The 111,311-nt window shown below is 40.5% G+C and overlaps 6 protein-coding genes and 1 long non-coding RNA gene across 8 annotated transcripts; 4 read left to right on the plus strand and 3 right to left on the minus strand.

The window, feature by feature from the left end:
• Positions 1-200: 200 nt before the first annotated feature.
• Positions 201-8,488, plus strand: LOC138211598 (soluble guanylate cyclase 88E-like). 2 transcript variants are annotated; one of them, XM_069171567.1, is made up of 19 exons: positions 201-277; positions 381-586; positions 748-888; positions 1,504-1,643; positions 1,801-1,935; positions 2,241-2,364; positions 2,453-2,572; positions 2,733-2,817; positions 3,176-3,262; positions 3,678-3,807; positions 4,480-4,609; positions 4,775-4,921; positions 5,723-5,869; positions 5,956-6,112; positions 6,195-6,304; positions 6,522-6,611; positions 7,348-7,512; positions 7,614-7,751; positions 7,885-8,488. In XM_069171567.1, the coding sequence occupies exons 2-19, from the start codon at positions 467-469 to the stop codon at positions 8,023-8,025; spliced, it is 2,307 nt and encodes a 768-aa protein (XP_069027668.1). In that variant the 5' UTR covers positions 201-277; positions 381-466; the 3' UTR covers positions 8,026-8,488. The 2 variants fall into 2 exon arrangements, with proteins under 2 accessions (XP_069027668.1, XP_069027669.1); XM_069171568.1 differs by having other exon boundaries at positions 3,690-3,807.
• A 3,319-nt stretch (positions 8,489-11,807) lies between these two features.
• Positions 11,808-15,457, minus strand: arl3l1 (ADP ribosylation factor like GTPase 3, like 1). Its single transcript, XM_069171571.1, has 6 exons — positions 15,374-15,457; positions 14,272-14,415; positions 12,858-12,974; positions 12,426-12,476; positions 12,122-12,307; positions 11,808-11,905 (listed from the first exon to the last, which is right to left on the minus strand). The coding sequence occupies exons 1-6, from the start codon at positions 15,389-15,391 to the stop codon at positions 11,858-11,860; spliced, it is 564 nt and encodes a 187-aa protein (XP_069027672.1). The 5' UTR covers positions 15,392-15,457; the 3' UTR covers positions 11,808-11,857.
• Positions 15,458-16,363: 906 nt separating this feature from the next.
• Positions 16,364-19,026, minus strand: LOC138211599 (uncharacterized). The gene is made up of 8 exons (XM_069171570.1): positions 18,980-19,026; positions 18,755-18,812; positions 18,584-18,643; positions 18,374-18,415; positions 18,047-18,079; positions 17,668-17,922; positions 17,337-17,435; positions 16,364-16,489 (listed from the first exon to the last, which is right to left on the minus strand). The coding sequence occupies exons 2-8, from the start codon at positions 18,804-18,806 to the stop codon at positions 16,407-16,409; spliced, it is 624 nt and encodes a 207-aa protein (XP_069027671.1). The 5' UTR covers positions 18,807-18,812; positions 18,980-19,026; the 3' UTR covers positions 16,364-16,406.
• A 2,220-nt stretch (positions 19,027-21,246) lies between these two features.
• rgs14b (regulator of G protein signaling 14b) lies at positions 21,247-30,859 on the plus strand. Its single transcript, XM_069171843.1, has 15 exons — positions 21,247-21,381; positions 23,732-23,753; positions 23,913-24,064; positions 24,204-24,296; positions 25,182-25,325; positions 25,427-25,600; positions 25,693-25,774; positions 25,909-26,009; positions 26,223-26,441; positions 26,685-26,761; positions 27,074-27,200; positions 27,858-27,939; positions 28,680-28,732; positions 29,198-29,294; positions 29,833-30,859. The coding sequence occupies exons 1-15, from the start codon at positions 21,337-21,339 to the stop codon at positions 30,102-30,104; spliced, it is 1,740 nt and encodes a 579-aa protein (XP_069027944.1). The 5' UTR covers positions 21,247-21,336; the 3' UTR covers positions 30,105-30,859.
• A 274-nt stretch (positions 30,860-31,133) lies between these two features.
• Positions 31,134-36,711, plus strand: LOC138211251 (uncharacterized). The gene is made up of 5 exons (XR_011179316.1): positions 31,134-31,750; positions 35,676-35,794; positions 35,873-35,950; positions 36,041-36,094; positions 36,303-36,711. It is a non-coding gene; the product is annotated as an uncharacterized lncRNA (long non-coding RNA).
• Positions 36,712-41,092: 4,381 nt separating this feature from the next.
• On the plus strand, positions 41,093-54,610 carry LOC138211617 (sodium-dependent phosphate transport protein 2A-like). Its single transcript, XM_069171586.1, is given in 12 exon segments — positions 41,093-41,153; positions 41,253-41,435; positions 41,857-42,003; positions 42,283-42,426; positions 44,735-44,846; positions 45,323-45,518; positions 47,118-47,213; positions 47,216-47,309; positions 47,599-47,766; positions 48,452-48,568; positions 51,581-51,705; positions 53,959-54,610. Coding segments are annotated over 12 exon segments (2,043 nt in total). The 3' UTR covers positions 54,559-54,610.
• A 47,367-nt stretch (positions 54,611-101,977) lies between these two features.
• Positions 101,978-103,956, minus strand: LOC138211184 (alpha-2Db adrenergic receptor-like). Its single transcript, XM_069170888.1, has one exon. The coding sequence runs from the start codon at positions 103,550-103,552 to the stop codon at positions 102,281-102,283; it is 1,272 nt and encodes a 423-aa protein (XP_069026989.1). The 5' UTR covers positions 103,553-103,956; the 3' UTR covers positions 101,978-102,280.
• Positions 103,957-111,311: the final 7,355 nt, after the last annotated feature.

Raw genomic sequence — 111,311 nt, forward strand, 5'->3', positions numbered from 1 at the left:
CTCTTGAAAAGGACAACAAGGGGATAGCAAGATAAAACAGGACAATTTTTCTTGACTGGTGTCATCTGTGTTTGAGAGGTTTCTTCCGCAGTGTGTTCATGTCACACAGAGAAAGGCCACCAGGCACTGGCAGCTGACTCAAGAACAATAGAGGCCCATTCAGACTCGAGGGCTTGTGTAATTAGGGCACCTTTAAAATCCTTTGCCCTGTTGGCTTTCAGATGAAACCTTATTGGCAGCGTTGAGAGCAGGAGAAAGCAAAAGCAGCATTATTTAAGTACATGTCTTTTTATAGCTTGACGCTGAAAGCTAAATGCATTAAAATTCAGCTTGCAGCACTGAGAAAAGCCATCAATCTGAACTTTTCTTATCGCTCGCAGGTGCCTTTGGGACGACAGTTGGAAGTCAATCAGCTGGGAAGCCATCTTGACAGTGCTCAGTCTGAGCTTCAATCCAGAGAGAAATAATGTACGGACTGCTGTGCGAGAGTCTTCACGACTTCATCAAGGAGTCATACGGAGATGACGTGTGGAAGTTGGTCAGAGAGAGAGCAGATGTCAGGTTACACTCTTTTGTCACCCACGAGGTACAGAGACGTACTGTATGCATGGAATAATAATACTTGTGAAGTCTGTAGTGTCTATATGCACCCAAGTCACCTTGTTTGCAGTTTCATCTGTCACTCTGTTGTTTTTGTCTGAGACTTCATAGTCCTGTTTTCCTAAGTGATAATGTCTGTATCTGCAGGTGTATAGTGAGAGTGTGATTCCCCGCATTGCAAAGGCAGCCAGCGGAGTGACAGGCACGCCCTATAATGAGCTGATGAACTCCTGGGGTGTCTATTTCCTGGGCTTCGTAGGGAAATACGGCTATGACAGGATCCTCAAGGTGAGAGAAGATTGTAGATTCAAAACTGTCAGAACTTTGTCAGTTTTTCTGGTACATATTTGAGAAAATTATGAAATATACCATGTATGAATCATTGGGGATGTTATGTGTTATAGTGAGTTTTGTCAGTCGATGATCAGGGCACGTCACATAAAATGTAATGCCATTTTATTCCTGAACATCTTGCGAAATCAGGGGGTTATCAGTGAGCTACATGTTTGGCTGGTGCTTTAATACCTTTTATCTTTTAGTACCAATTTAAAAGATTTCTTCATTCTCTTGTTTTCAGTAATTACAAATTAGGAATTTGAGTAAGATTATGAACTCAGTCCTGTTAGGTCTCGACATTTTTTTTTTTTGCCAAATAGAAAGATTTCTAACTGGACTTTCATGAAGTTGGAGAACTCAAAAGATGGACTCTAAAAAAAAGAAGATTTTATCCAAGCCCAAGCTTAGATAACCCTGGTTTTCACAGGTTACATGGGTTACTACAACCCTTGATATGTAAACAGAGGGTTTTTTTTCAATCTGCAGTGCCCCTTTAAGATCTCTATCTGTAACAAAAACAAGCCAATAGAGTAGACATGACTTGTGTGTTCGTGTCTCGGCCTTCAGGTGCTGGGCCGGCATGTACGTGACTTTGTCAATGGCCTTGACAACCTCCATGAATACCTGCGCTTCAGCTACCCCAAGGTGCAGCCCCCGACCTTCTTCTGCCAGGAGGAGTCTGCCACTGGAGTGACCCTCCACTACAGGTCTGACATGGGGGTGTTGGGAACTGACTACAGAGTTAGAAAAGCTCAGAGAGGGAAAAGTGATTATCTGACTATTATCAGACTTGAGTGTTGGCAAGGAAACCAGACAGAAACTGTGTGTTTAACATCTTTTCTTTTCTTCCTCTGCCACCTGCAGGAGTAAGCGTAAGGGCTACTTGCACTATGCCATGGGTCAGCTGAGGCAGATGGGGAAACAGTTCTATGACACTGACATCCATGTGGAGGTACTGTCCGAGCAGATGGTCGGGGACTACTCCCATGTCACCATGAGGTACACATACAGATTGTTTATAGGTAGTGGTGGAAAATACCTACAATTACTCAGCAACGACACTTAAATACAACTTATAAGTACTTTACTTGTGAATATTCATCTCATGCTGCTTCTCATTTCTTTTCCGAATAAGATAGGACATTAAAAAAACCATAAAACCAGAAGTTATCAACCTTTTTAGTTTTTGATCCCTAAAAAAAAGGAGTGTATTTGACTTATGTAACAATCTGTATCCTTCTTCCAGCACAGTTTATGATTAACTTTAAACTTGTGAAAAAGTTTTCATCTGTGTGTACATACAGGCTGAACTTTGACAACTCAGCCTACCGCTACATCATGAAGGAGGATGAGGAGGAGCAGGAGATTTTGCCCATTACCTCTGACTTCTTCTTCGAGGTCTTCCCCTTCAATGTCGTCTTCAGACAGGTATTTATTTTCGGTTATCTCTTTAGATCACGCAGGGCAGTTTAGGAATGAAATGAATTTACACTCACTGATCCTTTAAATTCTTCAGGACATGGTGGTGCACAATGTCGGCTCAGGTCTGTCCACCGTCTTCCCTGATCTGGATGGAAAGAAGATCACGGATGCCTTCTTGCTGGCTCGCCCCCTAGTGGAGTTCACCTGGAACATGGTGAGACATTTCAGACTGGAGCAGTTTTGATATTACCAGTCCCTTCAGTTCAGACTCGGTCTCATTACTCTGCTATAAACATCGATGTATCTTGAAGATATTATCTTTAAACATGCAGCTGATGAGTGTTGAGAATACTGATTTAGTAATCTGTACACAGATCATCTCCCACCCCAACAACCTGTTTGAGATCATGTCCAAGGAGCCTGTGAAGAGAGAGAGGAACCTTCACAACCGAGTCCAGAGTAAGAGTGGAAGCCATGTAAACACTCGCAGGGGTGTGTGTCTGATAGGACAGGACTTGCTAGTCAAATTCACCGCAGTCAGACACTAAATACACAGTCAATTTCAATTTAATCCAAACAGAGGGTGTGTAGTAAAATGCATGTCTGTTCTTGTACTTTAGAATCAACATTTCACCTGGAGCAGCGTTAAAGTTGCAGTTTAGGAGGTCCTGCATTTACAGAAAATTAATAGCTTAATGTTGTTGATTCACTTTTGGTTGACTGAATTTTGTGTGACTGATCCCAGCCCTGTTTGTCATGGCGGAGGATGTAACTGTGAAAGTTTATGACTCTGATTGTTCACCATGTTTATTCTCAGATTCCGACTATGAAAATGCCAATCGCTCTGCTGACGTCGATGTGGAGCTCATGGCTTTCCAGTCCATTATTGGAGATGATTACAAAGGTCATAACCTCTCTGTTATATACAAAGACCCATGACAAGACCTGAACAAACAGACTCTAATCTACCAGAGAATAGAAAAAAAAATTAAAGGCAATCAAAACATTTTTAATTTTTGTTGTCCAGGATCAAGCCCAAAAACAAAATCTGTATTAAGCTGTTTGTCACTATTTCCACTTCCTCTGACATCAGCTACTGACTCCTGCTTCATTCCCAACATACATACTGTATATATGAAAGTGGTATTTATTTTTTCATCCAACTGCCGTAAAAACAAAAGACTTCCCAAAATGTCAAATTATTTTAAAATTGCTAAATCCATTAGGATGATACTGTTAACGTAGTGCAGTAATTATCTGATGATGAAATCCAGCCTGAAAACATCTCTCTAAATGTTTGTCGTCTTGGCATTAATAAGCTCCTCTTTTAGATGGTAACAGCGCTAATGCAATGGAGAGCTGGGGTGATGGGAGCCGCTGCCTCAGACTAAAAGGACAAATGAGATACATGCCTGAGTGGGAGTCCATCATCTTCCTGGGGACCCCTGTGTAAGCTCCACACACACACACACACACACACACACACACACACACACACACACACACACACACACACACACACGCAAGCACACACACGCACGCACGCACGCACGCACGCACGCACGCACACACACACACACACACACACACACAGATACAGATCTTTATTAAAAGGCTGCAGTTGAAAAGTAAAACATTCTAAAAAGCAGCCAGCGCTAAAGTGAATTACGAGGCTGGAAATAAAAGGCTGGGCAGTGAATCAAATCAGGGGCCCATTCTAACAGCACTTACCATGCATGAAATGAGCTGCTAATTAGCTTGTAATCAGACAGTGCAGCTCTTGTGAACCTAATGGGAACCCATTTGCAACTGAGAGTGTTTTCCAGAGAGTACATTACCAAAACATCTCCCTCCTCTTCTAAAACATTTTGTTTTGCAAGCAAAATGTCCTTATGCCTGTATTGACAAAGCTACTGAAATATTAAATGCCACACCACACTGCTTGCATTATTAATATTGCAGGAAACTAAAAATAACATATCCCATGATTTCTGTCTTTTAATTCTACAATTTTAAAGGCAATGCTATCATCACTTAATTGATTCTCAGGCTGATTTGGTACATTTTTAATAATATTATCATTGTTTCATGCTCGTCCTCTCTCTTTAACGGTGTGTGTAGGATGGAGAGTCTGAGCGCCATGTTTAAGACCGGCCTGTACATCAATGACCTGAGCATGCACGACTCGAGCAGAGACCTGGTGCTGGCGGGAACGCAGCAGTCAGAGGAGCTGAAGAGAGCTCTCATACAGGTTTCCTGTGCCAAAGTGCAGCTGCATTTTATATGTGTGATCAGGTCACTTGTGACTCTACATTTATGCACCGTTGCTCTGAGGCCCGTCGCTCACCCACTGTCTGCGGAGCTGAGCCACAAACTAAACAATATTTTTTTGTTTTACTTCCCATTGGGAGTGCAGGAGCAAAAGAAGTCCAGTAAGCTGGAGGAGAGCATGAAGATGTTGGACTATGAGATGAAGAAGACTGACGACCTCCTGTACAGGATGATTCCCAAGCCGGTGGCGAAAAGGCTGCGCAAAGGAGAGCCGGCTGTAAACACTTGTGAGGTCAGGATTGCAGATAGTGTATTGTGTACAGTAGGCCACTGAGCAGTACTATCCATCAACAACATGCAAGAATCAGAGGAGACTTGAAGTTTAACTTGAAGATGAATTTGTTTCAGTTTCAGAAGATAGATTCTCCTTCTATGACATAAAAATGCAAGTGATTATATTGTATCTGCACACGTCTCATATTATCTCCTCATGTTTCCTTCACTTGGCTCACATTTCCTTACCAATAATATTAATAAAACAGAGTTTTCCCTTCTATAGTTCACTTTAATTTGCCCTAATTATCTCCAGTAGAAAGACGGATCAAAGACAAGGTGAATCTACAGTGGAGAAGGGAGCATAGAGGGTAGCTGTCATAACAGCATGTATATCCACACTAACGAGTAAAGAAAGCCATGTGACTTTCAATGCTCTCTAATTGGTAGTTACTTCCACTCGTACATGTGTGTGAGTGAAAGTAACTACCAATTAGAGAAGCACAAATAGCACAATTGTCTGATTAAAGATTTAAATTTTGCATCTGTCAGAATACAAACTGTTTTTTTTTTTTTTATTGCCCATGTAAAAAGGGACCATGCACACATGTGCACACTGTGCAAAAATCTTCATAAATCCTCTGAATTTGTGCTATTGGAGGCTTTTTGCTTTAATAAAATTCAGGTTGATAAAGAGTGGCTTCCAGATGGTGCATAGCAGTATATACACAAAAGAGTCCCATTAATGGCTGCCTCCCTCACCTCTGTATGTGTGCGTCAACCTGCCTGCTCATCAACAATCTTATCGCTGTTCTCCCAGGTGTTCCCTGATGTGACTATTCTCTTCAGCGATGTCGTGGGATTTACTCGCATTTGCAGCCACATCACTCCCATGCAGGTGGTCTCCATGCTCAACACCATGTACACGCTGTTTGACACGCTCAGCGAGAAGCACCGTGTCTTCAAGGTGTGTGTGTGTGTGTGTGTGTGTACATGGTTTTCCTTTACACTTTACACACAAGTGCACCTGGCTGAGAGCTGCTGTCCCTGCAGGTTGAGACCATAGGAGACGCATACATGGTGGTTGCCGGGGCTCCGGAGAAGACTAAGTATCACGCCCACAACATCTGTGACATGGCCTTAGACATGGTGCGCTCCATAGATCACCTCAAAGACCCCTCTAACGGCAACAACATCCAGATCCGTGTCGGTGGGTAGAGGTGTACGGACCTGTCTGTGTGTTTTACTGTCAGGGGTTGACAGAGTGAACTCACCTGTCGTTTTGCATGCAGGGATACACTCTGGGATGGTCGTGGCAGGTGTGGTAGGACATAGGATGCCACGTTATGGTCTGCATGGTGACACAGTTCACACTGCGTCTGCCATGGAGAGCAACGGCAAGGTAGGGGAACATAATGAGTGACAGAAAAACAATAACTTCAAAAAAAGCCTAAAAAGGCTAAAACAAAAACAAATGAGAAGCTAATGTCTAAATATATATATATATCTATACAGTATACATAAAGCAGATATGTCAGATTGTTATATATATATTAACTGAAGGGATGTAGCAGTTTTCTGTGATTTTGTTGTGACTCTTTGCTCGCTGTCTCTATCAGGAGATGCACATCCAGCTCAGCAGCGCCACCTATGAGCACCTAAAAGGAAGCCACTTCATCTTTGAAAGGAGGGGCACTATTACCATCAAGGTCAGGGGTCAAAACAGTCACCATAGCAACTACACCCACCTTATTCATTGCATATAATCAAACATAATAACAACATGTAAGTCATTATCATATGCTTTGTGGAACACATGAGTAACACATAGTTCAATTCAATTTAATTGAAAGAACTTATAAATTAATGAACTTTCAGACACATGAACACATATATTAAAAGAATCCCCACATAGGATCAAATAACAATAACAAATGGTTTGGATGCTCATAAAAGTATAAAGTGCATTCCTCCACTCAAAGGTAAATACCGGCACACTATGCACAGCATACATGAGACCAAACACTTTAATTTGTGTTAATGGACGATTAGACCAGACAGCATAAACATTTCTGAACCTTAAAAATAAATGAAATAATAATAATTTGCTGTTTTGGCTCTGGGGAGTCAACACACTTAGTATTCACAGCTGGTAATTGCAGCTTGCTTGTTGATTTACCGTATTATCAGTGGGCCTGACTTTGAAGCTGTACATGTAATGATAACACCAGCAAAGTGGCTCCTGAAGGTTTGTGAGACAGCTGATTACTGGTGCCAATCTCAAGGAAGCAAGAGTTCCTCATTTTTTTTTTTTTATCAGGGAATTGAAAATACAGCCATTTTACTAACGTACAAAAATGGAGCCTCTGAGTGCATGTCTTTGAGTGTGTGTGAAAGAAGCCATCTTTATGTACAAACCTTTTTCTTCCTTTCATCCATGTTTAGGGGAATGTTGAAATTGAGACTTACTGGCTGAAAGGAAAAAGGGACAAGGATGGGAATGCTCAGGCGGCGTGTCCTCAGTTTGAGACCCAGACCATCAGTAAAGCCATCAGCAAGGCCACCATCTTAAGCCCTGAGGCCACAGGGGACGAGGAGGGACGAGTAAAGGTTCAGCTGAGACATGCTCGAATGTTGTACACTCTCATTTGCCTCATTGCCACCATTATTATCTTTTGATTTCTTAATTCTCCTTCTGTGCCTGCCTCCAGGTTTTCCCACTGGTAGCAGGGGAGGGCGAGGACGATGTCAAGTCTATTCGCTCTCATCGTATCAAGATGGAGATTTCCGGCCATTCTCTGGAGGAGTCGATGGAGGAGTGCCGGGTGGAGGAGATGTCAGCACATAAGGTGAGAGAGAATATCTGGGATGTCTAGAATTGAACTACTTCTTTTTATTTTCATCCATACATGTCATAATGATTCCCTTCCCGAGTGAGCTGTATAGGTGTAATAAAATGACCTGTTTCCTCCGCACTTTAAGGACGCTTTGCAAGACGGTCTCCAGGACTCTCACCTTGAGCTGGACTCCCCCGAGTCTGATGGTAGAGACTCCATCATGGAGTCCCGTGACAGCTCCTGTGACTCCCCCTGCTCCAAAAGTGCCATGTGCACTGTGTCATGAATCGTGAGATGGTAATGTCACCCTAGCTGATGCCAGCTGAAGCTGTAGCCAGTAATTCATATGTATTACTGTTTCTAAAGTGCTTTTCGTACATCTAAGTCAAAGCACTCAATGTTAGGCCAGACGGGTGATAGGGATGCAGTTGTTGCTGTCGTTTTGGCATTTTGAAGGAGTTGTTGTGTTGATGTGAATGTAAAAATCACATGTTTGTACGTGGAACTAGACTGTAATGCTTGAAACTTCTAGTGACCTTGTGTGGTGTTGAATTGCATATCAAAATCATCAGTTTATTATCTGATCAGTGTAACAGCCCCTTTGAATCTCTATTAGCTTTACTAGTGAAAAGAAACTTCTCGCATCCCCAACGTAACTGACACTAAAACCGTCCAGTCTACCTATTGTGTATATGTTTAAGTATTAAAAAGTGTTCACTGCCTCGTGGTTCAGCTGGACACAAGCTCAATTATTGCCTGCAGTTTGTTCTGTTGCATCTTGTAGATTTGACATGTTGCCTCATCCTGTGAAGAAATCACTCTGTCCCTCTCCCCTCTCTGTCTTCCATCTTGCAAGTATCGGCTCATCAGCTTTAGATCAGTCAAAAACAGCCACGGCACGGTGAAATCCCTTGTCAGCTCAGTGAAATTAAAGCAAGATGGCTACTGAACAGTATGGATGCATTTGTTATTGTTTTCCTTGTCACTCAAAGATATTGTCATTCAAACTCACATTTCCATTTCCATATATTTTACACATTTTTATTGAACACAGTTCTCTGGGTATATATGGATATGCTACATTTGCATGCATGTTTTCCAGCATGTTACCTAAACTCCAGTGAACTTAGTAGGAAACCTACCACACATTCCTTTTATAACATTGTATATGGGAGTTAAATCATTATCAGATATTAATTATCCTGCTCCAATGTCACAGTCAGACAACATTCCCTACTGAGTGTTGATCAGATGAGCTGCACTTAAAGGTGGCGTCCTCACGATCTAGGCTGCATCCGTTGGCTGTGCGTGAGTCTTTAAGAGATGAACTGATGGAACAGTGGAAGCAAAAGGCATAGAAAAAGGCCAGCAGGAGCAGTAAGCAGACCCCGCAAAAAATTACGACAATCAGGATGGTGTGCACTTCCAAGTGCAACTTCTGCTGTGGGAGAAGCGTAGTGGTGTTCAGGAGGCTGACTGCTGTCGGGCTGGTGGTGAAACTGGGCGACTGTGGCTTTGGGGAGGCGAGGTGGCCGACTTCTGGCATGATGGAAGGATTTGTTCTCTCAGTGTGCTAAGAAGATTTTGTTGCAGCCCTGAGGATAAAAAGCATCTTTTATTATTTTGTTTACCACGTGTGCGGATGAACATTAAAGACACAAACTCAAGTGGCATTTTATAGATAATCCTGTCTAATGCTAAATTAACCTGTTGAAAAGAATAACAATTAACATAAACAATGATTTTGCATCACTCTAAACATAATCAATCTCAAGCTCATCAAACATAAACTTCCATTATTAAACTTAGCCCCATCACTCCATCCTGTTTACTTAAAAGCAGCAGGTTCATCATCTTTCTCTAGGCAACCAAACACCGTGTTGTCTTTTGTTCCTACCTGCGATGTGTAGTGGCGGTTTTGTTGTCCAGTGTCTCTGCAGGACTCAGGATTTCTTTTGGCAGGTAGAGCTTTGGAAAATAAAAGAAATGTAGGACAAGAGAGAGGGCTGGACTAAAGAAGAGAGGTGGCTGGTGGACCATGGATAACAGGGAGGGTTGCCATAGAAACACTTGCAAAGGGACCACCAGTACGGTAGTGACATCATATCACCTTAAGATTAAATGTTTTATATTCAACACATGGAGATGAATTGAAAATTTCAACCAATGAGAAAAAAAAACAATTACGGAACAAAAGCTGCACAATCTCAGTCACCTGATTGAAATGATTTTTGACTAGAATTTGCTGGTATTCACTGGCAGGAATTAAAGTATCTGCCCGACCTTGGCTTTAGACCGGTAAGAAAAATTTGACAAATTAGAGGGTGTCAAATCACTTATTTGCAAATGGGAAACTGTCCTTGTCAGGCATGGATTGATCTGACCCTCTAATACTGCCACCTGTTGGTTAAAAAAGCCCCACCGAACAGCCCATTGCACAATTCACACTCATCTCACCACCCTGCCAGCTCCTGCGATGTCTGGTTTCTTTCAAACTGCCATAATGATCCTTTAGTACAAGTTATAATTGGTCCCACCTCCCCTGCTGTGCTCCCTCAAAAGATGCTGAAGCCTAAAAATGTTTTGGGACTTGCTCCAAATCTTAGTTACCATGGAGATGACTAAATTGTTCAACCAATATTCAGTAATTTTACGAATACAAATTAAACAACAAAAAAAAGCTTATTTTCCAAGCATCATAAAAAAAAAAATTAAAAAAAATTAATTCACATAATTTCATGTCGAGGAGGACAGAAAACAAAGCCTGCTGGCTGATGTGATTTTTAAAGTGCTTTCAGATGGCTAATTACAGCTCAAGACAATAGAAACAAAGGATCCATTAAAACCAACTCCAAGTGGAGGCAAAATGAATGGAGGTCTGAGCTTACACCAAGGTCAGTTTAATGGACAAATATGTGAAGAATGACCTCAGGGGTGTGTAGGTATTCAAGCCCAGAGGGTCTCTGACTGCTTTTCTCCGAGGAAAGATAAACTGACTGAGGGGGGCACATAGAATTAATGATCTGAACAATCATTTTTCCAAGTCTTGAAATAGAAGGTGAAAAGGGTTTTTTCTTCAAAGTTGCTCTCACTGTGTAAACTATTTGCATTTCTGCTGGAGGAGCACGCAGCGTTCACAGCTGGATGTGAGAGGTGTCATATGGCCAACTACCTCTGTGAGAAGCAATCCTGACAAACAGCCGTACTGGTGGAAGAGAGGCTGTATACTTTGTAATAGTCCCCGAATTAACATATAAAACATTTGAGAAAAAGTGTCCCCGCTGAAAATTAGTCAGCCTCTCTGCGTGTAATTTCCTGCACTGTTTGTTCCGCTCTGCCTTGAAAATTTAATATCTTGTTCTGCCATTCAATGTAATTGCAAACTCTCTTCTCTCTAACTCTTGCTTTTCAATTAGTCTCTCTCACGCTATACAATGCAAGTGCTTGTCACCGTGGTGTGAAAATGAAGCGGGATGACAGCTGAGCAGGAACAGATCAGCTTGTTATTGTTCCTCTTGTCACTCAACAAAGTATTTACATTCACATTCATGTATTTCTGTCACTGAGAATTTTCTAAATGATTTGACCATTAATGTGCCTTTCCTTACTGTCTGAGCACGTATATACTGTATATTTGGAGAATCAGATGACTGATGGCACCATTTGATTTGAAAACAAGAAAACAAAATAGCAGAAATGACCAGTTATTTTATTGTCAAAAACCTCAAAACACATACTTTACACTCACACTGAACTGGTGCCTATATAACATGTGACAAACGACAACAGTCCTACATGGCTACACACTCAGCTGGGTTTTCTCAGTGTTTAAGAAAGCACACAGATTCACCAGACGAGGATCTTTAAATACAGGGAACAAAAACATATTTTTATTATATTATAACAAGAACCTAATTCACTTATTGTAGCTAAAATATTTTGTTATATTAGCTACATTTGCAAAACATTCATAAAAATGTCACAAAGTGTAAAAACAAAATGATTATTGAAATCAGTGAGGGGACATAAAATATTAAATGAAGTGAAATATTTGTTTAATCCCTTATGTGACGCTGGTTCTCCCGTTGACTCTGGTCAGTGCTGTTTGGGATGCTGGTTCACTTCTTCTTGTTCACAATGTTGTTGCAAATCCAGTTCATGCCATCCTGTTGGAGAAATGGAAACAAAATCTGCTCACAGATTGGTTCAGACAGTCTGAAGATGGAAAATCGTCCAAACCATCTCACTTAGCAAATCAAAAAAAGAAATAAAATCAGATTTTCAGTACAATGTAACACAGAAGGAAGACAGGGAGAACTTTTATGTGGCGAATTAGGCTACATCTGCAGAGGAGAAATCGATAAATCCCTGTTGGGTCTGACCTGAACTCCCTCCCCAGACACAGCCGAGCAAGCCTGAATCTGCCACTCGCGGTCCCGGTATGTGTGCAGGTTGAGTCCCTCAGCGATCTCGCTGGCTGGTGATGCTGTGGCCAGATCCTGCTTGTTGGCAAAGACGAGCACCGGAACGCCCTTTAAATTCTCCTCGTCAATCAGCTCGGACAGCTCCTGCGCACAAGTACACACACGACTACTGTTAAATTGTGGACGGTTTTTAACACAATATGTTCAGTCTGGTAAGCAAAATGTTGCATTGGTTGTTGTCAGTACGTATTTGCAGGCTTACCAGTCCCGTCTCCTCGAACCGCTTCTTGTCTGCGCTGTCAATAACATAAATCTAAAAGAAAAAACACATGACAATGATATCATATTGTAATTTACAAAAAAAATAAAAAACAATGAATGAAAGTTATCTTTATATAAACTCCTGAAAGTGTCAGTCACTCTTTTCATATACAGCAGCCAAAAAAGTCAGTGTTGATTAAGGCTACAACGCACAGTATCCAGTCCTTTCAAAAAAATGTCCCATAACATTAGAGTTTTATGATTAAGTTCCTTCATGAAAACACAATTATGCTGCTTAACCTGACCTTATGTGTGCTACACTGCTGCATTATAGAACATCATCTGTGTATGGTAAATGCTATCACAAATTATCTATTTTATTTTGCTTCCATGTCAGGAGAAATGTAAATTTGAAGTGAATATAATTGCTCACCAAGAGGTCTGTGTTTTCCAGGTACTTCTTCCAGAAGGGCCTGATCTTCCTCTGTCCTCCAATGTCCCAGACGTTAAGTTTCATGCCATGAGAGGCAACACTCTTTATGTTGAAGCCCTGAGGTAAAACACAAAGGTGGAGTCACTGTACTGCACATCAATGCCTTCCATTTAAAACGGATCGGCTACACTCGGGAAGTCTTGTAAATTATTATGAAGCAATTCATTAGGTAGCAATGTAGTAGAACACAGGTGTGTGTGTATTGAATTAATCACTGTGGTTACTCTCTAATGAAAACATGTTACGTATCAGCTGGAGTGCAGCCTGTGCTTTAGGTGTTTCTAAGGAAGTGGTCACCATGTTAATCCACAGACGTTTTTCAGAACACTGCTCCTCTCTGTTTCAGTCGAGGAAGTTGTGTAACAACTTTATCCTGAGGGCCAGCTGTAGAGCAAATCTGAAGATAAGACCACAAGGATCAAGTGAAGTGTATGTGTTCATGTGTCAGGTCTGATTTAGCTACGTGGTTTGGCGACTATTGCCATGTCATCCTGGACTACATCCCCTCTGCATGGAGTCTGATGAGCTGTCGCAGTTGTCCAGGACCTGGCAGCGCATCTGCTCTTGTTTTCTCTGGACTTGGCAGAGTAATGTAAGGGTGTTAGATAATGATATCAGAGGTTTGATAATTACATCAGAGGGACATGATGAAGAAAAAAAATAAATACAAAAAAATAATTGGGACCTCGCCAGGATCTGTGCTGAGAGCATGCAAAACAGCAAGGTCATGTCAGGCCACATTTTATCCCTTGATGAAAGGTTATCTAACGGTATAATGACATGATCTGACATCCTCTCGTCATTATTTCACTGATTAGTGGTGAAACCATGTGTAGCATGGGGCCAATCATTTCATTTCACAGTGTCAGAAAACCAAAGGTCATCTGAATCCCATTACTTTGAGAGTGAGTGTCCACTGGTCCAGCTGGTCTCACAAGATTAAATACAATCTGCCTGCCTTTTATAATACTGGGTTGTCCCATCATGAAAACACAAATTATCTTCTGAAAACGCTCCATTCAACCCACAAAAAAATCCATCATAACCTTTGCAAAAGCATTCAGCAGACAAATTGTACTTGTGTTTCAAGCATTTTAACTTGTTAGTTAACAAAATATTGATGGAATAATTCGGGCAGATACACCGTTTATATAAACCACACTTAATAAGGGACATCAGGTAATTAATGTTATACGGTGCCTCATCTGTTCACGGTAAGATGGGATTCAATCAGACGAAGGACACAACACATCATCCGCAGGTGTGCGACAGAGTTGTGGTGTTTGTGTCTTATTATTATCATGACCTTCCTTGAGGTCGTGGTGTTGGTACGTCCGGTTTTTGACCCTCTCACCTGTGTTGGTGTGATGGTGTTCACATCTTCAGAGGCCAGGCCTTTCAGCAGGGTGGTCTTGCCGGCGTTGTCCAACCCCAGAAGCACTATCCTGACCTCCTGCTCTGTGGTTCCCTTCAGCTTCTCTATGACAGAGAGTAAGCCCTGCGCAGAGGCACGACGGTCAAATGGAATAAGGCAGACTGTGACATGCAGACCATTAAAGTGACAGCAGCCAGCATCTTCCAGGATTTGTACTTATCTTGTGTCGAGATCAAGAAGCATCAACGTATCAAGTCATTTATGATTCATAATGTTTCAGTTTAGAATAGAAACATTGAGAGCAATTCACAGGAATAATAAAAAGGTGACCAGAATCAAATCAGACCTGTCTATTTTTGACATCATGTTCTTGGAAAACCAGATCATGGATTTTTTTTTTTTTTTTTACTTCCCTTGGAGGTGACATGTTGCTCTGACATATCAACAATCTGACAATATCAAGAGGTAAAAGAAAAGACAAATATAGTTTCCACCTGAAGCCTAAGAAAAATCCCACTGGCCTCCTTCTTATTCCAGGTCAAAGATCCTCTTACGTGTACACATTTGTGAACTAATTTTTCTCCACCCAACACTGCCCAGTCTGTGGAGCCATTGAGTAGCTTCTGCCCCCCCCCCCCCCCCCCCCCCGTTCTGTAAGAATGCTTCATTTAGAAAACCACTGGCATTGATTAGAGCTCCATTCATAAAAGAGTGCACCGTTAATGTGATTAGTCTGCAAGGTTGCACAACCGCAGACGGTTCACCAAGACAGCCACACAAACTCACAAGAGGCACCGTAGCTTTAAACATTTGATTCAATGCTCCAGTTGCGTGTGACTAACAAATGAGATCCCATTTAAGAACGCAATTATAGCTAGTACACTGTATCAACACAAGCCAAGGAATTGAGATGATGCATCAAGGCTGCTTCTTCACAGAAATACACTTACAAAAAAAAAAAAAGCTTGAGGTTCATTATGTGTGTCACAAGCCACCTGTGAGAATAGCTTTTGTATCACACAGATACTGAAGGTTCACGTTTGGCTTTGTACGTCCTGTTGCCCCAGATCAAGTTACCTACCTTTTGAGCTTCTCCCATGTTGGTGTGTTTCCTGTGGTTTGGCTGGAGGGGCTGCAGCTACATTCTCCAGTGAAGCTCACGCAGGTGTGTGTTGGCGATGCAGGTCACCCGGGTTAGCTGTCCAGACCAAGGTACCAGCGGCAGCCTCCGCCTTTTCCCTCTTCCTCCTCGGTAAAGTTGGGTGGGTTACGTGCTATGTGTGTATGTGATAGTAACGTCTACCTGGCCGTCAATTGCTCCCGAGTGTAGGGTTAGCAAGCAGGAAGAGGGGGGGGGGAGGGTGGATGGTACCGGGATTAGGAGGCCAGAATTAGCCCTGGTCATCCATGCAAAGGCCACTCCATCCACCCTCCCCCCATCCCCCCCCCCTTCTGCTGTCCATCCCGCCATCTCCACTTTGCAGTGGCTTTACCTGGATTATCCCTTAGCCACCTGCTGTAGGAGGAAATTGAATAAACAGCCCCTTCCTGACCCAACACACGGGGATAAAAAAAAAAAAGAAAAAAAGTTTCAAGCCATATGGCTACGGAGACAAAAATTGCTGTTAATGCAGAAAAACAAAGACACTCAGTGCAGCATGAGAACTGGCGGTGTGAATGCACGTAACACATACACTTCAAAATTATTATATCATGTAGTAGTTTTTCTGTGTTCATAAATCAACTATCAAATCCCACATACACCCTCCCCCCTCCTCCTCTTGGAGAGGAGTGGATAGCATTATGTCCCATATATCCATTACATGCCAGCCACTGTAAAGCTGCTCTGTGTAGTGTGCGCTCGTGTGAGTAGTGCATTTAGCAGGATTAGTGTGAGCATGCCTCTCCTGCGTCTGGATTAAAACATTTCTAGGCTCTTTTTCTCAATTGAGCAGACTAACATGAATGACGCGTTACGTTTGGGAAATGGCCCAAAGATACGCTGGTAACTTCATCTGATCACACACAGTCTCCAAGACGAAGATGGAAGAGTTTTTATTTTCATGAAACAAGGTCTGTGTTTGTTATATTTGAATATGACATCGGTTTCTGATTTAGGACCCCCTTGGTGTGAATGGAGCCGGACCACCACTCTGCCCAATCTGCGCCCTCTGCCTCATCCTCTCTTTGTGTTTAGCTGCAGAAAGAAAGAGGGTTGGTGTCATACTTGATGATGCGCATTGAGTCAAGTCAGCTCTGTAACTCTAAGATCAGCAGTGTGTAAAAACTAAACATCGTCAATATCAGTCTTTGGTTTGTGTGGTAGATATATGGCTGGAGTCAGCAGCCAGCTAGTTTGGCACAAAGACTGGTATTAGGGGGAAACAGCTCACCTGGCTCTGTCCATTTGTAACAATAATCCAGCATCTCTGAAGTTCATAAATTATCGCATCGTATCATATAGTTGGTTTAATCCAAAGTGTAACACAGAATCACAGTAACAGATGAGCTGTTTTTTGGCTCCAGTTTCATGTTGAATGTCACGACACAAGAGTGGCACATAATATCTCATCTAACTTTTCTTTTGATAGAAAAAGCGGATAATGAAAGTAGAAATGCAAAAATATTATTTTAATCTTTGCATTTTGCATACTATTTGCCTTTGATTTAACTGCACACAAACAGACTAAACAACCAATGTTTCATGTTTTTATTAGTGAGCTTTAGAGGTAATCGTTGGTGGATTTTATTACCTTTTTAGAGCCAAACTAGCTATTTACCCATTTTCTAGTCTTTGTGCTATAAGCTACTGTGTGCTAAGTGGCTGCACACAACACCTTTATATTGGACATATCATTTCATCGAATAAGGCTGCAGTCATATCAACCTTCTCATCTGCCTCTTTTCGCTTACACATGTTTGAAACATTGTAACATAGACCTACAGTATATTTCTTAAGGAAAACAGATAGGACCAATAGGTACTTTAATTCTTTTCTTTTCTTTGTTGTCTAATAGCACAAAAAACTTAAAGTGAGCTCTTACTATTGTCTCTTTTCAGTTTGAACTTCATCACCAGAGCCATAATCAGGACCAGGACCAAAGCTGAGACACCACAGATCACCAAGATGATCACACTGTTATCTGGACAGAGACACACAGACAGTTAGAATGACAAAATACAGACAGACAGTGAAGACACGAGCTATCAAGGGTCATGTAAGTGTTTAAGAATTCTATAGCTCATATCTTAAAATCTATTAAGTTTTACTGCTCTGTCATTTTCATTCTATAATTTGTAAAATTCATTTATTTTCAGGCCTTTGGTTAATGAGTACAAGCCCACAATCTAAATGACAAGGGGATGTCTACTTACTGGCTACGGTGACCTCGTGTGGCAGAGACGTGTAAGACCCACATCCGCTAAGAACAGAGCAGCTGTATTGTCCTGCTTCAGGTGAAAGCACTCCTTCGAGAACGAGCTCGCTTGTATTTTGCCCTACAATTACACTACCATCCTTTGTCCAACTGAACGCCAGATCCAGATTGGGAAGGTCATGGACACATGTAAGAGTGATGTCATCACCTTCCTGTGCGCTGGATCCAGTGCTGTTGACAAACACCGCAAAGGCTGATGGTCAGCGTAAACAAACACAAGGGCAGAGAAGCAACAGTCATAGTGTTAGTTAATTAGACAGGTATGGCTTTATGATTTTTAATGCAAATCCACAGACAAGGATGTTGTTATTAGTTACCTTTTTTGCAGTTCGGTGGAATGTCTGTTTTTCCTTTAAAGAGAGAATAGTAAACATGAAGAAGAATGTGACAGTCAGCATTTCATTTACAACAAAGCATACATGACACATCCACTCATGAAAGTCCAATTCCAGCAAAACACGAAATTAGAATAATCCAATTCATGAACACTTACTTTATATTTGAAGTCTCCCGTGTTTGCCACATTTAAGACGACCTCATTCTACTACCACACCCCACTAGCAATTACTGCATCCACTGTACTGTATGTAAAATTCATAGGACTCATCTGGAAGTGAACAAATAAAAAGAAAGAGAGGACTAACCACTCATGCAGTGACTGTCGTTATGGCAGACATCACAGGACTCTATAGGGAAAACAGATAGAGGGGGATGGAAAATAAATCACATTAAGAACATTTCTCCGATGCATCTCGCCTTTTAGTTTATTGGCAGACAATGTCCAGGTGCATTAGCTGCTAAATAACATTTCCTGTAGTCTAAAAAAAGAGTGAATGATTTCCTTTTTTCTTTACCTGCCAGAGAAATGTTACAACTCAGACACTCGACAGGAACACAGGTAGAGCCAACATCATCTACAATAACACAATACAGAGTATATTTTATAAAGCTGAACTGGCATATACATCAACAGACAATAAGGTACAAATATATATGTAACTGTAAAATCCAAAGTGGCTCCTTACCCATGAGGAAAAGACCAAGCAGGACATATAGAGATATCTTTGTAGTAACCATTTTCTGCTGGAAAATATTAGTTTTACAATCTGATAATTGAATGACATGAAAATAATGATGTAAAATTAAAACTAACAGTAAAGTTCATTGGAATGACACACTTAAAACCCTCTACATGAATCGTCAAGTACCTTTAGAAAATTCCATATACATTATACAATGTGTTTTATTACCTGGGTTGTCTCTTTACTTCCAGACTTGAATGATGACCACCTATGTTTTGCTTAACCTAATAGTCTTTGCTTCGGGAAAGGTGCGGCAAAGCTGATTATAAACACTGATAGCAATGCAAATAAATGAATTCCTGGAACTACACAGCACAAACAATACTACTATTTGTATGTTTCGAAGGTGGAAGTGACAGCAACCATTACAGTAAGGTTGCTGTCTTTTTTTAAATTTTTAAATTTTTATTTTTTAATTGAAAAGGCTTTGAGGTTAAAATGATGGAATTTTTTACACTTGTTACAGACACACACAAACATGATGTAGAGGCAGACACAAAGAGACAGAGGTATGATGATGTATAGCCTGTATTGCCTGGTTTACTTACGCAAACTACCCACTGCCTCGCCTCACAGTTTATATTGTGACAAATGCTAAGGATGACTTTGGTCATTATTGTTTGAATTTTAAGAGTTTAAGTTTAGACGTACATATCATCTATTATCAAAGTCATGCATGGGCTTCGTAGACAGCAATACAGTCACACAGTGGCCAGTAGAGAGTGCTGCTGATCAGCCTTTTTTTGTTTCTTAATGCTTTCCATTCAAGGTGGATGGGAGGCTGGAGCTTTTCCCAGCATCAATGAGAGCAATTCAAGATTTGTTTTTATTTATAGGCTAAACTGCTTTGCTTTGACTGTAAAGAATGTTTTGACATGTAAACTGTCTGAAAACTTTAAAATTCCAAAAACTATTCGGCTTTTATTCTGAATCTCCATCAAATTCCCAAAGGGACAGATTTGCAAAACAGCTTTTACATCCAGGCAAAAGTTGACAGGAAAGTTTCTGGACAGAAGTGTCAGCTAAATGACAAAATAAAAGTCCAAATTGTACAGGGGGACAAAAAAAAAAAAAAAAAAAAAATGTGCACAGGTAATTAATTCGTCCAGCTACACCTGGCCAAACAGCTTGTGCGCATGTCAGAACTCACCAAATAGGTCAACCGGAAGGTGTTAATGAACTCTGACCTGTGCGTTTCCAGCACCGTGCTGGATGTTGTCGTCTCTCTCGCCTCGGTGTGTTTATCTCCCCGAGAATGGTCACTTTCAGCGGACTTTACAGGCTCTCCCGCCTCGTAAAAGTCGCAGCTCAAAAGCGCCACAGGAAATATGATAAACGCTGCAGCACGGCCGGCGGCGTCATGGCGGACGACAAGGTAGGACAATCGCAACCAGGCCGACCGGCGCGTCCGTGAGTTACTTCGCAGGTTACTTGAGAATCTATCTTTGGTTCATTTAATTTGTGTAGCGTAGTTCTCATTAGGGCCCGAGCACCGAATGAACTGCATTTTTTTGGAGGCTTTATCATATTCAAAAACTCATTTGAAATTGGTACGCGCGTGTCTCCCGCCCCCGGAAGCTACGTTGACTTAAAATGGAGTCGGTTCACTCTTTAACCACGTTTGGGATGAAAAGTTGTCCAAAATTAATTCGTTTTCGTCGATGGGTGTGCCCGTGGTGGCCATTTTGAGCGTCTTGCCATGAAACTCCAAGTTGCTTTAAATCTCATGTACGTGGACTGTGACCTTCTCCAAATGTTACAGGTATGAGAACTGTCCCGGACTGAAGACACCTGTATGGTAAAAATTTGCTCATAGTCATAGCGCCCCCTGGTGGACACTTGGACATGACACTTTTCATACTCGATGTGCTTTTTTGTCTTCTGTGCGCAACGCTTCGAACAAATGTGCTCCATAACTTTTGTTTTTAAATGATCCAGACCGGTGTAAGAATGTATGCTTTAACAGAGAGCCTATAATCATCATAAAGTTAAAATTACTGCCACATGTTGTAGATTTGTATCCATGTTTGAAAGCATGAATTTGACCTTTTTTTGTTTTCCAATTTTAACCCCATTAAAGGAAATCTTCACCGGCTTTATTTTTTTATTTATTTATTTATTTAGTTTAGAGAAAACTATGACACATGCTTGAAAAACCTCATGTCCATCACTGTAGGTGCAAAACTCCTATCCACGGTGCATAATGGTTGAACGCTGCGATAAGTAACTTTTACAGTGACTGTAGTCTACATCAAAAGCAGAGTGAGCGTGAATGTCTGTGTTCCCACATCATAGTGTTTCTCAAGACGTGAGAACAGTTTGATCATAGTAACCATACTTCCTCTTTTGTGGTTTGTTGCTATGGCAAGACTTCCCTTCCAGGCAGGAAGTGACAGGAAGACCCAAGTGATGAGTTTTTTTTTGAGTTTGTGCTTCACGTTTGGGTGGAGCACTCTGCTGTGTCTCTTGACAGTGTGCACATCGAGCGAGACTGAAGGGCTTTGGTGTCTGGTGTCTGGGCCATCATGGCGAAGAACTGCAATGCTTTCGGGATTCCTGTTGGCCAGATGGTGAGTTGGCACTACTGTTGTTGGGTTTGATTTGGCTCTGCAGCTTTCCTGTGCATCCAATGGTTTGCTGTTGTGATGTATCGTACAAGAAGCTTTATCCCCTTTTACATAGTGAGCATAGGTCTATTTAAATAGAATATTTTGGAGTTGGGTGTGTTGAGTACGTTCCAATTTGTAACCTCGGAATAAATTCTTTCAGTCAGCTTTTTAACTGTGCTATAAAGATGACATCCAGTCCTAAGTATCAAGAGTGCGGTGGAGCAGTTATCTCGTGTTGGCTTGTGTCGTCTGTCTCTAGTCCTCGGCAATGCCAGAACCAATCAGGCTGAGTGGCTTCAGTTGGTTGCTACTGAAAACAGGCCGGGCCTTTTCCGGAGCCAGAAGCAGATACCAAGCCATGCCTGTTGGCCAGTCTGTCATGTGTAGGCTGAGTTGGCTTCAATTTACTCTGCGCAAGACCATAATATTTCTTGAAATGGTTCAGCACTGCAAAAGGTGTGAAAGTGTATCTATACATGTTGTTTTTATTGAAGCGGAAAGATTGTGGGTGTTGCTTTAGTTTTAAACAGTCTATCTTTGCTTTGCATTTTGTGTGAATTGAAGCACACCCATTATTTGCTGCATTAACTCTCACAGCCTGTTTGCACATTTATTTCTTATTGGCTTAAAATGGTTTTGGAGAATCCCCAAATGCAGTTTAAGAGACTGAAAGGTGTGTAAGTAAGATGGTGTTGAATCATTTGTTTTCATTACAATTTTTTACAAGCTATGGATGAAGTGTGTCTCGCCTCTTCTGTTGACTTCCTGCTGTCCTGGCTTAAGCCTGGGAAATCTATTTCTTGACACTTGTTTGTGTTTTTTAAGCCAGAATTTACACAGCAGAACAAGAAATCGAAGACTTTAGTCGTGTAATTTTTAATAGGCACCAACACACAAACGAGACTCCGTGCAAACGGCAGTATGATTGGCTAGTTGGGTCATTTTAAATTCTGCAGTGTCAAAACAAATGTGACCACCATCCCTCTAGTTTCCTGCTCTTATTTTGTAGCATCAAAAACGAGGAAGTTGCAGGTTATCACGCATACTGCAGGAATGTAACTGAAAACAAACCTCCAGCTCAAATTGCTGTGTAAATTAGGTTAAAGAGAAAAATATAAACACTTTTCATTAACTGTTACTTCTGCTTTTTTTTTTTGTAAATATTTAAAAGAAAAAAACTTAAAATAACTGTAGGCGACTAGATGTTGCTCATTTCCTACTGCTCTTGCAACGAAATATATGATCAAAGTTTGGTTGCTGGTTTCTGATAGACATCAAACAACTCGAACTCCTTTTTCTTACATTTACCTAAAAGTCAATGAAAGTGTGAGTGACCATTACTGGTGACAATATTGATGACCTTTACTACAGGTTTACTACAGACTCTCTGAGCTGGTCGTCGCACACAGAATTACCCTACATTGATAGACAGACTTGCTCACACTCGCATCTCTGTGAAATTTTAGATTTGGTACCGGCATGTCTGTGGACTGTGGGAGGAAACCCAGACAGAAGAGCATGTGAACTCTAAGCAGGAGTGGTTATAGATTAAAACCCAGAGCCGCTGTGCTGCCATCCAACCTCTCCCCGTTTAAACAGTATTTCCACATAACTGGATTCTTGACCAGGAACTTTTCTGTTTGTACATTCTTGGATCAACGTGTTGTTATCTTGATACCTGGGTTACATGCAAACACAGTTGGCAGCTCAGGTCTGTGTGCAAATAGTCTACAGGATGCAGTCAATGATAGTGTCTAAATGGAAACAGAAGGAGCTTTTTATAAGGTGAAGATTTTGTGAGCTCTGAAAGCTGAATGAGAGATATTGTCATCGGTGTTGAAACCACTTCCTGTGAAAACAGCCTCGGCTGATTGCACTACACGGAGTAAAAAAACCAAAAAACATGCAGCCGTTGTTCGCTTTTCACTTCCTACATGTACGCCTGCATGCATGTGTGTTGTGACTATTTACGGTACACTGTTGGTGTAAAATTGAAATGGACTGAAAATCTCCACTATTTTGTCCAAATGTTGTCAGTTAACTTTTAATCAGTGGTTTTCTTTTGACTCTGCAATCTGGGACAACAGATATGAATTTGAATACACTCATCCATTCATTATTTTTGGTCGTTTGAGTCAGTCAAGTGATTAATTTCTCAGCTGCTACAGAAATGCATCGACATTGTAAACAACGAGTCCCTTACAGCCTCGGTGAAGAGTTTTCTGTATTATCAACTTCTGGATTTTAGTTTGTTTTTTAGTGAGTTTGTTGTTGTTGTAAAGTTCTCCGACTTGTATCTCTCTGTTCACAGAGCCAGGCCGTGTCAGATGGAGGTGAGCATGAAACGTCAACACGCACACCGCCAATCCTGTACTTCTCACAGTTCTACAATCTGAGCATGTCTGTGCATGAATATATTTGATTCTGTTTCCTTCTCAGTCATGCTTTTCTGTGCTGATGAAGGGGCGTGTTTGTGTCTGAATACGTTGTAGAGTTGAACATGTCGGCACGGGGCTGTGGAGGCAGCAGCTCAAGTCTTCCTGGGTCTCCAGGCGGTGAGACCGGCCCCGCCAACAGTGTGCTGAGCTGGGCCGTCTCATTTGAGAAGCTGTTGGAAGACCTCTGCGGTGTCCGCTACTTTACGGTGAGACACTCAACACGCACACAGTGGTGTGTTGCTGTCGTTTTTTTTTACTAGATTTAGGAATAATTCAAGAGCTGATGTTTTCTAATGATCTCAGTAAGTGTGCCTTATGTGTTACAGTGTGTTTGTTTGTTTACAGGCCTTCTTGAGGTCTGAGGTGAGTGCGGAGAACATTTTATTCTGGCAGGCTTGTGAGAAGTTCAGGAAGATTCCAGCCACTTCCTTGGATGAGGTATGATGGGACTTTTCTACCTTTTTACATGTATGATTTATATTATGCTGTTGTGTATGTGACCTTAAACTCTTTTTATAGTTTGTTTAAATGAATATGTCATTGGAATTGCCCTGAAACTTATTTTCAGCTGGACCACAACAGAAGGGCCAGCCCTATAAACGCAAATGCCCATTACTGAGTGATAAAGTCACACCAAGGTTTGGCTGAATGCCATGACTTCCAGCATCCTTTTCAAATTAAAAGTCCTCCTAGAATTTTATAAATGGTCTTGCCATATATTAAGTTTTGGCCCAGTCTTATTTGTAGTTTTAGATGTTTACAGTAAGTAGTGGTCTGCAGCTACTACACAGCAATATGTCCATAAGCCAGTAATGTTTTAGTCAGTTACCAAGCTTTATGTAGCATGAACATAAATTGCTAATTTTCCTGTCGATTTCAGTGATGGAAGAAGTGCTTTTCAGCCATTTTATTGAAGCAATTCTGATGCTAATTGAACAAGGAAGGAAAGAAACTAACAACTGATATGTGTCTACTCATCAGCCTTGTTTCTGTGGGTGCTCATCTCTCTGGAAAATGCATTGCCCTGAACAACTTGTATGACTTGCTGTGTAGATGCTTAGAAAGGGTTGATTTAATTCTTCCTCCCAGAAGTGTACTTGACAAGGAAAAGACATCAAGTCAGTTAATAGCTTTAAACACACTGACTGCTTTCTCAAATGGCTACTGAAAGCAAAATACTCAGATGAACTCCTTAGGGAAATTAATTCAGTGTCTATTCTTGCTGATGTCTCAACAGCTTGTAAACAATAATTAGGAAACAAAGTTTAGGTCATAGTTAATCTTCAGGGTGATTCAGTCTGATGGAGCTGCTGTTGTTCCCAGCTGAAAGCTGCAGCTGCCTCCATCTACAACACCTACCTGTCTGACAGTGCTCCCTACTCGGTCAACATCGATGACTCGGCCAAAACGGAGGAGAGGGACCTGAAAGGGCCCACGCCTGACATGTTTAACAAAGCTCAAGCACAGGTCTGTGATGAGTCCACGCTCCCATGTCAGCGCAGTAATACAGGATTTCACTGTTGGTGCTTTAGATGACTCTATGCTCCACCTTCCCTGCTTTGTGTCAGATATTTAAGCTGATGAAGATGGACAGCTACAGGCGCTTTGTACGCTCTCCTCTCTACCAGAGCTGCACCGTGGCAAGTGTGGAAGGCAAACTTCTCCCCAAGCTCTCCACGGAGCCTGTGCGCATGGGATCCTGGGAGGACGTGGTCACCAGAAGTCCCTCGAGTGACAAGAAGGTAGATGGACTGAGAAGAAGCGAAGGGAAAAACATGGGGATCTTGTTTGACTTTTGCTCTAATGGCATTCATTGCGTCACTGCCTCCAACAGAGCCAGAGGTCAGACTCTAACAGCTTGCCAGGTGGTGAAAGTGCCTCAGTGGTGCAGCAACAGAAGAGAGGATCCTGGGGAGGTCGGTGCCTGTTGAAGGGCAGATCTGTGCTTCTCTTAAACCTTGATGAAAATTCCGTGATTTTATGTTCTAGTTTCTCTACGTCTCTCTCGTTATATCTGTTTCTCTGTTTCTCGTCCCGTCAATAACAATAGATGCATCCAACATCCGTGCTTCAGACCCCAAGAAAGAGAACTATATGTCGGTCAAATCGACCAGCAGTGTGGAGCTTGGCTCCCTCCACAGGCAGATAGAGGTCAGTACATTTGTGGCAAAACAGCTGACTGGGCTTAAGGGAAATCAATGTGAATTTGAAGTTTTTGTGATTGGAGACAAACAAGAATGAATGTAGTCATCAAGGTGACAAATCTCGCCTTTATAACAACCTCTATCATAAAGTGACTAACTATAGTTTTGAAGTATATTATTCACTCTTGGGACCTCTTTTCGCTTTTCTATGTGGATGTAGAATGGCCGGTCGAGTCCCCGCTCTCTCGAGCAGGGTGGTGGAGGTGGGAGTCGTATAGGTGTGGAGGGGGGCTACTGCTGTGTCTACCTACCCGATGGCAGTGCCTCCTTGGCCCCCACACGTAATGGCCTTCTGATCAAAGACATGCTGGCTAGCCTGTGTGAGAAGAGAGGCTTTCCACTGAAAGATGTCATCATTTACCTACAGGGCAACGACAAGGTAAGCACTGTACAGCACCAGCTGCAGCTTTAAACCAAGCTGTTGAAAAACACCTGGTCCGCCACACTGTTTCGCAACAGGAAGTACGAGAGATGACTTCCCTCTTCCTGTTCAAACATTCTCTCACTGCCTCAGCGTCTTTATTTCTGAAACTTCTTTTAAATGATCTCCTGTCGATGCTGACACTTAAAACAAAGTCGCTCTTCTTTCTTTCAGTCTGATACACTATTGCTCTCTCTACAGCAACCTTTATCGCTGGAACAGGACTGCTCCGTACTGAGAGATCAGCAAGTCTCTCTTGAGCTCAGGGTGACATTTGCGTGAGTCATTTCCTTTTTTTTTTTTCCTCTGTCAATGTCACCCTAGCAGACTTTCACACCCCCAATACAAAGTGGCACGTCTCACCATATTAGAGAGAAGTCCTTGTGCTACATGAGACATACAGTCTGGCTCTCTGGTCAGAAATCATTTTAGTCATCAAATGACATCAAATTTGGATTTCCTGCTAATATTTAATTTGGTTGGTTGGTATTTTTGACGACAGACTTTGCGTGACAGTGATGCTTCTCTGCTGCATAATCGGTTTGATTCACTGTGTGAGGGGGGCTATTAAAATGCATGTTTTCGTTCAGGCTGGAGATTGCCTTCACTGGTAAGACGGTGGGGATCATGGCGAAGTCTTGTAAGACTCTGCAGGACGCCCTCTCTGTAGTGATGCAGAAGCACCACCTCAAGCCGCAAGAGGCCTTGGTCACCATGGTGAGTGTGTGTGTGTGTGTGTGTGTGTGTGAGTGTGTGACACACATGAACGGTGCTCTAATATGTAGCCTGTGTAAGTAAATGATCATTTATTCATATCTCTCAATTGTAAAGAAATGATTGATTAGTTCAATTATACCACCAATGAATTTTGCATTAATTTCTGAAACCTGAAAATGCCTGGAAAAAAAAAAACGGTGAAGAAAGCAGGTGTGAAATTGTTAACGTCACATTTTAGTAATGGGGAAGATTACTCATCACCTCTGTTTTTCAAAGTGCATACTTGAAATTGCTGACATTTAAAAAAAAAAAAAAAAAAATACTACATTAAATATTCTGATCATGTCCTGTCAGCACTCGTCTGCCTCGCCTACTTACAGCAACTATTGCTGGGCAACAGTTAGCGAGTCAGTGATCACGTTAATATTTATTTAGATTCTGTAGTTTTAATGTGATTACTCAAAATTGAATGTGTCACACTACTTTGTTACTGTAATAAGTGATGAAATCACACCATCTCTGATGCAGTAATGTGTGTTTTCTCTGGGTTATGCAAGATCCGTCTTCCGCGGGGTATTGATGCTTCGTCCCCACAAAACTGCGACTGATTGTGTGTCTGCCCGTGTCCTTCGTCTTTTATTTTCTTGTCCATTGTAGGTTGGAAGTGACGAGCCTGTGAACATGAGCGGCAATGTGTTCAGACTGGCCAATAAGAAGCTACGACTCGACAAAATCAAAGGTTAATATGCTTGACCTCCTTTAAAACCCCCAGTGATTGCGTTAAATGTGAACCAGGCCGAGTTATGATTGCAACATTTAAATTACATCAAGACACGGCTCCCTGAAAAGCACATTCAGCCACAGGATGACAAGAAACTGAAATCAAAGTTCAGTCAAATCGGCTAGAGGCACATTTTAGCTCTCAATCAGCTGTTGGTCGATCTAATCGGTGATCCTTCGACTGCTTCGTGTGTTCTCCTCTGCTGCCTCCTTCATTTAATTGTTTCTTAATGCGTCTCAGAAAGCGTTCTTCATTTCACTGTCCACTTTACTGCCCTGGTTTTTCCTGCGTCGCTGTATGCATCCTCCTCTTTCCCTACTTGTGTGTGTTTCTCTCCGTCTCTTCATTCTTTTCTGTGGGGCTGAAACGTCCGAGTCCATTTGGTTTGTTGAGTGCTGTGCCACTTTCACTTCTCTCACCTCGTTTTCCAACTGCTAAGAGACCAGACCCAACTTCACTTTGGATCAGTGAACTCTGCCTCAGCTCCATTCACTGCATTTAGGAAGAGTGTGGTAGACTTGATCGGAGTGGTTGTATCCCAGGAGGACCAGTTTAATTCTTGTCGAGAATATTTTTGTGTGGCTGATGTCGGTGTTAAACACAATAGGGAAGTTAAAGTTCTGAAGCATCGTCAGCTGCTCACTGACTACTTGTCTATTTGAGGTTAGAAACTGATATCCGTCTGTGTGTTGATGCAGGTAAAGACCAAACCAACACTTCCAGAGGTGGTGCTTCTTCTGTAGCCACACAGGTCAGTATCAATGTCAGTAGAAACTGACAACAAAACATGTTGCCATGAAGAAACTCGATTGTATCTGTATGACACTGACAACCGTACAAAGTTTTTTGTGTGTGTGGGAATGATAAATATAAATTACAGAGTTTTGCCAGTTACTGAGCTTGCGAGATATTTTTATGTAAATATAATTAGTTTTGATTTGAAAACCCAGGCTATGAATGAACATCTTTGGTCTTTAATTTTCATGATATTTTTATTTAGTTAGAACGTATTAAGAGCATGTCAGCATGATGTCTTTTTCTGCTTTAGCTGTTGTATAGATTATATAATATAATTTTATGTATTTATGTATGCATTGTATATCTACAGTCATACATATATATGCATTGTATATCTATAGTCATATACAATGTTAGTGGGAATTCTGTGAAACCTGGATTCAGATATTGATAATGTTGGAATCTATTTTGGTCTTAGGCAGGAGCAGGAAGTGCAGGTCTGGAGGCTCGATCATCGCAGCAGACCGACAGAGCTAGGACTCATCCCAAGCCCAATAAGAACCGTGACATGGACGGTAGGACGACTCTGCAGTATCTACTATCATTGGGCGACATGTCAACTCGTAGTTGTATGATTTAACAGCCATCAGAGAGTGTTACGTGTCATTTAGTGTATAACAGAAAGTCTATGGTGAAATGTTGGATTTTTGTCTGTAAACGGAATCAAATTATCAAGTCAAGGTTCAACTCAAGAGTAGTGAGTAAAAAAAAAAAAAAGTGTTCAAATATATTTCCAGAAAATATTCTGCATCACAGTGTACATCGCTTTTGAATCATAAAGTTGTACGATAGAATATTTTATCTATATCGTCCAAACCATAATATCTAGCCTGGACAGAGATTCCGGGATAACTCTTTATTCAGGACATATTTTCGGACATGTTTTACAATATTATCTATTATTAAAACTATTTATCCGGGAGACTAAGTGTTGCCGACATACTGTCAGCTGCAAAATGTGGGTAACTTAGTCAGATTAAAATAGTTCTTTTTATTTATTATTTTTTTTCTGAAAGAAATGCCAGAATGAATGAGCGTTTTTGTCTGCTTTAGGGTTACTGGACATGCTGACGAGGGCTCAATGCAGCAGGGTGGATGACCAGCGAGGCCTTCTGACCAAAGAGCAGCTGGAGGTTCCTACGTTCCTGCAACTTCCCTCAGACCAGGGACAGGACATAGACCAGCCCGGTACAACCAGCTCCTCCTCCACCGCTGACTCCAAAGCAGAGTTGGACACGACGTCATTAACTTCAGCTGGAGCAGCGGAGAAAAACCCTGATTCTACTGAATCGCAGTCCAAAGACGTGAGGGAAACGGCAGTTTGAAAGACATTTGTTTTTGTGGGACAGATGAAGACATGATCAATGTGTTGTGAATCATGTCAACAGACAGAAACTCATTATTGGTCCAAAAGCACTTTTTAAAGTTGTTCACATATAAGCTCCGAGACAGCAGTGAGGTATCATCTCTGCTGCTGATAATTGGCCATTTAAGGCAATATCTAAAGAAGACAAAAGATCATGGCAAGGATTTATAGTGTCGCTTCAAAACACTACACATCCTCATGGAAGAATGTTTGCTATGAATTTCTTCTTGATGTTTAATGCTGTAGAGTTTGATTAATGTTCACTTTGCTTCTCTTTATCACACCTCACTTTTCAGTTGTGTTTTTCTTTGAACTCTAACCTAAAACATGTTTCACGGGAACTGGTGACTGTCCAGACGGGGTTCTTAAAGTGTTTTGCACTATTGTGATTTCTTTATTTCAACTTACTTTATTAAATATTTTGTGTATATTAGTTTTGAATATTTTAAATAACTATTTTTTTTTTTTTACATTTGCGTGCTTGCTTGCTTTTTTCAAAAGTGTGTTTCTGGCACTTAAAAGTGCATTTAGTTTGCTGTGATGACACTTTGAGAAGCCCCTGGTTAAGTCCCGTGTTCCTGTCCCGTCAGACCACATCTCGGGGTCCAGAGCATTACTTACTAATGTGATATTACAGAGAGTGAGACAGTTGCTGTGATCAAGAAAAATATTCCACAGGGTGAATCTGTTGAATTAAAGTGTTTTCTGATTAAATGTAATCCTTTCGGTCTGCATTTGATGTGGGGAAAAGACATTTCGGCTTTGAACTCGCCAAATTTTTTTTTTGGGGGGGGGTGGGGCATCACACAGGGTAGTTTGTAGTTTGTGGCCTGACATGTGCTACGTGATTTGGTTTCATACGAGTGCAGCCAGACCTCACAACCCTGGCGGTCTGTCTTTGCGGCTCATGCAGTTTAAAGCAAGTGTGGTCTGTATCTGTGTCAACTGTAACTACCTTTCGGAGGAAAACTCCCTCTACAATGCTGTCATGTAATGATGTCACTTTTGCACAGTGACAGGAATCACTGCGGTGCTATGATTGGCTCTTGGGATGGGTTTGTAGCCAATGACCCGTTTTATCTGCCTCCAGACTTGTTGCTGTAAGTTGATTACCAGTTAAGGGGCCGTGCAAGGATGACAATGTATTTGGCTATTGTATGGGTTACAAAACGAATTGGATGAGTCATAGATGGCAGATGTGAATATTTCAGAGCGCGTGGCGGCACGTGGTGCGGGAAAGCATCTCATTCAGCCAGTGTTGTTGTCTTTGTAGATGTGATTTTCACTGAAGTAATTGTCCTGAGATAATGAGTGGAGCTACAATAATTTGCAGTCTGTGATACGTGTTTGTCGCACACACAGATTCCCACTGCCAGGCCGGAGACATTAGCATACAAAGCAATGAGTGGCACACCTGGTGTTGTGTTGTGTGTGTTTGTGTGTGTGTCGTGTCTCGCGTCTCCATCCATGCGCGAGTGGTGCGTCGGCGGATCTATGAATGGGCAGAGAGGAGTGTTCTCTCGCAGACACCGTAGCAGCAGTGAGATGAGGAGTGCCATTTACTCCACCGCACGTCTGCTCTACTGAGGGAAGGAAAAAAAGGAGGTGAGTGTCCGAGTTTACTCGAAGCATTTCGTTAAATTCTTTTCTGGGAGGGGGAGCGCTGTGGTTGTTCAGTCAATAGATGTTGGTTTTTTTTTTTTTTTTTTTGCTTGCCCTTTCTCCCCCTGTCACTCTCGTCATTCATCCTCCCCTCCCTTCTGTCACTGCGCCTCGCTGTGCTTGATGAAATATCTTGTGCCGCCTCGTGATAAACCTCTTCATCTCCCCATTCATGGAAAAGCTCACATTTTCATTCGGACTGAGAGGATGCCTTTTGCTACCTCCGTTTTGTTATCGACTGCTTTCAGTTTGAGCTCCTCTTTCGTGAATTGGTCCATTCTGCGTTGGGATGAATAAGAAAGAGGTTTTGAGTGCCTGAAAGTGCTTATTTTCAGTCCTGTTACGCGAAGCTCTGAACGATCCTCGCTGTGCCTTTGAGAGTCCTACTGAGGAATACATAAGTGCTGTACAAGAAAACCCGTCCATCAGATCAATGCATGCACATTACTATGTACCGATTGTGCTCTGCCGGTGAAGGACGGAGTCTGTCCTCAGTGTGTTGGAACATAATAGTGGTTCTTTAACACTCACTCAGATCTCAGGTGAGATACACCTTGCTCAGCTGTGAGTCAGATGGGGAGAAGCTGTGACTGCTGACTAAATTCACCCAGCTCGGGTGAGATGGGGGTGCGTGTATGTCACACCTGAACGAGGCAGAACAGACGGCCCATCATCATCAATTACAGGACATAATGTCCTTGACACTATGAGCTGTCTTTATGTGCCTTTTACTCGGCTCCCGGGAGAATTACTGCCCTCGTGCTGACTTCGATGCTCTCTGTGCATGTATGTGGCAGACCTGCCCGTGTAATTACACATATCCTGAGCATGTGAGGTTCTGTGGTCAGCGTGTTCTCCAGCACTGGTGTGTCAGAATAAGGCACTAATTTCTCCCTCTGGACTGGTTTGGTTCACCCAAATGAGTCGAATCTGGTTGAATATGGCTCTGTGTCATCACTGTTCGATGAATCAATGAATGAACAGTGATCACCGGTTGTGTCTCCAGCAGGCAGTCATTTGGCGAATGTGCAGGAGTGATGTTAGAGGCTACTTTACTGTAGTCTTCTTTTCAATCTCTTTTGTGGTCTTGTAAAACTCGCACACAAGTTAGGCTTGAGGAGTTCTTGTCACCTGTTTCTCAGTTGGGGAGTTAATTAATGTTGACCCAACATTAAAAAAAACAAAAAACAGCCAATCTCGCTCTGCCAGTATTTCGGTTCTTATGTAATGCAGATTGTAACATCAGCATTTTAGTGGGGATTGTAAAAGCTAAGCACTCTGTCATTTAAACATTTCTACTTTCCTTTACCTTCCCTCTCTTGCAGTGTCTCAGTCAAAGTGATGTTGTCAGTACGGATGTGTATTTGCATCCATATCACAAAGACGTGTAATATGTAATACGTGAATGTGTCGCCTTGGCTGTTGTTGGCTTGCTCATGTGGATTAATGGATGGAGAAGTGTTTCTCAAAGCCACGGGGCTTTTCCACTCCAGCCACAAAGGGAATGAACTCTTGCTTCAGCCGATACGTTCCTCTGTCCCCGTCCCGCATCTACGGTGGAGGGATTCCTTGTCTGCACAGAGACGAACAGACAGTGACAGAGGAAAGTGGGGGACGGCCAGAGTGAGGCAAAAGCAAGCAAATCATTCTCATTTAGTTCATTTCCCTCGGTGAGCTGGTCAGAGAGAGCACTCAGGACTCACTGAATGCCTGCCCTGCCGTCAAGGCTGAGATTATCCTCCTCTGTCCCTCAGGGGGCTGTAGTGCACATTTTAGAGTAAGTGCAGGGAGTTCAGCGGCCCTTGTATACCCCTGGGTGAGCGAAGTCAACCAACATGTATGTGGTAATAGACCTGGTATGAAAGACTCTGGGAACACTCCACTGCCTTGATTGTTCCGGTGCAGATTATTCAGTTGTATGAGTGAATTTTGCCCTTGATGAATATTGCATATTCCACTCCAAGCGGGACTTTGTAATGGAGTTCCCCGCAGCATCAAATGCGGTGCTACCATGACCACTGTTGTCAGGCGTCACAGTGGGTGAGTGAGTTCCTGTCGATCAGCTCCCATTCATTCTTTATGAGCCCTGGGCTGAATGCTTTCTGTAGAGCAGCGGGTTGAACTGGAGCTCAGAGTGGCAGAGGTTCAGACTTTTTTTTAAATCTGATCTAATGTTAAGAGACTCGTCGACATTGCAAAAGCAGATCTTTACGAAGAAATCATTTCAGATGAAATTTTTTTTTCCATCTGCTTTTCTCACTGGTTTGAAGTCGGTCAGTTTGACAGAGGTGACGTCTCACTTCTTTGCAAAAAACTATTGGTTATTTGACATTTGTCAATCAAATCATATTGACACATTCCTGATAAATAAATTTTGGCTATTGTTTTAAACTTTTACTAAAGAATACCTGAAGATTACAGATTGTGTCTTATTAGCCCTGGTCATTTGATGCGATAGAGGAATATAAAACATGAAGTCTAGGCCAGAGCCTTTCAGCTCCTTTCAGGTTTCTTTGTCATATTTAATACTCAAAAACAAACCTTTTAAAAAGAATGCCAAACACATCTTAGCAAAAGTCATATTTATTCATTGACAATTTTCAGGAGTACAAAATTATTAGTTTATCGCATTAAATGAATCATAATTGTGAGAAGACTTTAACAAATTAATTCAACAGCACAGGACCTGCTTTCATGGTGTTTCAGTAACATCTTGTGGACTTCCTCAACAGATGGAAGAAGTTCTGGACAACAAGAGCTCATTACGTGTTTCCACTTGTGACAAAACAAAGATGTAGCCAAAAGCTTGGGAAAGAGAAAGTAACCGGGCCTTTCGTTTTATTTTGTTTTTGTTAAACTGCTTTCCAAGTTCAGGAGTGAACCCTCACACCCAAAGCACTCAAAAACACATGATTCCTTGAAGATAAACGACATCATTTGACATCTTCAAATCCGTCCCTGCCATTAAAATTTTGTCTGCGTGTCTGACAGACTGAAACAGACATCGACAGGAGCACGGAGATGTTGGACTGTAAGAATCGGTCTGTTGGGCGTTGACCCAGACACGGGTGTTTTGTCCCCGGCCACCGAGGCCCCTGGTGCCAGCTGTGGCTGTAACTGTTGCCTGCTATTCACTGTGACCTCTCAGTTCTCCAGGAGTCATTGTTTGTCCTGCATCGCTCTAACTGTGTGTGTTTCGAGCTTTATCATCATCATCATGATGAATATTCTTCCTCCTCTTCTTTGAACAAATAATATTGAATTTTTTTTTTTTAATGATATAAGCTGTTTGGACTCTTTTTTTTTTTTTTTTTTTTTTTTTAACAGTCAGTTACAAATATCTTCATCTTTGATGAATTGTTGTGCAAAGAAACACAATCAGAAGCAAAGTCATCAAGCAGTGACCACTTAAAATAGTGCTCGTTTCTGCCAATGGGATGAAAGCTAAAACTTTTAAAATCCAATTAACTTGCAGTCAGGAGAATCACGTATATTTTTCTTTTTGTCTCCACAAATTAAAATAAAACCAGTAGTTGGATCAACAGTATGGGCATCCCAATGAGACATTTAGCACCAAAATCAGGGTAAATCCCAGGAGGACAGTCACTCGATGTTAGCAACAGTTGATCCCCGAGTCAGAGATGCCATCTAGTGGAAAGAGCCTATAACTGCACACTCCCCAGCAAGCCTGTGAACATCAGACCCAGGATAAATTAGGGAGTTTAACTTTTTGTTTATACTTAGATAAAAATAAAATTAATTTGGTCAGTGGCTTTTCACCAGTACTTACATTCTGAGAAGATGATACTTAATCTTACTCTTTGTTGTGGTTACAACGTTTCTCTTTTTCTTTCTCCTAACTTTATAGTTGTACAGCCAGAGTTGGCAGAAGAACACGGTGATCCATCCTAAACCTGCATCGGCGCTGAATTTCTCCTGGGGAAAACAAAAATCTCCACGTCAGCCATGGAGCAGAAGACAAATGAAGTGCGTGAAAGCCTGATACTTATAATGTTTGAATCATTCAGATCCCGTCTAATGCGACCCTCCATCCCCTCTCTCTAGGGTCCCACCACCACCTCCCATCAGAAGCACATGAAGAACCGGTCTAAATCCACAGAGGAGATGCAGCAGTCGAAGAAGGCGAGCAGCGGCCTGACATTGATCCTTGCCCAGTATTTCATCCCTCACCTCTTTTATCACTAATCAGATCTCTCCTCTCTCATCTAACAGGCCTTTTCCTCACAAAAATCCCTTCCAGGCAGGCCAGAGCTGGACGGAGTGAAGGTGAGCTTTATGTGTTTGTTGTATTTCTACACTGAAGATAAAAAAAAAAAAAAAAAATGAAATTATTCCTTTTCAAGCTACCTCTATATGCCCAGGTCCTCTGAAGCAGCACTGCATATATTGTATTGTAGTGAAACCACAAAATGTTTTATTAAATGCAAAAATATGAGCTGAATATGAGCTTTATCTTTACTCCTCTGTGTTTAAGGAATGTCCCGATGGCTCCGATATGCCGTCGTCCTCCACTGAAGAACTAAAGTGATGAATGAAACCAAGTAGGAAAATAAAGTTGCTGTCAAGCTATGAAGTCATAAACATATAATACATACGATGTATATATGTACACAGGGAAACACACAATATTGAAGATAATAATTAACAAGAATATGCAAGCCAGGAATTTATGAGTTGAAGAAAATGTATAAAAAGAGAGAAGTAAGCACACACACACACACACACACACACACACACACACACACACACACACACACACACACACACAGACAATTGCACGTAAACAGAAGGACACCTGTGATGATGCCGTTTCACTGTACTGTGAGTGGTGTAAACATACCAACTGAATGTGTAGTGACAATAAAGTGATGCTGTTGAATGAAGCCATCTTTACTCGCATAAATCAACCACCTGAGGCTTTCACCTACACCAGCCATACATGGGGCTTTGACAGGTGGTGGTCGGGCGGTGGAGCAGAAAGGCACAGATGGCAGTTAGAGCAGAGACGGGAGATGGGCAACGCTGTTTGAATACCTTTTCAAATACGATGCTAATTGATTCACAGGAAAGCCTGCAAATGACTTGCAATGAAATCACTAGATTCATTCAGACATTGATTGCAGTCATTGGCAGCCTCGGTGTAATGATGAAAGAACACAACTGTATTGTCCACCATAGTGAAAAAAAATCAAATGCAAATACACAAAAAAGAACACCCGACATATAGAGGACAAACGGTGAACATTTTGTTGTATAATATATGACATTATACATGAGTACATGAGCTGCTTCAAATGATCCGAGATACAAATGAGTAAGGAGAGCTGCTTCGTCACATACGTTCTGTACATATATAATTAACGTAAAAAATGAAAACGCAGTGGAGTAAGTTCTTTAAAATGCATTTCGGATAGAACATTTTTTTTTTTTTTTACCGAAGGCACACCTTGGGTGAAATGTCTGTTTGTTTCCCAGTCATATTGTACCACATAAATCAAGCTTACTCCTAAACCCGCTGCTGAGTTCATCAAACTGTAATGCCCAGTCTTATTTTAAACCATAACCCATATTTCAGTATTTGACTCTTTAAAGCTATTCTGTGCATTTTTTTTTTTTTTTTTTTTTTTTTTTTTTTTTTTTTTTAAATCTGGTTAATTTTTTCAAAGAAGTGAACTGTCTTACTCAACATGTTACAAAATTCAGTTTTGCAAAAGTAATACTTTTGTTAATGTTAACATTAATTTACAAGTTAAGGCTGTAATCAACAGTTACTTTTAGTGTAAATTATCAGATCATTTGATTATTTTCTTAATAAAAGTATTGTTTGTCTTTATAAAATGTCCAAAAATAGAAAACCAGAATTATTTATGGTTGTACGCCTCCGCCAACCAGTCAAGTTGCAGTTTACATCCAAATCTCTGCAGACTCCATATATACTGAAGACTTTGAAGAAATACTTGTATTCACATGCTTGATCAATAATGGCAATAATAAAGCTACACATTTGGAAGGCGGATGCGTCACGGGCGTCCTCATCCTGACCTCACAAAAGATCTATACAGTCACTGCAGTTTTGAGCTGGACGCCCAAGATTAGTGTCACCAAGTTAGTATCTGACTAAATGTGAAATATGGTCAAAATATCCTGTTCCCTTCCTGAAACATGGTGTTGAATAATGGCCAGGTGTTTTTGAAGTACATTATAATGTCAGAGTGAAGTTGACCTTTGACCTTTTGAATATAAAATGTCATCACTTCATTCTTTTATCCTATTCCACGTGTAAAATGCATAAGTCATAATTATAAAAAGTCATCACGGCAGCACATTAATTCCCGAGTTATGGCCACAAACATGTTTTGTGGGGTCGCAGCGACGTTGGATCGCCAAAATCTATTCAGTTCATCCTTTGGACTAAATAAACGTTTGTGATACATCCCATTCTCAAGAACGGACGATCTGAAAACATAATGCCTCCAGCTATGCCCATCACCATTGTAGTGGCATACAATTGAACTAAAAATGTTGCTTTTTTTTTTATCAAACTTTTTCTTTCCTTTTTGTCTTGATGACAGCCGTGTGGCAGTAGAGACGTACACTATTAGAGTTGCCGTCTTCATTTGGAGTGTTTATTGTTGTTTCAGTCACAGTATACCAGTTAACCAGTCAAAGGCATGTACAGTATCACATGTCTACAGATAATTAACTGCCATATTGTTATGATCCCCTTCATCTAAAAAACAGATAATGGCTTACTGAAAAGCATCCCACGGCATTGTGTAAGATTAACACAGGATAACGCAGCCCACTGAGGGGCAGAACAGGACTATCTGGGTTATCTACCTGCAGCTCGTAGATTGGCATTGGCAGGTGTTTTAAGTGGCAGGATGGGGACCCGGTGGCCTCTCTTTGGTTTATCCCCAGGCTCAGCAGTGGCAGCAACCTCCCCATGACTTACACATCTGGATAGGGGATTAACTGCAGCATGGAGGGCTTTTTTTATTTATTTTTTTTCTACCAAAAAGCTCTGATTTAGCCACCGCCATGTGTGCGTATAAGTGATTGCATGCGTGTGTCCATACGTGCTTGTGCGTCTCCGTATATCTTGTCTCTCCGCTCAGTGCTGCACCAGATTTCGAGTTAACATTGACAGGCAGAAGCCTCAGCTCCAGTGCAGCTGCCTGCGCAACTAACAGAGTTGTTATCTCTCTCTGTCTCCCAGCTCTCATAGCAGTTTGGAAAGTAACATCTTTGTCCAGGGAGTTATTAAGTTCTGCTCTTCTGAGTCCATGGATACAAATCTGAGGTCAGCAGGTATGGCAGATTTGGTTGAGAGCACTGCTGATATGACAGAACCGAAGCTGGGCTAATTATTAACAGGGGCATCACTCCGCTCTCCCATGGAGAGGGGGATATTGCCTGTGGCTAGTGGGGTGTGCAAGTAAATGTGTGTACGTGCTGTGTTAAGAGGATCTCAGAAGATCTCGCTGATAGCCCATTTTCAATCACAACATGTTTGATCTCGAGTGCTGGCAAAGCACCTAAGTCCCTGAATGTTCTGCACAAGTCAAGCAGATTACACCCTATACGTGTTCGAAATACACTTCCACTGACTTATCTGGTGGAAGAAATAATCATGTAATACCCTGGCTTTAATCTTGCCAGGCTACAAAAACGTGATGAAAACAGCAGACTTGAGGAAAAGAAATAGTCTGCAGCATTCACATAACATTTACCACTAGGTGTCAGATTTCGCCTGCTCTTCCGCGAGAAACGAGGAGAACCTCAAACAACAAGAATGATTAATAACCTCAAACAGGGCTGATCTCTAAATCAGGAGAAAAATAGTCGGTTGAGCAAACATCATACATGGACAACGTGCTTTCCCAACTCATGCATCATTAACTTCGCGCTCTGTGTTATTGATTAACAATGCTGTCTCTGATGATGAAGCAAGTTAATCACCAGGGGATTAGGTGTTCCTCTTGACACCTGCAGATCTGCTTAGTTTATTTAAAGATGAGTTACACTTCAGTTTGATACTTCGCTTTGCGGGGCTTACGCACCCACCACATACAACAACAAGAAGACTGTTTGAGACGAGGTAAGAGGTTTTTACTTCGTACGTCAATATTAAATACTTAGTGATAAATAACATCCTTCCTGTTATTATTCAAAATTAATTATTTATTTCAAAATTGATTTCTTTTATCTAACGCCAGGGAACCCACGGCTCATAAATCCTTTGGAGAATGCCGGCAAGTCAGGCGTCATTCACTGACAACAGCCACTAAATGTTTCACTAATCCTTTCATTTTTCCTTCAAGTAAAACTCAATTAGCAACATTTAGGTGCAGCATGGAGATACACATGCGAGTCACAGTGACCGACTTAAACAGAGACAGGAGCAGACCGACAAGCAGTTGACAGTGGGGCAGTTAGATTTGAGGATAACGCACAGTACACACACACACACACACACACACACACACACACTCACGCAACACTCGCACACAATATGCACAAGTACATTCAGAGTTTATTCAGATGAAATCTATGGAAGTTGTCTCGCATACTCCCACATATCGAGAGACGTACATATGCTAAGAGGGCCTCTGTGCACATCAGAACCCGCAGGAGGATGCGACAGAATGAGACTGATGCACTGACTGTAATTACTGTAATTTTGGCTGCTGTAATTACTTCCATCCTCTTTGCTTTTTAAGAGAGACATTAGTACTCCCTCCGCTACTGGAGTCCCCAAAAATATGTCAAAGTGGCTCACATGAAAAGGGGGTAAACGGTCTCTTTAAACAGCAAGCATGAACATCTTTAAAGGGAGTTGCTGCTCTATAGACAGAGAAGAGTCCCTTTAGGAGTTCATTTGCAGCTGTAGGAAATGGAGGTTACATGGATACTGATGTTTTCTTAGTGTTTCTGACAAGGCGTTCTTTTGTTGGGAGGCGAGATGATGCTTCGTGGTGTGTGTGGGTTTTTTTTTTTTTTTTTTTTTTTAGTGTTTAATCTGACCTCAAATCAAGCATAGCTGCCAATTACAAACAATGTGGGTTGAATTTGTTCTCTTCTAATTGCTTGTCTGTGGACCTCAGTGCCTGTTGAGAAATGATATCATACACAGAAACGTCAGTCTCCTTTGTTTTCTTTTACTGCTGCAGGTGGCGGATAAACATATTCACTCTCAGACTGGTCCCTCTTCACCCTGCCACTTTAATTACTCGCATATCTCCCCACAGCATTCAAAGCACCATGTCCTCTCGATCTATAACTATAGTGTCCTCTGGACGGAGCACAGTCCCAGACAACAGTGGTAACGTCTTCGTTGCAATTCCCGTCATTTCTGTGTTTATGTCTGATTTTATGTCTGTAATGCATCACTGCTGATATTTACCTCCTGAATGTGTATTAGGGGTGAGGATGCACGTTACTCAGCTCTGCTCACAGCCCAAACTCTCACTGGAGGAGGACAGGGAGTCCGGCATCGGCTCCACCCTTGACCTCACCAGCAGCTTTGAGGGCTACAGCCAACATACCAATCACCACTCCACCAAACCTTCAATAATAGAGGCAGACAGACTCCCCAAAGAGAAAGGTACGAGAGAGGCATGAAGAGGAGAATCACACTTTTATCTCCTGGCTCTGGCAGCAGGTCGGATCTGTTTGAAAAGGCAAATTACAACAGCAGAAGCCGAACCACATGCTCATTAGATAAAGACATGTTCAAAAAAGACTCACAATGCCAGTGGGTCTGGTCCTGCTGTCGCTCAGCGGTGTTTGGCTCCATGCGGGTAATGCAGTATGTCAAATGGCTTTGCTCTCTACATGTGAGAGCTTACTGAGGCTATCTCTCTCTTCCAGAACACAGAAATCACAGAATGCAAAGGAGAGTGATGTAGTGGACAGAGACAATCCAGATTTTTATATTATTAGATATTTTAAATAGGTCAACTTTGTACTCTACATGTAAGCCCCGTTGTGAGTCTAACCCTCTCCCTGGCTATTGTTTTGAACAGGCAGCACCTCTCAGACCTCAGTAGTGAGTCCAAACAAGATCAAGCAGCTCTTCATCAATCTATCCAAGATCCCTCTCCTCTTCATCCTCCTCTTTCTCTTTGTTTGCTCCTTGGACACTCTGAGTTCTGCTTTCCAGTTAGCAGGGGGTAAGTACTATGACCCTCTCTGCCCGCTCAGTGGGTTTACAGTGACTCAGCCAGTTGATGTTTGACAAATAAGTGAGTCACTGAAGAACAGTTCACACGGTCCTAATGGGCCCTGCTGTATAACTTACTGCAAAGCTTCATCTGGTGACCTTTGTAGATTTGGGGCAACAAGCAGTCTGAGCCTTGTTTAACATTGCTCTTGGCAACCCTGTCATTTCTGAGAACAGTCTTTCTTTGTGCCTGTGTGTTTCTGTGTATGTGGGCGGCATATTTAACCAGGTAAAGTGGCAGGGGACATTTTTCAGGACAATGCAGTGCTGTCTAACCCCGTGGCAGGGCTGGTGGTGGGGATCTTGGTTACTGTGCTGGTTCAAAGCTCATCAACCTCCACCTCCATTGTAGTCAGTCTGGTGGCCTCTGGATGTGAGTATATGGGCGCATAAAAGTGTGTCTAAATGTTTGTGCCTGTATACGAGTTGTTTTCAGTTTTAAATAAGACTCTGAAATGGAACGATAACCTGGCTGACCTCATTTAGCCTTATATATGTGCTGTGTGTGTGTGTGTGTGTGTTTACTGTACCTTACACACTTTATGCCTGCATCTCTGCAGGCTATTATTTTGCATGCGTAGATATTACAATAAACAGAAAAAACATTAACATACCAATAAAAACAGAAAAAAAATAATTCCCATGGTGTATCTCTGGCAATACCACCAAATTAATTTGCAGTTTATAGTTATGATCTCAGTTTTCTGGCTCCAAGCCCAATAACATGCTGCATGCCCTCTGGAGGATAGAAATCATTCTGTGGCTTGATTGGCTACTTAGCATAAAATTAGCAAAAAGAGTTTATAGTAAATGCATAAATGCTACGAATGTGTATATATACACATACCTATGTTCCAGCAAGTGCAAACTAGCAGATGAAGAACCAGACCTATGTTTTTCTATTTTTTTAATATAAATTAAAGGTTAAGACTGACATTATTTTATGTTTTTCTTAATGCCAGAAAACCCTCCAGAAAGGACTAAAAGCAACATTGTGAGTTTATCTCTCGATATTGCGACTTCCCCATTGAGTCTAACTAAAGAAAAGAGTCACAAATACATATTTTCATTCTATAAACGGGGCTAAATAATCTCCTGAAACAGCCATGCATTGTAGGTTTTAGCAAACATGAATCAAACAGGAGGACTTATACACTTTGTTGCTCTTTGCAGTAGCAGAACAGTGCATGTGGGACGACAGTGGAGGTCTGAAGCACATTTTTGTGAGCAGTGGTCTATCTGCATTTGTGATTTCCCCGTGGACCTGAAACTTGAGCTGAGAGCGCACATCAAATTTAGTGTCAGAATTTTTCGTGAACAAAAGGAAGTCGCAGGGAGTCGAATCTGGCGAGCACAGTGGGTGTGAGCAGGCGCGTTGCCATGTTGGAGAACCAAAGTGCCATCGCACCACAGATCAGGTTGTTTGCACCAAAACCTTCGCGGTAGAACTCGGTGTTGACAGTCTGACCCTGGGCAATGAATTCACAGTGCACAACCCCACGAGTGTCAAAGAAAACCCACCGGGTTGTGCTCCAGACCAAATGCGCCTTCTTCGGTCTTGGGCAGCGACTTTGTGCGACTTTTGAAACGTGAATTACACTCAGAACACCTCCCACAGCTCACTGCTTCATTCCTGATGCTTTCTGAAACATTTTAATGGTCTCTGTTGTCGATTTCCTGACACACACAAAACAAACACAAAATCTGACGTCTCCGCTCAAGGTCATGGTGAAATCACAAAGACACACGTACCAGCCGTCACAGAAATGTGTGTAACCCAGATACTAATCAAGTGTTGTAACTTGAAATAATTCTGCATGAAGGTTATTGCTTCGCCTGTGCCGTACACATTACTGTGCTGGTCTCTGTTTGAGAGCAACAAGAGTAGTCTCTTTATCTTATCTTTATGTGATGTAAGATAAATATAAGATCTCTTTATTGAAAGATTAATGCCTAATTTAATCTGTTTATTGTGTGATTGTCACACACTGACTGATTGGCTCGAAATAGACATTTTGACATTGTTGTTCTGTGGTGGCAATTTGTTAAAAACACCTTCGAATTATTGAAGTTCCGCAGGGTGGACTGGGATCAGAGGAGCAATCAAATCAAACTGTTTCACACCCTTTAATCTCCCACCATCTCAGTCAGTCCAGTTTATCATGCTTCAGAAGACCATTACACAATAAGGCTGCAAGTGTTCAGGGTCCTATGTGAAGGTTAGCCCCCGTTACTCTCCGTTAAAGTGAATGACATCAGTATGCAGGAGATGCCTCTGCTTCTAAGGCCTTTTAATATCAGAGTCAAGAGGAAAAATACAGGTAATCACCAAAAATAGAAAGAGATGCAAAGGCACGGGTGTTTGTCTCCTTGATGTGTGTCCTCTAGGTCATCGTCACTAAAGGCTTACTCAGTGATATGCCCCTCCCCTGCAAAGATGCCTCCACTCACATGGAAATTATAATCACCTCTCATCTCCATTAAAAACTCATGTTGCATTCAAAATGTGGAAGGTCATGCATAGTAATTATATATGCGATGCATTAGTATTCACGATGAAGGCAGACATTTACCCATTCGCAGTGTTTGTTTGTTGTTGTTGTTGATAAACTATTCATGCAAGAGTTGTCAAAAATGACTTTCAAGTCAAATGTAACTTTCTGTGTGCTCTCACCTCACAGTGTTGGAAGTGAGGTCGGCTGTTCCAGTCATCATGGGCTCCAATATTGGGACTTCCGTCACAAACACCATTGTGGCCATGATGCAAGCGGCAGAGAGAACCGAGTTTCAACGGTGAGTGGGGAACCATGAGACAGAGGAGGAGAGGAGCAGAGGAGGGCAGAAGAAACTGAAAAAGTGGAAGAAGTGAAGAGGATAAGTAGGGAGATGAAAGAGGGATAAAAGTGTTGAAAGAGAAAGCAGAGGAGGGTGAGGAGAAAGCATTAGCAGCTGTTTGCTGCCTCTTGGCTTCAGTCTCCATTTGAGTGTAATTTCGAAAACAGTGACAATAATGGCACCAATCCACATGGATCCCGTACCAGTAACCCTCTGGCATGAAAGGATACCGCACAGAACCGATGGCATGTTATTTAATCAGTGTCTGGTCAAATAAAATGAATAATTTACAACATATACACACACTGAGTCCAAACTCGATGATCATTACATCACACCCGCCCAAAAAAGTTGAGCCGTGGAAAGAAGAATAACAAGCAATCACTCTGAGTAGTAGATCATGCTGATGGCTGACCTTGGTTGACCCTCGGCAGTGCCTTTGCTGGAGCAACAATCCACGACTGCTTCAACTGGCTCTCGGTTCTGGTTCTGTTGCCTCTGGAGGTGGTTAGCGGGTTCATGGCACGACTATCCCACCTGCTGGTCACCAGCTTGAAGCTGCAGCCGGGGGAGGAAGCACCTGAGCTGCTCAAGGTCATCACTGAGCCGGTCACCAAGCTCATCATACAGGTAAACCTACCAGCTCGTGATTTACTGTTCGCTAAACTCCTCCCCCGGACAGCGACTGTCCAATCCTAGTTTAGTAACTGTGACTACTCACAGCAGGTTTGTGAGAGCGTTACTTTGCATCAGGAGAGTTAGGAGTGTGGTATCCTTTAAACCTTTCCAAAACCAAAAGACCAACAAGAAATTAATTTAACACAACTGATTAGCTCTATCATTAGCATATTTGGCTTATTACCAATTGATCAAATGCTTCACAAGCCAATGAGCATAATAATCAAGATTACATTTGGTTTTGGGTGACTGCACTATGTCGTAGTTCCCCCATGCACAGATGATGCAGCAGAATTTTTTACATTACCTTGCTATTTATTGAATTTGTGTAAGATACACCCCAGAAACCGCACAAATATCAGCTCTGATTAATTGTGGCGCATTTGCCAAACACAGTGGTTATCCATCTTCAAGCCAGTTTAGTTATCACATTAACAGTGATCGAGCTAAGCATTTAAACGGGGTTTGTTTAAACAAAATAGTCTCACCTTACATTTTTATGCCTCAGTGTCAGCGACAGCTGTGGCTGGAGACATTCTGTCTGTCCCATTACTGTGAACATATTATCTCAGAAATGCCAGCAGCAAATTGAATTACATTCGGCACAAACGTCCACTTGGATGAGCTGATTCGATTTTGTTGGTCAAAGGTCATTGTGACCTACAAACTTGTTGGTGGCCATAACTCAAGAACTCATGCACTAAATATGACAAAATATCACACAAATGTGCAACAGGATGAATTGATGATGTTCTATATCCAAAAGGTCAAAGGTCAAATGGTAAATGGTCTGCACTTGTATGGCGCTTTATCAACTTAGCGGTCTCAAAGCGCTTTTACACTTTTGAGGCTGAGCTGCCATGCAAGTCGTGGACCCTTCTCTACACTACAAAACAAACAAAAAAAAGTTATTTCTTTATTTTCGTGTCCTCCCCATAGATCATTAAGATATAACAAAGTTGGTCAAAGTTCAAGACACATTTTTATGATGAAGTAGTTTATCCCAATTTTACACATACTACATGCAACAGTAGATACTTTTTAAGGGAAGCTGTGGTCCGTACTAAAAGTAAAAAGAAATAGTATGCGATTTGGAACGCAGTCAGTTTTCAACCACCACCTGTTACTTGATCAGCCAACGAGCTACAGCTGCTAAAGTCTGCCAGGAACAGTTGTGATTTCAGCAAGCAGATGTGTTGGACGTTGGTCAGAAACTGAAGCCTGCTTTTGTCTACCTGTGCCTGAAAATCAAAGACAAATTGTTTTCAAAACAAGATCGAATTTTGAGTGATAAATCTGCTGTTGTTAGAATTGTAAGCAACCATGCAAAGCTGGAACGTTTGACATGCAGAACAACAGTAGCCAAAGGGGGCGGGGCTAAGTGACCAGTCACTGCGCTTCCCCGGTGTATTGCACTGAGACACTTCAGCAGGGCATATTTGATGAACGCAGGCCCTCTGATTAAAGGAGTAAGGAACTGAAAGCATTTTTAAAATTCTTTGACCTTCTTCTCCTTTAACTTGCTGAAAATATTTCCCCTTTCACCTTCAGCTAGACAAGTGTGTGATCACGGGGATTGCCATGGGAAATGAGGACATGAGGAATAGGAGCCTGGTGAAAGAATGGTGCCAGACTGACCCTGTTATGGTAATAGCTTATCCACATCCATCGCTGTCTCCTGCACACGCAGACACATTGTGTCACATACTGGCACCGAATGGAGCCTGTCACTGCCGCCCGTCTGTTTCTATGTGTTTATTTCAGTATGCTGCGTCTCTTTCTCCCACGTTTCTTTTTCCTTTTTCCATCTATCTATCTATCTATCTATCTATCTATCTATCTATCTATCTATCTATCTATCTATCTATCTATCTATCTATCTATCTATCTATCTATCTAAAGTCTACAGACAATATGAGCACTGAAAGCTGTGGATCCAGTCATGACCTAAAGTGTGAGTTAAATCTTATACTTGGTCATGTTCAAAATGGAAATAAAAATGTCCTGATGATTGTTGGTCCCATCTCTGCAGGTACACATTTGTTTGCGTCCGCTGAGCTGTCAGACCTCACTGTCGGCCTCATTCTCCTGGCAGCCTCTCTGGCTGTCCTCTGCACATGTCTGCTGCTTCTGGTCAAACTGCTAAACTCTCTTCTTAATGGCCAAGTGGCAAACGTCATCCATAAAGTCATTAACACAGGTTGGTATACTTGTGAGCTGCTGGAGCTTTTATCAGTTTATCTGCATGCAGCAAAAGATTATACACAATTTGATTTGCAAGTGAGTCAACAAACCAAGAAGGAATGTTTTGACTTGGTGGGAAATACACCGGTTAGAGAGTTAGATGGAGATACTATATCTGTCTTTTAGATATGAAGCTAGTTAGCTTACCACAAAGACTGGAAACCCTGAAACACAGCTGGTTCAGCGAAAGGTAACAAAACCATTAACACACGTGTGATTCCAGGAAGTTACTGCCCCTACCCAAGAAATATTACCAAAATATACCACTGTTTTTTTTGTAGAGAATCAAACAACAACAAATACAGTAATGTGCTGATTATTGAGCTTTAGAAGTGTGCATAGATGATTTGGGTTGCCTTTGGACAGACCCAACTAACTGTTTCCACTCCAAGTTTAGCAACTTGTTTACCAGTTTACCAATTGACTTTTAGTTTCATAATCAATGGACAGATAAGTATTTAACTCTTAGCCAGGACACTCTGGGAAAAGAGATGTTTAATCTCAACAAGGTTGATTAAAATGATAATAAAAATAAATTAAGTTGTTGTAGAACTATTCCCTTTGGCTAAAAATTTCAGAAAAGATGTTTTGTAAAATATATGAGTACTCAATTGCTTATTGTTTCCTTTGCATTCCAACAGACCTGCCATATCCATTTGGCTGGCTGGCAGGATACATTGCCATGTTTGTGGGTGCAGGGGTGACATTTGTGGTCCAGAGTAGCTCTGTCTTTACATCTGCCCTGACCCCGCTGGTAGGTGAGTAATACATGGCTTTCTTCCTTATTCCTCCCTAAAAGACATTTCCAAAATAAAATGGCATACAAATACGTAAGGTAAGAAGACACAGAAAAGAGTTATAGTAAAAGGGAACCAAACTTAAACTAGCGATCTTGAAAATCTGGATTATAGCAATAGTTTGTGAATAAAATACATATGACCTACATTAGAAGTGAGAGGAGAATGTGAGTACCACCTGTAAAATGTCTGTATATGTAGGAATAAATTAATAAACCCCCTAAGAGCCATGCTGAAAGTAAAACATTTGTAGAACTTTTCCTGTCTGTTTTATCTGTTCTAATTTTTATTTGTTAAACTATATAAGCATTATGTAAAATATGATGACATCAACAGACACATTTATCTGTTATCAAAATGTTACGCAAGAACCAACATCTGCAAGGAAAATGACAGATGCTAATAAGAAAAGATATATTTAGCATTATGAATACTTAATATCAGTTCAAGCAGGCGTAATTATCAACACTTTTTTTTCTCGAATTGGGAGCCATGAAAAACATTGTTGAAGATTTAGTGGAAACATGCAGATTGAATTTACATTGTCAAGAAATATGGAGCAAAGCCACATATAGTCGCCGTGGGATATGGGGAAACACTTAATTCATGTATGACTGAATGGCAAATTTATCACATTTATAGCGGCTGGAAACAAATCATCAGTCATCCTTAACGTCGAGTATTTGTTTGGAAAAATAAAGATAAAGTGTGGAGAAAAAAAACATACTTACTGGAGAGAAATGCTTACTTACTCATGACCCAAAGCATATCAATTAATCTGTCATACATGATAGTGGTTCTGGAATGACTTGAGCATGTCTGACTAAATGGAACAAGTGCGCTGGCATTTATTGATGATTTCACTGTTGACTGAAGCCACAGGATAAATGCAGAGGTTTCCTGCAGCTTTCTGTGCATTCAGACACAGCCAAACACACCACAATTCATTTGACTACATTTCCTCATTCAGCAAGGAAACAATTATAAACATTCACCCTGAGCTACCGAAAAGCGTTACAGGGGGGAGGAGGTGTAATATTCTCCACTGGTTGAGTCAGTCACCTGCTCTCAGTCCAGTTGAGCTGCTCTTGATGAAGACCAGACAAAAATGAAGGGAGATCCTACAATAAGCAAGAAATTTCAGGCACTGCGTGTTAAAAGGGTTATGTCTCCCATGTAATTATCTCTATACTGACAAAAACAGGCTCAAATTAAAGCAGAATTTGTAATTGTTTTATTTCAAACTTAATGTGCTGAATCACAGGGAAGAAAAACACGCGTATCTGTCCAAACTCTTATGGACTGCAGTAATAATACTGTAGCAGTGTATACCCATGGCCAGACAACGGTCTGACCAGTTGGAAAATACCTGCAATATGAGTGTGACCAATACTCCCTTTGAAATGCAAGCATGTTTTAGATCACATTCACACAAACAATTTTTCTCTCAGCTCATCAACAAAATAAACTTTGACTCAGATGAATTCCTTCTTCACTTTTGCAAACTCCACCCGCACCTCTTACTGTCCATCTTGGCTCTGCTCCTCAATTTGGTTTGTTTTGTGCCGGGTGATTTGGGAGACAGCGCCGTGTATAGTATTGTGGGGATTTCAGCATCTGTCCAGTTTGAACTTTGGACTCCAACAGTTCAGCCTGCAGTTCTAGTTTTGTTTCATCAGGTACAGGCTGTAGGGGGGATCGTCTCCTGCAATGTCTCATTAAACTGAACTCAAACTGTGCTGTGAGTCAGTTCTTATCCTTGAGTGGTCCGACCCTTTGCGCAGCTGGTGTTGCTTCTGTCCTGTTACTCGCCTGAACTCTGCTTCTGGGGTTTGCGCTTTATAGCCACCGTGTATCAACGCTTGGATGACTTCATTAAATTTGTATGTGGTTACTTTCTTTTTAGGTTGTTACAATGAGGCGGAGAGAGAGGCAGTGACTGGACAGGGAAACAAGCTAAAAGCAACAGCATAGTTTCTAATGTCAATCAAACCAGGAAGAATTACCTCTGGCAGCTCTTAAACTAGGACAATGTTTCCAAGGCCTCTGGTTTCTGTACCAACTTATAAATTCTTACCCCATAGCACCTAAATACACACTGCTACTGTAATTATTTTTTAACAGTACCTGGACCAAAGGTTCACTGTATTACTTTTGTATTTTCAACGAGCAAATTAATATCCTTGTGCTCTCATATCATCAAGAAAACACCTCAGATTTAATTGTTGACTGGTGGCCCATTTGCCAGTTAGATCGGGCCAAATAAGGACAAGAGCTTGATTATTTTCACTGACATCATCTTGTGAAGTTGGTAAGAGCATGTTGCATAACCGGCACTGTATGCCGCTGGCTAAAGGAAAGAATGTAAAATCAGTGACAAATGAGTCATCAGCCTGCTGCACAGTGATAAATATACAATCGGAGTAATTAACCATAAATCTAAAAGGTGAGAGACAACACAAATGGAAGATGACTCCTAATTAACAGAGATTTCTGTTTGTATATTACTATCTCTACCTCACCTTCCAACCTCACGGTCGCATCATGCATTTACAGAAGAAACAGCAAATAACAACAACAGTTTTCACACAAATTCAGGACTTTGTAATTACATCAAATACTGTAGCAGTATTTTCTTACCTCGGTTTTCAGTTGCTGTACAGCAGCCTCTAATTTTGACAATCGCAAGTCTTCCTATCTGGCAAAGTAATATTTTAGCCTCGACGATTCCGCTGGTACATTTTCAAATATTGGCTTTTGTTAATTTTAAGCACCAAGTATGAGTGAATTCAAATTTCTTCCCATTTTATCTGTGATTTAATTTGATCAAATCATTTGAATAGTTAAAAAAAAAAATTCTAACCCTCTTGGAGAATAGTTGTCCTGACTGACTGACTGCAACTGTTTCATTAGGAAGATGACAGAAGCTTTTATATGTCCTGCTTAATTTTCTGTTTTTGTCATCTCTGTCAGGTATTGGTGTCATCAGTCTAGAGCGGGCGTATCCTCTCACTCTTGGGTCCAACATTGGCACCACTGCCACAGCCCTGCTGGCAGCTCTTGCCAGTCCTGGGAACAAACTAGCAGCTGCCATACAGGTAGGTTGATCTTTTATCATGCCTCCGCACGGGTAGCAGCAGACAGAGGCATTATGTTATCAGATCGTCCATTCGTCTCATTAACACGAAATCTCAGAAAAGCCTCAAGGGCCTGTTTTCAAATGTGGCACAATGCTTCACTTCAATGTAATATCAAAAATGTTCTGCAAAATCCCTTTTCAACACCAAAACTCAGGAACAGAAGGTCAGACAATATTTCACATTTCGTTGAATACTGAATTGGTGACACTAATCTTGGGTGTCAAACTTGAGACTATACTGATTATACAGATTTTCTGTGCTGTCAGGATGAAGATGTGTGTGAAGCATCCACGTTTTCAAATTTGTTGCTTCTTTGCAGCAACTTCCATATTTGAAGCATCATCTACTGTCATGCCTTCAATTTCTTGTTTTATAATAATAATAATATACTTTATTTGTATAGCACATTTCATACAAGAAATGCAGCTCAAAGTGCTTTACAGCAAGATAATTAAATGCAGTTTCACATAAAAACAGATATAAAGGAACATTTAAAAATATAGAAAAGAAACGAGATAAAAGATCAAATGCGTAAGAAACAGATAAAATGCATAAATTAAATGCAAGTAGACTTGATTTGGTTCATTCTCTAGGATTCAATTTATGATATAAAGTAGTGGAAAAAGCAATTGTAGCATTTATAAGTCTTGTGAACTTTTCTAAAACTTTACTTCACACTGTCTATAATATTACCCAGTAACACACTAGAGATTAAATCTCCTTTTCTGCTGAAGTTTTAGTAAATTCTTTAAGGTAGACTCTTCAGTGTACCTCCAGGTTTCTGCTAAACCTAGGTTAAAAACTCACACGGGTCCAACCCGTTCATACACTAATAAAATTCCCTTTTCACTTACATATCAGTCTTTTTAAGTTTTATCAAAATATATCGTTCAAATATAAAATGAGCAAAATGCATTTCAAAGGCGCGGTAGTTCAAGTGCATGGCAGGTGCAAGAGAGCTTCAAGAGTTGCTAGTTAAAGGCTAAAGTAAAGAGATATGTTTTGAGCTTTCTTTTAAAAGTATTAACTGAGCTAGCTTCCCTGATATCGACAGCTAGTTTGTTCCACAGTTTTGGAGCGTAGCTGACAAAAGCTGAATCCCCAATTTTCTTTCGGCTGTTGCTGGGAACCTCCAATAAACCAGCAGCAGATGATCTCAGTGTTCTTGAAGGCACATAGTTCACCAGACAGTTAGCGATGTATGTCAGTCCGAGCCCATTAAGAGCTTTGAATGTGAGGAGGAGGAGGACCTTAAAGTAAATCCTGTGTCTTATAGGCAGCCAGTGCAGAGCAGCCAGAACTGGACTGCTGTGTTCTCTTCTCTTGGTTCTGGTTAATACTCGAGCTGCAGAGTTTTGGATGAGCTGAAGTCTCTCTGTTGTTTTCTTTGTTAGGCCAATAAAAAGTGCATTACAGTAGTCCAGTCGGCTAGAAATGAAGGCGTGAATCAACTTTTTGGCATCTGTCTGATTTTTAAATGGCTGCACCTTGGCTATGTTTCTAAGATGGAAAAGAGAAGTTTTTGTCACCAGATTGAAACTTAGATCTGAGTCTAAGATTACACCAAGACTTGTTACCTTGTTATCAGTATCAGCTTTATTGGCCTTTAAAGCCCTTAAAATTCTTCATACATATATTTGAGGTCTGGACAGATATGGATGTAAACTAGAACTAGACTGCTGTGTTGAGACACGCAGCCACAAGGTGAAAATTCTTGTTAGGTACAAAAGACATTTTGGAACTGCAAGAAAAATAGAAAAAGCAAAGTGGAGCTACTCGGCACCACCATCCGCCTCTTTGGTAGGTTTCACTGACCTCTTAGAGACACAGTCACGAGTCCACAAATATCTTTTTTCTCCTACAGGAACAAAAACATGGTTATTTAATGATAATTATTTACACATGGTAGATAATAAAGCATGAAATATTTTATGGATTTGGATTAATTTATGATGAGGAGCTTTGGAAGCAAATGAGTGGATGCTCCAGGGATTACTGTCGTCTTTTAGACCTCTTTTGTGAAGGAAACAGTTTGTCATCAGATTATATTTGTGGTATTGTTGTTACATGATGAGAAAACAGGCCCTGTAGACTCTTTTTATGATGTAACTTTGAATTAATGACATCACACAGTGACTGTGATGACTTATGTTCAGCACTGAGCACTTTAGCACTTACATAGTGTATCTCTTCACCTTGTCTTTGATGCAGATTGCTCTGTGTCACCTCTTCTTCAATGTCCTTGGCATTCTGCTGTGGTATCCTCTTCCATTCATGCGTCTACCGATAAGGATGGCTCGTGTCCTGGGTGAGCGCACTGCCAAGTACCGCTGGTTCGCAGTCTTGTACCTCCTCCTCTGCTTCTTGCTGCTTCCATCGCTGGTGCTGGGCCTCTCGCTGGCCGGATGGCGGGTGATGGCAAGTGTCGGGGCTCCTTTCTTGGGTGTTACCGTCTTCATTGCCATGGTAAATGTGATGCAGGCCCGCAGCCCCCGTCACCTGCCCGCCAAGCTCCAGAACTGGGACTTCCTGCCCAAGTGGATGCACTCCCTCAAACCGCTTGACCGCCTGATTACCAAGACAATTGTCTGCTGCAACTGCACAATCGAGGAAGGTCAGGGAGAAGAAGAAGAAGAAGAGGAGCACATCTCGACTAAGACAACTTCTGTCAACATGCAGGTAGAGTCTGCTCAGAGAGAGAGACAGCTGGCTTATGACAACCCCGTCCTGGACTGCCTGGATGAGAGCAGACCAGGAGTACGGGTTCTTAAATTAAAAGGGTTAGAGAGATGCAACAGCACTCCACTGTAGTCAGACAAGGGCCATTTTATACTCCACTTTGTCAATATCATCAGAAAATGTACAAAAGTCATTTTTAATTCTTTGAATATAAACTCATTTCTAATTATTGGATCACTTGAAGTAGTTTCTCCACACCAGGCTAAATATCATGAGCTCAGTAAAACATTTTAGTTGATTGCATCAGTTAAGCTCTGCATTTGGAAGGCAGAACAAACATCTGCCTGTGGGCTGTGATTCACATTGATGTGACTTGTCGCCTCTCAAGACTACTCACAAGGAAGGCCTATTAAGTGGTTGTTCTGGAGCGTACGAGATACGACACAATAGTCACTAGCCAATGAAGTTTGTCAAGTTGTCATGGAAACATGGATGTTAACATTTCTATTTTTACTGAGCACTTTAAGGACATCTCATCCACATCAAAGGGGAGAAACAGGGCAAACTATATTTCCCAATGAATATCCGGTTGCTTAATCAAAAAATTCCTTCTATCAAGACTACTAAACAAGGTGGCTGTTTTTAAGGTCAGGTTTTATCTTCAAACTCAATTGATGATGAACTAATTTAACAGAACAAATATGGACGGGCAGATACTAGTCTAGCACTAGGACCCAGGCAGGAAGGGAGGAGAGAGGCTATAAAGCGAGGCAGGAAGCTCACCTGGGCCTCTTTCCTGCACACCTGAGCTCAAGCTGAGGCCCGCCTTCGTTTGGTGGTGATTTTGTCTCCTGCATGTTTCCAACTGAGGGGAATGGCTGTTTCAGGCCTGGAAGTTCTTTTACCAGATACTTCTGAGAAGCCAGCCACTGTTCTTTTTTTCCACCATTTGTTAGGTTTTAGTTTGTTTTAATGCAAAATTGTTTGGGCTGTTTTTTCTGTTTCATGTCTTTCCAGTGTGGCTGTGGTTGGGCTGCCAGGGAGAACAAAATGGTGGCAGTCTTTATGCATGTCTTGTCTGAGTTTCTTTAAGTTTCAGCATTTTGTAGTGCTGTTAAATCGTTTGGTTTAGCTCCAATTAATTTGTTTGCAGTGGTGTTTATTTGTTGTACATCTCATTTGCCACCCGCCTCCCTGACAGCACAGTTTGGACCCACTTTCTTTATTTCTTTGGTTGTTAATTTATGGTTTATTTGATTTTTGTATTAAACATAGTTATTTCAACCCTTCATTATTCCCTGTGTCAAATTGGATTATCCAGTCAACTGGAGACACGTTTTAGTTTTTATAATGTAATAAAGCTCACATCTTTGTCTACATCAGTTTCAAGTTCCAGTTTATTCTGGCCCCTGTGTATTATCACCTGGTCACACAAAGAATGAAACATTCTGAAACTACATTAAAACAACACTGTGGTGTTCTTGAACAGTATCACGATGGAGAAACCTGGTACCCTTTTGGTTTGGTGCTCATGTACGAGGTGCGATCAAAAAGTTCATGCATGTGCATGAATCGGGGGGAAGCTCTAACCTTTGTGAGGAAATATTCCAAATTATGTCGCTGGTTCAGCAGCTCATGGCAACAGAGACCCTTAAAATACTTTGGAAAATCTAAAGTAATGAAGCAATGAGCCAGGTGAGGTGTTTTGAGTGGCATTTGCCTTTAATATGGGCAGAACATCACCGTCCAAGACTGAACAAGCACAATGGCACTTTGGTTCTCCAACATGGCAATGCGTCCGCTCGCAAGTTTCTGCCCACAACAACACAATCGTTGCTCCCCGCCACCTATACTCACCAGATTTGGTTCTATGCGACTTCTTTCTGTTCCTTAAAATAAAGTTCAATCTGAAGGGTTGCGCTTACAGAATGGGAAGTCCAGGGAGAGTTCCAAGCATGGCAGTGCTGGGAAGGTGATGGCGGCCAGACTTAAATCAATTATGATTGTTGGTTGTTGTCGTCGCAGTCTCTGAAAATCTATTCGCACCTTGTAGATGTAGGCATGCGGCGTGATTCACCGTTGGTTTTACCCGACCTCAGTGATGGTCAGTTGGTGGTGGTAATGCCTCAAAAAATGTAGCAATGCACCAGCAAAGGTAGTGAAGAAGAACATAGCTGGTCAGTAAATATTAATGCAAACAATGCAAGATACAATTTTCAAAGAAATCTGCTTTGCAAATTATTTATTAGGGAAGGAAAAGCAGTCAAAAAAAAAACAATGTTTTAGTTTAGGAATCATTAGTAAAGGCCAGTGCTCAGTCATCCCCCAAATGAACAGTCAGGTGTTTGAAGGGTTTTTGTTACAGAGTATAAAACAATAATATAATGCTTCTTAATTCCCACAGGATACGTCATTCCTTGGGGAAATCCTCTATCTTTGTATAAAAACAAAGAAAAGGAAACAAATACTGTTTAGTGCAAAGCCTAATAAGACTAGTGACAAATAAATATTTGATAATGATGTTAAAATTTCATGTACTCACTGGTTATATAAGTGGTAGTGGGCGACTGAATACACACAGACACTACAGGGAATTCAGAGTATCTTCACATTAGCTACTTGATGTTATCTGCAAAGAAGTGTATGAATGTGTTGCATTGTTTGTGTGTGTGTGTGTGTGTGTGTGTGTGTGTGTGTGTGTGTGTGTGTGTGTGTGTGTTGCAGCATTTACGTGTGTATGCTTGTCTGAGTGGGTGAGTACGTGCACTTGAGAGGTGTTGTTGAATGTGTGAATTTCTGTTGTTTTTCTCTGTGTTTTGCACTGTGACAATTGATCATGTGTTTAAGAAATGTCGAATCTCTGAGGTCTGTGGATGTAATGAGAGAATAAAGTCAGACTATCACTTGGTGACAGACAAAGGAGGGACGCAAAGAGGAGCAATTTGCAGCAGGATGAAAGTAAACATTGAAAGAAACAACTGTACTGTTTGCTCTGCTGGTTAAAAACATGCACCTTGCTGCTTAGAAAAGAGACTTCATTCATTTTTGTGTGTCTTACATGAAAGCACTTTTCAGCAGAAAGACATGTCCTCTTTGTAAGACTTTTTTTTTTTTTTTTGCCTGTTCAAAGACCCGACTAATCTGCAAACTTACACTCCAGACACTTTGTTTCAACTAAAGCAGCTTTATCCCATTATAATCCTCCGATCTGGTCATGCTCTTTAAGGTTTTGGTGTTTTAAAGAAGATGCAAAAATCTCCACCACCACACACAGGAGTCTGGACAGAGTTTGCATCATCTTTTTGAGTCTAATTTGAACCTTGAAGGCATTCGAGAGCAGTAGGAGGGGAGAGGAGAGAGAAACTGCCATGGCTCTATAATACAACTCACAAAAAGGCGACTAATATACAGTGCTATTCTCCTCTCTGATTGAGAAGTGATGTGAGTGCTGATAACCACTTGTGTCGGTGCAGATTGGATCAGTTCTTGAGTCCAGCAGGGTCGTGTCACAGACTTGCCAAGCCTTGTTGTCCCCAGAGATTCATAGCGAGGACCTGGAGCTGCCAGGTTTCTCTGCTTTCACCAATAGTAATCAGTCTCCACAAGCAGCACATCTTATTCACAATCATCCACACCTACACACCTCTAAATGCCCTTTTTTTTCTTCACTTATCTAGAATGTGCAAAGTGTTTCATTCCTGTGTGGCCATATCCAGTCTTCTCAGTGTGATTATTGTGCCCCTATTATGTGGAATCTGTGACTTCTCACCTCACACTCATTCACACGTATTTACATCCACATCATTTTCCAGGTGGTCTGAAGTTTAATAGACAAGTTTACAACACGAAGAGGAAACTCCTGGTGTCCCTGTAGTCCTGCCAAGATTAAAAAGTAACTTCTTTGTGCCACAATTTGTTTTGTGTTGCGTTGAAGTCACACCACACTCTTTAATAGCTAATTTCATGAACCCTTTCAACCCTCAGATTTAGCTTCCAAAGCATTTTGCCTCATGACCCAACAGCTGATTCAGCAATAATCTATCAACAGCTATTCCTTGCTGTGTCAGATATTCAGTATATCTCAAAGGGATTGCAATGTCAAAATGATCATCGAGAGATATCATTCGTAATTCAGGAGATAAGGTCTGTCTTAAAATGTCCTGAACAATCTCTGAACTGGAAATCGCAATACATACTAAAAATGTGTGGAGTGTTTCACTTTGGGAAATAATGACAAACAGCTTTAATTTGAAGGTTTTGAGCAATAACTAGATCACTGTATATCTAATAGCACCTAATGATTACAAATAATGCCATTACAAAGCAAACAAAGCCAGATTGCCATCTGATCCAGCCATCACAGCACAAATAAACAAAATCAAGATTGAATGAATGACTAATTAGATTGTGCATCCATATGTCCCCTTTTTTGAAAAGAAAGTAGTCTAATGCAGTACAAATTTACTTCAAGAAAAGGCTTTTACTTGGTAGCCATGACCCTAGTAGAGCACATTAATACATTTGCTGAGAAATAAAACAACAGAAGGACTCATAGATAGTTTTCCTAAAGCTTTTCGTATCTATTGCTTAAAATAGTAAGCCCAGCAACAGAACAGAAAATGATCCATTATTTTTTTGTCTCATGAAAACAAACTACTCATGGCCAGTGGTTCTTGGTAGTTCAGCACATTGTGGGCCTGTTGGACCAACATATTTATTCAAACAGAAGCTTATGCATTCCTGCAGTTTACATGTGTTATCCATGGGGGCAAATGTTCTATCACTTTACTTCTTTGACGTGACACCAGCGTGCTGCTAACACAGTACAATATTCATGTACCTTGTGTTTAGCAAGTTTGTTCCAATAACTAAGGTATGGCTGTGCTTAATGGAATTGTGTGGATGCATTTGAGAGCCATTGTTTTCAATGTGTTGACCTCATGCTATGATAGGTCAGCACACCTGCGCATACTAACACAGAATTAAACTTCAATGTGCATGGAAATGAGTCAAAACCTATTAAAATGTGGTAAAGTGTAAGATTTAAAACCCCTCAGTGTTTTAAGAGGGAGCATTTGTAAAGATAGAAGAGGAGTAAAAAGTGAAGCATCACTGTGCAGTCCGGGCCATCTCTCACTTCTCCTCCAACTGGGAATAATGTTAAATGTGAGAAGGTGTCCAGAAACTAAATTTAACTAACACCCAGGGATCCAATTGTCACTGAAGCATTAAATAATTGCATAATTACAATAACTGCTCGCGTCTTTAGCTGGACAGTTTGCACACTGGCAGAAAAGTGGGAAATGTTGACTTTGGACAATATGGAGGCGACAGTATTCAACTCTAAAAGTATCAAAACGTATTCATAGAGTTTGAAAAGTCATCATCAGTTAAATCATTTCAAAAAGTATTTAGATGTTTTGGAGATTTCTCATCATAAATAGAAATGACTGAATGCTTTTCAGAAAATCAATCTAAATCAACCAGAAAAGAGTGTTTTAATCAGTTTGCCTCTTTATCTGTGCTGCACTCATATTATTACCTGAAAGGCAACACAACCACATTCAATGCAAGTGAAATTGAGCAGAGAGACACAGAGAAAAAAGTTTGAATTGAATTTAACAATCAATCTGAACATTAATTAAACTATATCAATGCGTGCTGCCTGGAGGCCTCAGTACATTCAAAATCCATACATAAAGAACAACACAGCACAGCACTGTTAACACTTTTACCACTTGTTGAATCAATGCCTGAAATCACATTTAAAGCACAATCATTTATCTAGAAAGCTCTGCCCACATACAGCTGAGGTCTTCCAGTCGGCCAACTCCCTGATAATGAACCTTAATGAACTCCACTGTGAGATGAGCTGGCATCAGATCTCTGGTCATTTGTTCAAAGCCCAAACAACCCACTACGCGTGTATGTTCTTTTTAGAGCTGCAGATGGCAAGTCGATACCTTTTTAGTACTTACAGTACAGGTCTAATGTAGATAAATTAAAAGAAAAACACTCCTAACCCTGAAACCACCTCAATATCTCAAACAAAGCAGATTTTTACACCTCATTAACAAAAAGGCTGATATTTTCTACTGTAAGAAAAAAGGACACCAGTCTCTGTAACCAGGATGCAGGCTCACCACTTTTCTTTTCATAGCTCCATATAATATTTTCTCGATCATCTCTCCAAAATTTCTGACTGATGATGTGGTCATCTTTAGAGCCTGACTCTCTCAGGCTGGACAGCAGACTGACAGGAGTGACCAAGACCCCAATAAGGTGTTGAAGAACAGAAGCTTTTTGTACTTGTGTGGCTTCAAAAACCTGCCAATCCTGCAGGATGGAGCTGTAGAAACTTCAGAACAACATAGGGATCCATTTGCTCAGCCTGTAGCAGGAAAAAGTGTTTGAATCCCCCTCAGCATAAATCTCATTGGTTTTTTTTAGCCTCTGTAGAGTGTATTTTGCCACAGGCAGGCTAAGGATCACCTCCCTAGTCTAATGGTGGTCTGACCAGAAGAAATTGATGAGTGTGTTCTCAATCTGCTCAGTGATGTCGTTGGCTGGAGGTAAGACAATCAGCAAGTGCCATTTAGATAATATAATAACACACACTTTCTCCTTTACATCTTACAAATTAATTTTTTTTTAGTTTATAAGTTCCTAGAAAGATCTCTGAGACCTTCACACTTTCTCTTCTTCACCCAGAGAAAGAGGAAGAGAGACAGATTGAGAGTTTTTGGGGAAAAACTGTCTGCCTGCAAGGAACGGTGGGTGGTTGATTTGAAGCATGATGCTGTTATTGCACACAGGCTGGATATGAAGGTTGTTCCTACAGCATGATAGGTGTCGCTGAATGCTGTCTAATGCATTGATACATAACTGCTTACTTACCATTCACAAAATGTGTTTTATTTATTCTTGTTTAAACAGGAAACAGAACAGCATTGTTATCCTCATTCAAACCATTTGTGACCATTATCTTAAACTATGCAGTATCAAGCTACTAACCACAATTTCTCAAATGTTTTGATAGCTATGTTTGTGATGAAACAGAATTACATTTGTGTGTGTGTGTGTGTGTGTGTGTGTGTGTGTGTGTGTGTGTGTGTGTGTGTGTGTGTGTGTGTGTGTGTGTGTGTGGTGGTGATGAGACGGATTATATTACCCTGAAGGTCGTACTCAATTTGCACTGTGTTGGGAAATAATTCAAGCTTCACAGGTTCACAATAAATCTTGTATAATGTGCTGATACATTCCATTAATTCCAGCATTTATTTGGTTGGCAGGATCAGCCAACATTGTGCAAACAAGAAGTTACAATGCAACAGTGATAGGCAGGCAAACTCTTATGTAGTGTTGCAAAGAACCACCATGAAAACAGAAATTAAGTACATAACAAACTAATTTCTATTTTCAAAACTCTGCTGAAAGCTATATGTTGCCTGGTCATCGTGACATGCAATGTAAAACAGAGCCGAACATAAATAGGAACATTGAAGGGAAAGTAAAAAGCCAGACCAGCAGACAAATTTCCAGACAAGAGCAAAAGGACAAACAAGACTCTTTTATGTCCAGTCTGATATATAACTGTTCATCTGGATACTTGTTGTCTTCATAGACTTGGTCATGTCCTAAAAATCATATTTTACAAAGTTCCAAACTTTTTTTTTAATATATATTTTTAGTTTGGCTCCATATAGCATTTCCAGTCATTATTTTGTTTTACATTTTGAATCTAGTTTCACATAACATACTAAGTCTGTAGATTTTTTAAGTTTAACCTTTTAAAAACAGCTATTTTTTTTTAGGCCTCTGCTCGAAAATTGCATACCCATAATAAAAAGAGTATATCTCAAGGTCTATTTGAATAATGTTGGTGTAATAATAAAGGGAACACTTGGGAGATTTGTTCAGATGTGTAAATATCAGTATATATGTCCATATTTTAATAATAGTTTGGCTAAGTCTTCTCCTTGGCCCCCAATTGGGGGCCTCTAGGGCTTAAAAGGTTAATTATTTTATATTTCTACACTACACGATATTCATTTGATGACCATGACATTCGAGATAAAATAACTCAAATTGAATACATCACATTAAAATGTACAGAATCTGAGACGAGTTAAAGCAGTGAACTCATCGACCCGTTGCTCATCTGACGGCTGAGTTGTGGCTTGCAGCTGAAAATGATTAACCTGGTAATTAAAGGTGAAGATGGCTCAGACTTTTTCCCGATAATAGTAAATCTGTTCCTCCTGCTCTGAGTTAACTAGTGTTGAAAGTGACTGAGCAAGAGTGGCTGTGGCACGATGGGTCATTATTTAGAAAACCTTTCTGGGGCTTTCATTGAAGTAAACAAAAACAAAACACAACTTAGATTGCTACTTACTGTCGAGATTGAAAGAGAGGGATAATATTTTTAACAATTTGACACGCGTATTAGCCAAAACATCTGAAACACCGCATGAAAACCAATTTAGTTAGACGAGCATAAATCGGGATAACAAATAAAACTACTCTGGTGGATCATTTGTAATGAGATATGGCACGAGATATGATATTTTTTGGGGAAAACAGTCTGTTAACTCCACCATATTTGTGAAATACATCCACAGTTTTGTTGGAACAAGGCTGCAATTACCACTTTGTGGTTGTATGCCACTGCCAACCTGTCAAGTTGCAGTTTATATCAATGTCAGTCCAGACTCGTATATAATATGTAATGAAACATTTGAAGGAATTCTGCCAAATATGCTGATTCCAATAGAAGACAAAGTTGTAGCCGTGACAGGAGACAATACTTCAAATACTGATATTGCAGCAAAGAAGCTACACACTTTTAAATGTGGGAGCTCAACACACATTTTCAACCCAACAGCACAGAAGATCTAAACAATCACCACAGTTTCAAGATGGACACCCAAGATCAGCGTCACCAATTCAGTATCCAATCAAATGTGAAATATGGTCACAATCTCCCCTTCTGTTTCTGAGTTATGGTGTTGAATAATGGACAGAAAAGTGGTTTTACATAACAACATGTTACAGTGAAGTTGACCTTTTTCCTTTTGAAGATAAAATGTCACATCATTATTTCACCCAACTTTTGAGTTATGGCCACAAACATGTTTTGTGAGTTCATAATGATCTTTAACCTTTGACCACCAAAAATCGAATCAGTGCATCCTTCGGCTCAAGAGAATGTTTGAGCCAAATTTGAGAAAGATCCCACATGACATTCCGGAGATATCTCGTTCAAGAGATTAGGAGGGACGGACATCTCAAAAACACAATACCTGCTGTCACAGGCATGGTGGCATAATAATATCTGTCGGCAACATCACTGTAGGATCCCAACTTTAGTGACGATGCAAATGATTTCAGATAACTTAATTAGGTCAAAGTCCAACAATCTTTTTTTTTTTTTTTTTTTTTTTTTTTTTTAGCTCAGTCAGGTTCACAGTAGGGGATGTACTGTTAGCGTGCTTGGAAATTTTAGCAAAATAAACTCAAGCCAGCAATCAGTTAGCTGCAGCAAGTGATGTGAGCATAATCTCTCTTTTATTGTTTTGTCTTTCAACCAACAACAGTGACTCAGCCACTATGACAAAGACTGAGGTGAAGGGAGCCAGCACATGTTAAGCAAATAGAACTGAGCCACAGTACCTACGCTACAGTGACTTTCAGTGTGTGCTGTTTGTGAGGTTTTTATTTACCAAAGCAGGCTGAAATCTGTGTTTGAAGATAAACACAAAGACTAAAACACTGCCAGCAGTCTTTAAAGCTGTGCATCAGTGTTGGCGTCTTAAAAATATCTGACAATAACTGTGTGTGATATGTGTTTTCAATATAACACACAGCAGCAGAATAACATTTTCAATTGCTGATGATTTAAAATTATATGCAAATCAGCCATAAAATGTGGCACAATTGTTTTTTCTTGGACTTGAATTGCTTAAACGACAGCATTTTGTGTATCTTTATATGGCATCCTTGATGTGCTGTTATCTGAATATAGAGCAGAGTGAGCGGTTTATGGGAGCATTGCTTCATGACAGACATTGTGAAAAGCCTTTTCAACTGGACTTATTTCAATTGTGTGTGAATGCAGGATTGTAATTCTGGTGATATAATTCTGTCTTCTCCCATTCCTGCCTCTCAGGATACGCCTTTCTACTCTGAAAGGCCATTATTGTCTGAAAATATTGCTTACTTCTGTAAAAAAAAAAAAAAAAAGACTCCTTTCAAAAATGGTTGTGATATAATAAAGGGCGTTGTCTACAACAGGAACGAGAATTTTGGCAAAACTATAATTTGCACTGGAGATTTTGCCAGCAAGTGATAACAGAAGCATCCACAAGTCTTCTCTGAGAACCATTGTAAAATTACTGTATTGGTTTATCCTAAAGTTAATATGATGTAGTCTGTTAGTTCTCAGAATGAAGCTCTCATTATTAAAACAGATTCCTGTAATCCTACATCGTCCTCAGCTGTGTGAACTGGATTTCTCTCCTATCTTTATTTGATGCCGTGACCAGGAGTTCTGGATCACTTCTCTTAAAGTCTTGTAGTGGTTTTTGTGAATAGCTTTCTAATCACAAGCACATGCACACAATCAAGCGTACCAAAACATGGAAACACACACACAGACACACACACACACACACACACACACACACACACACACACACACACACACACACACACACACACACACACACACACACACACACACACAAACACAGACTAAATGATCCATCAAACTACCAAAACGGAAGCGGGACAATGTGTTTGTTTATCCTCAGAATCTAAAACAGAAATAAATGGCCACTTTATCACAATCGCTCTTCCTAATGCACACAACCAACTATCCATTTATTTTGGTGAACAACACGCAAACACATGTAGATACAAAATGTGTTCCTCAGTAATAGTCAAATTTCAGGAGAAGCGATAAATCATTAGTGCAGCATACCTAATTTTCGCAAGAGTATGAAGATCAAAACACGATGGGCACAGTTGTTGTTGATTTGATTGATACGATGCACGTGCTCCTTATAATTAAAAAATAAAAACCAACCACAAGATAAGATTGAGAGTGTTTGAGTGACAAAGAAAATGCAGTCAGTGCTGTGAATTTACAAAAGAAACATGTATTTTAATCAGTTTCGAAAAAAGCATGTTTACAATTATTTATTATTATTATTATTGATCAGTGCTTATTCAGGAGTAAGCTCTGTGTTGACACTAAAGAGACCTTTCAGGCTCTTGATGTGACTCTTCTCGACTCGACTTTTAGACAGTGGCCTTTTCATTTGAATCTGCCTCACATTGGTTGTTGATATAAAGGGAACATGTTGTCTTAATAGTGATTTCATCTGACAAACTTCAAAGGACCGTCTTCGCTGTACAGTACAGTACATGCTTCCAGTAGGACATAATATTTATCATGATAGCATCTCATTCCACCGTTCAGCACGATGTACAGATAAACAGTTCAATGATACATGTTTGGCATGATACGTGCCAAAATACACAGCAGATTATCATAAAGATACAATGTCCTACAATTTGAATTGAGTTCATGTTCATCCTTGTGTGCAGCCGAGCAGGCTAAAAGTGATGTCATCGCTGCTGGTTCACAGTTTGCTTTGGTGTTGTTTTGGCGAGCAGTCTTTGTAACATGGCACACGTGGCTCAGCTGGCGCATAAAAACTATGAGCATTGAGTCTGCGAGCAGGTCTGTCTCTACTGACATCTGTAAAGTCCATCACTGTGGAAGCAGAGGGATTCCCACGTGGCACAGGAGTGGTGGAGATTGCTGCATCAGTTACTGCAGAAAACTTTGAAAACACCTCTGCATACTTTTTGTACATGACCTCTTGTATTTCTATTTCAGCAGTGGAGCTTGTCTTTTTCTCAGCAGCTGCACCTTATCTTTGGTGGTAGACTGCAGAGAGTCGTGCGCCTCAAGTGCAAGTCTAAAAGGTAATAGCACTGTGTTGTCACAATAACAAGTGTATCAAACATAACATCGGCTTTACTTTTCAGCTCTGACACAATTTCAAGCCCCTAAACATGGTCCAGTACAAAGGTTTCTCTGTCTCCTTAACCCTATTATTACTTTAAATCATATACTGCATATAAAGATGGGCGTAGTGAGTTGCGTCACTTCTCATTACACTGGAGCTAGTGTTGTATTGTATTTTGGTGACCCGTCAGATTGTGTGACGTGCCCTGATATTCTGAGGCTAACCCTCTCACTAACCAACTTAACAAACACTGTAGGTCATGGAACATGCGAGATACTGTATCACCAGTTTGACGTGGAGAAATGTCGCCGTCTCTTCTGCTAGTGCGTGTTATCTTTCTGTCATGGACCGAAGCTTCTCAGAAAACACTCGACCAGTCGGTACACGGACTGGATACATTGCTCCAACAGGGTAGGTATTGTTGAAGTAGTACTAAAACATGAACCTTTTTACAATACTGTGTCAGCATCCTCTGAGGTTCTGGTCATTGTGTGGCACACTTAAAAATGTGTGATCAGTCCGCTTTTGTGTTAATTTATAATAAAAAAAAATAACAAAATTCAAGGGCATAATATCAGCAAAGCAAAACTATAAATAATTACAACATTTTATTTTGTAATATGGACTAATCAAAGCATAGCAACACCTTGTGATTAGATCAAATGATCCACTGACAGAAGCCACAGCGATAGTGATTCCCATGTAAAAGAACAGTGAATAATTTGAGTGTGTACGCTATCGAGTAGTTATTTGAAATACTGTTAGCATTAGAGTGGGCAGAAGATATGACAGCAGGTAAAATACGCATCTGTAGTGACTCAGTGCCAGCTCTGTCAAGCATTACGACAGGATTTGCAGAAGAGGTCATCCCACTCGACTTCAGTTGCTTCACCTGCCGTAGTCAGATTGTTATTGTACATCAGCTGGCTGCTACAGGACGTCTCCTGCAAGTGCATCTTTCCTGGATGCAAGAACGTGCAAAACATCTCGGCATCGTTATTTAAATTTGCAGCTGATGAAGAAAGGAAAAGGAGGTGGATTGATTTCGTGAAGAGTCACGCTGATGGAGAGCTTAGCATCTACACCAACGGCCGCCTCTACAGTGACCATTTCACGGCGGATTGTTTCACCAATTTCCACCGGAGACAGACGAGAAAAAAAAATTAAAACTGCAAGCTGGGAAACGCGGGCCCTTGCATATCATTGCTTGCAGATTCAATTTTTGTTTTCATTTTATTGTGAGAACGATTTGTGACAAATAAAGCCATGATAGTGGAGAAAGGGAGCTTATCAACAGGAGTAATCGCTGCTGCAAAACAACTTCAAACAACTGTCTATTCTTGCCTACTCTTGATCCAGCTGCTTTAGGAAACTACAGACCAATTTCCAACCTAACTTCCTATTTCTAAAATCCTTGAAAAAGTTGTTGCAAATCAACTTTGTGTGGACGGGCAGATACCAGTCTAGCACTAAGACCCAGGCAGGAAGGAAGGAGAGAGGCTATAAAGCAAGGCAGGCCTCTTTCCTGCACACCTGAGCTCAAGCTGAGGCCCGCCTTCGTTGGTGGTGATTTTGGTAGGCTCCCTTTGTTTTAAAAGATTTGTTGAAAAACATGGTTTTACTAGTGAACAAATATAAAGATGAACTGTGTCTTTTAGCTCTTTAGACAAAATAAAAGATGTATTAATCAATTGTTCTTTTTAACATATTAACTTGGCCTTTTTTTATATATATATATATATATATAAATAGTCTCCAGACACCTGCATGCTTCCAACCGAGGGGAAGGGCTTTGTTTCAGGCCTGGAAGGTATTTGCTTTTGTTTGTAAACCGTGGTTGTAAAGTTTCTTTTGTATATTAATTTGTTTGTTTGTTTCCTTTGTTCTTTTACCAGACACCTCTGAGAAGCCAGCCACTGTTCTTTTTTTCCACCATTTGTTAGGCTTTAGTTTGTTTTAATACAAAATTGTTTGGGCTGTTTGTTCTGTTTTATTTCTGCCAGGGAGAACAAAATGGTGGCAGTCTTTATGCATGTTTTGTTTGAGTTTCTTTAAGCTTTGTCATTTTTGTAGTGCTGTTAAATTGTTTGGTTTAGCTCCCATTAATTTGTTTGCAGTGGTGTTTATTTGTTGTAAATGTCATTTACCACTAGCCTCCCTGACAGTGCAGTTTGGACCCACATTCTTTATTTCTTTGGTTGTTAATTTATGGTTGATTTTATTTTATTAAACATAGTTAATTTAGCCCTTTCATTATTCCCTGTGTTTAGTTGGATTGTACAGTCAACTGGAGATACGTTTTATTTTTTACAATGTAATAAAGCTCACATCTTTTTCTCCATCATTCTCAAGTTCTAATTTATTCTGGCCCCTTGATATTATCGCCCGGTCACATTTGCGATCATTTACAAAGGAATGGTCTGTTTGATTTTCAGTCAGGCTTTAGAGTTCATTATAGCACAGAAACAGCACTGGTGAAAGTTACTAACGATCTTGTAATAATGTTGAGACTCAGGGTGGGACTGCCACCTAAAACCCAGGTGGTGCAATCAGGAGGATGATCCATGTGCTATTCACTGCTGCTGGACTTTAACTTTATTAGCAGGTTAGTACTAAGCAAAAACTGTCAAACCTCACTTTGGAAAACCAGGTTTTTAAGTATGCTAGTCTTGTACGAGTTTGTGATATTGTTTTGAATATTAAAGTTTGGAAACCGGCGCGACGGTGTATTTTGTGGAAAGATGATAGATGTAAGATGTCTGGACTAATGGACACTTATGCGCTTTAAACACAATAGGGAACTGAATAGAGAGCGATGCAGTACACACTCAGAGAAGTATATCTTAAATACTTAATTTGAAAGATATTAATGAACTGAGTGCTCTGTGTCTGCATTGCTGTTGAGCTAAACTTTATATGCATCGTGCAGATATTTTATTTTTGTTGCTGTGGTACCATTCCTGGGATGAAATTACTTTAAATCTAGTAGAAGCACATGGCTGCAGAAATAACAGTGTTTATTCTTTCAACAGATTCTCCCAAAGTTCAACACTTGTGAGTCCTGGAGCCATCAAAGCACCACGTAAGTCAAGTTTCAATCATGGCTGACAGTCAATGTCCACATGGCAGACTTCAAAGTTTTCTATAAACCTTCGGATGTGTTGAACAGAATAATTTCCAAAAAGAGCACTGGCACTCTTAATAGAGGGCTCGAAGTTTGCAACTGACACAATAATGACTCTTTAAAAAAATGGTTGAATTAGTATTTCTGGAAAGAAGGCTGAGATAGAAACTGAGCCAGCATCTACCACAACAGTTTTATTTGTGAAAATAAAAACAAATAAACAAATTCAACTTTAACTTAAGAAAGTATTGCCTTTACATTTTGATATAGGAACACATTTTAGCTTCCATGACTTTTCAGAAGTAAACAGAAAAGATAAACTTCTACTATAAGTAACTAATTTCAAAGCAATTAGTTTTTAAAGATTCTGCACATACTGGTATCAACTAAGCAACAGTACTCATCTGTCATGATTTGTGTGACCGTAGTTGCAGATATCACAATATTTGATCATAATGATTTCGATGATGGTTCAAAAATATGAAATTTTATAGAAACCTTTAATTGTTTTTTGAATCTGAGAGATTTTAGTTTCTCAGTTTAATTTGGCAACAGTATATGGAGACTGATGTTAAGCTGATGGATCAGTGTTTCTGAGACTCCCTGCTAAGACTGAAGGCTTTTAGAAAATGTCCCCGTTGACCGCAGCATTTTGCCTCATTCCCCTTTTGCCTCATTCGCTTTCCAGGCAAAGCACAGTTCATTTAGCCTGTTGTGTGGAGAGTGAAAAGTGTCACAATATGAAGATAGAACCTATTTAACTTGTACAATGATAATAGACATTAATAATGAGAGATGTTCTAATAATATGTCCACATCTGTACGAGTTATTTGGGTTTTATTTCTACTGTACCTAACATCATAGCTAAATGGTCATAAGATATCATAAAAGCTGACAGTAACACAAAAGGACACTACTTCTTCTAAAAATAAAATTGGATAGCAGGCATTGACATGACACAGCCTAATCCGATGTCTCCCACATAAATAAATAATACCGAGGCATAACGGTCCGTGTAATGTGTGAGGTGTTGATTGGGGTTATTTTGGAGCAGCCTGGTGTCATTTGCATTTCATTTCATAAAAGTAAACACGGTTTTTTTTTGCAGAACTTGTCAAGTAAAGCTTATCAACATACAATGCGTGTCCTGGTGCCTTCAGATGGCGGCAGGGATTTACTTATCGGGAAACTTTTCATGTAGTATACAGCAGCTGTGATAAATGTTACTGCAACAGTCAGTCAAAGACTGTAGATGTATCTCCATCTCTGCTTCAAACGCAACCAATAAATACGTTTTAATGCCGTGAATTTGCAGGGGAGTGATTAATTAAACTGGATTAGTTACATTTTTAAGTATTATTGCTTCACTGCAAGCTTGCTCTTGTTGATAAAAATCACCAAAGTGGCAGCAGATTAAAAAAAAAAAACTTTGATTCTCAGTGCAAAGTTTGATGTTCTCTGCCAAAATACCAACAACCATCTGTTTCCTGACTCATTTGAATGAACCTCCCACCTGTCCTGCTTTGCCCTGCGCTGGTTTCTGCACCACCAAGAAAATGGGGCTCATTAAGTCCGCATTAATTTTGACTGTAGCTTAAATTTGGGCAGCATACCAGAATTGGTTTATCACAGAGCTTTACATGGCCTGTTTCCAGATTGTATTAGTGAACCATCAACTCCCTGCTGTCTTCAATGGACTCAGGTCCAGGAAATGTGGTCTTTGGCAGCTTACAGCTGAGCTTACAAAACAAAACTGTATTGTAAAACTGAAATGGTGAATCTGCTCTGAGCCCCTAGTATTTCCGGCGTATTACACAGATCTGCTGGCAATGTGTTTCTAAATCTTACCTAAAGGATTTTCTCTCTCAATATCAACTTCTTGGAAATGATTGCTTTGCTACTAAACTCAATACTTAAACTATTTACTATTTTATCACCTCAATTTCTACGACTTATTTTCTTGCTTTAGTCATTTTTTTTACACTATGACTCTTCTGTAAATGTGTCCTTTTTATTTTATTGTCAACCGGATGTTTTTATGGTACGCTATTCGTTGTCATTATAATTTCTCTCCTATAAAAGAAACTATGCGGTTTGACCCAGCAATCCCAACCCAGTGCCCACTTTCTCTTTACTGTACTCCTATATTGTTATCATATCACTCCATCTACTCTACTGCTGTTGTTATTATAATGTGTAGAGATTGGATGAACTGAAGGTTCTGAACTGGAGGCTGATGTGATTTGTTTGTTTCACTGTCAATGAACTGGTCCATAACACTGTTTTTAATCTTGACCCTTCCCTCAGTCTAACAATTTATCAAAAGCGTCCCTCCTGCTGATCTAATCTAGCACCAGAAACATCTGAGACTCCATAGTTTCCTGATTTGGTCAGTAGTCTTGTATAAATAATTACATTTTGTTTGCACTGTTAGAATGTGGGCATGTTATTTTCTCAGTTTAATAATGTACATATACAATACATGGTGTTTACGATGCATTCAAGGTTCTGTTTGTTGGGTTAGAATGTACAATTTTGTAAAAGTATTCTGCGTGGCATCAAAAACTAGAAGACTCCTACATTACTCTGCACTAGTGAGCTCCATTTTTTTTTTACTACATTTCAAGCATTATAATCAGGCTCCATTTGAATGACCAAGTGCTGAAAAGTAATGAAATTATGATCGACAATTTAAATGGTCTTTGGCCTGAACCCTCACACATTTCTAACTGCTTTTTTTCCCATCAGTTTGTGAAGAGCTGTTTTATCATCCTGCGTCTCTGTAAGGGGAGTGCTCTTCACTCAGATGGTCCAGAGGTCAGACCACATGCTTTTGATCTTTAAAAGTTAAGTGGCTCTGTCTGTTCATCTCACTCACTTCATTTCGATTCATGTGAAAAACTCTGCTGTGGTTTACAAACGATGCAGAAGGTGTGTCAGTCAGCTAGCCCTGAGTCAATACACAATCCATAATAACAGAGGGAGAACTCTTTCTAATTCTGGGGTACGGTGTACCTTTAAACATGGACCCACATCACTGAGAAAATTAATGTCGATCAAATTGCAGTTGTGATGCCGCCTCCACTTAATTACAAATGATGACAGACTGCAGACACGTTGCCACTGTCTTTCGGTCTGCGATTTCCATGCAGATATGCAAACAGACAGATGGAGAGAGAGATGTGAGCTTTTCAGTCCAAGCATGTTGCTTTTTTTGGGTCCCACTGTCCCTATTGTTGACAGTTTTTTGGCAACTCTGGCTTTCCCTATTTGATTAATTTTGCCAAGAAAGAGCGACCCAGATGTCACAGGAGGATGTTTTCCACTATATGCCTGAAGTGAAATGATTTTCTCTTGATGGAAATTATGTTTTATATTCGTATAAAAACTGTTTCAAATTTTCAAAACATTTTCCCTCACAGGATATGACAAGTTGAATATTTCAGCAGTCTGGTGCATCTTCATAAGTAATTGAAAATTAAATCTGTGGTGTCTGTGCATGACTGAGTTAATGACCCAAGATTTAATAACTTTGTGTATGTTGGCAAAAGGGTCAAGAAATATATAGAAAAACATTAATTCATAGTTTCAGAACATAAAATGAAGACCCAGTAGTACACGTAATTTAAGAGCAGCACTCTTAGCATATTGATAGCCTTATTTACCAGATTAGCATAAACTGTTTGTGGCACCAGTCCACTCAAGCTGTTTTCTAATTCAAGGGGAACAGAAGTGTCCTACACTCAAGCCAAATAAAATATTTCTAACCCAAGAACATCTTGTCCTGTAGTGCAATTCCCTCTTATTTCCTCTTGGTCCCACGCTGCAAAAAAGATAGAATAAACTGCATTGTTTATGTCCTGTGTGCTTTTTTTTTTTTTTAAGGGATGTGAATCCTTGTGTTTTGTATCTTTTGGACCAGTGGGGATTTGCTCCATCACCTCCCCGTTGCCAGCTGGCACAGCTACTGCATGTGGAGGGTTTAAACTTCCATGTCACCTACGTTGATGCCCACAGTGGTGTCCTGGTCCTACGGGACCATCGTCAGCCTTTTTTAAATATAATTTTAACAGACCCATAGAAACCCAGTCAGAGCAAAATTGATCTTGATGCCCTGTGCACCTACTCTTGGTTTGTGGCAGTTTGACTAAACATAAATATATTTAGAAATGTATACTTTAAGACTGAAGGGATGTGTTTGCAGAAGTCATGGCGTCAGTATTTCTACAATTTGTCTTGGCTAAAGTTGTAAAACCAGACAAGGGCTACAAATAGATTAACATGTCAAACCATAACTGGTCAAAAAAGAGTAAGGAACATTAAAAAAAAAAAATAGTGTTCAGGAACAGCCTGAACCTCACAGGTAAACCTAATGGTAAGAACATGAGCAAGAGCAGAGAACAGACACAGTGGGCACTGTCATTAAAATCCTCCAACACACACACACACACACACACACACACACACACACACACGCACGCACACAGCTAACTTCTATTTCCTGTCCCACTCCCACTCATTTCTCAGGACCCAGGAAGTGGTTCATGCTGCGTGTGTGTAAAACAGGGTTGGGCATCAGAAAACTCTTTAAAAAAAACCAACTTTTAATCCTCTTTAAAAGCCATCAACAGATTGTTGTTGTTTTCATTCAGTGAGCCACAGGGAGATTGTCAAGCTGTGAGGGCCGACAAGAGAAAAAGCCTGAGGATGTCAGTCAAAGTAGAACCTCTTACTGGAGATAATGTGGTGCTCTCTTGGTGCTAATAACACATCCATGTGGAGAAGTATGGTGGTGGAAGATGTGGGGTGGAGGTCAAAGGTTGCCATGATGATCCCAATGGGAGTCACTTCCAGTTTGAAGTCTGCGCTGTGCTCAGTAGTGTCAGTGTGAAATATGTGTGAAACGTCACCAACAGATCCTGACTGAGAGCAGCCTCGCTGGTGTATGAGCACTCAGTGGGTCCGTGTCTCGGTGGATAACCGTGATTGTTTTCACACGTACTCGCGATGACATTCTACGAAAACGCTCTCCGCTACTCTCTTTTCCTCTTACGCTCTCCTAATCTTCCATCCCCTCCCTCCTCCACCTCCCTGGGTTGAAGTAGGAGCGCAATGAGCAGAATTAATTCATTTTAATTGACAGGTTCCTGTTGCACTGTGGCCTCGCTTAGTGCAATGGGTAATGCATGAGGGACCTACCTAGTTTGGTTTCCAATGAGGAATGACACTGTCAGGTACTAACAGTGTGAGTGTAGGTGTGCGCGTGTTAGTGCACATGTGCTCACTCGTTTTAGCTTCAAATGAACACCGTCGGAGCCAATTGTCCATCAGATGTCAGCTTGCACGTCAGCGTGTTTATGGACTCATTTGGCTTTGATTGTTTCAGTGGGCAGAAGCCAAGAACATCATCACATACGTAAACATGTCGCTTTGTTTCCTGAAATGTTTAGTTTTCGTCAATGGGGAGACAAAACGCAGATATCCGAATAAGCACACATTTAAATAAGGCAGTCATCTGATGTCAAACAGCAAAGTGAGCCATAGAGTTCAGTCCTCTCCTGTGTAACGTAATGTCAATTTATGTTGTGAGGGATTCAATTTGCTCTCGTTGTTAGAATGGGCACCAATTGGACAAATTATTAATTCAAGTTAAAACAAAATCAGTCAATCATAATCTGAAACATGAATTCTCGTATCGGAATTCTAATCCTTTGACATAATCAGAAAGTTATCACCATGACACAGTTGGGTTTAATTAAAAAGGGTTTATTGAATAACTTCAAACAGTAAATGATTGAATGGTAGATATGTGTATATAAATGATGAGACAAATGATAATGGAGAAACTGATGGTGGAATGAAAGAGGTAATGAAAGACTAAACTAATGGGAAAAGGATTAAATAAATAATTTTAGGAATATGCTAACTAAGATAACACCAACCCAGGGATCAAAGCAATTGTCAGCCTACTTTGAGATGAGATGATTCACACAATGGGCCGATGTGGATCACAATGATGGTACTCTCAGGTCCGGTACGCTGGAGTCGAGTCGCAGGAGTTTACTCTCTCGTTCGACTCCTCTCCGTCCGGGTGGATCAGGTTCTGGCGTTTGAATCAGGTCTGTAGAGTGCCCTCTGCACGGCACGACGTTGGCAGGCGACGGCGATGTTGAGGCTTCAGCTTGCGCTGGCGACTTAAACTGGCGTTCGCTACTTATTACTTTGATGAACGCTTAGAGATGGCCGGGCCTTTGGCGCTAACAAAAATACTTATAAAGATGCAAAATTCGTCAAAAAAGGAATTTAGTTAAGTACTTAATCAGGGCAGTAGCTGACGTACTTATTCTGGTTTGATTGTAGATTCATATAATAAACAGGAGCTTCAAACTGAATTTGGATTATCTAAAGCGCAAAAAGGTTCACAATAACATGGACAAAAATGACTAACAGATCGTAAATTCTAGCGAAGCACTTCAAAGAAACTAAGGAAAGAACTAAACAACTAAAAACACAAATTAACTAAACGAAACTCAAATGAAACCCAAGTCAAACCAGCCCAAGTCTCCCTGGTTTAGAGCAAGAAGGCTGGACCAGAACCGAGGTGTTGATTTTCACTCTCATCGATACCCGCCGCCTCAGAGGATGAGGAGGGAGGTGTCCTGAGGGCCCCTTTTGGCATGATATGATTCGAACTATATATAAAAGTCCCTTATTTCACTCCACCATAAACAAATTAAAGATAAAATAGATTATCATAACACAGATCGCATTTGAAACGATAATGTCATTGTACTTAATTAATCTGATAGAGAAAAGAATGAGGATGCAAGAGAGCGAGAGAGGGATAGAGGGGGTAGCAGAGGGGAGTCGGATATCCGTGTATATAACATAAGGACACAGTTTTGTGATACAGAACACTTTTCTATCATTATCACACTGTTACAGTATAAGGATAATATCATAGAATACATAATAAGGCAATGGATATAGTTAGAGCTCACAAAGTCCAACTTTTGTTCTTATTTTAGTCCATGAGTTTTTGGGTGACATTTGACCACAGGATGGCAATGTGGTCTCTTGGGGTCAGTAGTGAGGACCACTTGTGGAGTCAGTTTTGTGGTCTGGAGAATCTCGCCTTTGGAATGCGCATTGTTTGAGTGGTTGGAAACAAAGGGGATTGTTTAGGGTCATGTTGTTGTTGTCGGCTGGGTTAAGGGATAGACAGGATGTTCCTCCCAACCGTGACCTGTTTTATTCACCAAAAAGGTGTTCATATCCTCACTGTGACAGAAAGTTTGGGGTTTTATGAGGAAAAAAGGGCGATAAGCTCTGGGGAAGAGGACCAAAAGGTTTAATGGGCTGGAGGATGAAAGGTCCACATCCTGCATTAGGATGGAGGTGAAACAGGCTTGGTGGGGTCCTTACGGTCACTGACATAAACTGGTGAGGTGTGGGTGTCTGGTATTTGGGAGAATTAACCAAAGGTTTGTAGGCTACACCTGTTTGAATGTAAAGAGACAAGGAAAACAAGGATATTAAGATAATGAACACAAGGAAAGGACTTTTACAGCAAGCTGTTTCAACATTTATTAACTTGACAAGATATGTATTAGAGATACCTGGATTTCCTTTCTTCTTTGTCAAAAAGAACATTTCAGACATCCACAATGACTTCCTTCCAAGGGGACTGAAGCCTTTGAAAGTATTGACATTGATGTAGGTAAAATAAATTCTCTCCTAAAACGATGTGTAGTATTGCTCCCAGGAAAAAAATGTATTCCCTGTTGAGTGATACAACTTCTTGGCACATTGCACTACTGGATTGTGGCTTAGTGGCAGCGATAAAGTAGAGGATTTCCATAAACCAAAAGCATAAAAGATTCATGTGGTAAAGATTAATTTTGTATTAATTTGCAGGTTGGGAGATAGTCTGTTGAAACAAGCCATAGTGGAACCGTGCGTCACAGCTCCTTACTTATACCTGCATACATCATTTGTTGTTGCTATGTCACCATTCGCTCTGCAGGGTGACATTCGAGAGCCTGTGGTTGTCACACATCATAAACAGCCTGTTGGTTGAAAAGTAAAGTGAGGTATATTGGGCTGTGTGCTTTGAACTCACAGCGGACTTCTGAAAGAGACACGAGATATTTGAAATCGTTCAAAGTGGAGGTGAGTAATGCACTGCTGGGAGAGAGCAGAAGAGAGATACAGAGGTCGATAGCTGGGAGATTTTAATGATACAGACAGTGCACTTGTGTTTTTATCCCCAAATAAGTTTTCTTTTAGTGGTGAAAACGCTGATCTAAACAAGATTTTTTTATTTTTTTTTATTGTGATTTTTATTGTTTTCATTCATTATGTCAGAGGTTTTGTAAAGCGATTCTTATAATTGTCGCTTGAGACACACTCGGAAAGAAATCAAATCCTCTAATAGGGAAGGAAATCACTTCTTTTTTCAGCTTCCATCTCCTGAATTTTCATACAATTGGAGTCGTGTGTGATTTGTTTTGAGTTTCAATCTCTGTGATGAAATCAATGGAAGCACAGAACTTCTAGTGCTTCTAGTTTGGTTCATGCAGGTAAATCTATTATGTAACTGTCTGGAGTCACAATTTTACGTGTTCCTGTCTGATTTTCAGTCAGAGTGCACTCAGTGTTCACTGTCAAAATGTTATACAATCATGTTTATGTGAAACTTGCATGTGTTTGATGCAGTCAAGGTTGCTAACATGAGCGTGAGATGTCCCTTAAAGTAAGCCATCAAACTTTGGCATGAATTTAGACTTTGGAGGTTTTCTATGGCGTGTTGGAGGAAGCAAAATTAGAATATGTATTTCGTACAAGTTTTATTAAAGCTGACCTTAGTGAAAGTCACACTTTATGTGGGGTGGTTAATCATTCTGTTTTATACCTTTGCCCTTTCAGGGTGAAGTTTCGAGACAGACGAGGACTGAAAATATTTGTCACCCGGGAAGTAAGATCTTTTCATAGAAACTTCTGACTGATTTTTCTCGCCAGGCATTCAGACCGAAAGCTGCTCTGTGTGAGGAAATCACAGGTCTACGTTGGTGCAGCTCTTCTACTTCTATGAAATGAAATATAAACAAACCAAATATGGTGCAGGAAGGAGTTGGAGAAATAGATCCATGAGCCTGAGGGCTTATCAGATGCCAAAACAGTGAAGCAAATGATGGTGTTACAAAGTAATACACCCGAAGTAATTCTTGCAAATGACTGATTAGCCACAACAACAGTTGAGACTGGTTCACTGGTTTTTTTTTTTTTTTATCAAGCCAGCATATTTTTGTCAAAGCCCTCTGCTTGGGTACTACTGCATTTTTTTCACAGTCTCTATGACTCAGCAGAACTTTCATGAAAGTTGTTCTTTATACAATATCAATTCATTATAATTGTTGCGGATCTAACTAATTTAGACTATTGCCTGTCACCAACAATATTTAATTTAAGGGTTCCTTAAAAAGAAAGTGTCTGTGAACACTCGTCTCTTTGTATTTAGTGTTTTAAAAATCCGTACATTATAATGTGATTTTATGTCAATCTTCACATTTTTTTCTTGATGCCTCTCTTTTTTCAGTGACAGGTTTTTCATACTTTTAGTATTTTTTTCTGTCACAGATTTTCAGTGTCAACTTTCTGTCACTGATTTAAAGGGATAGGCAGAGTGTGCGGTTTGCATATAATTTGCATATTATTTGCATACTAAGAAAGCGCATCACTTCCTGCACTCACCGTCTGCTCAGAAGCCTGACATGACTGCATGTAGAGGAAATAGCCTCAAAGCAAAAATAAATAATATCAACATGAAATAAGTTTGTAAGATTTTCAACGTTAGTTTTTTCAATGCCAAATTTGATTTTCAATGACAAACTTTTACATCTCTAGATAAGAATATATGTTTGCAATAGTTGTTCAAAGACACGTGTCTGCACACCTAGACCTGCTACATTTCAAATGAAATGAATATTCTGAGTGACAGTAGACGCAGTGGATGTTCATACATTGGAGGCCTTCATTGCAAAATGCCTCCATGAACAGTAGCTCCATCTAAAGCAGCGTGAAGGTCAGACTGTCATCTTCCACAGAAAAACCCATTTTGAAAGATGAAAACATGATTCGCCAATATGACATTTTTTGCCATGGGCTCATCTGAATGAGGAAGTCAGTGAAGATGAATACTAATGCTACATTTTGAGTCACTTTTTACACCTTTTCACTTTCAATATTTGTTACTTTTATATTATTGATGTAACGTATTTATAGAAATGTATAGAAAATCGTGTGACCTTCGTTAAGACAGACAATATTTTTTACGATTAAAAAAAATTAATCAGACTCAGTAATATTGCTGATGAGTACACTACAGGTAGTAGGTGACTTGTGTTTGTTCCTGTTATATTAATTAACACAGAGGAGTAGTGTGTTTACTGTACAGCTAAATGGTAAGGTGTTATCCTTCAAAATCCTATCCATTTTCGCAGTTACTAAGCACTGTGAACCGTACTGAGTGACAATTTCACGTTTATATAAGACTGACATATTTTATTATTCATGCAGAGATGCAGTATTTACTCAGTCTGAAGCTGCATAAGAATGCTTTTGAATGATTTCAGATGACACCACAAATCCAACACAGTACAGCTTCATGCTGCCAACCAAGAAAATGTAATTATCCTCCTTTCATTGTCAGCGTCATTTGGGAATAAAATAAATTACATCCCATTAGGAAAAACAACAGCACAAGCTTAACACCTGACTCCCAATCTGTCTCTGAATATGACACAGGTACACACACACACACACACACACACACACATATCATGCTTGTTTTCTTCTCCTTCCCCCTTCCTCCTCCTCTTTGCTAATCAGCTTTCCCAGGAGCAGCAGTCGTCAATGTTTCAGCACGTGTACCTCAGTTCAACGTGCACCGTGGCCTGTATTTCACGGTGATGTGATGGTTTTGACCTTTTCTACTTCATGGGACAGAGACCAACCTTTGGTGGCCAGACCTCCTGCCTCAAGGCTTTTAACAATGTGACTATATTGCACTTCTTTTAGATACACTCAGTGCACACTGATGATTAAGACACCTGCTAAAAAATACAAGATTGCACATGATAATCAACTGACTATTTTCATTTTACGCTCATCCACAGTTAAATTGGAAACTGTGTATTTCACATCGTGAGCTTCAGTATTTTTTTCCTTGCATGTGTGAGGAAATGTATTTTTTTAAAAAGTTAACACCAGATTAACAAATACAGAGTATTAAATCTGCAACAGCGGAGGAGGCTCAGCATAGGTCACTGATTTTGAGACTGCTTTTAATAGTAGTAGTAACACAGCTACAGGCTGTGTGCCCCTGTCACCCTCCCGTTCCTCCTACTCTATTTGCAATGTGTACAGATTTCGGGAATACTTCTTGGCACCAGATTTGCTGTGTGGTAATATGATTAAACACATGAATTTAGGAATTCAAACTCCAAGTCTTAAAAGTAAATTTTGACCATCCTCAGGACGGGGACAAAGCAGAACGGTTATTATGTCAGCTGTTGTTTTCAATTGCACATATCCCCCCCCAGTTCCACTCACTTGGAACCGCGGTTGTGGGGATACCAAAAATAGGTACAGATGAGTGTAGAGCCAAATAGCCAATGCAACACACCGCAGTCAAAACACACGTTTTTCACTAAAGAAGCATTTTCGGTAATAAACGATTAAATAAAAAGTTCAGAGTTGTGAACAACCATGTCAAGTCAGATTTGTATGTCCGATAATCATGAGTTTACAGTTTCACTCAGTAATTTAAGTTATAGTTTAAGCCTGTGTAGCAGTGTACTACAAATTATGTCAGTTTGATGCTGTGTTGTATCTCGAATATATTTCCCTCGAGTTGAATAAGAACACTCACTCTGAATTTGCCTGCTATCATATTTATATACATATATTCACTTCCTGAATATGCCCTTTGGAAGAAATGAAGTCATTTCAAACTACACCAGCACAACATAATTAAAACATAATCTTCATAGCAATGTCTGATACAATATCCTAGATTTTTGGTTCACATGAGACATTATAACCATGAGACCGCTACATTGAATGATATCCACACACATAGAGAAGCCAAAGCTTTTTATTTGACTTCCTTTAATTACTACTTGCCCTTTAAAACTCTGGGGAACGTCCTCGGCTCTCTGTTGGTCCTGAATAAACAAATGATCCAGTAGAATGGATGAAGTTTTTTTTTTAAAACACAGAGTAGAGTTATCTACACTAGGACTATATTATCATATATTCAGTGTTAAGATAATATTACCTGTCTCATTGAGATATTTATCATGAGGGGATATATCCAGCTACTAAGCATGCATGACTTCCTTTGGACCTTTTCCCTTCTGTTTCACCAGCTGATGCATGGAAACCTACAACTCAAGTCTATTGGGATAAAGTTATTTGCATATATTCCAGCATGCAGTAAAAGTAACAATACTGAAACCACAAAAACCTCATAATATTTAGAATAACTCAATTATTTGCCATTGTAGTTTGTACACCATTTTTGTACAATATGCATTAAATGTTGATCGTGTTTATGAGTTTAGTAACAGTTGTACCCGTCTGCTATTCTGAAAACAGGTTCATTATCATAAAAAAAAAAAAAAAAAAAGGAAATGCAAAAATGATCAGTGGAAGGATGTCTCAAATGTCATATAAGGTCTGAGTATTTCTGCATAATGTATTTATGCATGTATCAGCTGTGTCTGAAATGCCCCCGGGTTACATATGCAATTTGTAGCTGCTACCTTTTTCCTGGTTTTGCTGGGTCTCATTCTTTCAAGGCAATGGCAGCAATGTATTTTGTCTTTGAGTTTAGAGTTTCAAGTCTTCATGTGAAAACAACAAACTGCTTTTTCCAAAAGTAAGTGAAAAAAGCTGTTGTAGTGGCTTAAACTGATATTAAGCCATAAGTGCAGGCTTATTTGGAGCACTGAGGGAAAACAACCAGCCTGGCCAACATCCCCAATAACTAGGTGCCAAAAGACAGAGAAACTTTAAGTCTGATGTCGGAGTCAGTTAAGCATCCCATCACTGAGCACAGGAGAGACCAAAGCCGAGGCATCTCATATTCAGAGCCAAATGATGTTCTCGCTGAAAATGTCCAAATCGTGTAATGTTACATTCAATTTATCACTCTCCTTAACTGTGACACGACTGCACGTAGACCTCATAAACCCTGACAGAGACAGAGCAGATTGCGATTAAAGTGCTCTCTCACGGCAAAGACATGCTTGAAGACAGATGTGCTGCAGACGCTCAGCAGTTGTTGAACTTTGGAGTCTTTGACACGTGCAGTTGCCACTGAAAGTTTCCTGCTAACTGAACCCAGATGTTTAAACACAGCGACGTGTGTGTGCTTAGAAGAGGTGGATGAGAGAGATAAAGGGAAACTGTGGTCACCCAGAAGTTGGTGTGAACCTTTGTGTTTCACTTTTGAAAACCAAACGACACAACTGTGTAGTGTTTCTGAAAAGTAACATAACCTCAAATAATCCAGCTACAATAGGTCTTTTAATAACAACATTTTCAATGGATAAAATTGCCATTTTGATAATTCTACACCAAATACCGCACAATAATAAAATGTTTTAAAAGTGTTTGCAAATATGTTAAAAATCAAAAACTCAAATCCCTACACTCATCTTAGACGACAGTGATGGCCTCAGAACAAGTTTCAGACTGTTCTTCCGTGGCCCCAATTGGAACCCATTGACCATCGTTCTGATAAGCTTTTACCCTCTGGTGGCAACGGCCAATGTTTTGGGGGTTCTACCTGGGCCAAGACCTCCTCTTCCATGCACTAGTTGTCATTTACAGTTTAGCGACTCCATTCTTGAGACGCAAAAATGGTGTTGGAGTTGGGAGACGACATCTACTACTGACATTTTTCACAAGTTGCCAGTTTACACTCAGTTCACAGTCTAAAACTACCACAACAAAGCTAATGAAAAGCTAAATCAGGCAATATATGATCGGTTCAAAGATTTCATTTCAGCCAGTGTGTTAAGGCTCTTTTGCTTTTCACACAGACTGTTTACCTGCATCTAGCTACCAAAGCTTGCTCATACCATAAATGTAAACCCGAACACTTCAGCATTTAAATACAGATATCTGTCTATAGAGGCCAGACTGAAACCCCACAGATGCTTCCCATTCACTCTGACGGAGCATGAGAGGACCTGAATGGGATAAACTGGCCAAATCCAGGTGTTCAAAGCTAGTAGAGACTTCCCCAAGACGACTCAAATTAATACCAAACGAGTTTCTGCAAAGTACTGAGTTCAGGGTGTGAGCATTTATATGAATGAAAGGTTTCAGTGTAATTTTAGGCAAGGATGGTAATTTTATCCATTTCAAGTTAAATGTACAACACACAACAGTGAGTGAAAAGTGAAGGGATCCAGATACTTTCTGATAACGTCTCTGTTTCTATACATATACTGTAGCTATACATGCGAAATCTCCCTCTCACTGCGGTGTGTGTCTTTTTCCTTAAGCTTGGATGCTCTACCGGAGGCCCATATAGTTGTTTATTTACTCACCCAGCAGTTATGGAGAAACCCTAGCATTCACTGTGTTCCTCAGCTATTTGCTAACTTGGCTTGCATTTGGCTGCTGGTCTGGCAGTGTACTGTAGTTTATGAGAGCTTTTTTTCTATAGCTGTAAACAAGGTTGAATATGGTTGTGACAGGAAGGCTGTGAGGAACAGTGATGTTGTGGGTTATGAAACCAAAATAAAGAACTGATTTATGCTGACATGGGCCAAAAAGCTGAGAGCAACTGTAGACGGGTGATCATTATCTCTGAGATACCTCCTCCATGTTATAACTTTATCAACTGCTCATAAATATTATCTTGAGCATCTGTTAAGTAAGGCTCTTTCTAAGGATTCTTTTCTTTCAACACTCTCCTACATCACAATCACACCATTTACTTCCGCTTGTACAGCTGGTTTTTCGAACAGCTTTGGGCTAAGGGGTTTAGTCTATCACAATACTTTTAGCCAAATAGAAATCATGGTTTCCTTCCAAACAAATGCTGCAGCAGCTGAGTCCATTAATTAGACTGCATCCGCTCTCTAGTTAACATTGTGCTAATCAGTAAAATCAGCTTGAATGAGAGCTGCAGCCTACCTTCACATTTCACATTTATTTGTGTACTTTTTTCCAGTTGTCTCATTCAGTTTTTTGTTTGTTTTGCAGTAGACAGGCAGTGACTTTGTTGGACAAAAGCTCTTTGCCTGATGGTCCTGAATATTTTTTAGCATTGACTTCAACCTGTATCCTTCTCACCATCAGTGCATCTGGCTAACCCTGACTCTGTGTATACACTGACTGACTGTCAATGGAAAGATGCTTTTTGATAGTTTTATGTCCAAAAAAAATAGATGGCCTACGTATCAGCTTCCTCTACTATGTTTTTCAATAGTTTTTGTCATCAGCGTCTGCAGGAAAACCCTACTCAATCTGAGTGAGCTCCTCGAGCTGTAGCCACATCCCAATCGGAGGATTTTCTATTGAATCCAGGTACTGGGGATAAAATGCCACAAATTTCTCTAGTGCTGTCACTGTCGAGCATTGTACTCTCAGCCATCTGTGTATTGAATAATTCATAGGTACAGCACAGAGACCCATCATTGTAATAAACCATTGTGACACAAGTCCTCACTTTCACCAGTGAAGAACAGGATGATATGTAAAAAGAAAGCAGCTCGGGGGAGCTAAAGAATACAGTGTGCTGTAGATGGTCATGTTGAATGTGAACATCCTGTACTTTTTTACACTTTGAGAAAAGTTGACTGATTTTATTTTACTTGTGGACACTGCCCACATGATTTGATTTGATTTTTTTTTTTTTTTTTTTTTTTTTTTTTTTTAATCACAACAATCGTGTGACAATGTCAGCCTGTCAGTCGATCCACCATTTTGAAATATCTCAACACCTTCTGGATGGATTGCTATTTAATGTTGTACAGACATTCGTGGTTAACACCACTCATTGACAAAACAATAACGGGAATACAGAGAAGGAGTAAACAAAGAAACAGTTGTTAGCTCAGTGGGGGTACGATAATTGAGGTCAGGATGCGTAAATTATGTTTGACAAACATCACACCAGCACGCACCTTGATGTACATATTCAGCCTCCTTTACAAATTAAAATGGATCTACCTACTGAGGGCAAATTAGCTAAAGGTCAAATTTTTTTTTAAATCAACATAATACACTACACTCCACTGGGGAGATTTTGACAAAACAGGAGAAGATAAAACGTCTTGGAAGTATGAAAATCAGAGGGCAGGTTTTCTCTAGGGAGGAAATACTCATAGACTGTATATAAAAGTAGATGTAGCTTCAGGGTCTGAAAAATGTGGCCGATACAAAAGTGCCTTAAACTGCAATACCACAGAGTGCCGCTAGAAGTTGGCTCCAAAAAGCTTCCAGCTTCATAGACTCCCACTCAACTTGTCTCGTTAAACACACAGTGAATACCTGGTGATCTCTGTGGACCGACGCAGGACAGCGGGCTGGGTCGACTGTGTGGTTTCCCGAGGAACGACACAGGACAGCAGGTAAGTACCACAGGGTAGCAGGCAGACAGGTAGAACTGCAGCAGGCGGGAGACAGACAAGGGGGTCAGAACCGGAATTGCAGAACTGCAGCGTGGTACCAGGTGAGATGATCGGATGGACTGAGGAGGGTGAAGTGCAGGGGTTCAGCTGTACTTTGTGTTTAGTGAATTCAATGTTTAGACATAGGGTCATAAACAAAATCATAGAACAAGTTTGAATTTTGGCATGATGAATGGTGCAAGAGAAAAGGTCAGAGAATCACCAAGATCAGTGAATATCATCCTCTGGGGAAAATGACTGTTCAACATGGCAATCAATACAAAGGTTGTTGAGATATTTCAAACTAAAGTGTTGGACTGATCAAACAATACAGCTGTGCTGCTAGTGTGGCTAAAAGGTGTAAATGTAGCAGTGAGCTGGTTCTCACAACTTTAAATAGATTGTAATAACACAAATGTATACACCTCATGGCTGCATAGGTGTAAATGTCTTCTCTCTCTCTCATCCACCTCACTGTTCTGCATCAATTTATTTATCCCTTAATCCTCCCTACACCTCTTCAACCTGACATCTCTCTCCTCTCGCTCTCTCTCTTGTCCAGGATAAAGTCTATTTCACCATCTGCCTGCTAATCAGAGTACAGAGGCTGTCCCCTCCGTGCACCTGTTCCCCCCTCTTTGCTCTCAGTAGCAGCAGAGATGCTGCCCACTCATTTAGCTTGCAGCCACCGACATTTACTTCACAACAACACAACAAGGTTATTGTCACCGATGTCTTCCCCGTGCAGGAAAGCTTCTCATAGATGATTTGTGTTTCATGTAAATTGGATATTGTACAACAGCATCAGGGGCTTTGGATATTCTCCCATTGCTGAATGTGTAGGCTGAAAGAGTTGCTGGCATTTTCAAAGCTGTTGTATCTTCTTTAAAAGTCTGTCTTTTATTGTCATCAGTGCAGATTTCATGAGGTTTGGGTACACAAAAGAAGATCAGAGAGATTCTCAATTTGACACCCATACTGTGATCTGACCTCAACCATATTCCCTCTGTGCATGTGGATGTATATGGCATGCATAGGTTCACATTAATAATATATGACTTTGTCATATTGATGTGGGGCTTGTGGAACATGAGAGGTTAAAAGACTCCCAGTCACTCTTTAATCAATAATCTTTAAGACTCCAAAAGCCTAATTGGCTGGTGACACCATCCCTGATGCCCTCTAATACAGGATCCAATTATATCTGCTCATGTGCAATGTGCCAGCATATCCAATATGGTTAATCTAAAAAAGCAGTCTTTGGCTCATTAGCAGCCCAGCACTCAACAGCTTAAACCCCTGTGGGCTTTTATTGTGTGCCGGATTCTTCAGTACACACAAACTAAAAGATAGGGCTGCTTTCAAATTGCAAAGAATATGGAAACAGGTTACTGTGACATCAGACTTTAAATGTTCTGTGTTGTGTGCAGCTCTATGGTGTTATACTAAGCATGTATGTTTTGATTTTGCTGCAGATGAAACAAAAACCTTTTAAGTTAATCAAAAACTGTGACCACCGCAGAACACTCAAACGCAGATTCCTCAAAGATGATTAATGGTTAAAAGGGACTTAACTCATGAGCTGGGCTGGTTATAGTCTGTAACACAGGCTGTCACTGCAGGCAAACAGGAGCGTAAAACAGGGTGACAAAGCATAAGTAACAATAGGTAGGTTAAGAACATGTTCAGGCAACTAAAGATAATACACATAACATGCTATTCTCAGTAGGAAAGGTGTGCAGGTGGAAATAATAAAAATGCGATGCTGAATTCTGTTTGGCTGCTTTAGTTTCAAAAAACCTGTTCCAACTACAAATCAAAACATCCGATGTAAAAAGACGAGCCTATTATGAACTTGAAGACAGACAATACGTTTTAGCAGGACCACAATCAAAACTTGGTAAATCAACGTGCATACAGACATATGTCTGGGTGTACTTATTTTTGTAACATTTCCAGCTTATGATAGCAGAGGACCACAATGAGGCAAGTGAAACAATCTGACAAAGGAAAGTGAGAAATCACCAAAAGGCGAACAAGATGTGCCGACAGGTGATCAGCAGGAGCAGGGAAACTTGATGAGGACATCTAGTGGGCAGGTGAAGCATGGCAGATGGTTAGAATGTAAACCACCTGCTGTGTCCCAGTTTAGTGGACACTCTGATGTTTACAATCCTAGACTGGTAACACGCCCACAAGGCCTGTCCCATTTCCTCTTTTATTCTGAATTGGAGGATAGTCTGTAGAGGTCAGTATCTCAAAACCCTCTATATCACATGGCCATCATATTTACCTGGTTTTCGTGTTCTGAAGTACATTTTATTACATGTAAAGCCATTGCTCGGTGTGAACATCAAACAGGTTAACATTTGTTCTATTTCCAAAAACAATAAAAAAAAGAAAAAAAAGATTAAAAGCAAAAAATATACAAAAACCTGTGCTGACAGAACTGCATGTTTTACCTAAAAAGTTTTGATTATCACTTCATGTCAGATGACAACAAGCAATAAAACTGAAATGAAGTTTACAGTTTATTGCCAAATGTTTGTTTTTTTACACATGATTTCAATCTAATATTCACTTTGAAATGAGAAACTATTAAACCATAATCTGCTACTATTCATGTCTTTTTTATTGGGACAGACTGGACACTGCTGTCAATGCTGAGAGGTTGATGTCTGCATTTTACATTAAATAAAAGGTGTTGAGCTTCTGAAAACTGAACTATGCCTTTAAATGGTACATCATTTCAATGTTTTGGTGAGTCAGTTTTTATTAAAAAGGAAAAGTCAAGCAGAACACTATAATGCTAAGCTCACCATATAATAAAAAGAGGTAACTATAACTGTTTTTCCCTTTAATGTTCAAGCAAGCGCTTGGAAAAAGAGGCAAAAATAAAAGATCAATACAAAGTACACACCCAGTTTTCAAGAGTCTCTTCCTCCACCCAGCGTGCCCTCTGAATCAATAAGACTGATGTGCCATCAAAGCAGCCTCCAAAGAGAGATAACTATAAAACTATATGTTACTTCCTCCAGCCTCTACAGTCTATCACAGGGAACATCTTGAAATATCTCCTCTTAATACACTTTCAAGCTTCCTGAAGTCAATTAATGAGCTGCCGCTCATCCGGGAATTCCCTGCATAGCTTTTAAATACCAGCTAAAAGTTTTCCTCTTTAACTGCAGTGGTGGTTATTTCTGAAAGTGAATTTCATCTCAGAAAGCTTGCCAAGTTCAAGGTGATACATCTTATAATCTACACACTGATAAATGTGAAGTGGGGGTCAGTGAGTTTAAATTCTGTTAACGGCTTGTTGTTCAGCATGATGTCGAGCTTTTGACAGAAATGTTATGATTAATAAGAGAGTTTCTCTTTTGATGATGAAATTTGTATTCTTTGAATATTAGTGCCGTTAGGTCTAGAACTCAACCAAAGACCATCACCACTTATATGATCAGCTGTCCCATAGCTATAATAACCATCTCCAGAACATCACAATATACCCAGCCATGCATGCAGGCATATTCACAATCATGTAGATATATCACAATCTTCCCCGTCTGTGTGTTTGTGTATGTATGTAATATTTGTTCAAGAGAGAAAGTGGAAGGAGATGAGAGGAAGATTTGTTGATTTTGTTCATTTCTTCTATAATTTTGTATGACTTTATATGTTTGGAGTGGCCAGTATATGTTAGTCCACCAGTGTCTATTATGGGTTGGGGGTGCATGTTTTTTGGGGGAGGTGGAAAAACACGACTGGCAGACAAACTCCCAAAGGAGGAAGAGAAAGGACACAAAAGTCTAAGGTACAGAAAAGACCCGACATAAAATGAGCTCCATCCTTGAGGCTCTGGGGGTAGTTTATGTTGGGAGAAAGGGTCGTGTCACCTGGTGGTCAGCCTCCTCTCAAGGGTCTGGAGCCTGATTGGTGGAGGGGCAGCCCTCTATATACATATACAGTATATACATACATACATATATGTATGTTTATATGTACATGTACATATACATATACATATACATATACATATACATATACATATACATATACATATACATATACATATACATAGATTCACCGCCCTGGTCTGAGTATTTCAGTAACTGCTGATCTACTGGGATTTTCACACGCAACCATCTCTAGGGTTTACAGAGAACGGTCCGAAAAAGAGAAAATATGCAGTGAGCGGCACTTCTCAGGGCGAAAATGTCTTGTTGATGCCTGAGGTCAGAGGAGAACGGCTAAACTGATGAGTCTCGATTTCTGCTGCGACATTCAGATGGTTGGGTCAGAATTTGGCGTAAACAACATGAAAGCATGGATCCATCCTGCCTTGTATCAACGGTTCAGACTGGTGGTGGTGTAATGGTGTGGGGGATATTTTCTTAGCACACTTTGGGCCCCTTATTACCAATTGAGCATCGTTTAAACGCTACAGCCTACCTGAGTGTTGTTGCTGACCATGTCCATCCCTTTATGACCAGTGTACCATCTTCTGATGGCTAGTTCCAGCAGGATAACGCGCCATCTCACAAAGCTCAAATCATCTCAAACTGGTTTCTTGAACATTACAATGAGTTCACTGGACTCCAATGGCCTCCACAGTCACCAGATCTCAATCCATTAGAGCACCTTTGGGATGTGGTGGAATGGGAGATTCACATCATGGATGTGCAGCCGACAAATCTGCAGCAACTGCGTGATGCTATCATGTCAATATGGACCAAAATCTCTGAGGAATGTTTCCAGCACCTTGTTGAATCTATGCCACGAAGAATTAAGGCAGTTCTGAAGGCAAAAGAGGGTCCAACCCGGTACTAGTAAGATGTACCTAATACAGTGTCCGGTGAGTATATATGTATAGGAATAGACTAGCTTTCCATGATTCACAGTTAAAAAAAAAAAAAAAAAAAAAAAAAAAAAAAAAATCCATATTTATATATTCCTGTCTCTTTAATGCCCACATCCTTGAAAACCCACTCTCTTCTGATTGGCCAACTTCCAGAAAACTTCACGCGTGGCAGCACCCAGTGCTTCTGACCCTCACCTCGTCCTCTTGCAGGTCTGAAGGTACCAAAAGTCAAATGTAAACTGAACGCAATTTATCATTCATGACTGAAGCATAAATCATACTTGAGAGTGATTTGTACGGTTAGTTAGTTATTTAACAAAACATATTTGTATTTACAATAGCGACCCCCTTATGCTTCACATGGGTAATTTTTCTCTTTCAAAAACTTTGAGGGCCTCTTGTATAGACAAGACAATATTTATTTATACATACAATAAAAATACCAAAATTTTGGTGCAATAAAAATAAATTGACCTCAAATCCCTCCCTGGGGTGCCATCATATGGATGATTTGCATACAATTTTACATTTTGGCTCTGGACCGTAGACTGTATATTTAGGATGATGAAATTTGAATATGGCAAAATGTATGTATTTTTAAAAGAAACTTTGTCGAGTGTCCCCTCAAGGTGCATTTACACCAAGTTTTTTATATTGGCATATGAACTCATCCTTGACTAGTGTGTCCGATCTCATGCATTTTGGAGTTGATCTTGCTGGCTACAATTACTTGTCTAAAAATGTCCCTTAGATATCCATATTTAAGATCATAGCGGAGCCTTACCATTTGGTCAATTGGCATCAAATCGTATCGATTTATAAAAAAGAAAAATCATTTGAGCGCGCCCCCTAGTGATGGATTTACACCAAATGTCTTGCTAAATCAGAAACTCATCCCTGGCAATTGTATTCATTCTCATGCCATTTAGAGTTTGTTTTGTGAAGCTAAAAAGTTGTATCCAAAAATGTCACTCAACTACCAATATTTAGGTTACTGTGGCTCACATATGATTAAAAATATCAAAAATGTGCTAGATAATTATTGACAAGGAGGTTCCAATGAATCATTTGACACCTTATTTGTTACTCTGAGTGAAAAAAGAAACACGGGCCAGTGGTGAGATTTACAGTCAAATACTTACAGAAAGGTGTACAGAAACAAGAAAATGCACTCCATTCAAAATAAATAAATAGATCAACAATTATGTTTTTTTCATAATTGTTTGTTTACCCTAGAAAAGCATTAAGGACAGCGATAGCACCAAACAAAAAAGCCACAGAGAATCATAATTATATTTACATAGGTAGTGTTATGGACATGTACAACTAGTCCTATAAGATGAAGACATTTTTTAACAAGTGGAAAGATGATATGGATTGAATATTTATTGGTAAGTTATTCCAGTCAGAGTTATAGTAGCTCCCTGTACTATCAGAATGTCCTTTACTGTGTTCTGTCCCTGGAGCATATGACAATATAATGATGAGCTGGAAGAAAGTGTTCAGAGCAGTCTGAAACAGTCTGAGCTTTTTTCTCAAAGGAATTACTTTTGCATATGTTTAAACTGTGTATTGTTGGAAACTTTGGCCACATTATTCGGAACATCCGACATCGTAACATTATGTCACACAATAATATGACAGAAACTAATTAACCCATAATATGATAACCATAATAATTCAAGACTGGTTTGACACCACAGACTGGGACATGTTTAAGCAGGGGGCCACCTACAACAACCACACAAACATCCAGGAATACACAGAGACTGTAGCTGCCTACATCACCAAATGCATTGATGATGTGACCCACGTGAAAACCATCACCATTTGGGCTAACCAGAAACCACGGCCAACGGGGGAGGTCCACAGGCTGCTGAGGGTCCGGAACGCCACCTTCAGGCCCGGGGATGCATCCGTTCTGAGAACAGCAAGGGCCAACCTGTCCCGTGCAATCAGGAAAGCCAAACATCAATACACAAAAAAGATTGCCTGCCATTTCAGAGACGGCGAAGACACACGGAGCCTGTGGCAGGGCATCAAGACCATCACAGACTACAAACCCTCATCACAGTGACATCTCTCTGCTCAACAACCAACAGCGATTGGACATTTACAACACCCACCTTACCCGCAAAGCAGTCGGCATCATGGGAGACTCAACCCATCCCTCACACAGCCTCGTCAGCCTCCTGCCTCCTGGGAGGAGGTACCGCAGCCTCCGTGCAGCTCCTCCAGACTGAGGAACAGCTTTGCCCATGAGGCTGTCAGGAAGCTGAACTCTTTCCCCTCTCTCCCCCTATCCCCATAAAGTCTGAACGTGACTTTCACCCCTCTCCCTTCATCACACAAGCACACCCATATCCAGCACAAGCACTTTATGCATGCATCACATTAATTCATCTTTGACACTTATACCCCAGCTCCTGCTCAATATAAAGCTTGTCTCACTGTAATATGTACAGTATGTGTGTGATGTCATGTAACGTCTATGTTGAATCATCCATTATATGTTTGTCTCACTTCACCATCAAAATTTTGAAAAATACTGGCGCTGACAGGTAAAGTATTTTCTTTGAAGGAATATTAATACTGAAGTTTGAGATGACAAAGTATAAAGTGCAGAAATAATTAACTGCAGTTTCCTCCCTTCTCAAATGTCCAAAATGCCGTTGCTCACAATAAATTCCACATGACCCTGCCAAAACAGCAAAGTGGTCCTGGAATGTAAACTTTCATTTGTAAAAAGAACAGAGTGATAAGCAAAGAGAAATGAAGGCAAATGGATGCAGTAGAAAGGGATCAGATGTCATGAAAATAAACATTCCCCTTGTTTGGACCACTTTGTGTTGTTTTCTCTGCGGGACATGAGCCTATTTCCTTAGGGTGTCATCAGCTAACATTTCATCACTCCTGTATTTTTCCTCTGCCTTCATTTTGATACAGGGCCGCTGTCTTGAGCAGCTGTTTGCTCTTCAGCTTTCAATCAGCTTCTCGTTTTGAGATATTACTTCCTGTGGTCCTCAGGATTCCTGAATTTTACTCCTCTGTCGATGTCCAGCTTCGGGTGCTTGGGAGCGCTGACCGCAAGGCCTAACGAAAATAGTTTGGATTTAGGGAATAAGATAAAAGACATGTCAGGACGGAAAATAAAATGAGTCTCCTTCCTGGTTGTGGACAGGTTGCCGGCTTGTGGGAACTATCTCAGGATGAATGTTGTCTGTGGGTGACCCAAGTGACTACTTGCCCCTCAGGGAGGGATGGTTGGGTGCAACACTTGAGTAATTGTTCCACAGTCTTGCATCTGGATTATCAGAGAATAGCACGCAGCCTCCATATCACACTTGACTGTCCATAAGCATGATGATAAATGAGTGTACGTAGCAGCAACAACCAAATCTCTGCTGGGTGATTGTCTTGTGGAGTGAGGGTCAGGCCTCATTAGGGCCGTGTTCAGCTCATGGTCACTGAGACTGAGGTCAGGGCCGACACAGCCCTCCCCCACCCTTCCCACATCTTCCTCCACTTCCTGTCCCAACAGCTGGCTCTTCATCATCCACAGATTTCCATTCAGGTGGAGAATTTGTAGGAAGAAAATTGACAGTCAACATCAACTTTTTTTTCTCATAAAGCCAGATATGAGTTAACATTGCTGTAGATTTAAAACATTTTTTCATTACATTTTAAGTCATTTCACGTATTTGTTTGCTTATTTCCCAGTGATGTGATATGTAGATAATTATTATGGATGTATATCAATGTATTATTTACAAATTTGTTTTACTATTTTTTTACCACTGTTGCTGAAAAACTAGACATTTCTAGAAAATCCTGAATGTTGAAAGCTTGAATAATGAATTTTTGTGTCTCCTTGGGAGCAGAAAAAAAAGCTGTAAAGACAATATTGACATATTATTATCTCTTTCAGATGATTTTGTAAATGTGTTGGCAAAGAGTTGCAGGTGGAGCAACATGATAGACCTTTTTCACAGCAGACATTTTGGCTCATCATTGTAGTGAAATTACAGGTTTATTAATGATGGCTGCATCCCACTTAGGTGATTTACTGTTTTTGTTGCTTAACTGTCACTGATTTCTAAGAGATTACTAAACTTGTGCTTTCCCTGCAATGAAAAGTCAAAATGTCTGCCATGAAAAAGGTCAATCATTCATCTGGAGTCATGTTTCTGGTCATTTGAACTCTAATGTTTACTTGCCTTCTAGTTCTGTTTTGGTGTCATCTCCTTGGAGAAATATCTGTCTCTGAAGCTGCAGAATGCTCCTCTGTGTGTTCACCAGTGCACTTCTACTCTAACTCTGTCTGTGGTTTGATGCTGAAATAGTTATCATACAGCAGATAAGTATGTTTTGTGTTTTTGCTGAAGAAGCTTCATGCTGCTGCCGGAGATGAGGCTGATGAGAGTTGATTGCTATAGACTTTAATATCCAAAACAATAAGTTAACACATGCAACAATGCTTCTTTGTGAGATGAGCAAGTGGTTTGCAGCACAGGAGGACTGCAGGGTACTGTACTCTCATCTTTTCTTTTCACGCTGTATCCCTCAGACCTCCTGTACAACTTCTGAATCTCTCAAATGACTTTGCAGTTGTGGGATGTGTTAGTGTTGGACCAAAGACTGAGTACAGGGACTGATTTGTGGCATGGAATGGCAACAACCCACCTCTTCTTCAATGTGGCCAAAACTAAGTTGAACACCTTTTCTAACCTGGGAGAAGAGATGGAGGGGGTGGAGGGCTACCTAGATGTTCACCTCATCAACAGACTGGACAGGAGACAGGAAGGGACAGAGCACAGAGCAGACTCTATGAGGAAGATTAGGTTCTTTAATACGCCTATCTGTCTAACCATCTATCGCAGAGGGAAACTGCCGAGTCACAAGATACTTCTCTGTGGGTTCATCCTTTTAGCTGGCTCTTTACATTGTAGTAAACATGTTGATTAGTACTGCTTAAAAGAATTTTCTTTTATTTCTCAAAAGATTTTAAATAAATCCCTCTTTACTTTCACATTTAAGCCCCTAAATATCCAATGTCATTTGTGTAGAATTTGATCTATTTTTATGGGACAGCGGTAAAAGCATGTTATCCTCTTATTAATGTAGCTTTTTTTAAAAAGTGAAATAAAATAACACGTCTTATTTCTTTTAGGATTAGGAGAGCTGTGGAGCTGCACTACACCTATTAATAGTTTCCTGCTGATTGCAGCAAGAGAGTCAAATTCACACACACTTTCTATATTTGAGATGAAATCCCTTACATGAAAACTGACAGAGCTTGTCAGGTTTGTGGAGGCAAATACCTCCATTCACAACATTAACCTCCTCTGTGGAGTAGCACACATAAATACGTTTTTTCAAGCAAAAGCAGCATTGGTGGGCCCGCTTCTGCTCTTAATACATGCATCACCACTTTAAAAGTAACTGAATCGACAGGTGAACGCACACAATAAATCCATGTCATGAGCTCAGCTTGTCTAACATCCTTGGTAACATGAAGATGGTGGACTTTCAGCTGATTAAGTCTGTGGCTGATGGGAATGCTGTTTCATTTAACAGCCAGTTAATGTGAGATGGCTATATTACATACCAGTATTAAGATAACATGAAACACAGCCAGTTGCTTTACCTCTGGTTGTTTTCTTTCTTTCTCCAGATTTCTTTTCTGCTTTGGTTGCCTCATTTTAGTGCATAATTCCTTCAAAGTTTACCTCTGTATTAATGCAGGTACCATGTATGGAGACAAACCTTTGCAAACCCTACAAGTGAACTACACATTACAAGACCGATGTAAATCTCCAGTTTAATCCATGTCCTATTCAGTGAGGATTCTTGGACTGAAAAATCTTAAATATTACAGCTCCAAGTCTGCCTGAATAAAGCACCTCCTGCAGTGGAGTGCTCCAGCCTCTGCCTCTGTCCCATCCATGGGTGCACTCAGTAACTCTGAAGGACCAAGGCAGCACAAGCGCAGGGACCCTTTAATCATACCCACAGTATTTACGCCCACCCTTCTCCACTGAAATTGGGGCAGAGCAGAGTGTGCACCGAGTGTGCATCGGTGTTGGTTGTGAGGACACTGGAGCTGATCTCTCCAGCCGAAGAACATTATACACACTTTGTCTTTATGCGGGTGAACCTCCTCATTGTTACCTTCATTATCATTATTTCTCGTATTCATTCTCTCTTGGCACCGAACATTAGTAAGCAGACAGTTATTGCAACGGCACCAGAACTCTTTTAACTTGGATGATACTTCAAGAAGTAAACACTACCAGCAGCTACTTGAATAGAAAAAGCTTTCAACAAATCCTTCATTCACGATGCCATGTGTTATACACAATAGCTTTGTTTTTGTGAATGTAGAAGGGATTGTAACATTTAAGAGCAATAATCCGCGAAAGGATTTTAGACTACAATAATTTTGATTGCAGCGATGTGTTGTGTGTTGTTTGAAAAGTGATAAAAAAAAAATAATAGACTCAGTCTTTGCGCCCCTCTTATGCAGCAGTGATGACGTACCTTTGTGTTGTGTCAGGACCAGTCCATTTCCTGTTTTTAGATATCACAGTTCATAGGTGTCCTTTTAATGGTGTTGTTACTATGCCCTCAAGCATTCAAGCGTATTAAGGATAGCATCTTCCGGCCAAGATTGTGAGAGATGCAGTGCACAAAATTTCCCTCAAAAATGTTTTGTTTGAGTCTAAATATTGCCTGTGAATAGAAAAAAAGACAATTTAATCTCAGAGGGAGCATGTGCACTTCATAAAATACTGTGCAGAGATAAACACAATATCGCTCTCTGATGTGTAAAGACAATCAGCAACACTGCAGGAATTACAGAAGCCTATATCATCTGTTTTCTGTGGTATTAGAGGCAGTCATCAGTGTAAACTCAGAGAGTAAGAAAGCTGGAAAAATTCTATGAAGATTCTGTTCTGTATATGCAGTGATGAATTGGGACTCAAAAAGCAAACATATAGCTATGATTTAGATTTCGACGATAGGTTTATATACAAATGTACTTCACTAAGAAATGAAAGTAAATGATCGACAAACAGAAAGACTGTTTCTTGAGTTCTCTCCTTGAATAACTACTCTTTACTTTTAGAGCTACTTTTTTACCCAAAACAGGACAATAAGACAGGGAGCAGAACAAGAGAGGAAACAAATCCATAGATTAAATATCTTTGTTGCACCTCGAGGGACTAAAGGTTTTCCAACAAACTGCAAGTCATTAATCACACCTCACAGTTGTCTCCTTTTTGCAAGAACAGATAAGTGGGAAGCATATTTTTTCTTTCAGTATTCCTGCCTCTATGATGTAAATGTTCAAACCAAATAACAAATTTCAGTTCAGTCATCTTTTTAGACTCATGACACTTTTGTTGTTAACACATATTCTTCAGTATTTTTAAAAGCATAAGTGAGGAAATGTCCTGTATCTTTACTATTGATAACAAATCTTGTGACAAGTTTGAAACCTAATAGTTATTTTAAGTTTCTCAAACTTCTGGGAACTGCAGCTTTATGCAAATATAATTCCAGGAGGAGAGTTTTATTTGGGGATTAGTTATAGCTGGGGATTTTGTAGAGTAAGAGTATTTACAGAAGCAGGCCAGTGTTTGTGAGATTGACTGAAGATAAAGACTGCCTGTGTTCACCATAATGAAGGACAAATATATAAAAAAAAAAAAATCACCTTACTTTGCAGATTCTTGGCCAAAACAAAAACAAAAGCTAAACATTTTTAACATTATAGCCTGCCCACTCTGTGCCAACTTCAGCAACACAGCATCCACACTCACTTAGTTTGATCGTAAATATTTTAAATATAGGCCGTAACATTTCTTTTGTCATGCTGATCCTGTTAGAGATTGAAATGTCCTCCTGCTTGGTCTATCGAGAGCCATGGAGCATACACATCTGCATATGTTCTCATGCAGAGGTACAAACACAGAGGCCAGTAATCTGACTGTCATCCTTAAATTGGCAGTGCACGTGTCTGATTTACTCTGACTCTTCAAGTCATACATTGGTAGTGGGTGATATATTAGAGTAGCCTGGAGACAGTGATCTGAGTCCTACCCACGCTTCGACGTGACACCAGCTGATTTACACTAATGACAAAGTGAGTCCTATTTTCCAGATACACAGCTTCCTGGGATTGACGCAAGGTTTAGCTTTGCCTCGCCTCCAACGCTTATCTTGTTAGAGACAATTGAAAAAAGCAATTACCTGCAGATGCTGCATTGTGTGACAAACAAGGTAATGTTGCAGTGGGCAAGAAGCGACTGCCCTCTTCATCACTCTCTCGCTCTTCTCCTAACAGCCTCCTTTTCTTCTGTGTTGCACCCATCTCGAAACATTTATAACCATCTCTCCTCTGATGGTTGGGGCTGAAAATAGCCTTGCCCACTATGCTGACCCTCAAAAGCTCCAACCATACACTCTCCTTCCCCTATGAAAAGGTCCAAACAAAGCGTTTTGCCTCAGCATCCCAAACCAGGATGTTGTCCAGTTGGTCTATTGCTCTCATTAAGCCTTTAGAAGAGGGTCGCTGCAGCTCTGCTTCACTTCCTGAAACTTTGTTTACAGCCTGAAAGACTCGGTAGATAGAAGTGCAGGCCTGCAAATCAGTAAAGCACAAACAATTCCAAGTTTGTCTTGAATACAAATACAATTATAGGAGCATTTACTTCATGAATAGTGCAGGACTGTTATGGGATCTGTTGCGTTGTCTTCTGGGAAACTTTTCCTGCTTTCACCAAAAGACAATAATGGCAATATAACATGAAGAGCGCTGTGGAGCAAAAGGTGTGACAGAGCTGTGTTAGTGTTTGACGACATATGCCGAGAGAAATTACACATGAAAGTAAAAAACACTACAGCTGATTAAAAACAGTGTGCTCCTTTGTTGTTGCAATGAAGCAGCTGATTACAAAGACAATTGAATTGGGAAGTGTGATTTAACAGGGGAGCTGGCTGTCTTGTTGGATTCTAATCAGTACACTATCAGGAAAAGGATTATGAACGTTCATGTATGTATTTCCACTTCAGGTAATAAAACCTGAATGGAGAAATTATGTTTCATGTCACGTGTACAATATACAAAATCCCATTAAGTTAAATAGACATCACCTCCATCCTGCTAAAGATGATGAAGACACAAAGCTAATTTTACCGTCTCTTGAAAGCGCAACTCGGCCCAGACATTTCATTTGTTTCAAGAATGTGTGAGTCCCTTTGAGATGAAGTTTCCTTTCTCATACCCACCCCACTTCTCTGACTTTCTAATTATGTTCATGAATAAAACGGCGGGCAAGAGAAATGGACATACGCAACCACCTCCACTCTTGTTTCCCTTAATGATATTTTAACAATCCCCCATGAATGTGAGCACACTTCACAAAAACTACTTTAGAAATTTGTTTTTGAGCATGACACCCCTCAGACAGGCTGATTATCTTTGGCAAGGTGCCTGTGAGCTGTAGGAGTGCTTTGAAGACATTCCTGAGAGGATATAAATAGTGTATTTATCCTCAGCATCCCATGCAGACAATAGGCTGATATAGAGCTGGTCAGCCTTCCTCTAACCAACTGGAATTTTTCCGAGAGAAGCACAGGCCTTCACATGCAAGTTTCATGATATATTAAACATTTCACATGGACTTTGTATCCCACATGGATCAAGAGTTGAGCACAGCCCGAGGTTGTGTGGAAAATAGTGCTGTGAAGTTCAAATATAGTCATACATTTAACCACAACACTCCCCTCTCACGCAACTCAGAGCAATGGCTGCATCATAAATTACTTCATATTTTCTTACGATATAGGCTGAAGATTGTGGCCCCTATTAGAAGTCTTTCTGCAGATTTTTAACCAGCAGGAAGATTGTAAATAGTGTAAGCCATAATTTATAGGGCATTCCCTATGATAATATAGCTTTATAAAGCAGAGGATTACAGTCAGAGGCTTGACTCGCAGATATTAAGCTCCCTCTTTGAACCAAGTAGATTTGATGCTGGATGCAAGTCCAGCTCGATACCAGCAATAACTGTGTCCAGAGACGGCATTTGGAGGGAGCAAGACTGTTTGTATTCTGATAGTGTCCTTCCTCTTAACAACTTCAGGAAGACGTGTCGAGGCTACTTGAGTTTTTTTCCATCAATTTGCCAGAAACTTTTAATTTGTCAAAGATATAAAAAAATGTATCTTGCACCACCATGAAAGAGAAATTTGTGGGACAACATTGCCCAGATTTAAACTTCTGTTGAAACTAGGTTTTATAGGAGAGTTGTGACCTCACCTCTTTAAATATTTACTGATAAAATATTAAGCTCTTGTAAGGTATTGAAATGGAATATCGAGATTTATCCTGTAAGTTTTGCACACACGGGCTCCAGCCTGGCCATTGTTCTCATGTGGTGGGAGTGTGAGATTAGATGCTGACCTAAGTTTGGCTGAGAGCTTTGCTTAAGCTTTAACTTGCAGCAAGCAAAGAAATGTGTCTAATAATGCCAAACATTTCAACCATGCAGCATTCTACACTTAGCTATAAACCTTTTTTTTTTTCCATGACACGCACTCACAGGCAATATTTGCTTGCCTCCTTATCGCCTCACTCCTATGTTAAAGATGGTGGAGATTAATCCTCTATTTATCTCAACATATAACACCTTCTGTGAATCGGCTGCCAGCACTGGAATCCAGCTATTTATTCTGAAGTATCTCTTCTCCCTGCTTGATGCAGGATTGATCGAGTGCAGAGATTTCTTGTTCAAACATCCAGATTTATGAGCTTTAAACAGTGAATAATGTAATAAAACATGTCACATCTCAGGTGGCATAAATACACCTGATATGTATAAGGATTAAATTACTGACAACATTTGATAAAGGTTGCTTCACTGATGGACTGCAAATACTGATATTTGTTTTTACTACACCTTATGGATTTAATTCATAGACAATTACATGTGTATACAACACTGCAATATTTTTCAATGTCATCATAATTACATTGGGGAAGGGACTAGTCAGCCAAGAACAATGATTTACATAATATAGTATGAAGAAACTGTAACTGTAAGAGAGGCCAAACCTAAAAATGCTAACCCTTTATGTGCGTTTTGAAGTTCTGCATATAATTTTCTTAAAGGCTTTTCTGAAGTCCCTGTTGAAGATAGTGTAGATTATGGGGTTCACAGAACTGTTGCAATAGCCAATCCAAAAGAAAAGGTTGAAAAGTGCGCCAGGGATGTAGCAGCTGTCTCTGCAGATAGCATGCAGGCTGTAAGTAAAGAAGAAAGGGAACCAGCAGAGCACAAACACCCCCATCACCACTGCCAGTACGAAGGTGAAACGCTTCTCGCGCATCTGGGCCACTTTGGTCTTGTTCGCCGCGGCCAGCTGTTGTCGCCCAGCTGCGTTCTTCTGCTCCGGGTAGAGCTGTAACGCCCGCGCCGAAGCCCAGGAGTGACGGCAGTTCTGTGGCGGGCCGCAGTCCGACCCCTCCACTTTCCTTCGCTTGGTGAAGCGATGATGGCGCGGTTTAGTATCCGAGGCACAGCAGCTCTCCTCCAGGTCTATGTCATCCAGCTCCCCCTGCCTCTGCTGGTGGCTACCGGAACTTTGGCTGCTCGGGCTCTCCATCTCCAACTGGTCCTTCCTGACAAAACAGGTCTCTGACTGAGAGGGTTGCCTCTCCAGGCCATTCTTGGCCACAAACACGGTGGAGGAGCGCTGCTTGGCCACTTTATAGATCTTACAGTAAACCAGAATCATGATGAGACCCGGAGCGAAGAAGGAGACCAGGCAGGATGACAGGATGTACCAGGTCTCATCGTTCAGCAGGCACTCCCGTTCATCATGTTTGGTCATGAGAAGAGGAGGAAATGAGATGATAGCAGATATTATCCACACCACAGCGATCATGGACTTGATGCGCTTGGGCGTCCGTTTCAGGTTGTAGCTAACCGCCTTTGTTACTGACCAGTAGCGGTCCAGGCTGATAGCGCACAGGTGCACGATAGACGAGGTACAGAACAGCACGTCCAGGGCAAGATAGAAGGCGCACCAAGTACTTCCAAAGTACCAGTAGCCCATTATCTCGTTGACGAGGGAGAAGGGGATGACCAACGTGGCCACCAGGATGTCAGCCGATGCCAGAGAGACTAAGAAAAGATTCTGGGGGGCACGGAGAGCCCGGCTGGTGAGCACCGCTACAATCACCAACACATTGCCGATAATGGTCACCAAAATGATCACAGTAACTACCAGGATGATGAGTGCCGTGGCTACCTCCGTGTGCGGAAAGGCGAGTGGTGCGTTGGTGGTGTTTTCATCGTTTGAAATGTTTCCCACCAACAGATTTAAGTGGGTTAAATCCATTCTGGCTTCAAATTGTCCTTTCGTATCATCTTCGTTATTTTGCACCCCTTTCCTTCCCAAAACAGCTGGGTCCGCCGAGTTGCGTACTAACGCATGGAGGTAAGTTGCGCGTAACGCTCCTGGTCAGCGCACAGAGTGCTGCCTACATGAAGACACAGAGGCTGCAGAAACTGCTCTTCTGAAATAGTAAACCATTCATCACAGGTCCTTCAAACAGTTCTGGCACGCACGCCAAGTTTCGAATATATCACAAATGTGACAAGAACAGAGTTCATAATCCACAAAGGCTCCTGCGAATAAAATCTCTCCCCCGCTGTCACACCGCCATGCGTAATGCTGCTTTTGCGTTTTGGTGTGCTGCTCCGCTTTGGAGACTAACGGGAGATGCACACTGTGGGTGGAAAGAATGTCCACACGGGAGTGAGGTGACATCACTGCCAGGGCCAACCCATCTCTAAACTTAAAGGAGAGGGAGAGAGGCAGAGAGACAGAGCAAGAGAGAGACACAGCGAGAGAGCGAGAGAGCAGAGCGGAGCATTGTTTCGACAGCTGGATTTCAAACTTCTTTTAAAGTGGAAGTGTTTCCCTCCAGGCGTGCCCTTGGGCTTGTTGTGTTTGATTTCATACACTTGTTGTTTCCTTGTTGTCATATTTAACTTTACTCAGCACTGCATGTGCACCATAGAAAACCACCAACCAGTCTTGTGGTGTTGCAGAACAAAATGTATCACAGTCGCTTTCCATTGAAATCATTTAAAAATGAATATGAATATGTTTTCCCTGCAAGCAACGAAACAAGTTTTAGCTCCTGAAAATAAAGTCTGACTGATTGATAAGTGACAATCATTTAGGGTGATATGGCCATTAAGAGTCTCTGACGGATTAGGAGGTAAAACAGCACAGATGGAGGTTTCTCTGAACTTTATCAGCCTTGAAGGGCTGTCAATTAGGAGGGCACAGTGTTCAAAGTAAAAAGGCTTTAATGCAACAGTGATGGACTGATTTGAATTTTGTCAATGAGGTATATTTGTCATAGTCCACCTTTTTTTTAAGGGAGGTCTACTTTGTATGCATCCTCACTTCATTATTCATATACAGTTTTCTGGAATTGTTCCATGCTGGCAAAGTGGAGGTGACCATAACACCTGTTGCTGGGAAGCGTTCATGTGTTTGCTCTGGCGGTATTGTTATATAACGTTGTAATGTCAGGCAGTCAGACATAACCAGGGGATATTTACCAGGATACAAAAGTACCAGTGATTCAAAAGGATGCACACACATAGCCAGTCAGGGGTCACTGTGAAGTAAATAATAAAATAAAAGTGCTGATGAGCAGACTGTCACTCTGCCCAACAGATGCACTTCACTCATTTTGGAATTAAAAAAAATCTATACAGTAAACAGCATCTGCTGAAAACCTGTTGGTGTGGGATGTGTAGTCCAGCTAAAGCGGCATGGATGCCCACCTTAATAGTGCGGATATGTGTGCATTTGTGCTCACCCTTGGAACTGAGTTATCTGGAGGCTCAGCATGAACGCACTTCAGTGGCAGCAGTGAGATGAAACACAGAATCAGTTGCAATGGATTTGAAAGAGGAGGTGGAAGAGGATTCAGACACTCTATCTTATTTCCGTCTCTCTCTATCTCTGATCTCACTCCACAGGATGAACATAAAAAAACCGGTAAGGATCATCTACAGGGGGACTGTCACCATATATCAGTGTTCTGTAGCTATACCCTTAAGGGTCGACCTGCTGCATAAAAACAAAAAAAGCACTGACCTCGGTCACCAGCGTCCTCCAAAGCAAACAGAGTTGTTGGAAGCAGAACAACAGAGTTTTTGTTGTGTCTGACTTTATAACCTTGGGGGATAAAAGAAAATTAAATACAATTCTAATTATTACAAATGAGCAGGTTATGTAACAGTAGATGCAATTACACACATTCATTTTGGTTTATTGCTTTTCTGAATGTTAAAGGGGCATTAACACAATTATGAATTTGTTCCAAAGAGGAGAATAGAAAGCCAAAAGTTATGTTCAGCTGTGCAGGGTCTGATTAAATCACTTGTTTACACATAGCAATTGATTTCAGTCACATGAAGTGGTTTTAACCTGTACAACTGAAAAGTTACAATACTTCCTGCACCTTTGAAATTCGTCTGGATAAAACCAAAAATTATGAAACAGTTTTGATCTTTTTGGCTTGCAGATGTTGACAGGTTTTGTCTTGTTGGTGTACAGACTTTACTTTCTGCAGAGAACATCACAGGCAGTCGTTCAAGAGAGAAAGAACAAAAAGGTTTTTAATAATGCTCTTGTCTGTCTGATTCCAAACTTTGCTAAGTACAGAATCTCCAGTTATATAATGTTAACTATCACTTGAAATTTTAAGTCAGTGCACAAACTTAGAAATATGCTTTCTTCCTACATTTCAAACTGACCACAAGAAATGCATGTGTACAATATATGCTGCTCATGTACTGGATGGCCCCCAAAAAAAACCAATTGTACAAATATTCCATCCAGCCCTTTCTATTCCTAGAAATAAAACAATACTCAACATCCTGTCGCTTTGGCTCCAGCTTCCTGTTATGTTTCAGTCATTGCACTTAATAAAGGGTGTAAATACACACATGTATACCCTGAACCGCTGGATCTGGCTGAATGTTTTCCCACAAATTTAGATTTTACACAAATCAGATCTAATTATGTCAACAATTTCAAACAAAACAAAGAAGCTATTTGGGATGTTACATGTTTGACATCTTCGTGACACACATGACTTTTCTGTAATGCAGATGGCAGGTTCATTTATTGTCACGTTTTGTAAAATTCACAGCTCTCTGAAGCCTCAGAAATTTGGGAGCAGTGACAACATTCACCCAAATGGCTTTCAGCGCGTCAACTCATCAATCATTAGAGATGCACAATGAGTTGCCAACTTGTCCCAATGCCAGCAGGTAATGTTTTGAATAATGTAGTTTTAGTGATAATTGCCGCCCCCTGAAATGGTTTATGAGCTTAGCAGTGATTATTAATATGCTGCTCGCACACTTTATAAGGTGATTTCTGAGGTACTTGTGGAGTGGTGTGTGCATCCAGGCTTGCAGGAAACTAACAAGAAACATTACCACTTCTGATTAGCCTTCCTGGGTAGATGTCTTGTGCAAAATATGTTATGCTGACATGTGACAATGTAGGTAACAGTGTTTATCGGCAATACAAGACTGTGTGGATGGAGACAGTCTGAGTCCTGTGTGTATGCAGGCTCATTCAGATAAATATAAAGCCATACATCTGTAGTGGTGATTACGTTAATCAGTAATGTAGTTTTATATGCATGTAGGATATTTTCAGATATTTTTCAACATTATTTCCTCCACTAAGCCATTTTATGGTGGCAGCTACACTGAGATTACTTTAGGACTGTATTTCATAATAAAATACCTCACTGGAATTTTTGTACCGGCCTCATCTTTTGCAACATAGAAACGCCATAATACAATTTTAGAAACCGAAAGCCAAATATAGATAACTTAAGCATTAACACACTTGATGAAATCAGATTAACTGGTCTCAACATAAAGAATAGTGTTAATATTTAGACTCAGTCTAAATTTTCTCATGCTGCTGAAGATTTATTTCCATCAGTAAAAGTGATCCAAACACTAAAACAAAGTAATTATGTTTCACAAGCCATTGTCTTAAAATTGTACAGTATACTACTCATAATGTACAATAACACAGACTTCTTTTAAACCTCCTTTCGGTATGAAAGGTGGAAAATGAATGTGCTGGAGCTGAAATGGGTGGTTTTTTTGGTTCCATTAGAAAGATTTCTTTGGGTGTTGGTATGCCGCACCAATAGGAGGCAGTAACATGTTGGTGATGGGCCATGATATGCAATCAAGTAATATGTAGACCCAGGTGTGTTGCCTCATTGTGTTTGAACTGGGGAGATGTAATGCGTCTTATTGCAAAATATATCGGTTGTATTCTATACTACACAAGTACCAACATAGATAACTACATTCTTCAACTGCAGCACAAAAGAAGTGACAAGCAGCAAGGACAAACTCAAGGTATGCGTGTTAAGAACACATGGAAGCGTTTTGTTCACCACCATATTGGGCCAGTTCGTCACAACAGAAACGCTGCTAGCACACTATGTTCACAAAAACTTTTGACTCTGCCACTTTCCACATTTTCTTTCTTTTCTAATTCAGTCGCCTAATTCTACTTTTTGCCCGATTTCTTCAAAGTTGACTTGAAGGTCTCACCATCGCAGTTACCATTTTGAGACAAACAATTTGTCCACCCCACTGCAGGAGAGGACTAAACCATTAGCAGCTCTCAGGGGACGGGAGGCCCCTCAGACACTACTATTGTTTTAGATACAAGAAATTGACCAACAAATTATTTATTCAGCAATCATTGATTTATTATTTCAATCATGTAAAATCTCAAAATTCTAGATAAAACCGGCTTTTTCTTCAGACTTCTGAAGACCCTACTCATGTTGGGGCTCTCATAATTTACATTCATTACTCTCCTCACCACAATGCGCCTGTTTGCAAATAAATTTGAATGATGCCTGGCACTAGAAGAGAAGCAACTGATGTCTGTATTTTTCTCACTGCCGCAATCCCCTTACCTTCCTGTTTTCTACTTGAGGATGCTGTTTGGCTAGATGTGAGCAGAACCCACTACTGCGTTATGTAACATTCCAGGAATAAATGGCCTGAGGTGGTGTGTGAAAATCTCATCTCAGGTTGCAGATGATTTGTTATAGTAAACATTTTCTTTTCAGCCCACAGGTATTCGGCCATGACGTCTTATGATTAGTTAAAGTCTGCTTATGAATCTTTATTTGCATGTGTTGTTGGAGGAGGCTTGGCTCTTGTCGATGTGTATACTTGTAGGAGAGAGCGAGCAAGGGAGTGGGAAGGACTCTGTGTGTGTCACAGCTACTCTGTGATTCACATGTTCTTTTTTCACAGATCGTTTCACATCTCCCACCTTCTTTGCGTGTCGCTATTGCTGTCAGTAGGCCTGGCAGGTCAGAGTAAATACATGACTGCTGACCTTTGTTGTGTCCTAAACAAACAATATTTCCCCCCAATTTTTTCACAGCTTTGGACAAAAGCCACGCTGGAATGTGAAAGCATGAGCGCAGTAATAAAACCTTGAAGGTCACACATGTCAGCACATTCCCTGATAGAAGTTTCACCTCGTATTATGAGAGACCTTAGCCAAAGATTTAGACGGCTTTTTTATCAGGGAGGTTGTTGGAGCTAAAAGGGCAATGAAATATCACCACTTATATAAATTGGACAGTTTTCTTTTTCTTTTCTTTTTTTTAAGAATCAAAGCAAGCTTGACATCATTTCTGTAGATCATTAAAATAACTTTGAATATGTTCAAATTAGGAACTGATCAACTTGTTTCATCAGCTGCTCTCTGAATCAGAATGAGGTATAAAGAGGTCCTTCGATAAAGAGCTGTAATGGTTGTGTACACATTCAGCAGAGGAAGGCGCTTTTAAAATTCACTTCCAAGACCGTAGAGAATAGGCTTCCTGCAAAAACACTTCAGTGAAAAATCCTCCATCTCATTTTAGGAGAAATTACACATTTGTTTAAAAGTGGCTCGTGTTCAAGCTGTTTGGAGTGATTTGGTTATCTGCAATGGTGGGTCTTTTTCCTCAGCCTAAAATGAAAAAGAATGGATGTGGAAAAAGAGGCAACAATTGAGCATGAAGGCCTCGAACAAATCAAGCCTTATTTTGTCTTCAGTAGTGGGATCAATTCACTACGCTGTAGGGTATGGCAATGTTCGTACATCTACAATCTTTCCCCCAGAAACCTATGAAATCCACTTAATGGCCTAATTTTGGTGACACTGAAAAAGTGAAGCAACGACTCTGAACTCACAAGACTTTATGATTTGTTCATCATAAACTATCGAACGAGTTATCAGATGTCACAGATCAGACTGAACATGAATGCTCATGTTCGGCGGCCCAGTGGTGCAGTGGCTAGCATTGTCACCTCACAGCAAAAAGGTTCCGGGTTTGAATCCGGGCCTGGGCCTTTCTGTGCGGAGTTTGCATGTTCTCCCTGTGCCTGCGTGGGTTCTCTCCGGGTACGCCAGCTTCCTCCCACCATCCAAAGACATGCGTCTCAGATTAATTGGTGGTTCTACAAATTGCCCTGAGGTGTGAATGGTCTTTGTTTCCATCTGTCTCTATGTGATGGACTGGCGACCTGTCCAGGGTGTAACCCTGCCTTTGCCCAAAGTGAGCTGGGATAGGCTCCAGCCCCCCCGTGACCCTGTTCAGGATAAACCGGGTATAGATGATGGATGAATGCTCTTCTAATGAGATCTATCTCATTTAATTTTCAGATGGAGCATTTAACACTGGCAGTGAGATCAATTACATTAAAGAAAGCAATTGTTTGATAAATAAGAAATAGGTAGAAAACTTAGTTACACATATTGTGAGCATATGATATACTATTGCGCCATGCTGGACTGAAATCAAAGCTGTACTTTGTCATAAACTTGTGTGTTGGACAAGCATAGGTTTTGATTCATGGTATAAGAGGACAAATCGGCATCACCAACGTCGATGAGATACATAGTTGTCTGATCAATATGACTGCCAGCACGGAATTCATTACCACGATGAGAAAATATCAAAACTTTAATTTGACTTGCAGAAGAGATATCAGAAGAATCCCAGACCAAATAATTGCAAAGCCCTCATCATACTGAAGGACAAACGGCGACTCCATACATGCTTTTATACTACGATGTGTGATGAAGATCTGTTCATGTAGACAAGTTGGTGCTCATGTTGGCCCACACAGGCAATTTACTGACAGCAAGAAGATGAGCTTCTTACTGTGTTTGGCTGACCAACATGAAAAGTAAAAAAAAAGAAAACTGTGTACAGCCGCATCATAAGACCAGTGCCAAGAATCTGGAGAAGAGTACATATATCATTTAGCGCACAAAATGAGCATGCAATTTACTTTTCTGGTGCACACGCTGTCTTTGCACTTGCTGTGCAGATAGTTAGTGTGGTCTCCAATTTAAAAGCAATTTCACAAGAGTCCACATTGGTCCACGTGAAGTCATTTTTGCCCTCTGCCCCATGTGGACTGTTCGCACAAGAAGGGCACCAGAAATGTTAACTGGAGGATTGTAATATGTTTTGAACTACACACTCCCTCCTGGAGTATGATCGGGGCTAACGATTTGGATGATGGCTGCACACGGACTCTCGTGGTCTGAGGCAGATGACAAAATATACGTCAGGCTGACCCTTGCAGAAAGATAATGAAACCATGACTTGGCCTATAAGAGAGCAGAAGGGCCACTGAAATATTTATTCCATTAGGCATCGCTGTATGGCATCTCAGAATGACAATATCAACTTGTTTGTCCACGCTTTGGTCCAGATGAAGCTCAACTAGCAAAATTATTATGGCAAAAACTGACCTCATCTTTGTGTTTCTTCTGGCTCAGTGTACACCTGGTCTACATATAGTACGACGTTTCTTTCACATCTGGAACAGTTTTAGCATACAACCACATTATCAGCCAACAATGTAGGATGTAGCAGCCAGAATCAGCCCAAATGTTGCATCGCCAATGGGCCAGATTCGTGCAGAGGACAAAAGTGTTATCTAACAAAATATATGCTATGAAATTCCCATCAGCTTCATCTACTTTGCAAATGTTAGTATAC

Source organism: Embiotoca jacksoni, unplaced genomic scaffold (genome assembly GCF_022577435.1).
Source record: "Embiotoca jacksoni isolate LCO1_2020_lvr unplaced genomic scaffold, fEmbJac1.0.p SCAF_5, whole genome shotgun sequence".
NCBI classification, from domain to species: Eukaryota; Metazoa; Chordata; class Actinopteri; family Embiotocidae; genus Embiotoca; species Embiotoca jacksoni.

Coding starts and splice junctions, on each gene's coding strand:
- LOC138211598 (XM_069171567.1), top strand. CDS start 467: ATGTACGGACTGCTGTGCGAGAGTCTTCACGACTTCATCAAGGAGTCA. Junction 2,818..3,175: donor CCTTCACAACCGAGTCCAGA/GTAAGAGTGGAA, acceptor GTTTATTCTCAG/ATTCCGACTATGAAAATGCC. Junction 7,752..7,884: donor AGGAGATGTCAGCACATAAG/GTGAGAGAGAAT, acceptor CCGCACTTTAAG/GACGCTTTGCAAGACGGTCT.
- arl3l1 (XM_069171571.1), bottom strand. Junction 12,975..14,271: donor ACACCATCACACCAACACAG/GTGAGAGGGTCA, acceptor GTTTTACCTCAG/GGCTTCAACATAAAGAGTGT. Junction 11,906..12,121: donor TGTCTGGGGAGGGAGTTCAG/GTCAGACCCAAC, acceptor TTTCTCCAACAG/GATGGCATGAACTGGATTTG.
- LOC138211599 (XM_069171570.1), bottom strand. CDS start 18,806: ATGGTTACTACAAAGATATCTCTATATGTCCTGCTTGGTCTTTTCCTC. Junction 18,416..18,583: donor TTGTAACATTTCTCTGGCAG/GTAAAGAAAAAA, acceptor TTTTCCCTATAG/AGTCCTGTGATGTCTGCCAT. Junction 17,436..17,667: donor ACACGAGGTCACCGTAGCCA/GTAAGTAGACAT, acceptor GTCTCTGTCCAG/ATAACAGTGTGATCATCTTG.
- rgs14b (XM_069171843.1), top strand. CDS start 21,337: ATGGCGAAGAACTGCAATGCTTTCGGGATTCCTGTTGGCCAGATG. Junction 25,326..25,426: donor TTAACAAAGCTCAAGCACAG/GTCTGTGATGAG, acceptor GCTTTGTGTCAG/ATATTTAAGCTGATGAAGAT. Junction 26,762..27,073: donor GAGCTCAGGGTGACATTTGC/GTGAGTCATTTC, acceptor GTTTTCGTTCAG/GCTGGAGATTGCCTTCACTG.
- LOC138211184 (XM_069170888.1), bottom strand. CDS start 103,552: ATGGATTTAACCCACTTAAATCTGTTGGTGGGAAACATTTCAAACGAT.